Source organism: Talpa occidentalis, unplaced genomic scaffold, assembly GCF_014898055.3.
Source record: "Talpa occidentalis isolate TD23 unplaced genomic scaffold, MPIMG_talOcc4v2.1 talOcc4.3, whole genome shotgun sequence".
NCBI lineage: Eukaryota > Metazoa > Chordata > Mammalia > Eulipotyphla > Talpidae > Talpa > Talpa occidentalis.
Window position 1 is genome coordinate 142,989,702 of NW_023603184.1, and position 144,179 is coordinate 143,133,880.

At 39.5% G+C, this 144,179-nt stretch overlaps 1 long non-coding RNA gene across 10 annotated transcripts; it reads left to right on the plus strand.

The window, feature by feature from the left end:
- Nucleotides 1–32,222: 32,222 nt before the first annotated feature.
- On the plus strand, nucleotides 32,223–96,356 carry LOC119254866 (uncharacterized). Of its 10 annotated transcripts, none has more exons than XR_008553662.1 (7): nucleotides 32,223–32,354; nucleotides 42,233–42,342; nucleotides 43,305–43,486; nucleotides 44,935–45,062; nucleotides 62,238–62,341; nucleotides 89,794–89,957; nucleotides 92,792–93,392. It is a non-coding gene; the product is annotated as an uncharacterized LOC119254866 (long non-coding RNA). The 10 variants fall into 10 exon arrangements; XR_008553663.1 differs by having other exon boundaries at nucleotides 32,223–32,350; XR_005127392.2 differs by lacking the exon at nucleotides 43,305–43,486.
- Nucleotides 96,357–144,179: the final 47,823 nt, after the last annotated feature.

A 144,179-nucleotide genomic window follows, 5' to 3' on the forward strand; every position in this document is an offset into this window, starting at 1 on the left:
ATCCAAGGGGTCTTCCCTTTTGTTAGTCTCTTGATTTTCAGATTTTTTATATTTAGTCACTGATTTCACAAAGGAAGAAGGGATTAACAAAGTATTCAGCTTTTACTTGTTTTTAACAAATTATTCTTTAAAAGTTGGATCCTCAGAGAAGTCAAATTTGAAATGAGAGCTCAATCATTATTAGCACCATGTACTTTTTAAACTTAAAATGCCTTAGACATGACTTTTGGGATCTTAATTTCACTTTTTTTTCCCCCCAGAATTATATCCCTTTATGTTTAGCTGGAAGGATAAAACCAATGGCGATTCTACTGCAGAAATTGGTCATGGTGGGGTTCAGAACATTTACATAATTGAGCAGGCTACTTGAAAAAAACTTCACCATATTCCAAAAGGAATAAACTTACTTCTTCCAACAGTTACTTTGCTTCTGTCTGAGAAAAGGGAGTAATTTCTGGAGGATCTCTCAAAACCATCAGAGTCTACTCTGATGTTAGCATGTTAACATAAATTTGTGATTAGTTAATACTCTGTTTTAGTATCACTATTATATAAATGATATATTTTTTTAAAAAAGAAATGAAATGTGTACATACATAAAGGATGTTTTGAACTACTGTTAGAGCAAGCAAAGAGAGAGAATGTTAAGAATCTGAAATGAGGATTACAAATGTATGGTGATAAAATTAGAGCCTTCAGAAAATTTAGTTTTACTTATAGTTGGAGCTATTCAATGACATATCTTTTAGCTATTTGCTGTTTATCATGAAATTAGTAATGATGAGAAATTTGAATTTAATAAACAAAGTCATCAGAAATAGAAAATGCAAGCAAATGTAGCAAGTGACTAGCTTCTCTCTTGTAATTTAAGGTCCTGGAATTCACTTAAACTAAAATAAATTGTCAGAAGTGTCCCCTTGGGTGTCCATTAGAGCTTCATGGCAGATTTAAGGACTTGGAATAGCCTTGCTCTGGACCCAGGAGGCCTGAGTGTCTCTTTGATCAATTATTGTACTTCCATTAAAATATTTTTACTTCACTGTGGGGGCATCTTGATCACCCTACATCTTCCTAGAGCTGTCAGATCATCTAAGTCTTTTACTTTTAAAGGTTATCACTCCTCTCTGCTAATGTGTTCAATGTTCAATGTTTAACACGCCACTGATACAAATCTTCCCCGTTGGACTAGGAATTGACTTTGCTTTGCAGTGAAAGATGTTCATCATAAAATATCCTGTTGAAATTCATTGGCTATCCCCTTAACAATTTGGCTGATAGAGTAACATAAATAGTAGTGTTGAAGGCTCAGCTATGTTGACACCTTTCCATGATAACAGGAGTGCTTGATATATGTTACATTACTGTTTTGTGACTTTGTAGTTTTAGTTTGCATTTTTCTGTTGATGTGGATGGTCTATTTGAAATGAATTATTGCCATCATCAAAAAAATTAATTATAAGTAATAGATATCTATTCTTTGACTATTCCACTGGGCTAGTTATTTAAAAGTCACATCCTTCAGTGAAGTGAATGTTCATTCTTCTACTTTAAAGGGAAATTCTGAAAATTAATTAGAAATCTGAAAAATACTTTGATGCCTTGAAATCTGCAATACTCCTAAGTAATATTACATTAATACCAGTACTTTTAGTAATTGTTAAATGAAAGTCTTTCTTATTGCTACTTAGTACAGCTACCTTTATTTCTAATTTTTAGTGCTTTATTTGTTTTGCATTTTAAAAGTTTTTCTCTATGGGTTTAGTGATAAAATTACAAGCAACTTTGGATACTTACCAGTTTGTATTCATTGTATTTATTATATTAGAAACCAAGTTAATGAAACACACTACATTATATAAAGGTCAGGCTAATATCTTTGTCTTGCAAGCTTGCAATATATAAGCACCCTACCTTAGAGGAAAATTCTTATATCAACCAGTTGCACTAGGTGGCATAAATTTATGCATTAATTCAAATTTTAGACATATCTATCCCTAATGGAATCAAATTTGCTCAATGAAAAGTTAAAATCATAACAATTTATAGTTCAGGAAAATGACAATGGTAAGAAATGGGATATTAATAAATATTTTGACAGCAGTATTAAGAGAACAGAAAGATATTTCTGTTTCAGCCCAAATTAATTACCATTACAAGTTACTAAGAAGATTGAATAACACTTTAAGAATTATTCAGTTTGATATACAAACATTCCAATGTATGTTAATGGTAACTTATTAGTTTCACTCATATCAACTTCTGTGCACCTTGAGCTTGATGTATATAGTTGAATAATCATATAATTTTTACAATTTTGCTACTTAACCAATATGACATTAAAAACCTACAAGAAGATAAATATTTATGAAGAAATTTAATCCTTCCTAATTCAGTATTATTCACAGTTAAACCAAAATCCAACAAGTATTGTATTTCTTAGATCTCTCTTCTATGGAAAAATGAAGTTAACGTGATATGATAAGACAGATTAAGGCAATCTGTATCTTTTTTCTCTGGACAGGAGAAAAAATGGTATCCATTTATATATTGCTCAAAATATGGAAGAGAGAAAAAGAAAATTTTATAACTTTGTGTAGTCCACTATGAACTACGTTTCCTTTCATAGCTACTGAACTGATGATTTTGGTTGAGAAGCTGTCCCTAGAAGTAGATAATCCTTCCATTTCTTACAGCAGTTATTGTGGACTTGTCTCCAGTTTCCTGGCTTGCTTCTTCCTTCTCATAGCAATAGAAGCCCTAGATTTTCTTAAACCAATCACTATCCAGAGCAGAATGCACTTAACAAGCTTCCTGTAGCCTAGTATGTCCATCTTATTCCACCCTGTTACAGAGTGTGAGCGGAATGAAGTCAAGCCTTTAAAAAGGGTCACAGCTGCCTCTTATTCCTCCTTCTCCACACTGTTTGGAGTGTTTGTAAATTATTTTGGATCCTGAGGACTTAAGCAATTGCCAAGAATTGCAGAATGACTAGATAGAAAAATTTGGATTCTGAGCCCCGTGGAGCCACAATGTGAACCCCAGACTCCTGTGGCAGGATGGTTACCTAGGAGAGAAACAGGCTGTTATTTAAGATATTGTTACTTGGGAACTCAGTTATAACAGTGACAACTATTTCCTAAATATTGATAATATAGCAACCTAAATCAAGTGTGTTCTAGATTGGAAACAGTGTCAACTGTCTGGCAAAGGGTCTTGAAGAGAATAGCATCAATTCTATTCATACTAAATGATTGATCTGACTGCACAAGTGTTTGAAAAAATAAAATATTTACCCCACTATGTTTTCAGGCATTATTTAAGGATGTGTTAATATCTCTTTGTTTCTGCAGGCAGCTAGGCATGCTTTTTTCTGAAGCAATGCTAAAAGAAGGCCAAAGAAGTTCAAATAATAATTTTTAAGGGCATAAATTACAAGCTCAAAATTGAGTTTGGCATTTTCTTTGGTGGGTGTGAGAATTCCTGAAGCAATTCTTGGGTGTTAATCTCCTGTTAATTTTTTTTTTGCTTAATAACAACATGTACTGAACTTAGCAAGAACAGCAACTCTCACTCCAAATCCTCAACATCTTCACATATTTTAAAATTATCATTTGAGCTTAAAAATATGTAGGCTCTTAACTAGTAATACTTAACCAATGATATCTTACTAGTACTGATCTTTACAATGAAATATTTAATTTTAATAAAAGTTTAATTACAAAGGTAAAATTCAGTCTGGTCACTATGTTCTCTTTTTCCCCTTTCTTAGCCACACCCTTAAATGTTGATTTTCTAGGTTACAACTTCAGTCACTTCTCACCTCTCTCTATAGTCCATGTAAATAACTGTTCTTTGCAAATTTCTCAGTCTCCCTAAGATCTAGAACTAAATTTGCTTCTCCTCTGCATGAGAGGAAACCTTTCCCATTCACCTCATGTTCCAGTTATCAGTCTAAAAGGAAAAGAAGTATTCTATGATCACCTCAGCTTTCTCAGAAATTCCGAAGAAATATCTTTACTCTTATCTGCCCAGAGGAGGTAGATGGGCTTGTCTATGGCCAACGCCAAGGCAGGACTGGACAAACGCCCTTTCTCTGGAGTAACTGCTCATCTCGGGACCAGGTTGAAGGGAAGTTGGCTCCCTCCTCCTCTTTGGCTCACAGGAGTCAAGGCTGAGAATCATGGACTTGAGAAGGCCAACTTCTCACTAAACCCTTTCTCTGTGCACCTGACTCGGCAAATGTCTCTTCTTATAGGACAACTACCCTATTGGATTGGAATCTTACCTTCATGACCTTATTTAACTCGCCACATGTTATATACAATACATCTCCTTTGGTTCTATTTTTCTGGAGAACACTGATATAAGTGATTCTACACTATACTTACCTCATCCTGGACCCATATAAAACGCCTTTGAGCGTCACCATTTTAGGAGATACAATAGTGGATATGTTTATTGTAACTTAACATTTATTAAGAGAGGTGATCTCAAGTGTTCTCAACACACACACACAGCATCTCTATGAGATGCTATGGTGTGTTAACCAGCTTGATTATGGTAATCATTTCACATACACCAAAGTATCACAATGCACACCTTAAATAATACAACTTATCTTTGTTCATCATAGCTCAATAAAGTTGGGAAAAGGAGTATCACTTACTGTTTATTATTTGCACTGATGATTATTTAGTGCCTACGTAATATTAATTACTCATGGTCCACACCAAGTGTTGCATTTCTCAGACATACCCAGTAGAGTTTCTTCTCCCCACCCTCCTGGAGAGTAATATTGTGAAATAAAGTGAACATATGTTTACTTATTGAAACATTATTATTATTGTCTATTAAATTTAATGTTGATGCTCAAATTCTATATTTGTGTTACAGATCAGCAATTAAAATTTAAAGGAAGGCATTTCAGGTAACACTGTAGAGGGAGATACACAATGATTACAGGAATTTTAATCCATTGGATAATCCATCAAACAGGTACAATTAAAATAGAATGTAACATCAATATGAATGCTATGAAACTTTTAAACAGTATAAAATAGGTAGGTCTGTACTGTATTCAGAAACCAGTTTTATAAGTATGGGAAAATTTCTACAAGTCATGTCCAGTGGCTTCTTCCAAGGATAAAGAGTAAATAAAGAGCTGGGAAGGCTAAGTGGGGAATTTGCTCACTGTGATTTTTCACTTGCAATCTTTAATAACCTTTAACCTCTTTAAAGTTCTGTGCAAGTTAGTTAATAAACTTTTAAAACCAGAATTAATACAATAGAAGTCTAATACCTTTTACTGAAAATAGATTCTTTAAACTCCCTTTAGAAAATGAATAGTTTTGATGATAATATTTGTCTGAAGGCATTTAATCTCTCTTGTGTTCACATGTGCTAAACCTACTATTCTATACTACACACACACATGCACACACATGGTATATATGATATATGATATTTATTCCAGTTGTTCTGTCACTGATTTTATTTATTTGACTTAAGAGAAGGTGGTTTGCATTAGAAGTTCTAAGCGCTTATGAAGTAAATTTCTTCCTTAATTCCTTTGGGGACAATACATCCATCCAAATAAAAGATCAAAGGACTCAAGGATGGTGAGATGTGAGCACAGCTGTTGCTCTGGTTTCAGTGTGATAGCTTAGTCATGTGTGTGCCACATGAGAATGTCAACTGGTACATGGATGGAGATGACAACATTTCAAAGGAAAATTCCATTGCTCAGTATTCAAGTTTTCTTCCTATGAAGACTTTCAGACATTTGAGCATATTTTTCTTGAATGTTACAGTCTGAGAAACCAGTAACATGAATAACAAGGAAATCATAAAAAGATTTCAGGGTCATACTTTGGGTCCTGTTACCACGAAGATTCATAAGGAGGAACTGGAGCCAGTTATATGTTGATCCCGTTTCTGGACACTTTGAAAGTAGATAAAAATGGATGACAAGTAGTCAAAAAAATAAAGACAGTGATCAAAGATTGCAGCATTACTCTTTCATTGGTAACTACATAAATTGACTAAATGAATGAACTGATTCAAATATTAATCTTGGAACTGAACTTCTATTTGTAAGACATGCTGGAGGGCACTATGTGCAGAGTATAATCCCATAGATAAGTAACACTAGCATTCTGCTTGTGAGTGGTGGCAATTCAAGAAGAGGGTAGATCAGGTGAGCAAGTATTTAAAACACAGGTATAGCAGATGCTCAAAAAATCCTAAGAAAAATGTAGAATAAGAAAGCTATCTTCTGGGCCTCCCTGGTGGTGCAGCGGTTGGCACTGGACTGCGAAGCTGCCCACAGCCTCTGCAGCACCGGTTCGATCCCCAGTCACCGGGGAGGGCCCCACATGGCGCTCAGACCTTTCCTGCCATGCCCACTGTGCCCCTTAGCAGTGTACTTCATCAGTCTGCCTGTTCTGTTCCCCACTCTGGCTCTGGTGAATTCTCTTACCCTCCCATGCTTCTGATTGTACCCAGTGCTTGTATAAATAAATAAATAAATAAATAAATAAATAAATAAAACAAATAAATAAATCTTAACCAAAAAAAAAAAAAAAAAAAAGAGAAAGCTATCTCTGCATATAAGTCTTCAGGGCAAGTTTCACTAACAAATGTGTCCAGATAGCAAAGTCAGCAAGAAATCACGCCCAGCTCCAGCTTCTTCAGAGAATTGGATACATTGTGTTAGGTTTTTTTCTACAAATAAGTTGACAGCTTCTTATTGGGGGCAAGTGACTTTCAAGAAAGATGCTGCTGTGAAATCATCTCAACACTATTGCAGAGTTATTAGATGCTGAGCCATCTAGTGCAGTTACAGGATTCTCCTGGTGAGTCCATTCACATTCTGGAAGCGGAGATCCTCTGCTTCGTGGGCACCTACACAGGAAGCAGAACTGGACTGAAAGCTGAGTGAGAAATCTGTCTGGTTAGATATACTGAGGTGTAAGACTCTACTGTGAAATTTACGTACCTGCCACCATCATCTCCAGACATAGCAACAAGCCTAACAAGTCCTGCTGGGAATGAAACTGATTGGAAAAGGAGTTTCTAGGAATGTCATACAGGCTGCTTATCTGTGATCTCTGCATTGTACTGGATTCTTGTTGCTAGATAATTATAAGGATGATAGATGTGTCTTCAGAGATTGGAAGCTCATATTGATTTGATCAGTCATTTATTTATCTACTAATTAATTTAATCAATTAGCATTTACTGAGTAGTTATTGTGTCCCATGCACTCTAATATCTCTATGATAGTAAACAAAGATTCTTTTTTGTTGTTTGCAGAATAAAATAAAATTATTACTGCAGCAGGCAAACACAGGGAAATTTTGCATAAGTAGAGTTTAAGCCTATATCACAGGGGTGGGAATATTGACATGTGACCGACTTTCTGCTTATTTTGCAAGTGATACGTCAATAGTTGCTCTTATGCTGCAAAATACAAAAATTGGAGGTTTATCAAGAAAAAAGTGAAATCCCATTTAAGTACACCCTCAACTAATGTTCAGCCCACAGTTTATAAACATACTGCATAATTTTTGCTGCATATTGACATACATTCCAACATTCCCATATAAAGATATTTGTTTATGTTTATATGCATATACTGTACAAATGTGACTTTAAAGATTTGTAGGTTTGTCTTAAACATGAATCATTATATTCTATAATATGAAACTAAAATTTATGTTTTTTTCTTATCTGTGCTTGGGAGCTTAGTTTTCCAAGTTGATATATTTAGCGGTACTTTATTTTAATTGAAGCATGGAAAACCAGCGTGGTGAGTGCTTTACAATTAATCACTTGTATTAACCCAAAGATGTCATAATCAACAATTTATGAAAGCAGATGAGGTTAGCAAGATGGAGACCAACTTTTCTATCTCTGAAAGTAGTAAGTACTGGGGGGGCCTCCCTGGTGGCTCAAGGTGTTAAGCACTGCACTGTAAAGCAATAGGCAGGATCTGCTGCACAAATTCAATCCCTGGCTGGCCAGGGAGCAACACACATGGTGAGTCAGACTTCTCCTGTCTCCCCGCCGCTCCCCTCAGCAGTGTATCAGTCAGTCTTCCGGGTCTGTTCCCCACTCTGTCTCTGATGAATGCTCTCAACCCCTGCATCTCTGGCCTGTACCCCAGCTCTTGTATGCATACATAAATAAATCTTTAAAAAAAAAGTAGAAGTACTGGGGCTTAGAAATGCATTTATGTTCTTTTGTGTCTTGTTTTTTTTGTTTGTTTGTTTCTGAAATGGAATATTTTATTTATAGGAGGTGGAAAAATATAAACACTATAACAAGTGCGCGTGTAACATGAGACGGACTTGGTCAAAAGTATCAATAATGCTTAAATAAGAATGTTGACTTTGGGGTGCATAACTCTTAACCAATTTGGGCTTATTTCAGATTTTTTAAAAATTAATTAATTTTTTAAAGATTCATTTGTTTATTTATACAAGCACTGGGGACAGTCAGAAGGGCAGGAGGGTGAGAGAATTCACCAGAGCCAGAGCAGGGAACAGAACAGGCAGACTGACGATGTACACTGCTGAGGGGAGCAGCGGGCAGCAGGAGAGGTCTGCGCGCCATGTGGGACCCTCCTCCAGGGGCCGGGAGCAGCTGGGGATCGAACCAGCGCTGCAGAGGCTGCGGGCAGCTTCGCAACCCAGCTCTCAACCGCTGCGCCACCGGGGAGGCCCTTATTTCAGATTTTTTTAACTTTAAAAATTTGTGATTTTCTTTATTTTCAGGAATTATTTCAGAACCGTGACAAAGGTTCTTGTGAAGAGGATGGGTGGGTACAGATTAAACAAGAGGGGACACAAGTGTAAGGTCCTCTAAGTTTGGGTCCCCAGACGTAGCTACCAAGGCAAGTGCTTGGATCCAGGTAATTTATTTTAGAGGAGATTCCAAAAAGCACCAGTGAGGAGGTGGGGAGGTGAAAAGGGGAAAAAGAAGCCAAGATTGGGTACATCAACATCTCTGGTAACTGTGGCGCTGTCTCTCAGCTGATTCTGTCAGTAATAATGTGGAAACTGCTTCCAGCAAAGTCCCACAGAGAGGGAGTGGGTCTAGGATGGGAGGTCACAAAATCTTATACCCTTTATATTGGATATTGTTCACAGGGGTCTTAATCCCCATATTCTGTCCTCTGTCTGCCTGTATCTGGGCATGTTCAAATCACCTTTCAAGGCATCAGAGGATAAAGCAAAAACCTTCAGCAGAAGCTGCAAAGTGCAGGGACCCACATATCACTGAGGTACTGAAGTCAAGAGGCAGCAAGTTTATAGAGTAGGGTGTCAAAATATCGGCTTTGGTCTTATTATCCATTCAACAGTAATAAGGCGGGTCTTGGTTAAAATTATGAAATAGTTGGAAAAATCTATATAAAGGCCTCCCATTTCTACAACAATAAACTCCCTTCTGCCTCCTCCCCCATCTACAATCTTAGACTAACTTCTACACAGGAGTTACTTGTATTGCTGCCATTAAACACATTAAGGGCATCAGCAAAATGGTTATAGTGTGTTAATTGGTAAGTTATATTCCACAGGAACAATTAAACTTGAATCAAAAGCCATGGAAGAAGTGACAGAGTCGTGGAACTCAGACAATTTTTTAACAATAGATGATAGTGAGACCATTATTTTGAATCTAATTGTTATTCTACTTAATGGTAATTGGGACACTGGTAATAAGAAAGAACAATACATAAGTCCAGGGAAAACGTATTCACTGTCTTATTTCATCTGTGCTTTTATTCATTTGACTTTGATTTATAGATAATATTCTGTGTGCCACATACTGTTTAAGATATTACAGATATTCCAAATTACAGCTTAGAACAAGGCACAGGAAGTCACAAAACTCAATAAACTTTGGCCTAGAGAAGGGATAAAGATTAATATGTAATGAATAAATTAATGGAATAATTAATGATTTAATAAATATTGTAAAAGAAACTAACAAGGTGAGGAGATAAAGAGTAACTGGATAGGGTAGGGTGGATAGATGGTTTTAGATCTGGTGTTAAAGACTGAACATATAACCTGAGTCATAAATTATATGATATGCTGCAAAACTCTAGGGAAACCAGTCACATTATAGTCTAAATCAGTGTCACCCTGAAATTATGCTGTAAACAATTCATAACCATATATGATGGCCTTGTTGGGGGAGAGGAAAATCTAGAAAGAGGATTTCTAGGCCAAATAAATAGAAAATGCAAAGGTTCTGAGTTGGAAAATGGTAAGCTTAAGTCTGGAGACTGTTATGTATATGGAGAAAATGGGGGTGTGGGTGGGGAATTTAAAGAGATACACAAGAATCATCATGTAGAATCTTGTGTACAATAAGAGGTGGATTAGATGAAGATGAGAATAGAGAAAAAAAGAAAATTAAAAAGAGAAAAATGAAAAGAAGGAAAGAATCAAGAGAAAAATAATATATGAATGTGAAGTGCACTAATACTACTTAAAAGATTAAGTTGAAGATCAACAGTAATAAACAAGAAATGATTAAGAGGTAGAAAACTGAAACAGTAGAACTTGTCATTGTGTGAGAGAAAAGAACATCCTGAAAACCTTAGAGGCATCATAGATATACTTGCAGATCTGTAAAGAACCATAAACTGGATGGGGCATCTTATGAAGGTATAGGAAATGTTTATTTTGCTTTGCTGAAATTTTAGCTCCAAGATCATCCAGTAATCCTGATGGAGACAAGTATAGACAGTCTTATAAGATCTGCAAGATCTTAATCTGTTATATTATATTTCTATTTATATTTAGTAACCTCAGGAGAGAAATTTTCCTAGCATGTTCTTGTGTTGACTTAATTTCAAATGCGTCTGAAAGAGAAAGGGAAAAAAAAAAACCTGGAGTAGTTACACAGCTTGACAGGCATAAACAGGTTTTGCTCTGCTACCCACATTATCTGTAAGATTGTCATTCTTTTTGTCTTTACACTTGGCATTCACAATGTACGGTGCCAGTTATTTAGTTGCGGAGAATTTTCTGTGTTATTTGGAAATGAGTTATAATCAGTTATAAAATTTGATGTGCATATAATTTGATGTCCAAAAACATTATAGCTCTTGGATATGTTTTCCATTAGTAGCAGTGATAGGGACAAGATGAGGATTTAATTTAGTTCCTCACCCATATGAAAGGTGTCAACCTTTGTTCTTCTTTCTTAAATTTCTCTATGGAGAAATATCAAAAAAGAAAATAAACAGCTCTATACCTGCAGTTCAGCCTGTTTTCTCGTTGGCTATCTCATGTCTGATTTGGAGGACAGAATATCAGAGGAGACTATCCATCCCCCGCCCCAGGCACACACAGTGTGCATGAGAGCACAATATAGGAAAGCACATCTAGCCATGGCACAATGGTTGTGTTGGTGAAAAAGAGTTTAAAGTCCCATCCAGTTCCATCCATGTTCTCAGGAATGTCAAGATTATCTTTTTTACAGCTGAGTAATATTCCATTGTGTATATAGACCATATCTTCATCCATTCATCTGTCATTGGGCACTTAGATTGTTTCTGTACCCAACTATTTTAACGAGTGCTTCAATCCACATTGTGTGTTATCTCTATAACAAAATAATACAAATTAAGAAAAACTATTAAACAAACAAAAAAGAGTTTAACATACCAAATCAGATGCTTATAGACACAGAATTCTGATGGTTAAAGAGAGGGTCATTTCATTCTATATGCCATCTGTGTGGACACAATCGCTACTACGTTTCCATGCTTTGCAGATACTCAGTGTTTGGTCAAGGTCAGTGCAAGCCACCAGACTCTGCTTTCTGGAGAAATAAACTTTCTGCCAAATAAACTCCTTGCATAAACGTCTATTAGCGTTAAGCCACGACCAGGAGGTAAAGTTTCTGTGCTTAGAGAATCCCATATCCACATATAGAATTGGTTTCTTGTATATTCGTCCTATTCATTCATTTATTGAGCAAATATTAGAAACAAGCTTTATATCAGACACTGTGAGAGTGAATGCAGACAAAGGGGATTTTAAAAACAAAAGTAAAAATAAATAAAATTAAGTTTTACCTCATTCAAAAAATGGAATTCTCTAAGATCATCTCTGAGTGATGGGGTGCACTATTGAATCTGCCTGTGCTGGAGGCAGCCTCATAGTTACATCAGTAATCCTGGGGCCCCCTGAGAGGGCTAGGGGGGACCCTGAGAAGGTTAGGACAGGAAATAAAAGATACGAAAGCACATGAGGATGAACTGTCTGTGCAACCTGAACAGGTTTAGGTGGTGTGACTCTCATGTGTGAACAAGAGAACTTATATAGAAAAGCTTAGACCCGGGCCTCCCTGGTGGCACAAGGCATTAAATCTCATAACTATGAAGCAATCACAGCCACTGAAGCACAAATTGAATCCCTGGGCAGGGAGATGACCCACATGGTGCAGCAGACCTCTCCTGTATCACCTGCTGCTCCCCTTAGCAGTAGATATCAGTGGCTCTGTCTGTTCTGCTCCCCACTCTGTCTCTGGTGAATCCTCTCACCCCCTGTACCTCTGGCCTGTACCCCAGTTCTTGTATGCATAAAATAAATAAATCTTTAAAAAAAGAAAGAAAAGCTTAGACCTGCTCTCGGCAAGGTACTTAGGTTTTTAGGGTAACTTGTTATATAAACTGCTGGGTAAAATTTTCTAGTTTGAAATATTGGTCTTAGAACAAAAAATAATCTGTGATGACACTTTGGGAAAGTAATGGATGTTCTGGTCAATTGCTTTCAAAGAAAAATTATGTAGGAACCCCCAGTTAGAAATGGGACATGTGGAGGCTCAGCTCTACTTGGGGTGCCACTTACCTGTGGTGCCAGATTCAGCATTTAGTAGGATACCATGGTGGAGTTTTCTTGTATAAATACCAATATACCCACAGGTACAGCTATGTCTACATATTTACCAACTTCAATAAATTTACATATATCCATATGAGATTAATTGTGTAACTTGGGATTTCATACAAAAATAAAAGTGTCCTTTGGAAAAATAAATTTATTTATGTGAGAATATACACATACAAACATATTTACACACACACTGCGATTTAGCTTCCCACTCACATCCGTGTTTTAGGGGTTGGGTCAATGACTCTGTTTTGTTCTTTTTTTAACAACATCTTTAGACCCCTTCACATCCCTCGTCCTCCCATATTTGTGTAAAATCTCATCATCATACTAGGAAGCTTTTGCCTATAATATGCATAATGGCTGGGCTGCCTTAATAGCACCCTAATGCTGAATGAGAGGTGAATGCAGAGACAATAACCTTTATTTTTATGTATTTATTTTTTAAAAGATTATTTATTTATTTATACAAGCACTGGGTACAGTCAGAAGTGTGGGAGGGTGAGAGAATTCACCAGAGCCGGAGTGGGGAAGAGAACAGGCAGACTGACGAAATACACTGCTAAGGGGAGCAGCGGGCGTGGCAGGAGAGGTCTACGCACCATGTGGGGCCCTTACTGGCAGCTGGGGATTGAACTGGCTCTGCAGAGGCTGTGGGCAGCTTCGCAGCCCAGTGCTCAACCTCTGTGCCACCAGGGGAGGCCCAAACCTTTATTTTTAAAATGGATTACTCTGCTGTTTGGAGAATATGTAAGAAAAGGATCCTATTGGAATCTAGAGGATCACTTAGGAAGCTATTGCATGAAGAATGAGACAAATGGAGCTTAGTATGTATCTTGGCGGTCAAATCGATAGGACTTGATATAGTATTATAGTATTTTATATAATTCCATTCCATGTAAATTAGATTATGACTCTCTTAAACATGAAATTTCTGATAGTATTGCAGAACGATTGACCTGCGGTTGTTTCCCCTCCACTGGAACAGGTGGCTCCTGGTTTTTCAGTCTCCATGGTTCCCAGTATACTTTCCTCATCTTATTCCTTGACAACCTATGTTCAGTTCCTGTCTGTCGGTCCTTTATGAAGTGGTTAATGCACAGTAGCTTTTTTTTCCTGTGATGTTACTGTTATTAAAATGTTTCACAGAGGAAGGGCAAGAACATGGGGCTTTAAGCCAGAATCGCTGAACACAATTAATGTTCACTAATTACCTAGTCACACTGGATGTTTCCAAATTTCCTAATCTGTAACAATGAGAATAAAAACATCTGTTCTATCTCCCCCCAGAGCTGTCGTCAAGCTCTCACTGAGTCAGTAATTCTCCTTCTCCCGCTGGAATTCCATGCTGAGCCCACCTCCCTCATCCTGCCTCCACTTAAATCTCTTCTAGTTTTACAGATGAGGAAGCTGAGGTTCAGAGTGTCTTAGTAAATTACTCATTAACATAACTGGTAAGAGGCTGTACCAGTGGTCAGAAAACATTTCTTTGCAAGGCAGATCCCAACTGTTTTAGCCTCTGTTACAAAGACCCCGTCATTGTAGCACAAAACAGCCATGTACGATAGAAACAATTGGGTGTATGGTTGTGTTTCAATAAAACCTTATTTTTAGGCCCAACAATTTGAATTTTATATGATTTTCACACATTACTAAATTCCTTCCTCCATACATTCTTTTGAACTGTATAAAAATGCAAAACCCATTCTCAGATTGTGAGGGTGTTAATATAGGAGGTAGTCTGGATTTGGCCTGTGAATTACAGTTTGCAGATTCCTAGGGTATACCATATTGTCACCCAAAAATCTCACTAGATTTTAGGGTGGCACTAGGAAAATTTCTTGGGCCATCTGGTTGTAGAGTCAGCCCTGCTGGCTTCACACCCTAATGGAAATTGCCCCTTAAGCCAGTGACCCACAGTTGGGGTCTGAAGACACGCAGCAGGATCTAGCAGTTTTTTATGGCTTTGCACCTTTGGGTCAACCCACCCACCCGGACTCAAGTGTCAGGGGTCCCCTAGGGCAAGTCCAGAGAACAGCTGGACCTTACATAATGCCCTAAAGCCCATTAGGGAGGTGACCTCTTTCAGATGTTACGGTTAGTCTTAATTTTTTATTCATTAAGAAAAGGTATACTTTATGCCTACTATTGGCCCAAGTCTTTATAAGTTATTCTTTTAAATCATGTCCAAATATTAAAAAGCTGAATTGGAGGAGGAGGGTTTCTTCTCCTGTTTAAGAATTATCCTACGTGCCCGCAGAAAATCGGGACCTAGCACCTGTCACTTAGCGCCAGCTGAACTTGCTCATCAGCCATTCATCCTGGACGAGCCTGGGGCAGAGGCAAGGGAAGCAGCTGCCTAGGGGGGATCAGCTCAAACTTGAACAGGTGCCCAGAGGCCTGAATACTTCAAATATTTAAGATGGAAGCCTTGCCCACAAGTAATTTTCAACACAACATTTATCTTTTGGTTTTGACTCCAACCCCATTTTTTAAAATCATGTCAGTTTCCTAATGGAGGGTCACTGTTCTTTATAGACAGCTTTGTGCATTTTTCTTCTCATTTTTCTCTTTTTAAAACTGTGAGTCAACATATTGTCAAGCCCTCAGCACAGCGGACTGTTTTCTATGTGCATGAATAAAAATTAAGTCTCCAAGCTAAAGAGGTGGGAGGGAGGTGGGGGGAAAGCCTGCTTCTTGTAAAATCTGTCAGCATAAACATATAAGCTAATGATCATTTTGCCTTTAAGATTTAGTTTTAATTTAGTTCTGAATTCAAGTTGTAGGAGTTGAAGTTCCAGGCGAGCCGCAAAGAGAATGGAGGCTTCCAGATGCAGCCATATGGAGCCATTTGTATTTGTGAACAGTGCTTGTACCAGGCAACTCTGTCTCCCAAATGCAACTGAAGATGAAACTCAGATGTTTCAGGTGCTTGGTAATTACATATGGAGATTACCTTCACCTTTGGCTCCCAAGAATGGAGCCAGTCTCCAAAGCATGTGGTTCTGGGAGTTAGTTCCCAGGGCCATCTGACAGGATTGATGTTGCTGAAAAAATGTCATTTAGACATCTTGCTTTGTGATTTTCTTTGTTGTTGTTTGGTTTATTTTTGTTTTATTGATTGATGACTCTCATTTAACCATGTCCTTAGCCTGTTACCTGTAGTGCACAGTTTTTCTCAAAGGAAAAAGACTCCAATTTGGTGCATCTGTAACTTAAGGATTTGTCAAATGGCTTTGAGTCTTTGTTTTGTTTTTTAATTTGCACAATTTTGATTGTATTGGACACATTTCTCCTGAATTACTTCTATTATCATTATTCCTAGGAAATGCTATCATTATCATAGCAGGATTATTTGCAAAGATTCATTTACTATCACATGTGGTTGTTGGGCATTTTACAGATGGTAGGACAAACATCCACTCACTTTTTCATGAAATTATATGGATTTAATTCTTCCCAAGTGTCAGGCTCTCTGTGGGTGCTGGGGATACAGTAGGTCAGACATACATGTCCACTTTGCTGCAGCTACAAGTCTCATGAGAGAAGTACAAAACAAGAAATATTGAGCTATGTTGTACAATACTATGTGATATGGTGTGAAAATGCTGGTCAATATTAACTCTAATAAGGTACAAGGTGCCACCCTTCCTGATTCGCCCGCTGCTCCCCTCAGCAGTGTATTTCAGTAAATCTGCCTGTTCTGTTCCCCACTCTGTCTCTGGTGAATCCTCTCACCCCCACACCTCTGGCCTGCACCCCAGTTCTTGTATGAATAAATAAATCTTATTTTAAAGCATTTATTTATTTATTTGTTTGTTTGTTTTAGATTTATTTATACAAGCACTGGGTACAGTCAGAAGCGCGGGAGGGTAAGAGAATTCACAAGAGCCAGAGCGGGGAGCAGAGCAGGCAGAAGGACCGAAGTACACTGCTGAGGGGAGCAGCGGGCGGCAGGAGAGGTCTGTGCGCCATGTGGGACCCTCCTCCGGTGACCGGGGAGCAGCCGGGAATCGAACCAGCGCTGCAGAGGCTGCAGGCAGCTTCGCAACCCAGTGCTGAACTGCTGAGCCATGGAGGAGGCCCATAAATCTTTACAAAAAAAAAAAAGAAACCAAATCAGGGCCTCCCTGGTGGTGCAGAGGTTGATTGCAGATCTGTGAAGCTGTCCTCAGCCTCTGCAGCATGTTACCATCCCAACCGGCCAGGGAGATACCCACATGGTGCGGTAGACCTCTCCTATCTCGCCTGCTGCTCCTCTCAGCAGTATATATCAGTCAGTCTGTCTGTTCTGTTCCCCGCTCTGTCTCTGGTGAATCCTCTCATCCTCTCGGACATCTGGTTCTTGTATGCATGAATAAATAAATATTAAAAAAAAAAAGAACCAAATCACTATGTTTTCAGGGCAGATCAGACAAACTATTGTTACTCAGCGTCTTCCTGGAAAAAGCAAGCAGCCACACAAAGACTTTCCCCAGGTTTGTTACTATCACATTTTATTTAGAGACATTTCTGTCATCTTCCAATTGATAATTTTAGTTAAAACAGTTTGGCTTTTATAAACAGCCCTGTGCTTCCTCCCCAAAGGATGAATTAATAATCAAGGTATCACTGCTAGGATGTAGTTGAATCACTTAGCATCTTTTATTTAAGAATTAAATAAACTTATGGCTGCTTAGTTTATTTTGAATATATTTAGATTAGTACACAATTTCTAACTATTTTGACATAGTAAATATTACTGTGATGATTTTAGATATAGCAATAATTATTTCACACCATGGGACACAATTATATTTATATGATTGCAAACCCCTCGTGGGCAATATATTCATTTTATCAACAAACATGGGATTGTCAAATAAATATCAGTTTGATCTCTTTAGTTATTTATAACTTCTAATAAAATGGATAAATCAACTTAGCCAGTATCTCCTTGAAGTCGAGAAATTTTCATATTTAAAAAAATAGTGTTTGCTTATCAACATTCCAGAGAATAAATCTTATGATTAATTGTTCATAAATAGTGTGACTTATGCCATTCCAAAAATGCAATTTAAATCAAGTTGTAAAGATGTCAGAGCTACAAAAACAGGTTGATGTTCTATCAAATAATGCTAGCTACTTAAGAATTGGGAAGATAATTTAGGTTGTATTTTTAATTTTATTGTTTGAAGAAAAAAATTAGAAAGCTAGATGAACATATGTTTTTCAGGAAATAGCTGAAGTCTCCACTTTCACCTTTAAAAGTGAATTAAAATGATTTTAAATTTCACTATTTCTGTTATAGGTTATATTCCGAAAAATTTAATTTCTGTAGCCTTTACACTGTCCAATAGCTTGGTTGAGAACACTTCTTCACTTACAAATCTTGGAAACCTAAGTTAGATCTACTTTTCAATGGAGAATAATTACACCTCTCCCATAGACTTGTGAGAATTAAATAAAAGTCTACATGTACTTCCCTTGGAAAAGTGCCTAGCACATGTTAAACATTTAAAAAAAAATACTCGTAACTGTTGGTATTAAAATGAGGATTGTACTTTCAAGCATCTACCCAGGCACAAAGTGAGCCCTTCAGAAATGTTTGTTTCTTTCTTCCTTGTATTATTGCTTTTTGGAGTAAGGTAAAGTAATTTTTTGTTTCTCTAAACTCTACATTTCAAAGAATAATATGCTTTAAAATTTTTTCATACATAAAAGTAAGGCCATTAAAGGAAAGGGCATTATTAACTGATTAATGGATGCATGCATTCAGCAAAAAACAGTGAACTTCTCTGTGTCAAAAACCATGCTCATGTTCAAGATGCACAAAAAAAGGGACAAAGCATGGACTGTTCTCCATGTCCATGAGCCGCTCCTTTTGGAAGGAGACAGGGACAAATGGTTTTACAGCCTTGTCATTCATGGGTAAATAGTTGCAATCAGAATTAGGTCAAGTTTGGTATGACCCATAACCTATGACTATTAGAGCCAATGAACATTTCTTAAACATATCGCCAATATCATTCAGTTAAGATCTGTCTATTTTTTAAAATTTTCTTTTTATGTATATATTTTTATATCACTTTTCATTTTTAAACAATGCTTGCTTTCCCCTCCCCTCAGGTGCAGTCCTCACAGAATTTCCTTCCCCAGTGCACCCGTGCACCATCACCACAGTCCCCTGTGCTCCTCCCTCCCTCCCTCTGATCCCTCTCCCTCTTCCTCCCCTGCAGGAGGTCTCTGGTTTATAATTGTCTGTTTGTTTTTGTTTTGTTTTGTTGTGTTTTGTATTGCTATTATTTTTCTCCTATATTCCTCCTATAAGAGAAACCATCTGATATTTTTATTTTTCCCTCTGACTTATTTCACTGAGCATAATTCCTTCTAGCTCCATCCATGTTGCTGAGAATGGCATGAGTTTATCTTTTTTTGATTGCTGAGTAGTCTTATGTTGTATATATAGACCACATCTTCTTGATCCAGTCATCTATATTTAGGCATTTGGGTTGTTTCCAGGTTTTGCCTATTATAAACAGTGCTGCAATAAACATAGGTATCTGGGGTGTTCTTTTGAAACAATAACATCTGTCTATTGATTGCTCACTTAAATCCATTTTTATAAGGTCTGGATTTTTGTTCATAACTTTTGTATCTGGTTGTTGCATAAATTAATCTTTACAAAAAAAAACAAAAACAAAAACAAATCAGGGCCTTCCTGGTGGTGCAGAAGGTTGATTGCAGCTCCGTGAAGCTGTCCTCAGCTTCTGCAGTGCGTTTCCATCCCAGCCAGCTGGGGAGATACCCACATGGTGTGGCAGACCTTTCCTGTCTTGCCTGCTGTTCCCCTCAGCAGTATATTTCAGTCAGTCAGTCTGTTCTGTTCCCCACTCTGTCTCTAGTGAATCCTCTCACCCTCCTGCACATCTGGCCTGTACCCTGGTTCTTGTATGTGTGAATAAATAAATATATTTTTAAAAAAAGAACCAAATCACTGTTTTCAGGGAAGATCAGACAAACTATTATTACTCAGGGTCATAAACAGTAGAAGTATATATCATTGACAGTGAATAATAATACAAGCCAACTATGTAACATTGGATTGTAGCAACATGGAATTTTCTGGAAAGGTTTTATGGTACAAGACGAGGCTTTAATTGGTACTTGACACATGGAAAGGATTTAAATGCCTACAGTTAACAGAGGAAGATTTTCTAGATGTAGGTAAAGGTATGTTGCTGTGCAAAGGGAGTGTTATAGTTATGAAAATCTGTACCTTAGCTACACAAAGGAAGATTTTATGGGAGATTCAAAAGACATGCGGATGATTTGAAATTCCTTTACTACAGTGTAAGGGAAATTTCCTCCTGTAGGATCAGTAGATAATTATATATGCTGTTCATATCAAATATTCAGTAAATCATTCAAAATGAAAGAATGTGTACATGTTGTATTCATGCATTCACACGTATTCAATTCCCGTAAGGAATTCAGTTAATAATTCAATGGGAAAGAAGGCACACCTAAAAGAACTTAATGTATATTCAATTAAAATAAAACATACTCAATGGTCCTAATGAACCAAAGTAATTCAAGGTGGCCAGATTATAGAGGGCCAGTTCAAAAGCATCAGTGCAATAAATACAGTAGCTACTGCTCCCTGCTCCTTTGTCTCAGATCTGACCAGTAAGGTAGAGTAAGGATGAAACATAAGACCTAGCAGTACAAGTCCTTCTTTTTTTATTTTCAGTTATTGCATGTAGTTAGTAGTATTAAAATAATAATAATACCGGGAACTGGTTTCACCCTATATTATGCCATTATAGTATTGGTGCATAAGATTGGTTAAATAAGAAGATACAGCTATTTTCACTCTCTTCTATTTTCCTTAAGCCTCACCCATGTGTAAATCTCTTTTCAAAAGGTTTAATCATTAAATGTTTGCATTTTTGTAGTCATTATTTTTACTAACTTTAGTGCATGTAATTTTCATATTGCCTTAGTTGAACTAATTACTTATTTCATATAGATATCAAATTTTTGAAAGTACAATGTTCCATAATTCATAATTCACAGTGTTCCTGCCTATGATTGGTTTGTCCTTTTTTTTTTCCCTCCACTGGTAGAGTTAATGCTGTAATTAATAATTTTATGCATATAGTTGTGTTCCTCTTTTGAATTATTTCTTAGGATAAATTCTCAGGAGAGATATTACTGGGTCAAAAGGTATAAAGGTTTTTACAGCTTTTCAGACAGGTTGCCAAATTGCTTTCCGAAAGGATTTTACTACATCAATTTATAACACCCCAGGTGCCTCTCCTGATAATAATGCATGCATTTCCTACTCACTATCCCATGCTATCCATTAAAGAATCTTCTCTCAGTATCCAAGATGTGGATCATATGGATTATTCTTATTTCATCTCTTTTATCCCAAAGATAATCATGTCTTCTTTTGTTGCTTTAATATTATGCAGGAACTCTTATTCCTATTAAGGCAGAATAACTACCTTCTAGCATTTTCCTCACAAGCAGTGGATAAGTGCAACTTTTGCTTTATTGAAAAAAGATTTTTTTTTTTTAAATATTAAATTTTATTTTTATATTCCCCCATACAATTGCAAACGCCCCATTCTGACCCCAATCCTTCCCCCCCCCCCCCCCCCCCCAAAAAGTGTCTCTGGTTCATAGTTTTTTGTTGATTTTGATTTTCACTTTCTTATATTCATTTAGAGAGCTGTGTGGAGATTTCTGGACCTACTAAACATAGAGCTTCCATATGATCCAGCAATTCCACTCCTAGGTATTTACCCAAAGGACACAGAAACATCAATTCCAAAGAGCACCTGCACTCCTATGTTTATAGCAGCACTGTTTACAATAGCTAAGCTTTGGAAACAACCCAAATGCCCAAAAATAGATGACTGGATCAAGAAGATGTGGTACATATATACCATGGAATATTACTCAGCATTCAAAAAAGATAAACACATGCAATTTGCAGCAACATGGATGGCACTGGAAGGGATCATGCTCAGCGAAATAAGCCAAAAAGAAAAAGAAAAATACCGGATGGTCTCACTCATAGCAGGAATCTAGAAAACTTAAATAAGGGACCAGGAAAAAAGATTTTTTTAAAAGGGAAGAATCATGGATTAGTGTCAAGTCAGTGACCCTGAGTATTTGTTGAACTAACAACCCACAAGCATGTTCTCATAAAGCCTGTGCTTGTTAATCTCTTCTTAACAGGGAACCCGGCCGGTGACAGAACACAGTCTTTCACTGTATTTGTCAATTCAACACATAAAATTAAATAATTAAACAACATAAAAAATATGGTAAGAAAATCTGAAAGACTGTTTTTACCTATGTAATGGTAGGAGAAACTTTCTTAATCTAGAGTAGAAACCAGATAGAAAAAAGAGATCGATAAATATTAATAGAATTAATGTTGTTTTGTATGGAAACTGTTCTCATTTATTCAGTTTTCTCCTTTCATTCTTCTTTAAACTATAGGGCAAGTGTCTTACCATGCCACATAGTAAATAATAAATATTGGTTGAATTAATGAATAAGTGAATGGCTAATGTGAAATTAATTCTATAGACAAACATTTGGTTTTAATTAGTGTATTTTTGATACAGGGGAACTCAACTGAAAATATCCAAAATCTCTTATATTTTTACTAGAAGGAGACACAATAGAATCACACATAAACACAGAAGAACAAAAAAATAAACAAAACTAAGCCTATGATAAATGCTAAATCCTAATAAAATTCAAGGAAATATAAACTACAACAAAATGAATATTTTATACCTATGATAGCAATTTAAACAAAAAGTGGGAAAACATCTGTTACTAGTGAAATCTTTGAACTGTTAGGCCTTTCCCCAGGATATTCTTGAAATGCCTATAGAATTAAAAATGCATGTTCTTTGGACAAATAATTCCAATTTGGGAATTTGATGGATTAAAAAAGTACTGAAACATAGGGACATAAGAATTGGGGGTAGCGATGTAATTATAAATTAAAAATAAAATAACAAGTTAATAAATTATGAGAGTTACCTATCTTAGAATATTTTACAGTTATTAAGTAAAATGAGTTAGATCTTGATATAAGCATATACCCACTGGAAGACATTCTGTGTTTTGTGTCACTCTATTCTGGTAGTTCTAACAATATCACTGATAACACACCTTCCCACACCATCCCTCCCACCTCTTCCCTACCCCTGGCTTCCCACCTTGTAGCAGTTATCTTGAAAAAGTCTTTGAAGGACAAAAGAAAAGTGTAAAATATGTATATCAAATGATTGTCTTTAAAATAATCATCAAAATAGTTTATATTCATTTTATGTAAACATATGTTTCACATTTATAATTCATATACATACACATTCACACATATGATTCAAATAATCATGTGAGCATAAGAAAACAGATGGAAATCTATATACTAGGTTGTTACTATGGCTTCTGGGGGATTGGAAGAGGGTGTTGGAGAGGGAAAGATTGAGAAAGTAAGCACAAAATATTTTTTTAAGATTTATTTATTTATGCATACAAGAACTGGGGTACAGGCCAGAGGTGTTGGGTATTCACCAGAAAGTGGGGAACAGAACAGGCAGACAGGGCCTCCCCAGAGCTTGTATAAATAAATAAATAATTAATTAAATAAATAAATAAATAAATAAATAAATAAATAAATCTTAAAAAAAAAAAAAGAACAGGCAGACTGACTGAAATCTACTGCTGAGGGGGGCAGCGGGCAAGTGGTGAGGTCTGCTGTGCCCTGTGGTCACCTCCCTGGCTGGGGATGGAACTCATGCTGCAGTGGGCACAGGCAGCTTTATAGTGCTGTGTCTTAACCCCTTGTGCCACCAGGAAGGCCCCTAGTAAGCACAAAATGTTTTAAATACTTCATTAAATGTGTGTATGATTTGATCACATTTGTACATATATGTGTGTGAAATCATTTTAATAATTTCAAAAGCAAACAAACTTTAGTATTCACGATCTAAAATCTGGGGATACAGATTTCAGAATTCCATACTGTGTGAAGACAGAAGGCTGTCAATTCCCATGTGGAAGGAGTGGGTGCAAAGACCAGTCTTGGAAGATCGTAAGGAAACCCACATCCACCCTAAAATTCAAGATGTGCTTCAGCAGGAGATTCTTATCGTATGTGTAAATTGGAAGTTGGAAGAAATGACTCATCCTAACAATATCATTACAATATGGTTACTTCAGGAAAACAGTCACTCATCATTCCAGTGCAAATTGGTATTCAAAGAAAGTTTAAATTTTAAAATATCATTTTCTTTAGAATGAACATGCTCTAATAATTAACAGACAGTTTTGATTATTTGGACTTCATTTCCTAAGTTTGTTGCTCGTTTGTTTAATTATCCAGAAAATTGTGACATCAATGATTCAAATTTTTACTGCAGGCTTTATAAATAAGAACACTTAGCCTTCACTCGCACTCAGAAAGCAGAACTGGGGCAAGGGTTGGGGTGAGGGTTTGTCCCCAGCACAAAGCAAACATTTTATTTGTGTCTAATCAGAAACAGACTTTGTTTTGAATTCCAGTGTCACATCCAGAAGTCTGCACTAAGGGACCTTCAGGGGCACAGTGGATTTTCCCATTAGTCATTCAGACACTGTTCATGTCACTGTGACCCACAGAGAACACAGTATCCTCAGAGACTTTTAAATCATGTTCTAGGTGAATCTCGTAAAGTACATGAAGCCTTTAACTCTGCCCTTGTGAATTTACTAAAGATATTTGAAAATCTTTGGTTCTTGGTAACCCAGATGATGGTACATGTGAAGATCTGGGGACTCTATTTGCTGTATCAATGTCACTAGATTTACAGTATCAACCACTTAATACAAATAAATAGGAGCAGTTCAGTATCTTTTATGTTTTTTTTTTTTTAAGATTTATTTATTTATGCACACAAGAACTGGGTACAGGCCAGAGGTGCAGGGGATGAGAGGATTCACCAGAGACAGGGTGGGGAGCAGGACAGGTGGATGCACTGAAATAACCTGCTGAGGGGAGCAGCAGGCGAGTCAGGAGAGGTCTGCTGCGCCATGTGGGTTGCTCCCTGGCCGGGGATCAAACTCGTGCTGCAGAGGCTGTGGATAGCTTCATAGGTTGCATCTTAACCCCTTATGCCACCAGGGAGGCCCAAGATTTATTTATTTATGCATACAAGAACTGAGGTACAGGCCACAGGTGTGGGAGTTGGCTGGTGGTGAGAGGATTCACCAGAGACAAAGCGGGGAGCAGACTAGGCGAACAGGTGGAGTAACTGAATTGCACTGCTGAGGGACGCATCGGGCGAGACAGGAGTGGTGTGCTGCGCCATGTGGGTCAGCTCCCTGGCCAGGGATCAAACTCATGCTGCAGTGGCTGCCGATAACTTCAAAACCCCTGTGTCACCAGGAAGGCCCAGTTCAGTATCTTTTAAATCTTTAAATCTGAGACGGAAAGACAGTATGAAGAATCAGAGTATTGTATTAGCATAGGAAATCACGTAAGCATAGAAAAGTTTGAATAACAATCTTAATTAGATTATTTTTAGATTTTGGTGTGAGTAGTCCCAAGATTAAGATTATGCTCAGACATTACTTTAGTTAAATATACGTAAAGGCCATACCTTCAAACCTCTTTCAAAGTTGGAGTCTTTTATCAAGCTGCCAAAATCACGAGTGAGGTATGATTGAGGTCATGTGTTTATTACAAATTCTACACGTTAACTCTTATTTAGAGAAATTAATACTTTTTTCAGACATGAAATTTTTATTTGGAGTTGGATCTGCCCACTCTGGAATGGAGTGGGCCTTTGGAATGACATTTCTTGTACATGTGGGAAAATGGATCACATAGTCCAGGCCAACATTCCAATCAGGCACCCTTTTCTCTAATGTTCTGAAATTATGACAAAGAATAAAGGCAATTAAATATTTCCTCAGATTGTAGGCAAATAGCCTGGAACATGCCATGACAACTTGACAAAGTTTTTGGCCACAGTTTTGCTTAGCAAGCTGTTCAGGAAAACTTTGAAGTTGCTGGTGTGAGATCTAGTCAGTGCTTATTTGTTTCATACAAAATGGAATACTATTCAGCTATAAAATAAAGATGAAATCCTGCAATCTGCAACTACATGGGTGAACCTAAGGGGGATTATATACTTAGTGAAATAAGCCAGACAGGTAAAGACTGTCACTCCTATATGGCTATAAAGAAAACAAACAGATGGACTAAATAAAAAAAAAAACTGTTGATATTTAAAACCCATTAGTAATTACCAAAAGGAAAAGAGGAAAAAAGGTAGATAAGTTGGGGGAAATGAACAATCATTAGGTGAGAGATAGATTTGGACATTTAGTAGGGACTTAAGGTAATAGACATGTTCAAACTCAGCAATATACCTGAAACTTATATAATGCCATAATGTTATGCTGTTTCAATAAAAAATAAGTAAATAAATAATAACAGAAACAAAAGAGTTGTTGCATGGTTTAAAGAACATATATAAATCATTACTCATGATATAAGTTTGAAGAACACAAGGTAAATGTGACATATTTCATTTTCACACTCATTTCTGCTTGTGAATTTTTCACTTAGATACAGATATAGAAAAAATAAGACAATAATTTGAGCTCAAAAGAACTTTAGGAATCACGAATTTTCAGGGGCAATATGCTTGGATATTTTTGGAGAAGAAATGAATACTTCTGTTCACTTTGATATTCCAACTTTTTAACTCATGGAAGATAACCACATGTGAGCAATGATTGCAAATGTAAAATTAAAAAAATAATGGAAAATGCAATCATCTCAGAATTCAAATAAATTCTAATAATCTTTTGGGAATCATTGAATATTATTTGTTTACTTCCTGTTCAGCTAAATACAAATAAACTATTCATACAACTGCCATCTATTGTAGGTTTTAGTAGGTACTGGGAAATCTATGAAATTCTTTGTACTGACTCAGTTAAGTCTGAGCTATGCAGAAGGATGACTACAGTAGCAGGGAAAACTCCACAATTTCAAAAAGCCCATTGAGCTATAGTTTAAAACAGAAGAAGGTGTCTTCTCAACACATCTAGGGACTCAGACTGAAGGAGACATTACAGGACACACAAAAAATGTGACTTCAACAGAACATTAGCAACACAATCCACCAGTCATATGGAGGAAGGAAGTGGAGCAGGCTTGCATGGGATGATTTTATTGGCCAGTCTTTGAAGTGTGATACCTCATAGAACTCAGTCACATGATCACACATTACTGCAAAGGAGGCTGGGAAATGTTGCCTATGTCTGTGGTCAAGAATGGAAAACTAGTTCATGTGATGACTAGCTAAACTCCACCACCACAAAAGCATATATTCCACTTTACTGCTAAATAAAGCAACACTTGAAACTGTTTCAACTGTAGAATAGGATGAATTATAAGGCACATCTAGTTAATATTATTGATTTGTAAATCGTTCAGCTTATTACCTGGATAAGTTATTTGTATGTTGAAATTAACAAGTCTGTGCCTGCTGATATGATGCATTGCTTGTTTAAAATGGGCATGTAATAAATAATTTGATTAAAACATTTATGAAGTAAACTTTTATTTTATTTGTCAGTTCATTAAATTCTTACAGGTTTTAGCAACTGGTTGTGGGAGAAAATAAGTATGCGATAAAACTAAATAGTCAAAATGATCTTGACTGAATAATAGACTCCATTTGGGACATCTAAACTGACTGACAATCAAAAGGCAATGAAATGGCAGTTCAGTGTAGTTAAAAAGAGTCCCGCACGGCACCCAGAGCTGCCCAGGACTCCTTTCTTCTGCTGCATGCAGTGTTGGGGCCTACTAGTAGGAGCAGCCGAGAGTCCAATCAGCCAGGGGGCCGTGAATAGCTCAATTCGCCACTCTCTTCCCTGACAGTTTGAATCTTGACATAAGCAGCTCATGGATGAGTCAGAAATGCATGAAAGCAGTACCCACCCACCCCCCAAATTGAAGACCATAACTGATTGTCCCTGAATTTTTGCTACCTGGGCTTTGGGTGAGATTCAAGCGCTTGTCCTTTCTGTCTGGGTCCAACTACTGTTTCCTTTGATTCTGTGAATTTTCTCCACATCTTTCCAGTAAATTGCTCCTTTGAAAAATTGAGCTAGAGTTTCTGTTGTGTTCAAGTCAAAGATTAGTAATCAATCCCATATGTATCACCAAGGTGTCTTTTATTTTATCTTTAGCCTCAGTGAAAATTATACTTAATATTTTAAGTCAATATTGTCATCCAGAATAAGTATAAGACAGATAAAATTGTCATTTTATCAAAAAAACATGCAAAGGTGAATGTGCGCGCGCGCACATTCCTGACTCCTGGTGCCAAGGAATATTTGTGGTGCGTAGCAACTCAAAACACCTGCTGCTGCTCCAAAAAAACTCCAAACACACCTGCAGTGTGTTTCAGTAGATCTGCCTGTTCTGCTCCCCACTCAACCGCTGGTGAATCCTCTCACCCCGCCTCCCTGCACCTCTGGCCTGTACCCCAGTTCTTGCAGGAATAAATAAATAAATCTTAAAAAAATAAATTAAAAGGGAGGATAGATACTATATACATATATATATGTATTTATATCTATCTATCTATGTGAATGAATGAATGACCGGTGTTTTTCCTCCAGCTTCCAGTCCCCAAAAGTGTCTCCCTTTATCAATTTCCTAAGGAACAGACTTAAGTATGTCCTGACAGGACGTAAAGTATAGAAGACCTACTACATTCAGTGTCTCATGAAGATTGATGGCAAGACCAGATGATACCCACCTGATGGTTTTATGGCTATCAGTATTGACAAGATCAGAGAGAATTTTTATCTGATCTATGACACCCAGAGCTTCTTTGCAATTCATCATATTGCACCTGGAAAAGTAAAGTACGAGTTGGACAGTGTGAGAAAGATCTTTGTGAGTTCAGATATAATCCCTCATCTCATGAACTATGATGCCTGCACCACCAGATGCGCCCATGGCTTCATGGAGATGAACGACACTGTTCACATTCATATTGACTTGGGGATTTGTGAGATGACTGATTCTAGTTTGACGCAGATAACCTGAGCATGGTGAATGAAGTGGTGATGTAGGAAGTGGTTTTCTTGGTCTCAGGCTTGATACCTCTGCAATTTGTTTCCTGCTCTGCTCCTGGAACCAAACATTTGTGGTAAATATGATCATGGTGACTTCTACTGCTATTAAATTACCACATTTCCCCATCTCTAATAGTATGAAGCTCAGACTTTTCTGAGCATCAACTTCTCTTTCCCTCTTTGTAGCCTCCTTTAGAAATTCCTGTTTAGTGTAATGACTCCAAGGCATATTCAACCACTGCTAGTTACAAGAAAGTGGACATACTGAGGTCAAAATTCAATGAGAGGTATGAACAAAAGGACAATTGAAAGTTCTTATTTATACAATAATGCATCAATCAAATCAAGCATCCACTACTGTAATGATCTTTCACACTTTCTTACCTGGGTACTGGCTGTTCTCTATATATAACCCAAGAATGTTCTCTGGTTACTCTGCAAACACCTGCATACCCTTCCACATCCTTCAAGTGTAACTTTGGAACTCACCTTTTATTCCTTTCACTACAAATTATGCCTGTTTCTCTCACAGAGCCTTATCCCCTACCCTTTCTTGGTAACACATCATGTCAGTCAACTCTATTACCTAGTGAAGGAAATGGAGAACTGAAATATTTTCTTATTCATTTTTATTTATATCTTTACTTCTTACTCATTTCTATTTACAGAACAGGCATCAGTTTTTTTTTCCTCCAAAATATAAAAATAATGAATAGAGAAAGAAAAGAATTAAAGTAAAAGGGAGGGGCCTTCCGGATGGTACAAGGGGTTAAGTGGCATCACTATGAAGCTATCCGCAGCCACTGCAGCACAAGTTCGATCCCCAGCCAGGGAGGTGACCCATATGGCGGAGCAGACCTCTCCTGACTTGCCTGCTGTCTCCCCTCAGCAGTGTGTTTCAGTAGATCTGCCTGTTCTGCTTCCCACTCAACCGCTGGTGAATCCTCTCACCCCCCCCCTCCCTGCACCTCTGGCCTGTACCCCAGTTCTTGCAGGCATAAATAAATAAATCTTAAAAAAATAAATTAAAAGGGAGGATAGATACTATATACATATATATGTATTTATATCTCTCTATCTATGTGAATGAATGAATGAAACCTGTTGGAAAATGAATGGGTGAATCTGTAGAGATTAGAACTATTTATGCAGAATAATATTTTGTGAAGGAACTTTCTACCAAAGGTCTTAATGATACAAATGTTGACATTTCAAAATAAACAACTTTTATAATAATGGATTTTTGAAGACTCTGAAAAGTCAAATTGTGTACTTTCATCCACAGAAAATGACTAGGCATGTCTGTGGGTAGCAAGAGATTTCATGGGTTATGACATTCATCCTAGGCCCTCTGCATTCTAGTGTAATAAATCCAAGTGATACTCCTGAATCTTTAATCAGATAATTTAACTTGGCCCAGCCCTCTTTCCCCAAGGGATATCCAGCTTGGTGTAAAACACAAAGTTCTTACAACGTACATGACTTGCTTTTCATTACCATAATTCTAGTTCCCACCATTCTCTGACTATTCATGGCTCAACTATTGCTCTTCTCTTCATTGAACTTGTGTCTAAACTCAGGAACTTTTTACATCTTCCTAAAGCACTTTCTCCCTGGTTATCTTCCTGACAAATGTCCATACATCCGGTGTTGCCCCGATTGCCCCCTATCAGAGGGTGCCCTGATCACACTGGATATGAACTTCTCCCTAAGCCTCACCATTCTCTATTGGCTCTCTCTGCCTCCATAACCTGATAAATCACATGTGGGTCTAAATGTCCATTTTATGTCCCCAACTAGAACATAAGTCCCTGAGAATGAAGACTTTGCTTTTATTCACCAGTGGATTTCTGACCTTTAAAATAGCACTCATAGATGAGGCATTTAATATTGTTTATTGAATTAATTGATAAATACTATATATATATGAACTTTTTTTTATTGAGTTTGAGACTTCCTTACATATTCTAGGCATAAGATCTTTGCCAACGTGTGATTGGCAAATATATTTTCTTCCCAGCTACATGTGTCTTTTAAGTCTGTTAACAGGGGTTTTCACAGAGTAAATGTTTTAATTCTGATGAAGTCTCATTCACTGACAACATTTCTCTGTGGATTGTACCTTTGGATCACATCTCAGCACCTAACATCTTATCCTAGAACCAGAAAATTCTCTTTTCTGTAATCTTCTTAGAGTTGTATAGTTTATATTTTGCATTTATGTCCATAATACATTTTAAACTGAATGTGTATGAAATGTGTTTAGAATTTGTGTGTAAGGTATATGAGGCCCACTTTTTGTCTGCTTAATTGCTCTACCATCATATGTGGGGAAGGTCATTCATCCTCGGTGGATTGCTTTTACTCTAGGGGGAATGTTTATCAGGTATATCTTTCTGAATTTATCTTTGGAATCCCTTTTATGTTCTCTTGATCAATGCATCCTTCTGTCCACAAATACTACATAGTTTTGATGGATGTGGCTACAAGATATCTTCAGTTCAAAAAGAATGTTTTCTTGTATTTTCTTCTTATTTTCAGAATTATTTTAGCTGTCCTAGTTAATTTACTTTTCTGTATGAATTTTACAATAATGTCATTTATACTTTCAAAATGTCTCGCTGAGATTTGGTAGGAATTTCATTAATCATTATATCAATTTGGGCAGAAATGACTGTGTTCAGTCTTCCAATCCATGGGAATGAAATGTCTTTCATACACTCAGACTTATTTGATTTCTTCCAACAACACTCTGTTGTCTCCAGCATAGAAGTCTGTACTTGTTTTATTAGATTTGGATCACAGCATCTTGGTTATTGAGCTATTAAAAATATATTTTAAATTTGCATTTCCATATAGTTGTTGTTAGAATGTAGGAATGCAGCTGAGTTTTCTATTGTTTCTTGTGTACTCACTGAATACACTTGTTAGTCCTAGAAAAAATTTGTGGGTTTCTTGGGGTGTTCTACACAAGCTTTCAAGTTATCTGCACATATAGAGATACTTTTAGTTACTTATCTCTTATCTGCATAAGATATATCTCCCATCTTTATGTTTCCTTGATGGGTTAGGGTGGCACTTATTATGCTGGCTAGAACTTCTGTATACTGCTGCCTAGCAACAGTGAGAGAGGACATTCTTGCCCTGATCCTCACACAAGAACGAAATCATAAGAAGGCGGGATCATAGTGACTAAATTGCATGTTGTCCTGAGAAACAGCGAAAGGACATAAGGTAAACTCCAAGGAAATCTGAGTAAAGGATGGACTTAAGTGAGTAAGTATGAACATTGTTTCATTACTTGTATCAATATTTAATACCAATGTAATATTTAGTATTGTTATGATGTTGCGTTAAAGGGAAAGCTGGATGTGTGGTAGGTGGGGACTATCTTTGTGTTATGCAGACCTTAAACTATTCCTTAAAATATTTGTTAAAAAAATCTAACACACTCTCCCAAACACCTTAAATATATGAAACTAAAAAAAAAAAAATTGCCGATGTGCTGTGTGTGGGCAGCTGGGATATGTTGGCAGCCCCTGTGTTTACATGGTAATTAGAAATTTCATCTTTTATTGTTGCAATGTATATTCATGTTTTGCTATCAACATGATGACTTAGAATGTATTCTTTCAACCAACTCAGTTGCTTATAAAAAACTTTGCTGTCACCTTCAATTTTACTTTTTACTAATGAAATTCCCAAGCCAAGGATATCTAGAAAAGAGAGAAATATATTTTTTGAAAAGCAAATCTGTAAATGTTAACACACCAAGGTGTTGATTTTTTAGATGACAATCAATTTCCGAGGTAGTAATATTCCCCAGGTGATAAAATTTGGAAGTAAGATCTGCAGCACCTAAATTGTATTACTTATTAGGAAATATAATTATTATTAGAAAAATATGTTAACTCTTCATATCATCAGCGACATTAGATTAATACACTGAAAGCTATCTTAGTATCCATGCTGTGATACCACCATATTTCTCAAATGATTCTTAATCAAAACAAATTTGATTTTATACTTTAGGAAGTTACTCTGTTAGCAGTAATCTACAATGGATTTACTGCAACAAAGTTCATTTTGCTTTATGGTAAAATTTCTGAACTTTAATGATAAGTTCATGTTTCAGAAGTGATAGGAAAATCTGTAAAGATGGTAGCTATATTCTAGCCAGATGTTTGTTTTAGTCTTCTTTATACGATGAAGGCCAAGGTCAAGAAGAAAATTTCAATCTCAGTTTAAAACCAGTAAAAATAAATAGCAAATGGTTAAGATTCACCATCTGCAAGAAGAATTCTCCTTATGCACTGTTGTGTATATCTGTTGCTAAGGAAATGAGAACCAGACAAGTTCAACCTTCATCAGAGCACTTCATTGAAAGTAAAGTGAGGGCCTCCCCGGTGGCGCAGCAGTTGAGCGCTGGGTTGCGAAGCTTCCCGCAGCCTCTGCAACACCGGTTCGATCCCCAGCTGCTCCCCGGCCACCAGAGGAGGGTCCCACATGGCGCGCAGACCTCTCCTGCCGCCCACTGTGCCCCTCAGCAGTGTACCTTGGTCCTTCTGCCTGCTCTGCTCCCCGCTCTGGCTCTGGTGAATTCTCTCACCCTCCCGCGCTTCTGACTGTACCCAGTGCTTGTATAAATAAATAAATAAATAAAAATCTTTAAAAAAAAAAATTGTAAAGTGAGACACAAGGAGGATGAAACCTAATCAATGGCCACAGCACAGTTTATTGGTTTGAACTATATGGCATTGATGCTATTTGATAATTTTTGGCCAAGAAAATGGAAATTTTATGTGGATCATCTTAATATACTCAAACCTTGAGAGAGGGGGGACACAAAAGAGAAGGAACATTATTGCTGTCCTAATTTTCACAGGAAACAGTCTGTGTTAACTGACTATAACAGTTGCAGTATCCCTGAGTGGGAAAAGACTGTACATTAGAATACCATGTGACTTATTGAAACTGCTGTTCCAGAAAATTCTATCTCCTTTGTTACTTGGTGCTCAATGTTCAACTTTGATTCTATAATTTCATCTCCTCAGAGATCTTTGTCAATCAAAAATGGTTTGAGAAATACCACCTCTGGTTTTCAAGTTAGATGTAAATAGCTATGTTAGAATACTAATTTGAAGTTCTACATTATTAACTTGAGCTTGAGAATATGGTTACATGGGTCAATGCTTCTGAAGATAATCATATATGTATTGAGCAGACTTGTTTTCAAGAAATGGCACTAGGCATTAAGAATTTTAAAAAGGGGACTCCCCAGTGGCGCAGCGGTTGAGCGCTGGGTTGCGAAGCTGCCCACAGCCTCTGCAGTGCTGGTTCGATCCCCGGCTGCTCCCCAGCCACTGGAGGAGGGTCCCGCATGGCGCGCAGACCTCTCCTGCCGCCCGCTGCTCCCCTCAGCAGTGTACTTCGGTCCTTCTGCCTGCTCTGCTCCCTGCTCTGGCTCTGGTGAATTCTCTCACCCTCCCGCGCTTCTGACTGTACCCAGTGCTTGTGTAAATAAATAAATAAATAAATAAATCTTTAAAAAAAAAAAGAATTTTAAGAAGAAGATTCAGAAAACTCAGAAGGATCCTCATGCAGAGGAAAGACTAATCTACACACAATTAAGTTTAACACAAGTTCAAAGGTTATGGGAATTTGTAAGAGAAGGTGGTTCATGCGGAATATTGGAACTGGAGACAGTTTCCCAGAAGAAATGAAAGTTAAATTGAGCTTTAAACAGAGATTTAAAATATCAAGAATTGGTAATGAGCTAGCAAATTAGAAAATGTGCATAGCAATGTCATCACACAACAACAAAAAAAAGTACTTGATGAGTTTATAGAAGGGTATACTTTTGGTGGGAGAATGTCTTAAGATCTATATCTATGACAGGATAGAAAGATGGATTTTGGATAGAGGAAGAATTTTCTTGAATACCTCACTATTTCTGTAGATCTATGAATCTACCAGCTCTTCTGCCTCCCTGAAAACAAAATTAAACAAACAAACAAACAAACAAAAAACAAAAAAAAAAAGAAACATTTTTTCCATTGGTATTCTCTTTCAATATTAACAATGATTTCCAGTATAGAAAAGGAAAGTAGACAGGGGTGTGAGGGTGGTTATAACTTATAATTGAAAAATTCCTTCTGTGTCCTCCAGAGTCAATAAACAAAGTCCCCCAGGAGTACTCCTATTGCCAAAGTTATGTTCATTGATTGTGCTGAAGAAATGGAGAACATATCCCAGAAGAAACTTGGGGGTGACTACATAGGAGATTAAGGAGAACATTTCTAGGACTCGGATTTTTTGCTTAATGAGTTTAAGGAAGAATTCAGGAAGCCAAATTCAACTCTGAATTGGACACTGTCTGGTAGCAGGGGCTAGTGTGCAAGTCCGGTGTCAAAAATCTGTCTTTGACGTAAGAAGATTAAAAAGGGACTAGAACTGATGAGGGTATCCAAATATTACCTCAATTAATCATTAGTTAATTTATTAAAAAATTAAACTAAAAAACTTTTTTAAAGATTTCTTTATTTATGCATACAAGAACTGGGGTACAGTCCAGAGGTGGGGGTGGTGAGAGTATTCACCAGAGACAGAGTGGGGAGCAGAACAGGCAGACTGACTGAAATACACTGCTGAGGGGAGCAGCGGGCGAGACAGGAGAGGTCTGTTGCACCATGTGGGTCAGCTCCCTGGCCGGAGATCGAACTCATGCTGCAGAGACTGAGGATAGCTTCACAGTGCTGTGCTTAACCTCTTGCACCACCAGGGAGCCCCTAAACTAAAAAAAAAAAAAAAAAAAAAAAAAAAAAAACTTTTAAAACATGGACTAGGAAAGAGAAGCAGCAATCATTTATGAGGTCAGAAGAGGAGAAATGTTAGCCACTCAGAGGTGGGGTATAGAAGTGAGAGATTCTCCCTCTGGAACCACAGACATGCAGTCCCTGTGACCCAACCATGGAGAGTCACACGGCAGCATTGTAGGCATCTCTAGCTGCTGAAAGCCTCAGTCCTATACCCACAAAGAATTAACCAGTAGGCATCGGACTCTGGATGGTATGACACTGTCATTATTTTGCATGTCAAAAATGGTCAAACACAGAAACTTCCTAAGGTTCAGCCTGTCTACACAATTCAGTCTTAGTTATACGGCTGGGGATCTCTACTAGCTATTTTTTTGCTGCATAAGAAATTACAACATAGTGACTTAACGTAGCACCCCCTTGTTACTCCACATTTCTGAATGTCAGTATCCAGCCACAGTCAAGCTAAGTTCATTGCTCAGGGACTCCAAGGCTGAAGTCAAGACAGCAAGGGGACTGGAGTTCTTCATCAGAAGCATGGATTCCCCTCCATTTCCCATGATGTGGACAAAATCATTATGCCAGCATTTTTTAACATTTTGTTTTCTTTATCAGATATTAACTTAAAGGAGTATTTTAGGTAGATATGTGGATTAAAAGGACTTTACCTGATGAATAGATGACTTGGTGTTTAGTTAACACAGACCAGGTAAATAGCATTCATTAAAGAAAAATGTCTTAACATGCATTGTATAGGAGTAAATTATTTGTTATTTAATGTATTGTTTATTTAATATATTGAGAAGGCTAATTAGTAATTCATAAACTATCTGGATACCTTTTGATAAAAGAGCTGCTATAATAATGTCCTCCTATTGTCTGATACCTAAGGCACAATGGTTTAACTTCTCTCTACATAAAAACTGAAGTTTATCATATTTCACATATAACTAGCAAACTGCATTGAAGGTTACCTGCCACATGTCATGTGCCTTACTAATCCTTTATAGAGTCAATATGATTTTGTATAAATTTATGTGCCACAAACACAGCTAACCTGAGGTATTTGAGATTAAGAGAATCTATTAGAAAAGGATATCTTAGTGGTTGTTTAAACATCTGGAAGAAAAATACCAATAATTATGGTGTTTCAAGTTAATTTCCTTTTGCAAAATACTTTTTGCCATTATAGATGAGAGGTGTAAATAGAAACTGATTGCTCAGTAAGAGTAGCTATATCTCTACTATAGAAGTAATTTAGTTTTGATTTCTTTTTAGAGGCATAGTCAGAAAGATATTCAAATGTGAAACAAATCTAATTGTATAAATAAAAAGATAGGAAAATATTATGGAAAAAATAAGGATCATTAGCTTTTATGTGGAAGCATAAAATTTCCTCTTGTTCCAGAAAGTTAGAAAAAAAATTTACTATTCCCTTTAATTTTGTTTTATTTCCCTCCCTCCCTATCTCTCTCCCTTCATCCTTCCTTGTCTTTATCTTTCCCTCCCACAAATATTTATTGAGCCTGTGCTATGTGCCAGGGTGCTGGGGAGTAGCAAGCCAAATGGCTGTGATCTCTGTCCTCCTGAAGTTTACATTCTATTAGGAACATCAAACAATTAAAACCAATAAACATACAACATTGAAAATAAATGCTATGAACTTAAACAAGTGCATAGTCTGGATGGGGGTTTGCTGTTTTAGAGGCTGAGAGTGACCTGTTGGAACATTCTGGAGATGTTTTTGGAACATTCTGGAGATGGTTTGTTTGGTTCTTTGTTTTGCTTTGCTTTTTTGATGTACTGAACACAGAAGGTCACTTTGCGGGGGAGACCCAGGGAGGGTGACCTTTCTCCCCAGCTTGCAGGCTCATCTTTGGCCTTCTGGTTAAGGTAAGGAGCCTTAAATTCATAGATGCAAGAACAGCGCAGAACCAACAGTCATAATAAGCTGGTTCCTAGTTCCTCCTTCACTAGCTGTGATGGGATAGAGGGATTCATCCCAAGTCCTCTTCATGGCGTCAGGGCATCCCAGAGGGAGCAGTGATGGTATTAAAACATGAGCTTTGTCATAGCCCACGCGTACCTGGTCACTGGAGCTTAGGGAGGGGAGCAGTGGGATCTCCTTGAAGTCTTGCAGGGGGCCAGGAGGGGACGGGACTGGGGGAGGAGCAGCAGAAGCATCTCAAAGCTGCTTATTCATGAGAGCACTCAGCGCACTAGAAACAACAATCTTTGCAATCTCTGAAGATTATCAGGGTGCTGGATTCGCAAAACACAAAGCCTCAAAGTGATGCATATGTGAGACCATGTAAATGGCATTTGTATACTGTGAGGTGACCAGCTTCAGTCATTTTTGAAAACTTATCAGCATGGAAAGAACATAGAGGTTTAGCTGTAAGAGAGGTGGCATCAGGGCCTCCCTATGGTGCCAGGGGTTAAATCTCTGCGCTGTCAAGCTATCAGCGGCCACTGCAGCAGGAGTTCGATTCCCGGCCAGGGAGCTGACCCTCACAGTGCAGCAGACCTCTCCTGACTCAACCGCTGCTCCCCTCAGCAGTTATGTTTCAGTAGATCCACCTGTTCTGCTCCCCACTCTGTCTCTGGTGAATCCTCTCACCACCTTCCCCATCTCTGGCCTACACTCCAGATCTTGTATGCATAAATAAAATAAACCTAAAAATAAGAAAGGTGGTGCAGTTAGTACAATGTATACATGCCGAGATCTAGGTCAAGTCACATAAACCTTTCATTTTGATCTTATATTATTCAGAATGTAGATGTTTATGACTATGTGGCTTTTATCAGATGCGGCCTTGGCGATTGAATGATTACTCTTTTGGTTTTTATCATCGCTCACTTGGTTGCTCTTTCTCTACCTGTTGTGTCACATTTATTACATCATTATTTTTATTTTTTTGCCATTTTGGATTAGCTGTATTTCTTATAAAAAGTATCTGGAGGCTTTACTCTATGATTAAATGAGTGTATTATACTTTTAATAGCTTAAGCCAAACAGTGATAATATTTTGAAAAGCATTAATAAGTATAGTCATGTGCTATTCATTGACTTCAATTTTTATTTTATTTTCTAGTCATTTACTTATTGTCCTTCCCCCTTTTTTTATTTCTACATCACTCAAATTCTAAAGTTTGCTTTATTACTATGTTTCTCAAATTTAATTTTTTGTTTTACCCATGTATAGTGAGTACAGTGTGACCTTTTCTATGAAATATATTATTTTCCAGTTACATTCCTGCTTTACTTCATACTAAGAAAAAAACAGGATATATTTAGATGCCATTTAGATCTATAACATTGAAAAAATGATTGAGAGATTTAGAACTTTAATCTTTAAGGATGAATGACGTATTTTATATATCTATATACACACACACATATATGCATTTTTTAAACTCTTTTTTTAAAATTTATTTATTTATACAAGAACTGGGGTATAGGTCAGAGGTGCTGGGGGTGAGAGAATTCACCAGAGACAGAGTGGGGAGCCGAACAGGCAGATGGACCGAAAGCACTGCTGAGGGGACCAGTGGGTGAGACAGGAGAGGTCTGCTGCACCATGTGGGTTGCTCCCTGGCCGGGAATTGAACCTGAACTGCAGAGGCTTGGGACAGCTTCACAGCACAGCGCTAAAACCGCTCCGCCACTGGGGAGGCCCCCATATATATGGTTTTTAACATGTTTTAAGATGTCAGAAGTGGTCATCTTTGATTTAATTATGAAGATGAATATGACAATATAAATTCCCATCAAATTTTTGCTTTGTTCTATAGCTTCTACGTATTGATTCCTTTTTAATGCACAAATATAGCATTTTTCTCAATTTATCATAACTTTTCATTGTTACAGAAATTATTAAATGAAATGTCCATTTTTATCCCCTTAAAATTTGGATTGTTTTTCACACAGCTCCTTAAGTCCATGCTTTATTTTCATATGCTGCTAAAATATGTATTTTTTAATTTATGTGACCTTAAAACAACATGACACATGCATTAAAGAGATGACAAATTAGATATAAGTTATTGTGCATATGTTCCTTTCCTCTTGACAGCTCAAAGGCATGAAGACAATTTTCTGGGGTTAAGGAAATGGGTCCATGAAAACTGGGGTTGCGTTCGTCATTGGTGGCCCAGTTGGCAGGGAGTGTGACAAGCTGCTGTGAACTCTGGCATCCTGTCATGTACCAGCTGCTTTGTCTACTCAGAAGGCCCACGGGCAAATTCTGTGCTGAAACAATTAAATGATAAAGAAATAGAATCACCTAAAAATAACATGAGATGCCAAAGGACCTTGAAGCTTCAGCCATTAATAAATATGGCGAGTCCCCTTGGGGAAGTGTCCATCAAAGGAGACATGGAAATTTATTTACCTTCAGTATTTCCAAAGAACAAAATCTAACACTGTTATTCTTCATGACAGCATTTAGATTTTATTTTGACAAAATGCTTAAGCTACTAAATCTATCATTCTTTAAAAATTCCAACTGGTATATAACAGTACAAGATTATTTCAAGGATATTCCTTAAAATAAAATTCCCCCCCCCAAAAAAAATCTACATGATCACAGTCACAATTTATCACCTCTATACTCTTGAAGGGTATTATGATGAGTGCCAAGAATCTCTGGGCTGAACTTTGGGACATCACACTTTTAATGGAATTCTTGCTCTAAGACAAATTTCAGCACTGTAGACAGTACAGTGAGTTTTTTTTTCTAGTGATTTCTTCTACTTAAGTCTTTGAAACTATTGGGCTCAGTATCATTTAGTGGAACGTTCAACTCTAGCCAATCCCTTCTTTGTCTCACTTGGAGTGAAAGAAATATTTCATAACTGTAGGTTAAGGGATCAAGAAGTCTAGGGGCTGTCACTGGAGCAGACATTTCCCACCAGCCACGGCCTCCAAAGACTCTGGGACATCTTCTCGGCTCTGTGGTTGAATGGGACAGTCCTGTTGGGTCACCTCCAATTTGTCCGCATTGTCAGCATTAGCAGAAGTGCTGCTGGAGTGTTAGTCGCAGGGTGGAGCAAGTCAGGCCAGTTCCTTGCTTGAGAGAGCCTGGACCAGAATGTGGTGAGTGTAGGGACACAGAGGAGGAAGCTGCCCACGAAGACAAGGACATGAGGCAGAGCTGAATGCTCCAGCTCCCAACTGAGGTATTTTTGAATTGAAATCTTGACGCCTCCACTCCCAGCTACGTCTCAGTAGGCTAGTTATATAGATGCTGGGGACTAAGGTTGTGTTTGTGCCTAGAATGAGGAGACTGTATCTTCTCTGAATCTCACTGTGAGGTTAAATCACATGGTCTTCATAGGATTATTTTTTTTTTATAAATGTAATATCTTCCTAAATATTTCTTATTTTTTTGGCTGTTTGCATTTTTCTATTTACTATCATTATTGTCATTTTGAATTCTGTGCCTTCAAACTTTACACAATCTCATTTTGTCTTTATTTCTTCCAGGAAATATTTTCTGATTTCTTTCCTTTACCATGTGGAACCTGTCCCCCACCCTCATTCTCCCCTAAAACCCATCCATGTTCACCTATGCTTGCCCTATCTTTGGAGACAGTGCTAACTCACTCAGAGTAAGTCTTGAATTTCATCTAAGCACCCCTCTCATATTTAGCCGGGTGCTTTTTATGTATTAAAAACTCAGTTTGTCCCACAAGGCGTGGCAGACCTCTCCTGTCGTGCCCGCTGCTCCCATCAGCAGTGTATTTCATCACTCTGCCTGTTCTGTTCCCCGCTCTGTCTCTGGCGAATCCTCTCACCCTCCCATGCATCTGGCCTGTACCCCAGTTCGTGTATAAATAAATAAATAAATAAATAAATAAATAAATCTTAAAAAAAAAACTCAGTTTGTATGGAAACTGTTAGAAAGCTTTTGTGTTTCCTTGCACTGTTGCAAAAACCATGATGTGTGATTTAAACTCTTTGTTACAAATTCATAACATTCTTGTGGAGCCATAGACTCATTATGTCTTAGATTTTGCGAAAAAATAATCTGGTAGATTAAGTCATCTCAGAATCCCTAAATATAATTTTTCCCTAGAAAACCAAAACCTTTCTTCTTCAAATTACACATTGTTTTATTATGAAATTGAAATAAGTTTTTGGTAAAATATACATACAGAGACATCACACAGCAATTTTTTTTAACATCCAATGAGCAAAAAAATAAAAAAAAAAAACATTTTATTGAGCCAATCTCTATAACTCAGACATGTATTTGGTGCTTAGAATGATGATAGAATGGTGCATAGAAACATGGGTCCTTGCATATTTCTTTGTTCATGACCCTGTGTTTTCAGGACTTCTGACAACCTTGATTTTGTGAAGAATAAAACTGCACTAAAGACTCCAGCATGAGCTACAAAAGCTCTCTGGACTGATTCTGATCCCTAATTTGGAGTAAAAATTGGTAAGAAAAGCCTTCTACCACACACATATACCCAGATTTTTTAGAATTAGGACAAATAAAAAATAATTTAATGGAGGAAAAAAAAGGATTTAAATAGATCACTCCTCAGGTACCTAAGGCAAAAAATAGCAATGCTCAGGCCTCTCCCGTGGCGCAGCGGTTGAATGCTGGGTTGCGAAGCTGCCTGCAGCCTCTGCGGCACCGGTTCGATCCCTGGATGCTCCCTGGCCACGGGAGGAGGGTCCCACATGGCGCGCAGACCTCTCCTGCCGCCCGCTGCTCCCCTCAGCAGTGTGCTTTGGTCCTTCTGCCTGCTCTGCTCCCTGCTCTGGCTCTGGTGAATTCTCTCACCCTCCCGCGCTTTTGACTGTACCCAGTGTGCATGTATAAACAAAACAAACAAGCAAACAAATAAATAAATAAATAAAACATGCCTCTATTAAAAAAAAAAATAGCAATGGTGGAGATAGCAGAAAGTGACTGCATGTTTGTTGATTGAGTCCACCCAATGGGACACTAGAGCAGGAACCAAGTTGCAGCTCAAAGGTTGCTGGCTGGTAAGAGTCTGGGACCACATTGGGCCCACTGGGGAAGAGATGGCATTTCCAAGACCTGGGACCTGCAAAAATTTTAAGTTATGTTTCAGAGATCATTGAAGCTACATCAGTGGACTCTACTATTGTGTTTGACAGCTAGATGACTTCCAAAGTCAGCTATGCTAATGACCGTCTCTGGCCCATGAGTTCCTGCTCTGCTTTCTTTTATAGTGGTTACTGCACTTTGTAATTAACAGGTTTTTGTTGCTGCTTTTCATAGTCTTCATCTCTCCACACTAGACTTTAAGTGCCGTGAAGTAGCTCTGTCCTTTCACTACTGCATTCACAGTGTGTAGCAAAGGGTCTCATACATAGTAGGATCAATGATGTTATTTCTAAATGTTAGATGTCCACTTTGTCTTGCAGGAAGTACCTGTGTTTATGTCCAGATATAATGAATATGCTATAAGAACATGTTTTTATTGAATCACATACACATCTTCTTGGGTGTTGAAAGTATCCAAACCACACAAATCAGTCTAGCAAATCATGACAAATCCAGGAACACCTTTCAACTCACAGGTCTAGCATACCGACATTTCAATCAGGTAAGGAATTTCAGTGACGGGGCACAGGTTATTAGAATATATCTTTTTTTAAAAAAAAGATTTATTTATTCATACAAAGCAGAACTGGGGTACAGGCCAGAGCTGGGGGATGAGAGGATTCACCAGAGAGAGAGTGGGGAGCAGAACAGGTGGATTGTATTAACTGAAATCCACTGCTGAGAGGAGCAGCAGGCAAGTCAGGAAAGGTCTGCTGCGCCATGTGGGTATCTCCCTGGCTGGCCAGGATCGAACCTGTGCTGCTGCAGAGGCTGTGGACAGCTTCACAGTGCTGTGCTCAACCGCCTTTGGAGGCCCCTATTAGGATTTTTTTTTAAGATTTATTTATTTGTTTATACAAGCTCTGGGTACAGTCAGAAGCACGGAAGGGTGAGAGAATTCACCAGAGACAGAGCGGGGAGCAGAGCAGGCAGAAGGACCAAAGCACACTGCTGAGGGGAGCAGCGGGCGGCAGGAGAGGCAGGAGAGGTCTGCGCGCCATGTGGGACCCTCCTCCGGTGGCTGGGGATGCAGCCGGGGATCGAACTGGCACTGCAGAGGCTGCGGGCAGCTTCACAACCCAGCGCTCAACCGCTGCGCCACCAGGGAGGCCCATATTAGGATATTTTTTAACATTGATTTGCAACAAAACACAGCTAATGAGGGTTTAATTTTTAAGCAGTTCGTCCTTCTGCCTCTAGATGTCTCACCTGGAATTTCCATTGCAGAAGATATTCTGATGCAATACTTCACTATAGGAAGGCTGAATGTCATCTTGGGAACTAAAAGAGTAGACCATGTGAATTTAACAGCAGTTGGGTCAAAACATTCCATCAGTATTTTATTAACTCTCTGGAAAAATGCAAATAACAGATGGTGGGATAATGGCAGATTTATGAAAAAAAATGACTTTGTATTAGTCATTCTGATGAAACACATCCCAAGGAGGCCCTGCCTTTTTGGCTATGATAAACAGTTTCCAGGTGTAGCCCTTGATGCTAAGAAACTGATATTTAAGACAATGGTCATCAGCTCCTTTTCACCATTTTTTTCCGCTTCAAAAATAATTCATAACATTTTGCCCAGTAGGTGAGGCATGGAATTCAACATATTAATATATATCTTCAGTATATGACTTATGGAAAAATGTTAATTTTCGCTTAGGAAAACTGATTCCACGAGTTAAGTTAGAAGTAGAAGGAACAGCTTTACTTTTTGAGAGGACGAGAAACATTTGGCAATGGCTAAAAACAGAAGTTTATTAAAATTTCTAAACATAAATAATAAGAAATAATTTTCTTGCAAGTATTACTCATAAACATGTTCTCCTAGTACAATGTTATATAGATTAATAAATACTATATATGAAAATACAATGATTCTATTTAGTATATAAGGGAAATGTAAAAAGGACAGATAACCTGACATGGTTTAGATGTATTGTTTTTCAGATGCTATTCAGACTACTTCAAAGCATGATGAAATATAATCACTTGGGTATGAAGAAAAGTTTGAGCTTCCACCACAAGATCTAGATTTCCCTAGAGTGAGAGAAAGGGATATTCTTTCCTGCCCTGAGGTAGGCTGGTTAAAGTAGATAACTGATATTTGTTAGAAAAGAGTGAATGAATGAAAGGTGAACACAATCTAATTATCTCCCTAGTTACTAAGAAAATGTCTTCTTTCTTTGTGTATTTTCGTTGTAGGAGATTTATTTTTTTAAAAGATTTATTTATATGCGTGCATTCATACAGAACTGGGGGGTTTGGTGGGGTGGGGATGGAACTCATGCTGCAGTGGCTGGGATAGTTTGAGAGTGTTGAGACTTAACTCCTGCACCACCAGGCAGGTGCATGTAGGAGGTTTAAATTCTGACCTTAAATTTGCTTTGTTTTATTTTGAGTCCTGCCAGTCTAAACAAAAGTTTAATGACCTTTGCCTATTAGTTTGATTTGGGTTCAAGTCAGACACCAATAAAGCTAGCAAAATGTATGGCTCTCAAAGCGTTGGACATAACTGACTTTGGCAGTACCAAAAACAAAATCCCAGAATGTCCCATGCTCCATCTGCTTCTGTTTCTTTTTGATATATTATTTTTTTCATTTGATTCTGGCCAGTTTGGATTGTTTATGCTACATCTACAAATATGTCACTTCCATATTTAAAATCATTTTAATGATTTATTACAGACTAATGATTTGTTAATTTGGTGGCCTGGAGTTAATTTGGTGGCCTGGTTCTCCTCCATCCTACCTATTCTTCATCTAAGATCTCTTCTCTATTGTGGTTCATTATGGTTTGTCTCAAATATTGCCTACTTGATGATGTACCGATTCCCTCAGGTAGATGTGAGCACATCTAACCCTAGTTACAGAAACTGAAGAAGTCTCTGTCTAGATTTTAGGGTTATTCAAGTCAGTAACTACAAGTTATGCCTAAGAAAATTGTTTGACCTTCAACAGAAGGTAGCTGAAATAAATTGTGTTCATCAGTTTATCAGCTAGAGGTATTGATGCAGCCAACATTATCCTTGGGAGGAGAATGTCTGCTCTGAGAAGGTACTGATGAAGTAACAGCAGTGGGAGGAGAAAAGGAGAGGAACTGAGAGAGGTCGGTTGTGTGGGGGGAGACAGAAATTAGGCAACTATAAAAGAAAAGGAGAAAAAAGAAGAGGAGAAATAGAACGAACAGTAGAAAGTAAGCCTTTCTCTTACCTCTGAATGTATTATTTTTGCAATCTTCTTAATTCCACCTCATCTTGAAACCCCCAGTTTATTTCAAAGAAGTCCACTGGGAATCAGTCAACCTTTAAAGTCTTGGGGGATCCAGCCAGGATCAGTCAGTGATCAGCCAGTGCTGCATGAACCCTGAGAAGTGAGGAGCAAAGCAAGTCCCTGGGTCCTCGTGAGGATAGATTTCACAGACTTCAAAGTCCTTTTAGCTGAGTGATACCTACTTTTCAGGACATATTGAGTGTTCTGTCCCTGCACCCCTGGAATTCCCTAGAGGATCATTTCTCAAAATCCAAAAGCTCATATTTCCCTTTAAAAATGCAAAGTATGTAAATTTTAAATCACTTGTGTATCTATAAATGATTCATTTATGTTGTATGCTCTCAATTTTCAAGTTCTAAAATATGATGATTAGGTTAGACTACTTGTTGAACATTTCTAAGTGCAAAGTTTATTCTATTCTAGAAATCGAACTGTGGGTACTAAACCGAATGCCCTTATCAAGATAGTAAAATTATTTTTGTCTGTTATTAATGGAATAATAATTATACACTTATTTATATATAGGATACAATTTAATTTAAAACACATCATAGCATTTAAAGTAGTTACCAGACTCTAAACTTGCAGGCGGACCTTCCCTTTCAGTTATATCAAAAATGCAATGTTCTGATTTCTTTAATAATTCAATACATACTTATGAAATCTAATATGAGCTAACCTCTTGCATTGTAGCAATAAAGGAAACATGTTTTTCCCACCATGTAAAGCAGAAACTTGACTGAAAGGCTAAAATAGAGCAAATCAATTTAAGTGTTTTGGAGATATTTTAATGCCACTGCTTTTGCAACTCTAATCCATGGGAATTTAATTTTAAAAAAAAGCAATAAAATCTGCTTCTTGAACTATCATAGTGATTCTAACAATTACAAATGTGTTTCCATCGGAACATTCCTGTTTTCATTTTCAAATACAGATTATTTTTGATTATTATATCTAAGTTTTTGAAAATATATGGGGAACAAAGGGCCTCCCTTGTGGCCCAAGGGTTAAAGTCTCAGCACTATCAAGCTATCATCAGCAGTTGCCGCCTGAGTTCGATCCCCAGCCAGGGAGCTGACACACAAGGTAGAGCAGACCTCTCCTGTCCCGCCCCCTGCTCCCCTCAGCAGTGTAGTTCGGTCAATCTACCTGTTCTGTTCCCCACTCTGTCTCTGGTGAATCCTCTCACCCTTGCATCTTTGGCCGATACCCTAGTTCTTGTATGCATAAATAAATATAAATAAATCTTTAAGAAAAAAAAAAAAGAAAATATAGAAAACATAAATTGGATCTCATGCAAAGTTTGTCCTTTTTGTTTGTTTAGAATTCTTTACGAAGTTTGTTTGAACTTCATTCTAATATTGCACACGTGTCAGCTTAGTGTTTTAACAGGAATAGATCAGTTTTTCCAATGACATTCAATCATTTTTAATAAAGGTTCTCTTTTCTTTAACAAGTGGTGTGGGCAGGGCTCAGAGAAGCCCACAAGTGGGTGGGAAATTAACGTATCTGGGGTCAGCAGTTTCGGGGCGCTGTTACAGCACTACAGCTGACGTAGGTGGGTTGCAGGAACGTGAAGAAAGTAGGAGCATGGATAGGACTGTCGGGAAATTGCTGTGGCCTTTGAAAGAGTGACATCCTCGACCTGGGGCCAGTTGAGGACAGTTGAGGTGAAACAGACACAAGTCACACTCTCCTCCTCCAATTTTGTTTACTACCAGTGCTTCCGCTTCGTCAACTTGTCGGGAGCCAGAGGGCAACATAACTCAATGACGCAATCCATAGAGCTGAGCCTTCTGCAGGTTCAAGCCAACAGGGAAAGCTGGGATATGGCCCTGGGCGAATGTGGGCACATTCCCAGGACAAAATGGCAATTAGAACTTATTAAAGTTGTGTCTCAATGATCGTTTTCATGTTGCAATTTCTGTATAATTTATTTTGAGAGCAAATTTCAAATGTCAATTTACTGTGTTAATCACTTATCTGAATCCATTCTTCCAGATAAATTTATAATCACAGGGATGATAGTGTTTTCTCAATTATTAGTGAAGCTTTTCACCTTTAGGATTATTTATGATGATGGAGGTGTTTGTCGGGCTTTGCCCTGCTACATGGCAAAGAGGAAGCATTTCAAAATTGAAGGAAGATATCACACATTGTATATTGAGGTGCAACTGTCATCACAAGCTTTTTGATCTCTTTTAAGTTATAGAAATAAGCAGATACTAAAAATGCACCCCCCCCCAAAAAAAAAACAATATTAGACATCACATGAATATGTGGAGTTCATGATATTAACATTTAGTGAATATTAGCAGAACCTGTGATCTGGATTTCTCTTCAGGAACAGATAATTATGGTTACATTTATTTTATTCATTTTGTTCCTCTTTCTTATCCCCAAATTACAATAAAGAAAAATCCTAAGTGTTCTGCAAGTTTTTAAAAAAGTAGCAGACTTGTGGATAATACAGAGAAACTTCTGATTTTTATTGACTAAATCGTTTTGTTTTGCTTTGCTCCTATTTTATGTCTAAAGCTGAAAATAGCAGCAGTAAACAGAGCTTCTAATTTATGAATGTTTCTTAATATCAGCACACACATACACACACTTTATATATAACCTGGCTTAGATCAAGCTGCCTGCTCTTCGGGGTGACCCATTTGGCAAAAGTAATTTCCTCCCGTTCAGTAGAACATAAATTAAATATATATATAAAATACTTCGCTAGGACTTGGTGAGTTCAGCGCAACTGGCAAATCCTTCATAAGAAAGGCCACGATGTCACACTGGCAAGAGAAAATAGAATCTGGGCTGAGAGCTGGAGAGAAAAATAAAAGTTCTCTTAAGAGCAAGGGCAACAGCTGAGGAGGGTGGGGGTACCTGCTTCAAAGGCCCCAGTGTCTTGTGTTTATAGATGAAATGTTGGTTTCTAAGGGGGGAGCGTGTCCACAGAAGCAAATATCCCTGACACCCAAACAAAATAAGCCCAAATAAAATAGATGATGCAGTCCATAGTAAAAAGGGAGATAACTAAGCATGGGAAAAAATGCATGACCTCACTCTTTCAGAATACAACATGATTCATCAGCATTTTCCAGCTTTCTTGCATGCCTGCCTGCTTTGACTGTGTCACAGCTCCGCCCCTGTCCCTTTCACCCCCAAGGTTAGGTCACTAAATCTAGGGTGCTGGGGAACTGGGAAGGATGGTAGCATTTAAAGAAAGCTCGTGGTTGGTGGACATATTTTTTTAGAGACTTATTTTTGTCTATTTTATTTATTTATGCATAGAACAGGGGTGCAGGCCAGAGGTGCAGGGGGTGAGAGGATTCACTAGAGACAGAGTGGGGAGCAGAACAGGCAGATGCACTGAAACACACTGCTTATTTCTTGTCAATAATTTAAAGGCACCCTTACTGCTGACGCCCCACTTTCACAAAAGCTAAAATTGACAGTTTCTTCTTTACTTTTTTGGCCTCGGAAAAGCTGTGTATGAAGTTACTTGAAAAATAAGTCTCTGTGATCATGAGGAAAATGTTATGAGAATAATCTATGGAAATGAATTAGAAGTGGGAGGAATCAGCTAAAAATATCATGACATGCAGGCTAAGTTATAATTTTAAATTGTGGCGCTAGCCAAAGCCTCGAAGTGTTATCAGCCCATCTCCTGCTATGAAAAGGCACTATAGTTTAATCAAATAACTGTGAAGCCACTGTCTCAAAATTGCAACCAAATTGTTTGTGCAGTGTTATGTAGCTAAGGAAACAAATGCAGACGTCTAGAGTTACATTATTAGTTTCTTTTCAGCCTTGTGCACTTCAAAGATTTTTCAGAATCTAGTAATATTACAGTGCACGCGGCCAAGGCTCCTTGCTGCTCCTCCTTCTCTCAGACCCTCCTCCTTCTTTTATGATTTCTGGCTTCAGCCATGTGGCAAAGGAAGAAAAAGACACAGTCACTCTCCATTTTGTTCGTCCTCCCAGGAACTGACATCTTTATTCTGAGGACGATAAGTCATACTGGGTGAAAAGAAAGTTTTTGAGAAACCTGCAGTTTTCAGCTACTCTCTACCCATGTCCCCAGCACAAGCAGCATCTGGGTGCCTGTAAAAATGCAGCTTCCCAGGCCCATCTCCTGAGGTCCAGAGGGGCGGGAAGGCGATCTGTAGTTTTTACTGGGGGGCCCTGGAAACTGAAGGTGCTGTATTTGCCAGAGGCCTGATCTTTAGAAAATCAGATCAATCTGACACATTTTCTTCTATGCTAACAACAGTTTCTAGAAGTATCTCCCTGCTTCTCAGAAGCTAGTGATTCAGTCCCATTAAAACTGCAGGTTTAGGGCCTCCCTCGTGGCACAGAGGTTTAAGCACAGCACTATGAAGCTATCCTCACCCTCTGCAGCACAAGTTTGATCCCCAGACTGCTGGGGAGCTACCCATATGGCGCAGGAGACCTCTCCTGTCTCCCCTGCTGCTCCCCTCAGCAGTGTATTTAGTCAGTCTGCCTGTTCTGTTCCCCACTCTGTCTCTGGTGAATCCTCTCACCCCCGCCCCACACCTCTGGCCTGTACCTAGCTCTTGTATGCATAAATGAATAATCTTTAAAAAAAACAGCAGGTAAAGCTCTGACCCTCAAAAGATCAGGTAATCTCTCAAAATCTCCCCCTAACATGTAGTGTTCCAAAGAGGATGGTTAGGGGTAGGTTAAAAATGACACAGGAAGGTGATCTCCCTGTTTATCTAGCGAAGGCTCCAATGTCAATGAAAGCCCTGTTCTGAGCTCCCCCACACCGGGGTCTGGGACTCCTATCCATACCTCACCCCTCAGGCATTTGAACAGCCATAGATGGTGGTGGTGGTGGTCAGGCAGGATTTCCAACCACCCTGTCTTATTTCAGAGGTGGCTGTACATGTCTCCATGGTTTGTGGGTATTGGGGACCTCACTCACCCTTGCTCTGCTGGGCTCTTGGCCTTGGTGCAGCTAGCTGTGCAGATCAAGCATTTTGTTTTCACTCCAAGAGCTTCCCTTTCTGCCTATTTGCACGTCTATTATTTTGTACCCTGGTCAGAAACCCCATCTGATTCAGACCGACCAGTTACACACTACTCTGTCAGCACCGCATTCATTTATGCAAGACGCCTGAGTGTAAATATTCTTTGGTCTTTTGCCCAAGATAGTTTGGCCAGACAAATTGTATGCTACTTATTTTCAGGAGTCTGTTATTTTCTTAGTGAACTCAACCCCCAGATCATATCAATAGTTCATCAGTGAAACCAATCAATTATTTAGAAGTTAATGACATTGATGTTTATTTTTTAAAATCAAGGTTATTTGAGGAATGCCTTATATACAATAAAATTCTCAAGAAAAATGTACAATCAATCATTATTTTAAAATAATTATAAAATACTCAGGAAGTTGCAAAGCTAGTACATAATGTCCCAGGTACACTTTGGCCAAGTTCTCCCTATTGTATAGAATTCCACTTTACTGAATTATAGTAGACTACCGGAGAGGAGATTGACATTAGAATGAAATAATGGCGGGTACTCCCTGGTGATGCAAGGGGTTAAGACGTAGCACTGTGAGACTATCTGCAGCCACTGCAGCATGAGTTTGATCTCCGACCAGGGAGCTACCCACATGGCACAGCAGACCTCTCCTGTCTCCCCACTGCTCCCCTCAGCAGTGTATTTCGTCAGTCTGCCTGTTCTGTTCCCCGCTCTGTCTCTGGTAAATCCTCTCACACACCCCCCCCCCCCCGCACCTCTGGCCTGTACCCCAGCTCTTTTATGCATAAATAAATAAATCTTTAAAAAAGAACTAAGTAATGGTGCAGTTGTATGTCATTTTCTCTTGTGTGATTCCTGTTTCCATAGCACCATCGAGTTGCCGAATTGCCTTTCACCACATTCATCCTCATCCTACCTCAGCCTTTCCCTTCCTTCATCCACCTTAATCCCTGAACTTTATCCCTGACAATGAATACTCTATTTGTCTCTGGAGTTTTGCCTTCTAGAATGTTCTGTACATGGAATCATATAGTGTGTGAGACTGACTTGATCACTCAGTACAATGTCCTTTATCATCAGTGTAATGCTCATCCAAGATGTCCAGTGTTTGTTCTTTTTTATGCTGATGCTATTACAAACTAGATTTATCTGTATACTAAACTTAACTATGTGCCTTTCCTTCCCAAAAGGTTTTGAAGTGGTTTATAATAAATGATGTAATAACAAGACTAAGAAAATACAAATTCAAAGTGGTGTGTATTGCAAATGGAAAGGCATAGTAAGCAGACCCCAGCTGCCTCAGCGATGGGGGCCGGCAGGAGCATGGTGTTCTCGCACCCTGCCGCTACCCCACAAGGCAGTTGTGGCAGTTGCTCCTCAGAGCCCAGCAACTGCCTTTTTGTCAGTTGCTTCTCAGAGCCCTTTTAGGCAACCGTGTGCTTCCTGGATAGTGGAATGTACTAATCAGGTGTGAGCTATGAGCTGATTGGTACCATAAGCACCAGCCACAGGATTAGAAATGGTCCAAACTGGGCCTCCCCAGTGGTGTAGTGGGTTGAGCGTTGCACTGTGAAGCTGTCCGCAGCCTCTGCAGTGCCGGTTCGATTCCCAGCCAGCCAGGGAGAGTCCCACATGGTGCAGCAGACCTCTCCTGTCCCACCTGCTGCTCCCCTCAGCAGTGTCTTTGGTCCATCTGCCTGTATCTACTCCCTGCTGTGCCTCTGGTGAATCCTCTCACCCTCCCGTGCCTCTGACTATACCCCTTATATAAATAAATAAATCTTAAAAAAAAAAGGGAAATGATCCAAACAGAATTGTGGGTGGGGCACCCTGAAAGAGAATATTAGGCATGGTCAGAGGGAGCTGAAAGACAGATGATTCCAGCCTCTGAAGAAAGAAGGGGAAGATTCCATTCACCGGCCTCTGAAGAAAAAAGGAGGGCGGGAAGCTACAAGAAGAAATAAGAAAAGAAGCATCCAGCAGCCGACTTCTCAGTAGGGAAGAGAAGCCAAAGACCTTTGCAGAGACGGCCGCTGGTCCTGTCTCTCCATGACCTACAAGGAGCACCAAAGGCCCTGGGCCTGGTGTCTCAAAGAGCTGTTTGTTGTTGGTACAACCCAGCAACTCACAAAGACATGTTAACACCGGGGTCTCTGACACCACCTCTGGGGAACCAGTAGTGACCATCACTACTGGCCAGTGCTGTCCAGCACTCCTGGTGACTGGTGGAGACCATCACGGATGCTACCTGGGTGAGACAGTCACCACTAGTGGCTCTTTGTTTCCTCTGTTTGTAAAATAAACCCCATGGTGGTTGTTCCTGGAGCCTGAGGTCTCTTGCAATTGTGCGCAGGTGAGAACCCACAGAAAGTGACCTGTGCTCTTATCGGGCATGTCCCTTGTCAGGCCATAGCCCATAGTCCCCACTGTATGGGTGTTGTGTTGCTATAGTCCTTGGTTTTGGTTTTGGAACTTTTGGCGGCTCTCGTGTCTCAGAGCCTGGGCATGTGGGGGCCTGTTGCATCCTTCCATGCGGCCCCCTCCTCCTTACTGACTGCCCCTGGTTCAGAAAGGCATAGTAAGCGCAACTTGGTGGTCACCTAGCCACTCTGGGTAAGTCTCATAGCAGGCTCTGGAGTTCCTGGCATCCAGGATTGAAAAGAAGAAGAAGAAGAATATGACAGGCATCATGTTTCTCAATATTTGAAGGAAACTTTCCAGTTCTTCAATGAGGGAGAATTTTTTTGGGGGGCTGCTTTTTTTTTTACATGTATCATATTGATGTAATGGATAAAATTCTCAGGATTATTTCTTTTTTTAAAAAAGATTTATTTATTTATGCATACAAGACCTGGGGTCCAGGCCAGAGGTATGGGGAGGTGAGAGGATCCCCCAGAGACAGAGTGGGGAGCAGAACAGGCAGATGGACTGAAATACACTGCTGAGGGGAGCAGCGGGTGAGACAGGAGAGGTCTGCTGTGCCATGTGGGTAGCTACCGGGGATTGAACTCCTGCTGCAGTGGCTGCGCTCAGCGTCATAGTGTTGAGACATAACACCTCCCGCCACGAGGGAGGCCCAACTCAGCATATTTCTGTAGCCAATGTAAACATGGGTTGTACTTAGCTGGCTAAGTACAAAATCAAAAGGAAACTATTTAAATAGAACTCCACAAATGTAGCCAACAAGACATAGGATGTGCCTTGCACCTCATGCAGTCCCAGGGCCCAGAGGCAGGGCTCCTGGGTCTGTATTCACACAAGTCAACAGCCATTTCTGGCCCATCGCCCGTTCAGTGTTCTTGTGGGTGTGTGAGACCACGTGACCAGTTGTGGCCCATGAGTTGTGAGCTTGGCAGATCACATTTTCAGAGGAAGCGTCTTCCAAAAACAGGACACTGGTAATCCTCTATGAAGAGGTTGGGTCTACCTGTTCCTCTCCTTGAGGACGAGTGGGCGGATGGAAGTGGCGTTGTGTGACTTCTCCCCGGTTCTCTCTCTCCCTCCCTCTCTGTCACTCTCTTACCTTTTTCTGAGCCTTGAGTCAACTGTGCTGAAGGTATCATACTGCAGAGAATGTAACTGTGACACTTGTAAAAAGGGGAGGTGCCAGGTTCTCTGGCCCAGCCAAGGAAGGTGGCGCTGAGCAGGGAGGGAAGACGAGAAAAGACTGTAGAAGGAAGAACGGGGATCAAGGAGACCTGGAGGAGGCACATGGAGCAGAGAGACATGTGAGGAAGCTGGACTTGCTTCTTTGCTTTGGCCTTGTGCCTGGAACTTGGGGGACACAGAAGGAAACACTGGAAGAGACAGAGACGTGGGTGAGAGACCTGTGGGGGGCTGACAATGGCGACCTTTCTCTTGATTTTGACCTTTTCCTTCCAGACCTGCTCTGCCCCTTCTGCCCCTTTCCTGTGGGTCACCCCCAAAAGGTGCCTTACACGCATGGCAAACTTTTGGGCCTCAGCTGCCCTGCTTCGGGCTAACCCTGTTTGGCTGGGCATTTACCCATAAGGGATGGATTACTTTGAATGTTTAATTGGAAACAATTTTAACATATTTTTCTCTTCCCTTATTGCACAGTAATTGTATTAAGTTCTTTCCATTAAAGGTCTATGTTCTAGGGCATATTTTATCTTGATGCAGCAGATGGCAGAACCTATTTAAAGCAGGCAGGTTTGGGGGCCCAGGGATGCCCCTTATCCTGCCTTATACCAAGAACACAAGTAGAAACTATGTAAACAGTTTTGTCCCAGGAGCCCCAACCATTCCAGCCCAACACTCTTCAAGCCACCCAAGCTTAAAATCCAGACACAAAAGTGAGGAAACCTTAGGGATGACTAAGTCCCAGTTACCTTCTCACTAAAATCTCAAAAGAGGAGGCACATTTAATATTTATCGTCAAGGAAATCTACAGCAAATTACTTGGCTTGCCTAGATCTAGAGAGAGACCGACTTGCAAACAGCTATGCTCTTAAAAAATTTGGTGAAGAAATATCAAAAAGCATCCTATGTTTTAGAGCCAACTTTGAATCTTCCAAGAGGTCATCTTTCACCTGAAATACTAGGAAAAAAATAAATCATCAAGTCCTCTTCTGAATAATGGCCACAAGGAAAAGCTATTAGCAAATACCTATGATCATGTCAATTATAACGAATTTTGTTACAAATGTTCTTCCAAAGTTTGCTTTCTTCATTCTTTGTGTCTCATTTTTAATGCTTTCTCCCTTCTTTTTATCTTCTAGAGCAGAGTTCATTGGGAGTACCTTGTTGATCATACTTTTCAGGCTAAATAAAACTTTAATGTCGTCTTGTTTTAGATCCAAATATGATGACAAAGGAAACCTGACAATTTTGCTGAGGGCATGGCTTGGAAGCAGCCCTCACCTGAGGTCAGGACTAGGCTGTCTTTAGAGAGCCTATTGCCTTGATGAATATGCAATGAACAGCCTTTGCAGAGATGACCACCCAGCCTCTGTGTGTTCCCCGAAGAGTAGATAGAAGAGACTGCAGAAGCTCCCCTCTATTAGCCCTTTTTAAAATTTATTCATTTAATTTATTATTTTTTTTGTGTGTAGAAGAACTGGGGTGTAGGCCAGAGGTGCAAGGGTGAGAGGATTCATGAGAGACAGAGTGGGGAGCAGAACAGGTGGGTCTACTGAAATACACTGCTGAGGGGAGTAGCGGGCAAGATGGGAGAAGTCTGCTACGCCATGTGGGTCAGCTCCCTGGCCGGGAATCAAACTCAGGCCACAGGGGTGATAGCGCTGAGACTTAACCCCTAGGCCACCAGGGAGCCCCCCCCACCTCTGCTAGCTATTGATTGACATCACCCTCCACACTTCTGTAAATCCTCCTACCTCCCTGTCACATAACAGAGAGATATAACCAACATTTACAAACTTAGTGCCTGAGACTTCCAATAATACTGTGGCATTTTAGAGAAATAGGAAATGTCTCTTCTGGTAAAATGTAAGCAGCATTAAGAGATAATGATGTATCATAACTGATTACCAACCTCTGAGAAGAAAAATATTCCTTCCCGAATTTTGACTGGATTAACTGAGCATACTTTTACCTATAGCTATTCATAACTTATTAATCACTTCCTGTTCAAGTGACTCAGAGCTCTAAAACTGACTGTATCTCATCTATCTCCAAAAAGAGATTCCTTAAAAAATTTAGATCCAAAGAGATTTACAGTCTTGAAACCTCCTTAAATGTCATATTCTTGAGAAATCTTTCCTTAACATCTCTTTTTGCAGGCAATTTAAAAGCGCTCCCCTCTTTAATACTCTCCACACACACAAAGCTTCTCTTTCAGAGCTTTTGTCTTGAGTTGTGATGTTTTTGCTTATTTGTATCCTATATTTATCTGCCACAGTCTGTGAAATCCAGGAAAGCAGACAAAACGTCTGTCACATTCATCATTATAGGTTTATGAGAGCAGCTGTCTTAAGTACTTTGTTCTAATAATCTGTGTTCTTTAAAACTTACATGCAAAGTTGGCATGTTTTCTTTAATTGAAGAAGCATTTCCTTCCAGCTCTATCATTCTCTGCTTTCCCAGTTCTAAGTTCCTCTTTTTGAATGGAGAATCAATAAGAAAACGCATAAACAAGATTGCAGTTAATGCAATTTAAGACATCGCACAACTGTCAGAAGCCGTCCTAGGCTTAGGAGTTCAATGTAAGTGGTAGAAGCATTGGAGAGGTAGCAGTAGCCCTTGGAGAAGTTGGTTAGATAATGTTTCAGTACAAACTTGGGTCTTGGAGGATGGTTGGGAGAGGAGTGGAAAATACATTGACAGCGGTAAAACTTAACACAAATGAACTTGAAGGGCAACGTGTAGTCTGTGTAAAGAAGGAGAAGTTCCATGATTAAGCTGCTCTTATAGGAACATCATGGAATATTAACTTTGAGAGGGCTTTTGTGGAATTACTGGGTATGTTTAAATACCGGAATCTAACCTCGGTCCTGGAAGCACTGGAAGTTTCCACATGTGGCATAATGAAAACGTTCTAGCAAGGTATACTTGGGAACTTAGCGCAAGAAGACAAAGTCCAGAAGGGAAAATGAGTAACTGTCAGAATTCCATGAGCAGGGTGGGGAGAGTTGAGACAAGTAAAGGCAGTGACAGGTGACATGTATTATGAAATAAAATATGAAGAATCAAAGTGGATTATAGATGGAGATTAATAGTGAGAGAAGCAGACCTCCCTGGTGACCTAGGGGTTAAGTCTCAGCGCTAGCATTGCTAGGGCCTGAGTTTGATCCCTGGCCAAGAAGCTGACCCACATGGCGAAGCAGAACTCTCCTGTCTCCTGCTGTTCCCCTCAGCAGTGGATTTCAGTAGAATCGTCTATTCTGTTCCCCACTCTGTCTCTGGTGAATCCTCTCACCCTCCAGCACCTCTAGTCTACACCCTAGTTCTTCTACCCCAAAATAAGTAAAATTAAAAAATAAAAATGTAGAGAAGCTAAGCAAAAAAGAAACTAGGAGGACTATAATAAAACAAATAAAAAGTCAAAGGCCAGGTAGAAGAGATAATTTAAGTAGGTCAAATAATGAATTAGTGATACTGGGTTATCATTGCCAATGGGATCTCCAAAGGGCCACAGGTTAGCTGTAAACAAAGGTTATGTAAGATGAGGCTGTAATTAAGGAAATACACAATGATGCTTCAAAGGCAATCTTCTCTACAGAAGATTGAGTTTATAGGGTCTAATTTGGTGATATAGGTTTGGTCAGATTTTACAAATGTTCTGTATGTGTTTGAAAATAATCACTGCTGCCTAACAGTAAAGGTGAATTATCCTTTATATTTCTTTTAAAAGCAAGCTTATTAGGGGCCTCTCTGATGGCACAAGGGGTTAAGTCTCAGCACTATGAAGCTATCCGCAGCCACTGCAGCAGGAGTTCGATCCCCAGCCAGGGAGCTACCCACATGGTGCAGCAGACCTCTCCTGTCTCACCTGCTGCTCCTCTCAGCAGTGTATTTCAGTAGAACACCTGCTCTGTTCCCCACTCTGTCTCTGGTGAATACTATCACCCCCTGCACCTCTTGCCTGTAACCCAGTTCTTGTATGCATAAATAAATCTTTTAAAAAATAAAGAAAACCAAGCTTATTATTTTATTCAAAACATCTTTATCCTTATTGGTTTTGTTGCTGCTTGACTTACCAAATTTCTGAGAGAGGAATATTAATACCCCACTTTTTATTTTATTTTATTTTTTTTGGTAAAGGGCCTACACTAGTTTCAAAAAAAAAGTGTTTTTAACACTTACATGCAAATTATATATTTTTTCTTTAAATGGAGCCTATTGTTTCCATATTTTTATTACTATGTTGCTGTTAAAATGTAGTTTCTAGAATTATGTTAATATCTCTACTGATTGTGGTGTTTCAACTTTTAATCATAATTCTGTCAATTTTTGCTTTTTATACTTTATTAATTTTTTTAAAGATGTATTTATTTAGACAAGAACTGGCTAGAGGTGCGGGCCAGGGAGAGGATTCACCAGAGACAGAGTGGGGAGCAGAACAGGCAGATCTACTGAAACACACTGCTGAGGGGAGCTGCAGGTGAGGCAGGAGAGGTTTAGCCACACCATGTGAATTGCTACCTGGCCAGCCGGGAATCGAAGCTGCGCTGCAGAGGCTTGGGACAGCTTCACAGTGCGGTGCTCAACTCACTGCACAACCGGGGAGGCCCTGTTTTTTATATTTCATAATTATGTTGTATTCAAGTTTAACATTTTCCTGTGAATTATTCATTCTATATTACATTAGGAAATTCTTTATAATAAAGCTTATTTTCATCTAACATTAATATATGATTTTATATCATACCACTTTTAATATTCAAAATCAAAACTGAGAATTTCTTATAAAATAATTTATTCTTTCAAGTTTAATTTTACTTATTGATTCATTTGGATGTCTGTTGAATATTTTAGGTGCAAATATATTTTTAAACCCTCCCTCACCTTAGCAGTTATTTTCTTTTTTAGGTGTCAGATAGACTTGTGGAGGGGCGGAGGGAGGGGCAGGGGCGGAGGGAGATCTGAAGCACAGAGCATAGTGGAGCAGCAGGCACAGAGAGAAGAGACCTTCTGCTGCACCACATGCGCTCTGGCTCCATGCCCCCTTCTGGGGGCTGGCTCCCACGCTCCTTGCGGGTAGCTCCCTGGCCGGGGCTCGAACTCAGGTCGCAGCGGTGAGAGCGCTGAGACTAACCCCTAGGCCATCCTGGAGGCCCCACCAAGGGCTTAGTTAAATGGAGCCTTTAACCCTTATTAGGAGGCTTCAGGAGAACTACTGACAGCTGCTTCTCCAGCAAGTCAGAAGAGACTACGGCTGCCCTTCCCTTCCCTTCCCTCAGTGATCATCACTGTCTCCTCCTAGGGCCCCTGGGCGCTGAGGGAAGATGGCTTTCAGCAGCACCTCCATGTCTTCATCAGTGACAAGAGGGGGCAAAGTATGGGGATTTTTCAAGTCTAAAGTATTTTTCATTGATGAATCAGAAGAAAAACCTACACAGTTCAGAAAGTAATCAGGATTGTATTGATCCTGAAAGATTTCTTTGGTGATGATCGTGTGTAAAATCAATATTTAGAAGTTTCTAGAGATTTAAGTATGCAGACTTCTGATGTCCTCATAGAATAATGAATGCTCTTAGCGAGCTGAAGAGACTCAAAAAAAAGTAAATAATCCAGTCACAAAATGGGCAGAAGAGATAAAAAGGAACTTCTCCAAAGAGGAACTGCAAATGGCCACCAGGCATATGAAAAAATGTTCAGCATCACTTGCAATCAGGGAAATGCAAATCAAAACTACCATGAGATACCATCTCACACCAGTGAGAATGGCACATATTAAAAAAACTAGCAACAACAAATGTTGGCGAGGGTGTGGAGAAAAAGGAACTCTCCTGCACTGTTGGTGGGAGTGCAAACTGGTCCAGCCACTATAGAGAGCTGTGTGGAGATTTCTGGACCTACTAAACATAGAGCTTCCATATGATCCAGCAATTCCACTCCTAGGTATTTACCCAAAGGACACAGAAACATCCATTCCAAAGAGCACCTGCACCCCTATGTTTATAGCAGCACTGTTTACAATAGCTAAGCTTTGGAAACAGCCCAAATGCCCAAAAATAGATGCCTGGATCAAGAAAATGTGGTCCACATACACCATGGAATATCACTCAGCATTCAAAAAAGACAAACTCATGCCATTTGCAGCAACATGGATGGAGCTGGAAGGGATCATGCTCAGCGAAATAAGCCAGAAAGAAGACGAAAAACACTGGATGGTCTCACTCATAGCAGGAACCTAGAAACCAGCAAAGCACCTGTAGTCCATGACCTTAGTCTATCCTTTGCACTTGTTTTCTTCACGTTGTATAGAAGAAATGGATTAAGTAGAAGGAGCCATACATTTCTGGGCATTAAAGAATAGTTTGTGTGGTTGTTCAGAATCATCTTGGAAGGTGCAGTGATTTCTCTCTCCACATCCTCCAGATATTTCTTAGCTCGTAAGTGTCTTCTAGTACCACCGTCTCTTCTCCCATCAGTATACACTCTGTTTGCCTTCCTTGCTCCTAGAAGCTGCCCAAGGACATATGACAATATTCTAAGATCTTTCCAGGCCCTCCATGGATGGCAGTGGTTTCATATCACACTTAAACAATCTCCAGAGGTTGTGACCTGAGAGTTCCCGGCTTGGGGATCGTCCACAGACCACGGCTGGACTCCCTGCTCCGACCTGATGCTCTCCTCAGGATCGGGAACACAATGCCCTAGGGACACCAGGTGACTGCAGGTCTCCAGCATCACATCCCAGTACAGGGTCCTCTGAGCTTCACTCAGGCACTGCCACTCCTCCCAGGTGAAGTTCATAGCCACGTCTTCAAATGACACCGTCCCTTCTGAGGGAACATTTCTCATCTCAGGGCCGGCAGTCAGAGATTCGTCCATTGTCGCTGCTCTCACAGACGCGCCAGGGCTCGGGAGTGGCGCTGGGGGCTGATGGGGTCCAGCACAGAGGACGGAGGCAGCTGCCGGGGTCCGGGAGTCTCCTGGCCAGAGCCCGCCACACACTGCCTCGGGGCACCCCGGCGCTCGCGGAGGCGCCGGAACTTCCCAGCAGTTATTTTCTTGACAGTGTTTCTGAATTAAATTTACCAATGAATTTCTAATATTTTTCCTTATTATAACTGGTTGCTTCACATCCCTTTATGGACTCATTTTCTTTACTAAAGTACATTCTTTAGTATTTCCTTGTCTGTAAATCAAACTTTCTCTACCTTTGTTTAAAATGTCTTCATTTTGTTATCTTAAATGATAATCTTGTGAAATGGATTTAAATTTCAAGTGTTCAAATACTCCTTATTTGTACAGATGTTTCTGTTTTTATAGGATATCATATTTTAAAGAGAGTAATAAAATCTGATTTATTTTTATAGTTACCCAAAGAGTCTAAGTGGAAGACACGACAGATCTTCACAAATGGCTCTGGACAGACAGAATGGTCTTGGTGCCACTTTCCTCATGAATGGCAATGTCTGAGGTAAACCTCATCTATGGAAGAGTAATGGCCTATCCCTCCCTCTCTCCCTCACTAAAGGAAAACTCTCAAATTCCTTTAGATATTTGGGGAGTGATGTGGGTTGGACATAATTCTTGTTCCCTTTTTAACTCCCTGCGGAATTTTGTTGAGTCATGACCTTATAAAATATTTTGTGTGAAGCTAGTTTCTTTATACATATAACAGTAAATGACACAGAACATTAACTATTGTTCTTGAGATTTCTTTTAAGTTGTATATAACAAATAATCTGTGAAGACAGGCCAGGAATGGTCAACATATTGCTACTTTTTTTTTTTTTCAAGATTTATTTATTTATGCATACAAGCTTTTTAACTTTTAAAGTTTGAGCTATTTTAAGATTTACAGAAGAGATCTCTCTTAGTAATGATATTTCTTTTATTCATCTTAAAAATGCATTCCTGGGCCTCCCTCAATGTGCAAGGGGTTAAGCACAGCACTGTGAAGCTATCTGCAACCACTGCAGCACGAGTTCAATCCCTGGCCAGCCAGGGAGCTACCCAAAGGGCACGGCAGACCTCTCCTGTCACCCCACTGCTCCCCTCAGCAGTGTATTTCAGTGAATCCTCCTGTTCTGTTCCCCACACGGTCTCTGGTGAATCCTCTCACCTCCCCATACCTCTGGCCTGTACCCAAGTTCTTGTATGCATAATCTTTTTAAAAAACGCATTCCTATGTATTGAACTGCGATGCTATAAACATGCTTTAAGTGCAGTGTGTGTATAATCACGAGTTAGATTGAAATGAACCTATTTTGAAAATTGAGAAGATGGGGTGGGGGAGTGGGTAGATGGGATAAATTTAATAGTGACGAACGGAACTAGAAATTTGGTGGTGGGTTCAGTGGGGCATATACATTTATTGAGGTGGGAAGCTGTACTCCCCAAGTTTAACTAATATTGCAAGCCAATTTAAAAATTAATTTCAAAATGTGAAAGAAAAGAAAAGAGGAGAGGTTGCTGACACTGTACTCTTGAGAGTAATTTAAAGGTTATATTTGTGTAGGGGCAGGAATACCACAGTGCAGGTTTTCTGATCCAGCAGACCGGGTAAAGGAGGAGTCAGAGGCCTCAGTGTCTTTTGCAGGTCTTTTATTTAGATTTACCAGGCACATGGCAGGCAAGGGTGCTGGGGGGCCGGGAGGCTGGCCATTCCCCCAGCACCCAGCAAATCTTCACTCTATCTGGGCTCTCTCTGGCGTTCTCTCTGCTTCTCTTCTTCTCTCAGCTTCTGTTCATTCTTGGCTTCTGCTGGCGTCCCCGTGACGCTGCCCTTATAAACTCAGTCTCTCAGCCCAGGTGTTCCCACTCCAGGTGCCCGCCATCAGGCATGCACTCAGGACCACTGGGTTCCCTCATCTGTCCTAATGGCGGGAGGGCAGAAAAGCCTGATACTTTTTCCTTCCCCTACAGTGCTCCCCCTCAGGGTTTTCTGCCAGACAATCTACACAAGTCACATACGTTTCTCTTGGCAATAGAACACTGCAGCCATGGCCCACAAAAACAAATAATATACCTCACAATACAACAACAAATACATAAAATACAACAGAACACAAATAAGTCCAGGCAGGGCCCCAACCTAGTGGCAAAAGACAATTATTGGCACCAACAGATGAGCCACCAAATCTGCTGCCGAAGGCACTGCTCGTGCAACAGGGGAACCACTCACGGCATCTACTGTAACATGCCAGGAGCTGTCAGGCTTCCTGGCCTTCTCTGGCTGTAGTCTAGGCTACAAGCCACACACCGCATCCACCCCCAGATGCACTCGCTCTGGGATTGGCAATTCTATTCTGTTGGGGGTAATCGCCAACCCTCAGGGTTTCTGTCTGCAGTCGCTCCAACACTCGGCCTTCACAGCCACCCTTGCGACTCGCAGACCCCTGCACTCAGGCCAACCCACTGCACAAGCACATGGGTCGGGGATCCAAACTCTACATGCGGCCTCTCTCGGGTCCCCTCTTCGGCTTGGGCTCCACCCTAAGCCACGTTTCCCACCCATGCCCCGAGGATGGGTAACTCAGCTCCTCACCCTCACCCGACAACGAGCAGGGCATCACCAGCCGGTGATTTTACGAGACTCACAGGTCTTCAGCGTACCCAGGCTGCTTAACAGCCGCTCAGGGCTTCCCAAACTTAGCATCAGCACCAGCTTTTGCCTTCTCAGTTGGCTTTTCTCCTCTGCCTGGCTGCTGGGCATGCACAGGCTGATTTTGGCCATCAAGGCCCACTGGCCACCCCCAGGTTCCCAAACAACATAACCTGCCAAGGTCCTCCGCCTCCTGGCGGGATTGTCAGTCCAAGTCCATCAGTCCCAAGTCCATAGGCTTCTTGCTTGTGTCAGCACTGGCGAGCTCGGACTCGTGCTCCTCTTTCTTTCCCCGACGATTCTGCTGCCCCGGCGGTCTTGGGCTGGTCCTCTCGAGCGTCTCCTGCAGCCGAGGTCTGGTCCCGCAGCTCCCGGACCTTGTCCATCTCCTGTGCCGCCATGGCGCCTCCAGCGTCGTCACAGGCAAAGTCTGTTACTCCTCAGTCCCTCAGGTCTTCAGAGGCTCCATACCCGCCTGCATGGATCATCTTGCCGACTTACGCCAATTGTAAGGGCAGGAATGGACACTGAGCAGATTTTCTGACCCAGCAGACAGGGTAAAGGGGGAGTCAGAGGCCTCAGTGGCTTTTGCAGGTCTTTTATTTAGATTTACCAGGCACACGGCAGGCAAGGGTGCTGGGGGGCCGGGAGGCTGGCAGTCCCCCAGCCCATCTTCACTCTATCTGGGCTCTCTCTGGCGTTCTCTCTGCTTCTCTTCTTCTTCTCTCAGCTTCTGTTTGTTCTTGGCTTCTGCTGGCGTCCCCGTGACGCCGCCCTTATACATTCAGTCTCAGCCCAGGTGTACCCACTCCAGGTGCCCGCCGTCAGGCATGCACTCAGGACCGCAGGCTTCCCTCATCTGTCCTAATGGGAGGAGGGCAGAAAAGCCTGATACTTTTTCCTTCCCCTACAATTTGCAGTATATATCAAATGAAAAGTTGAACACATTGTCAGAATCTTCATAAAACTGACCTTATTTTTCTCAGTGTTTGATAGGGTTATGGATGAAGAACACCTAACCCTACTGGGGTAAGGAAGACGAGGAAAAGGAAAACGGATTATGATGTATTTGAGATATCACTCATACATTTCACCCATTCATTCAGGATCATCTAGCTCATACGTCATCGTGTATTAAGGCTTTACAACTGTGTGAGGGACTTGTTAGGTGCTGGGATAATGACTACTGTTAAGGATTGGCCCCTGTCTCAAAGAGTGTATGCTCTAAGTAAGCACTTATCTAATAATATAATGTGATGAATATTATACTGTTGCATGATTACAGCAAAGGACATCATATTGGAAGGATAGTTTTGATGCCCCTGTAGATCTATTTAGGCAGAATGTAGTGCATGAAGTTTAAAACTAAAGCGTGCAAGTCCAGGTGAAGATGTGAAGACAGCCATCAGTGATGGTCCGAATCTGAGGCTATTAAATTTGGGAAACATCACTTGACTTTCTTTTCTGTAATTCTAAGCTAATCAAGTCACCTTCCCTTTATAATTCAACTTCCTGTATAGAGCTGCATACAGGAAAAGACTGGTGTTGATACTTCAGATAAATCAACTGAAATATCCCCATGCTCTTGACATTATATTTCTCATTATAAATTTGCATTCTTATGTAAATACATTTCCAAGCAGCTTGATTACTGTGTATGGTCCTCCCCACTCCCTCTCAGACATGCATCCCCTCTTTATCTGTGGAATAAATCAAGCCTCCGAGATGAAAGCAGAATTTCTGATCCTGAACCTTAGAGAATTCATCAGAGCAAATGCCACCTTGTTTCCCTGATAACAATCGTGACCTCACAGCATGTGCTTCTTTTTCAGACATCTCCCGCTACATGTGATTATCATGAATATTTCACAGTTCTTTTGCACTCTCAATTTGTGGTTGTGATTGAAGTTAGCTGAATCCTAGAGCATCCTTACGTGGGGACAGTACTTTCTCAGCTGTATGTGACCCCTCAGTACTGGCCCATTTCCACCTTGAACTAGATCCAATCCTCTGCCCTCACCATGAACCATTCACTTACAGCATAATCATCTTCAAGCAATATAGATTTTAGAAAAAAAATTAAGAGGGGAAACTGGAGAGTTTGTGTGCCAACCACATAATAAATCTACTTACTTTTGACTTTTTATATTTTTTGTGCCCCTCAAATTTCCACTTTTTGCCCAAGGAGGACCTGTATGTTCTCATGAGTTATCATCTTCACCATCCCGTCTTCTGAAAGCCTGCACTCTTGATTTGTGACCTTTTGTCTGCTTTTAATCCTGGGGCAGGGAATTCTACCTTCTATTTACCTTGATTCTCCCTGAAGATCTGGCAGCATTCTCTAGACAAATATCTTTGTAGTGAATACCTCGCTCTCTCATTTTGCTGTGCACTCTCTCTTACACTCTGGTTTCACTTGTATAACTCAATAGCCACCATTTATGATCTATTTTCTATACCAAAGTTCTGGGAAGAGAGGCATTTAATAGTTTTTTTTTTTTTAAAGATTTATTTATTTATACAAGCACTGGGTACAGTCACAAGCGCCGGAGGGTGAGAAATTCAGCAGAGCCAAAGCGGGGAGCAGAACAGGCAGAAGGACCCAAGTACACTGCTGAGAGGAGCAGCGGGCGGCAGGAGAGGTCTGCGCGCCATGTGGGACCCTCCTCCGGTGGCCGGGGAGCAGCCGGGGATCGAACCAGCGCTGCAGAGGCTGCGGGCAGCTTTGCAAACCAGCACTCAACCGTTGCTCCACCGGGGAGGCCCCACTTAATAGTTTTCTATTGCTACATGGCAAATTATCACAAACTTGGGAGCTTAAGATAACCCAAATTATCTCACATTTTCTGTTAGTCTAAAATTTGGGTCCAGCATGGTTGAGCTCTTTGTTCAAGATATTATAGATGAAATTAAGATGCCAGATAGGGCCACAGTCCAATCCACTATCCCAATTCTAGTCCATGGCCATTGATGTTAGCAGAATTCAATTCAATGAAACTACATATTGTAGATTCCATCTTCCTTCTAACTGATGGCCAAAGACAACTCCTTGCAAACAGAGGCTGCCAGCAGTTCCTTGACACCTGCCCCCCACCGAGGAAGTATCCCTAGATTCATTTTATTTCAGACAGCGAATGTGTGTCTTTCTGACTTTATCTTCTATGAATTGCCAGAGTAATCTCTCTGCTTTTTTTGTTTGTTTGTTTTGTGGGACACTCGCCGGCGGCCGGGGAACGAACTGGTGCTGCAGAGGCTGCGGGCAGCCTCTCAGCCCAGCGCTCAACCGCTGCGCCACCAGGGGAGGCCTGTAAACTCTGCTTTTAAAAGGTCCACACGATGAGGTCAGATGTTTCTGGACAATCTTCTACTTCAAAGTTGAGTGATAGGAGATATTGATTACACCTGTAAAATTCCTTCACTGCACCACATGGATCCATGTACTCATTAACTGGGAGAAAGTGTGTACATCAGTTGCTGGGACTCTAGAAGAGACCATCTGGGAATTCTCTGAACCACAGTTAGGTTTAGAGAGAGTTGAATGAACAATACGCCTGATGATTTGCAGGGTTTTTCTCAAGGTCTAAGAAAGGCGTTAGCTGCGTGTTCCTATGGTCATGTTTACATAATTGTTACAAAAGTAATGTATTTCACCTGTGTTCATTAAGCTAGGTGCTGCACTTCCCAGTCCAAATTCTTTTTGTTTGTTTTATTTTTGGTTTGGACGTGTTATTTTTGAGATCCAACTAGAAGGAAATTGAGTTGGAGATATTCCCAATTTCTTTACTGGGATAGTTTTATGTAGTGCTGTAGAGACAGGAACGGACACTGAGCAGGTTTTCTAGGATCCAGCAGACCGGGTAAAGGAGGAGTCAGAGTCCTCAGTGGCTTTTTGCAGGCTTTTATTGGGGTTTACCTGGTACACAGCTGGCAGGGGTGCTGGGGGGCCGGGAGGCTAGCAGGCCTCCCAGACCCCAGCAAGTCTTCACTCTATCTGGGCTCTCGGGCCTTCTCTGCTTCTCTCTTGGCTTCTGCTACTTCTTTCTCGGCTTCTCTTTCAGCTTCTGCTGGCGTCCCCGTGACACCACCCTTAAAAGCCCAGTCTTAGCCCAGGTGAATTCCATCTACCTATGCCCCACACCCTACTCCAGGTGCCTGCCATCAGGCATGCATTAAGGACTGCAAGGATCCATCATCTAATCATCTATCCTGATGGTGGGAGGGCAGAAAAGCCTGACATTTTTCCTTACCCTACAAGTGCACAGTCACTTCTGTGTACTCACTGGGGACAACTTCAGGAAACCCCCTGCTATTCCCAGGCCCACACACCAGGAGATGGCTGGCACTGCCTTGTGTTAGGAATGGAATTCATGGCATCAGTGCTGCAAATATATGGAAAGAGAGGTGGGAAAGTAGTTTCAAAATGTATGGATCTGGAAGAGAGTCTGGGGAAATTACTTCACAGAATCAGAAGAGCAAAATTACTAGCAAGGGCTTCCCTGGTGGTGCAATGGGTTAAATCTCAGCAGTATGAAGCTACCCGCAGCCTCTGCAGCAAGAGTTTGATCTCTGGCCAGGGAGCTGACCCACCTGGCACAGCAGACCTCTCCTGTCTTGCCCGCTGCTCCCCTCAGCAGTGTACTTCGGTCAATCTGCCTGTTCTGTTCCCCACTCTGTCTCTGGTGAGTCCTCTCACACATACCCCCACCTCTGGCCTCCACCCCAGCTCTTGTATGCATAAATAAAATAAATCTTTTTAAAAAATTGCAAGCATGGGGCCTCCTGGTGGCGCAAGGGGTTAAGACGCAACATATGAAGCTGTTCACACCCTCTGCAGCACGAGTTCCGTGTCCCGGCCTGCCAGGGAGCTACCCACATGGCATAGCAGACCTCTCCAGTCTCTCCTGCTGCTCCCTCAGCAGTGTGTTTCAGTCAGTCTGTCTATTCTGCTCCCCATTCTGTCTCTGGTGAATCCTCTCACCCCCACACACCGCTGGCCTGTACCCCAGCTCTTGTATGCATAAATAAATAAATCTTTAAAAAAATTAAAAATTACAAGCACATCATTTGTTTCTCATCAAAGTATAGTTAAGAGCAAAGTTCCCTAATCTTGGGAATGTTCTTAGTAAGGCAGTGTATTCATTTAAAAATCCATGATAGATTTTAATGGAAATGGAACATTTAATAAAGTTTGAAATCACCACTTTATTTCCAATTTGGGAAGACGTTTAATGGAATTTTATGGAGAAATTATGGACAATGATTGGATTTATATGATGTTTATCTTCATTATCAAATTTAAATCTTGATTAGAGTTGAAATGCTGATAAAAATTAATGAAATTTATTAAAATTTAGCAAAAGTGATAAAAATTAGTGATTAAAGTAGTAGGGTTCATTTGCATATTGAGAACCTAGTGATAGCTAAAACATGTAAAGATTATATTAGAAATAGTAATTCATTAAAAGGAAGAGATTCATATTTGATATAATTAGTACTGTTGAAATTTTTGGTAACCTGCTTAATGAAAAGCAGTAAATCATATATAAATAATGGGAGAAGAGTTAAGCTTTTTGCTGGTTTTGCACAGATTGCTATCATGGATGCATGGTGATCTCACAATCAAGTTGGTTAATAGAGATCACCAACTAAAAGAGAAGTTAATGCCAACTCTTGAAAACTTGAAAATATTTGAAATCTTACAAACACAACAGAAACTTGACATTAGTCTATCCAGATGATAACAGCTTAAAAATTCACATTGATAATGACTTGACATTAATGCTAAAAAATAAAAATTTGACCATCCATGAGAATGACTGGTTTTCATTCTATCTCCTTTTTATAAAATGATATTTCTAATGCATCTTATGAAGAGTTGACTGAAGTATATGTCAAACTCCTTTAGACCTTTTGGGTCACCCCAACATCCCTTTAATAACTGGAGAGCCTCTCCTTTGAACCCTTAGCTAGCTTTCTAGGTTTGCATATGTGTCTACCATCTTCCCCAAGCTGCACTGGCTAATCTTCATTGTTTTTGTATCATCCCCTGAAAGGCGTGCTAATTTAGATATTTTTAAGTGTGTTTTTCTCCCCTTTGAGGGTCAGTGTTAACTGGCTGACTCTCCCCAACCTTCTTAGACTTTCAGTAAATTGCATATTTTCCATATTGTCAAATCTGGAGAGAATGCCAGTCAAGCCCACTGCTGCAAAAATAGGCACAGTTCCAAATGCACCAAAGCCCCAGTGCAATTAATTTATCTTATCTCTCCCACAAGAAAGGATTTAAAGAAAAAGAATAAAGAAATAAAAACTAAAAGGCTTCAAAACTATTATACCTTTACTAACTCTTTCTAGGAGTCACAAATTGCTCTTTTCTGTGTTGTCCTAGATAGAATTAAACTTCTATATATCTTAGAAAGCTTTGCTTTGTCATCGGATTTTCAAAGGGCTCTTTTTGACCTCTTATCTAATAACCATGGACTCAGATATTGTATTCAGCTTTGTATGGAGACTTCCTTGGTCGAAAAATCAATACCTTTCATCAGCAGATGAATGCGTCTGAAGGTATTTACCAATACTTTTCATTTTTCAAGGGAGCTGGATTATTTTAAAAATTATCTTTCATATCAACCCACAAATAATCAAAGTGTATCTTGCCTATGCTCTGGATAAGCAATAAGAGAATACAAGAGATCAAAATGGTGAGAAAAAAAATCAGTTATAAAAGCATTTAAGAATATACATTTATTTAACTAAAATTTACACAACACACACACAAACACATACACCTTGATCTGGTGCTTAAAGAGCATTGCTACTTGTGGTAGTGTGCCAGGAACAAGAAGCAGAGTCTTGCTTGACTGAGCTGTAGCTACTTGTCTTCCCACTTGCCTCTTCCAGAATCAGAACACTGTTAAGTGTACAGATTTCCCACTGTTAACTGAAACAACTTTCTTCTTAACCATGGAAAATGTTCAGCTTTGAAAATACTCTTCTGAGAACCCCCATGAACTTGCCACGACTCCAGTATGATACACATTTTAGAAGAATTTCTGTGAGTCTTTTAAAATGTGTGGTTTATCACAGATTGCCAAAAACTTGCCTGTAGTGCTGTTTATCAGCACTAAATTATTTCAAGCGCTCTTCCTGTTAAAGGTTTTAATGTTCCATGAGACTCCTGATGCTAATGTTATATTTATCACTGGTATTTCTGCCCCCATGAAACAAAGCACATTCAAAAATCTGGATTTTGCACAAAGGTCGCCTTTTCTTCAACTTTGCATTTAAATAGATTCATTCTAATCATTTCCTTTATATTCCTATAAATCTGATACGAAGACTGGATGGATCAGTCACTGAAATGAATCAGATAATGCGTTACACATTAAGGCAAAGTAAATTTAACCTACCGCTAGTAAAAATGGATTTAAATGTGTGTGGTTTTTGTACAACATGCAATCTGTTGATTTTGATCTCCTTGTGGGGGTGGGGGCGGACTCTAGTCTATGCATAAACACACTAAATGAATATGTTTATGAAGGCAAATAAATGATCCTTTTCTCTTCTAGCAGGCTCCTCACCTCACCTCTGATCCCCAGCAAAGCCACAAGCTCTGGGTGGAGCCCACCTCCACTCCCGGCACAGCCCTTGCCCTGTAATTCCAATAGCTCTTTATTGTAGAAGTTTATCTGAGAGGAAAAAAAAAAAAATTCCACAACTGATGGCTAGTCTTACTAAAGTACATCATTTTCTATTCAAATAAATGTCTTTGGAGACTTCTGAAGACCAAATACATCTTCAGAATTTCTCTCTTCTTTTAAGATTTATATATTTATGCATACAAGAACTGGAGTACAGGACAGAGGTGCAGGGGGTGAGAGGATTCACCAGAGACAGAGTGGGGAGCAGAACAGGCAGATCTACTGAAATACACTGCTGAGGGGAGCAGCGGGGAGACAAAAGAGGTCTGGTGCACTCTGTGGGTCAGCTCCCTGGCCGGGGATGGAACTGTGCTGCAGTGGCTGCAGATTGCTTCAATAGTGCTGAGACTTAACCCCTGTGCAACCAGGGAGGCCCCAGAATTCTTTTATTTTAATAAATTTATTATTTAATAGAAGTAGCCTTAGGATTCCCCCCAGCAGATATCACCACTGGAGTGCACCCACCACCTAATGACCCAGAGAACACATCTTAGTCCATTGTGCTTCCTTCCCTGTTTGTTCACACCTCATTCTCCCTCTGGATGCCTCAGTTCTATAGTCATCTTTCAAGGATTAGTTTTTAAGTTTGTCTTTATCTGGCCATTAGTTTGGTTTCTCTCTATTTCACATATTAGTGACACCATCTGTTATTTATCTTTCTCCTTCTGACTCATTTTTCTTAGCACTATCCCTTCTCGCTCCATCCATGTTGCACAAATGGCATGCATATCTTTTTGATTGCTGAGTAGTATTCCATTCGGCATATACCACATCTTCTTGATCCATTGACCTGTTTCGGGGCACTTAGAGCGTATCCTCCAGAAGAGTTATATGATCTAGTACAGAAGTCTGGTTAAATAAAGTGTCATAGAATTTTATCTAGGTCAAAATGGTTCAAACAGTCAGTAAATGTAGAGGTTTAGCAATGAAATAGTTTAAGGATTCAAAGCAAAGTACCAGCAAGAGTTGTTGATAGTTAAGTTAGTCAAAGTTGTTGAAACGTTTACACATGTGAACATGCATGGTTCATGAAACAAGAGGCAAAACAACTTTGGAAATTAAAACATAGCATATTTACTCAGAAGACATTTCTCCAAAGAGGAAATGCAAATGGCCAACAGGCATATGAAAAAATGTTCAACATTCCTTATCATCAGGGAAATGCAAATCAAAACCACACTGAGATACCACCTTACACCAGTGAGAACGGCACATATCAAAAAAAAAAAACAAGCAACAGGGCCTCCCCTGATGGTGCAGGTGGTTGAGCACAGCGCTGTGAAGCTGTCCGCAGCCTCTACAGCGCCAGTTCAATCCCAGCCATCCGACAAGGGTCCCACATGGCAGGGCAGACCTCTCCTGTTTCTCCTGCTGCTCCCCTCAGCAGTGGATATCATAAGTCTGCCTGTTCTGTTCCCTGCTCTGTCTCTGGTGAATCCTCTCACTCTCCCACACATCTGGTCTGTACCCCGGTTCTTGTATAAATAAATAAATAAATAAAGACAGCCACTTAAAAAAAAAAAAAAAAAAACAAGCAACAACAAATGTTGACAAGGATGCGGTGAAAAAGGAACTGTCCTACATTGCTGGTGGGAGTGCAAACTCGTCCAACCACTGTGGAAAGCTGTCTGGAGATTCCTCAATCTACTAAAAATGGAGCTACCATACGATCTGGCAATTCCACTCCTAGGGATCTACCAAAAGGACACAAAAACAGTGATTCAAAGGAGCACCTGTACACCTATGTTTATTGCAGCACTATTTACAATAGGTAAAATCTGGAAACAACCCAAATGCCCAAAAATAGATGACTGGATCAAGAAGATGTGATATATATGCACAATGGAATATTATTCTGCAATCAAAAAAGATAAACTCATGCCATTTGCAGCAACGTGGATGGAGCTAGAAGGAATTATGCTCAGTGAAATAAGCCAGGAGGAAAAAGAAAAATATCAGATGGTTTCATTTATGGCAGGAATATAGGGGAACCAAATAGGACATCAGTGTAAAAAAATAGTAATTACAGTACAAACCACAACAAAGCAAAAACAGACCATTGTAAACCAGAGACATCCTGCAGGGGAGGAGAAGGGAGAGGGATCACAGGGAGGGAGGGAGTAGCACTGGGGACTATGGTGATGGTGCATGGGGGCCTTGAGGAAGGAAATTCTATGGGGACTCAATCCGAGGGGGTGGGGGGAAGCAAATATTGTCTAAAAAATGTTAAAAAATTGATAAATGTTAAAATAAAAAATAAAAATAAATAAAAATAAAACAGCATATTTATTGTACTGTTTTTGGTATATTTATTTACATAATTTGTGAAATTCATTTATAACGCTCCTGAATTATAATTTATAAATCTCACAGGAAGGTATTTCTAGTGCAGCTGCCAGTTGGTACGACCCTACTGAGTACAAGGGGAGGAGACACAGCTCTAAGACTCTAAATTAGAAGTGCCAGTCTGTAGAGTCACGATAGGCCACTGAGCAGGTTTCTATGATCCGGCAGACAGGTAAAGGAGAGTCCTGGAGCCCTCAGTGGCTTTCTCAGGCTTTTATTGAGCTTTACATGCATTGTAGCAACCAAGTACACAGCACACAGGGGTGCCCCTGGTCAGGAGGCCACGAGGCCACCAGGCCCCAGCAAGTCTTCACTGTGGGCTTCTCTGGCCTTCTTTTCTCCCCTTCTCTCTCCTGCTTCTGCTCTCCTGGTGATTATCTCTCACTACTCCTCCCATGGCCCACAGAAGTAAATAAGATTGCTTGCAACAATGTAACAACTGCAGGTGCCCCATCAGGCAGGGCAATCCTGATGGTGGGAGGACAGAAAAGCCTGAAAAACCATTTACCCTACACAGTCCCAGAAGGGTTTACTGTAGACTGGCTGCCTTAGTTCAGAAGTAAACACTAGTACTATACAAGCTGATAAATACTGGGGAGGGTCTTCCATATAATGTGGAGTTAGTACTAACATCCCTGTGTTAGTCATAAGTGTAATAACCTAAACATGTTGTGATAGTTACTAGGTATTATATGAATGTGTATTTAAAATATAATTCATTCCACAAACAAAAAGAAATTTTTTCAATCAAAAACATTTTGAAAGATTTAATAACAACAAAACTAAGATCCTGTTTGTCTTTTTAAGGAGACCACACCCTAATCATGAAGCACTATGCAGGCAGAGCTAATAAATGGGGAAAAAAAGAGAACTATTTTATTATTTTTTTTAAAGATTTATTTATTTATTTATTTTTACAAGCACTGGGTACAGTCAGAAGCACAGGAGGGTGAGAGGATCTACCAGAGCCAGAGCGGGGAACAGAACAGGCAGACTGACTAAGAAATACACTGCTGAGGGGAGCAGCAGGTGGCAGGAGAGGTCTGTGCGCCATGTGGGACCCTCGCTGGCAGCCAGGGATTGAACTGGCGCTGCAGAGGCTGTGGGCAGCTTTGGGCCACCAGGGGAGGCCCAAAAGAGAACTATTTTAAAGGGGAAAAAAAATTCCTTTTTTTCAGTAGCTCTAAAAACACCCTTTGTTCGTTCCTCATCTCTCCTACCCTCCCTCAGCCCCTCTCTTTCCTTCCCTTTGATTGTGTGGCTTATCTAGCTACATATCATCACATTCTAAGAAAAAAAGCCTAACACATTCAAGGCAACTTGTTTCTACTTTCTTCAGATGTTACATTTCTTTTGAGTAGAAGATGTTTTCCCCCCTTGTTCATGTTTTATGGCTGTTTTCATCAAGCCATCAATCATTTAATCTGTAGTTAGAGAAATCTTTGGCAATACAAACCTATGAAGCAGATTATAGTATTATTTGACCAGAATTCAGATAACTGGCAAATTGATCATCATCCAAAACACTTTACTTGAAGTTGAGCCCATTCCTTCAATCATTTGTTTGATATCATTGTGTTTGTTTTTCCCCAAAATATGAAATAATTCCATTAAATTGTCTATGGTCTGAGCACATATTAAAAAAAAAAATAGGTTGGGTAACACAGGGTCAGTATTTTAAGGTTTGATTTTTTTCCAATCACCATCCCCATTGCCGAGGGACTATATTTCATATAGAAGACTTCTTGATTGCAGTTCTAGAGGGCATACCTTCATTTTATCAACTATTCAGAGCCTCTGAATTTTCAGTGTCTCTGAAGCAGTAAGAAAGCATGATGCCTGGCCTCCCCGATGGTGCATTGGGTTGAGCGCAGTGCTGTGAAGCTGTCCGCAGCCTCTGCAGCACCGGTTCAATTCCTGGCTGGCCAGGGAGATACCCACATGGCGCGGCAGAACTCTCCTGTCTCGCCCGCTGCTTTTCTCAGCAGTGTCTTCAGTGTGTCTGCCTGTTCTGCTACCAACTCTGTCTCTGGTGAATCCTCTCAACCTCTCAAACTCTGGCCTGTACCCCAGCTCTTGTATAAATAAATAAATCTTAAAAAAAAAAAAAAGGCAACCGCTAAGTATATGATTCACATTGCCAAAAAATTAAAAAAAAAAAAAAAAAAGGAAAGCATGATGCTTTCTATCCTGCAGCTTTGAGATTCAGTGAAAATAGCATAAAACCAAATTACAGAATAGGCAAGAAGAGAGTATTGTTGCTTACATTTTTATGGCTCAGTATAAAACAGGCATGATGTTTAGACATTAGATATTAACTGTCAGCTCATCTCTAAACACCAAATTTAAACTGTCCTATAACCTATGTGTACGTAAGGGTGTGTAAGTATAGGATCACCTGTTAATACAACTCAGTGAAAATGTGGGGCTTAAGGAAATTCAACTTTGACTATGTGGATATTGACAAGAACTCTAAAGACAGATTTTGCTACATTTTGGGATGTTGCCATTCATCCTAAGAATGTCATAAAAGGGACAGTTGTAAGAATATTTAGAAATCCATGTTGGACAAATTTTGATGAAAGAAGATATGACAAAATCTTTAAAGCAATTTCCTATTTATTCTACCACTTCTCCTGGGACTATTTTTGAATCTTAATAACCTCCTTCCACATATTTTCTCCTTCCAAATATGGTAGCAATGCTACCTACTTGTAGCTTTTTTTAAAAATATATTTATTTTATTTATTTATGCATACAAGAGCTGGGGTGGAGGCTAGAGGTGCAGGGAGTGAGAGGATTCACCAGAGATAGAGTGGGAAACAGAAAGGCAGATCGACTGAAATACACTACTCACATTAACAATGCAGCCAAATTTTACTGACCCTAATCCTACCGGGGACTGAACTCATGCTGCAGTGGCTTTCGATAGCTTCATAGTGTTGAGACTTAACCCCTTGGGACAACAGGGAGGCCCTACCTACTTACATCTTAAAAGAATTGGTATCTTTAAGTCCTTGGAAGAATCTTAGCACATCTGCTGTATTTCTATCTTCCTGCTTGTTCTTTATTCTTTAAAAGGGTCACCCAGGGCTTCCCCAGTGGCGCAGCAGTTGAGCCCTGGGCTGCGAAGCTGCCGGTTCGATCCCGGCCTTGGGGGAGGGTCCCACATGGCGCGCAGACCTCTCTTGCCGCCCGCTGCTCCCCTCAGCAGTGTACTTCGGTCCTTCTGCCTGCTCTGCTCCCCGCTCTGGCTCTGGTGAATCCTCTCACCCTCCTGCGCTTCTGACTGTACCCAGTGCATGTATAAATAAAGCTAGAAGGGATCATGCTCAGCGAAATAAGTCAGAAAGAAAAAGAAAAATACCGGATGGTCTCACTCATAGCAGGAATTTAGAAAACTTAAATAAGAAATAAGAGACCAGGAAAAAGACTAATCAATACAAAGTAAAAATCAAAATCAACAAGCAACTATAAACCAGAGACACACTTGGGGGGGGTGGGGAGGTGAGGGGCGGGGAAAGGAAGGACTAGAGTCAAAATAAGGGGGGGGGGTGTAATTATATGGGGAATATAACCAAAATGAAAATGCATACATTGTGCAAAGATGAAAAACGATGTAAGTATTATATAAAATATTTAAATTTTAAAAATCAGAAAAAAATATTCTGACTTGAAAAAAAAAAAGTTGGTTCTTTAAAAAAATAAATAAATAAAAATTTCACCCATTTCAGATGCCTTACTCTGATAAAGGAATATCAGAAAGCGACTACCCAGGTGAGCTTTAAAAGGCCATGACAGTCAATATTATATGTTGACAAAAATAATACATTTGTCTCTTACATATACACATTGTTTCCCAGCCTTTTTTATATCTGTTCCTGAAATGTGAAAAGTAATATTTATTTCTTTCAAGCCAGGTCTTGCTATAAAGCATCCCCCTCTGTCTTCCTGGCCACCTCTCATCAGACTGTGTTGCTGGAAGTAAAGAATTTCAAGATGGTGGAACCAACTTTGGAAAGGAATCCACATTTCTGACATGCTGGCTCATGACATGCTGCCTTGGAAAGCCACTCATCTTAGCTTCTGATTTTTTTTTTTTTTAAAGCATCTAGCAGGCATTCCCCTGAATAATTCTGCTTTCACATGTTGTTTTAGGCAACTCATCTTTAGGGCAACATTTGCAGATGGTAAATGGATCTTCCAAATGTGACCCAATAGAACTTTCAGAGTTTGTTTAAATCATCATGCAGTTGGAATCCAGGGGAGAAGTTCTTCAATCCTAGAGCTGTTATTTCCAAGACAGCCTCTCATTCAATTCATACTGAGTGAGTGCTCATTCTGAAGACCCAGAATCCTGCCTAGATGCCATTTCACTAGAATAATTTTAGTGTTTCAATTCATGCAATCTGCCTTTACGTCTTTTAAACTAATAAACTCAGACTTTTTATATAAGGGAACATTTTAACCAAAGTTGCTTGAGAATATAGCACAAAACCATCCTGCATTAACATAGAACAGCTTTTCTCTAATGACTGCCCTAAACACTCTTCAATTTTGGTCTCAAGGTAGGACTGCCTCCTCACTCTGCATGGGACATAGGATGCTTTTTGTTCTCACGATGGCCCGACAGTCAAAGATTCTTGGGGCAGAACAGAGTCCTGAACTCAATTGAATGGCATCTTGCCTCCCGAAATAGCTAGTCAGTTACTCTGTCATTTCAGATGCTACATGTAGATTGTGAACTCTGTATCACTGGGCTTTCAGGGGCTTTGCCTGTAATGCCCAAGCAGATATAGTCACAGAGACCTGATCGACTTACCCTTATGCCACTTTGGATTATTCCAGTCCTTCCACACGGGATCGGAGAGCATGAGAATAGCTAGAGGACCATAGCACTTTTATTATTTCAATCATTTTTTTTTTTTTACTTTGTGAAGTGGAAAAATATTACACATTGGGTCTCCCTGGTGGTGCAAGGGGTTAAGCACAGCACTGTGAAGCTATCCACAGCCACTGCAGCATGAGTTCGATCCCCGGTGGCCAGGGAGCTACCCACATAGCTCAGCAGACCTCTCCTGTCTTGCCCCCTGCTCCCCTCGGCAGTGTATTTCACTCAGTCTGCCTGTTCTGCTCCCCACTCTGTCTCTGGTGAATCCTCTCACCTCCCACACCTCCAGCCTGTACCCCAGTTCTTCTATGCATAAATAAATCTTTAAAAGAAAAAAGGAAAAATATTACACATCCTCTCAGGACTTTTGTGCACTCTGAAAGTATAGTTTTTCCTGTTGCTTTTTTCATTAAGAAGAGTTGACCTTCTAAGATACACAGTAGACATCCTTTGTTAAATTTTGTATGCAGACAGGGGGCGGAGCAACATGGCGGCGAGGAGACGCTGCGAGTAAGATCTCCCATTAAAAAAAGTGAATAGGGAGGAAAAGCGGCAGGTCCCAGTGAGAACTGGGACACGGAAGATAAACGGGTGACGCCAGCAAACTACCCGAAGAAGAAAGTGGCCATAAAAGAGGACTAGAAGGGAGGGAAGCGCAGAACCCTGCTCCCCTCCCCCGCCCACAGAGGCGGCACTCTCCGACCGGCAGAGAGGAGGAAACAACAAACCAAAACGACCCACAAGAACAAACGACGCAGCAAGCGGGACTGTGAGCGGAAAGGAACTATTGCAGCCACCACACCCCGTGAACGGGAGCTGAGGCGAACCCTGCAGGATCCGCCGCGGCGGTGAGCGAACGGCTCCGGGCGCCATTAGAGAAGAACAAAGACCCCGGGAGACGCGCACCCAGCCCGGGCTGCCGGTAAGCTGGCGCGGAAACGCGGAGTGCTCGGCGCGCTTGAAAAGCAAGTGCAGACCTGGATCGCGGCTGCCCAGGTCCCCGCGCCTGCGACCTAGGCTGCGGGGAGACGACCTAGGCTTGCGGGGAGACACGCGGAGGTCCTCACTGAGGTGAAGGTCCCTCCCTGAGTGAGCAGGAACCAGGCGTCCAGGCACGGGAGCTGTGCAAAAGGCGCCATTCCCGCGCCACTGAACTGGGCTACAGCCCGGTCCTGGAACTGAGGGCTTTGAACTGAGACCCGGGGCACGAAAATTCGGGGCGTGGTTTCTCCACGACGGTGGGGCACAAGGCAGACACAGCACCCCAAAGCTGTTGAGGTGTACCCTACCATTCCCGCTCTGTTCTCTGTCCCACGGGGTGGGGGGAGGCGAAAAACAGCCCCCCAAGGACAATAGGAGAGATCTCTGGCGCCACCTAGCGACCAGGAAAAAAAAAACTAACACCCTATAAAACAGGACATTTCTTAAGACTGCTTGAAAAGGGCAGAAGGTTTCTGGAGGACCCAGTGGCCAGCCGGGAAGTTATTCCACGCCAGGCCCCTTCCGACCAGCAGTCTGAGCCCACAGAGGGAGCAGGCACCCACGTCCGGGGCAGACCGGGGGCGCAGAAGAGTGTGCCTGAAACCGGAGGCGCAGGGACTGCATCCCGCTTCGCCATTTGAGAACAGGGACATTTCTTCAGTAAAAACTGCCTAAAACCAGCAGAAAGCTCCCCCAGAAGACAGAGATGGCTCCTGGAAGAGCCAGAGGGGAGCGGAGAAGTTCACCCAAGATGTCAGTCAGTCCGAGCAACACAGTGTCCCAACGCATACGACAAATTAGAAAACAGACAGTAGGGAGTAGAAGAACCACACGCAACCTAAAAACTCCTCAGGAAAGAAGCACACCACAAAAAGAAAACCACTCCCCAGATTGCAACGACAGCAACTTGGAAGAACTTCTGAGCCTTCCAGAAAGAGAATTTAAAATTGCCATGATTAAAAAAGTGATAGATCAGAAGAAGGAAATTGAGTCCCTAAAGAGGGAAGTAAGAGAAATGCAGGAGATCAAAGAATTAATGGAGGAACTAAAGAACTCTGGGAAAAGCAATGAAAGCAGAATAGATGAAATGGAAGAACGAATAAGTACTCTTGAAGACACAGAAATAAAAAGAACCAAACAGAAAAGGAAAGAGAGTACGAAGGAAAAGAATGAAGAAAGACTTCGGGAACTATCTGACTCCATGAGGAAAGAAATATAAGAGTTATAGGAATTCCAGAAGGAGAGGAGAGAGATGTAGGAACAGAGAAAATATTCATGGATATAATTGAAGAGAACTTCCCAAATGAGAAGAAGGAGCTGAAAATTGATATACAAGAAGCAAGAAGAACACCAAACTTCCACGACGAAAGGAAAAACACAGCAAGACACATAATAGTAAAGCTCCCAAGAATCCAGGACAAGGAAAAAATAATGAAGCTGACAAAGGGAGAAGAAAGAGACAAGATAACATTCAAAGGAAAAAACCAATCAGGCTGACATCAGACTTCTCTGAAGAAACACTACGGGCAAGGAGAGAGTAAAGGGACATAGTCAACAGACTCCAAGAAAACAGATGCCAACCAAGAATACTCTATCCCGCAAAGCTCTCTTTCCTCCATGAAGAAAGAATATGGACCTTCCCAGACAAAGAGAAACTCCGGAATTTCATTGCGACTAAACCCCCACTCCAAAAAATACTACAAGGAATCCTAAAGCCAGAACCTCAGAGGGACGAATAAACAACGAAAGAAGACCAAAAAAAAAAAAAAAAGTTATTAAAAGAATAAATAAATAAAATCAAAGGAAAGACAAACATAATGGCAAATACAGATGCTAACATATCAATATTAACTCTAAATGTAAATGGACTAAACTCTTCAATAAAAAGACACAGAGTTGCAGCCTGGATTAAGAAACAAAACCCAACCTTTTGCTGTCTCCAGGAAACACATTTAGCTACAAAAGATAAAAATAGGCTCAAAGTCAAAGGATGGAAAACAATCCTACAAGCAAATGGGCCAAAAAAGAAAGCAGGAACAGCTATACTTATATCAGATAAAACAGACTTCAAACTCAAAAAAATAAAAAGAGACCCCAATGGTCACTACATTATGATTAAGGGGACAATACTTCAAGAAGAAATAACACTCATTAACATATACTCACCAAACGAAAGAGCACCAAAATATATCAGACAACTGTTGTCCTCTCTGAAAACAGACATCAGAGAAAACACATATGTAGTGGGAGACTTCAACACACCACTATCAACAATGGATAGATCAACAAGACAAAAAATAAGTAAAGAAACTAAAGCTCTAAATAAGGACCTAGAGCATTTGGGCTTAACAGACATCTATAGAACACTAACCCAAAAAAACGGAGTACACATTTTTCTCAAGCGCACACGGATCATTCTCCAGGATCGATCACATACTGGGGCACAAGACAAACATCAACAGATACACCAAGATTGAAATCATACCAACCATCTTTTCTGACCACGAAGGCATCAAACTAGAAATAAATCATAAAAAGAAGGCAAAGGAACTATTACCTCATGGAGATTAAAAGCCACACTACTGGACACCACTGGACTAACGAGGAGATCAAAGAAGAATTAAAAAATTCTTTGAATTGAATGATGACAAGGAGGACACCAATATCCTAAAGTTATGGGATGCAGCAAGCAGGTCATATAAGAGAATATTATCTAGCAATGAAGCTCACATCAAAAAACAAGAAGAAGAACTCAAAGAAACAACCTAATCTCGAAGCTCAAGAAGATCTAGAAAAAGAACAACAAAAAAACCCCAGAACCAGTAGAAGAAGAAAGAAATAAAAAACCAAAGCAGAAATAAATGAAATTGAAACTAAAAAAACAATCCAAAAGATCAATGAAACAAGAGCTGGTTCTTTGAAAAAATAAATAAAATAGACAAACCCCTAGCCAGGCTCACAAAGGAAAAAAGGAGAAGGAAAGCACAAATACACAGAATCATAAATGAAAGAGGAGAAATCACAACGGACACAGCAGAAATCAAAAGAATAATCAGTAACTACTATGAACAGTTATATGGAAACAAGTTCAACAATCTAGAGGAGATGGACAAATTCCTACAACTCTACAATCACCAAAGCTAGATAAAGAAGAAAATAGAACACCTAAACAGACAATTACAAGCAGCGAAATTGAAATGGTAATTAAAAACCTCCCCAAAAAACAAAAGCCCAGGACCGATGGATTACAAATGAATTCTACCACAACATTCAGAGACGAATTAGTGCCTATCCTTCACAAACTCTTCCAAAAAATTGAGAAGGAAGGGACAATACCAAACACGTTCTATGAAGCCAATATTACACTAATACCAAAACGAACAAGGACAACACAAAAAAGGAAAAACTAAGGCCAATCTCCCTAATGAACACTGATGCAAAAATCCTCATAAAATTTTAGCTATAGAATCCAACAATTGTATCCATAAGATAATTCACCACGACCAAGTTGGATTCATTCCAGGGGGCACAAGGGATGGTTTAACATCCGAAATCAATCAACGTTATCCAAAATCAACAAAAAGAAAAAATATAAAAACCATATGATAATATCAATAGATGCTGGAGAGAAGCTTTCGACAAAGTGCAACACCCATTCATGATAAAAGCCCTTGAATTCTTGGGATACAAGGAACATACCTCAACATCATAAAGGCCATCTATGACAAGCCAACAGCCAGTATCATTCTCAATGGTGAAAAGCTGAAAGCAATTCCATTAAGATCTGGAACAAGACAAGGATGTCCACTCTCACCACTGCTTTTCAATATAATACTGGAAGTCCTAGCCAGAGCAATAAGACAAGAGAAAGACATCCAAGGAATCCAAAATAGGAAAGAAGAAGTCAAACTATCACTATTTGCAGATGATATGATAATATACATAGAGAACCCCAAAATCTCCACAGAAAAACTAATTCAACTCATCAATCAATTCAGGAAAGTGGCAGGATACAAAATCAACACCAAAAAGTCAGTAGCCTTCCTATACACAAAACATAATCTGAAGAAGAAGAAATCAAAAAACCACCCCTTTTATTATGAAACAAAAAAAATCAAATATTTGGGAATAAATCTAACAAAAGAGGTAAAGGACCTATACAAAGAAAACTATAAAACACTGTTAAAAGAAATAGAAGAAGACACAAAGAAATGGAAAGACATCCCCTGCTCATGATTGAAGAATAAACATTATTAAAATGGCATCCTACAAAAGCAATATACAGATTCAATGCTATTCCAATCAAAATCTCAATGGCATTCTTCAAAGAAATAGAACAATTATTGATGAAATTCATATGGAATCACCAAAAACCCCGAATAGCCAAAGCTCTACTGAAAAAAAAAAGGAAATGGAGGCATCACACTCCAGACTTCAAAACTATACTACAAAGCCATAATCATCAAAACTGCATGGTATTGGAACAAGAACAAGAATACAGACCAATGGAATCGAATAGAAAATCCAGAAATAAACCCACAGATTATGTCAACTAATCTTTGACAAAGGAGCAAAAGACTATGCATTGGAGCAAGAAAGTTTGTTCATAAATGGTGCTGGAAAACTGGGTCGCTACATGCAAAAGAATGAAGCTTGACCACTACCTCACACCATACACAAAAATCAACTCAAAATGGATTAAAGAACTAGACATAAGACCTGAAACCATAAAATACATAGAAGGAAATATAGGCGAAACACTACGGATTTGCACATCAAGACATCTTTACAGACACATCACCCAAAGCAGTGATAGTGAAGAGAAAGATAAACAGCGGACTACATCAAATTAAAGAGCTTCTGCACAGCAAAAGAGACAAACAAAAACAAAGAGAAACCCCACCAACTGGGAGAACATTTTTGAACCCAACACTAATGATAAAGGACTGATCACAAAAATCTGCAAAGAGCTGATGAGACTCAGCAACAACAAAGAAAATAATCCAGTCAAAAAATGGGCAGAAGAGCTAAAAAGAAACTTCTCTGAAGAGGAAATGCAAATGGCCAACAGACATATGAAAAAATGTTCAACATCACTTGTCATCAGGGAAATGCAAATCAAAACTACCATGAGATACCATCTCACACCAGTGAGAATGGCACATATTAAAAAAACTAGCAACAACAAATGTTGGCGAGGATGTGGAGAAAAGGAACTCTTGTGCACTGTTGGTGGGAGTGCAAACTGGTCCAACCACTATGGAGAGCTGTGTGGAGATTTCTGGACCTACTAAACATAGAGCTTCCATATGATCCAGCAATTCCACTCCTAGGTATTTACCCAAAAGGACACAGAAACATCAATTCCAAAGAGCACCTGCACTCCTATTTTATAGCAGCAGTTTACAATAGCTAAGCTTTGGAAACAACCCAAATGCCCAAAAATAGATGACTGGATCAAGAAGATGTGGTACATATATACCATGGAATATTACTCAGCATTCAAAAAGAATAAACACATGCAATTTGCAGCAACATGGATGGCGCTGGAAGGGATCATGCTCAGCGAAATAAGCCAAAAAGAAAAGAAAAATACCGGATGGTCTCACTCATAGCAGGAATCTAGAAAACTTAAATAAGGGACCAGGAAAATGAATATAAGAAAGTGAAAATCAAAATCAACAAAAAAACTATGAACCAGAGACACTTTTGGGGGGTGGGGGGGCGGGAGGGAAGGATTGGGGTCAGAATGGGGCGTTTGCAATTGTATGGGGGAATATAAAAATAAAATTTAATATTTAAAAAAAAAAAAAAAAAGAAGATGTGGTACATATACACCATGGAATATTACTCAGCATTCAAAAAAGATAAACACATGCCATTTGCAGCAACATGGATGGCGCTGGAAGGGATCATGCTCAGCGAAATAAGCCAGAAAGAAAAAGAAAAATACCGGATGGTCTCACTCATAGCAGGAATCTAGAAAACTTAAATAAGGGACCAGGAAAATGAATAACTATAAGAAAGTGAAAATCAAAATCAACAAACAACTATGAACCAGAGACACTCTATGGGGGTGGGGGCGGGAGGGAGTGATTGGGGTTAAAATAAGGGGGTTGCAATTGTATGGGGAATATAAAAATAAAATTTATTTTAAAAAAAGAAAAAAAAAAAAGAATAAGTGGCACAGAAAAGAGAAAAAAAAAAAATTTTGTATGCAAATTGAAATTCAAATAGACTATAGACTTCTGCAAGATGCATTGTAAGTTTACACAAATCACTTCCATCGCTTTGGGATTCATTCGTTAATCATTTGATGACCAAATGTCTCCAGCAATAAACAGAGCTCACATTAACAATGCAGCCAAATTTTACTGACCCTAATCCTACTGACTATATCACTTCCCCACAAACCAACCCCTCTATGAGTTAGGGATTGATACCATCTTTTTATAGTTTGCCCTGCTCATCCTCCATGACTTCCTCTGTCCAGGCCGCCCGTTTGTGCTGGCCGTTGCTGGGTCTGCTGGGGCAGTGATAGTGTAGCAAGCATAACATTTGCCAGGACTTACAAAACTCTTAAGTTTATCTTTTTAAAGATTTATTTACTTATGCAAACAAGAACTGGGGTGCAGGCCAGAGGTGTGGGGGGTGAGAGGATTCAGCAAAGACAGAGTGGGGAGCAGAACAGGCATATCTAATGAAATACACTGCTGAGGGGAGCAGCGGGAGAGACAGGAGAGGTCTGCTGTGCCATGAGGGTCAGCTCTCTGGCCGGAAATGGACTTATCATGCTGCAGTGGCTGTGGATAGCTTCACAGTGCTGAGACTGATCCCCTTGTGCCATCAGGTAGGGCCAAAACTGCTACTTTTAAATGTGAAAGTCACTCAGGTCCTTGGAATCAACACCCACCTGTTTCTGGCCATGCGTGGTCATAGAGAGGCACAGGGAGCAGCAGGATAACTTCTCAGTGACTCCTGTCCCTTAACCTATGCAGGACCTCTTTGGAGGAACTTCCCTCCATGCCACTGTGGCCTGGACATTTCTGGCGCAATGCTTCTTCTCTCCTGTCTTATTCTACACACCCACTTCTCAATACCCCACTTTCTGTTCCATAAATGTGTTCTGATGACCAACAAATTGCATTGGAAGCCACACTAAAGCTCCCCTACTACTAACCTCTATTACATATACACTGACTTTTTTTAAATACCAACTATTCTTTCATGAATTACAGATATGTTGCTATAATGAACCAAATGAATGATTTTTCACTCTTGAAATTCAAACTTTAGTCGGCAGAGGGATTTTCTGGGAGTCTGTTCAAAATGTGGTATCACCTGCTTCACACTCAGTTATTCCATTCAAAGATCTGTTGCCCTTGAGTGAAATATTTGCCCTGTTGACAAGTGCCTGGATAATTTTAATTTAGGTGACTCAAGACTCCTTCTTCTAAATACAATGATAGATGCAATACTAACATTGTTGACTGTTCAGTGCATTATATAAAATTGTATTAATCATTTCTGTAATGGATGTTATTTTCTTTTTTTAGTAATGATGCCTTTGCTACCTTGTTATTTGGTGTGAACACAACAAGGATGCCTACATATTCCTGGAAGATTTTTATCATTATGTAATGTTTCTCCTTATCTACCATTTTCCTTGCTCTGCAGTCTATTTTTTAGCTGGCATACTTAAATTATATATGTTTAAGGCAATTTTTTATATGTAAAGACTAAAATCTATGCTTTATCATTTGTTCTCTGCTTGCGTTCTTTGTTTCTAATTTCTCTGTTTCTCTTTTCTTGTCTGCCTATGGGTTTCTTGAATGTACTTTAGGAATCTATCTTATCAGTGTATAGTATTTCATTATGCCACCTTTGCCGATTGCTTTTTTTTATAAATCTTTTTTTTTTAATTATTTATTTATTCAAGCACTGGGTACAGTAGTAACATGTCATCTAACTGAAGGTGGGAACTTTTCTATTCACAGAGGTCATTTCAGGTTCCCAAATGCTTTGGAAGGATAATGAAGACAAACTTTCAACACTCTGTGGAGAAGAAAAATTAAATAAGACAAAATATCAACTTTTGTCTCAAAATTCTATTGGAATAAAAAGACTGAATAAGTTGTTTTGGGAAAATACTATTACTATCACAAATGTTAAGTAATGATAAATAGGATCCTCCATAAAATTTTAATTAAATTGTCCTCTGAGATTATGTTCATTGCTATATTAGCTAATTGGAATGGATCCTAAAAGGTTATTAAAAATTTAATCCTGATTGTCTTCAATATATAGTTGATTCAATTACATTGAGTTATATAGTTACCTAAGCTATATCTTAGGTGTGTTTTTAAAAAATGTGATAATTTTATAAACATCATAAGCCACATCAGCCACTAAAACCATCACTTTGTTTTTTGTTAAAATACTGAAATAATTGTACTAGACCATCATACCAGAAGCCATGAGGTGTAGTCTACTGTTTCTCCCATTAACTGATTCTTCATTTCCTTGTGTCAGTTAATTTGCTTTGTTTTGATCAATTCAGCTTTTCACCTACTCTTTTATGTTAACCGAAGATAATATAATACTTGGGAAAACTTAGATTGCTAGGGCAAAATAACCCAGCAAGCTTTATTATCTACTGATTTTTTTTGTGTTGTTAAAAAACGTAAAATTAGAAATCGAAATTTAGTTTGCTCTTTCTTTAGCATGTTCGAGATTTATATTTAAAGAATCAGAATGCTTTTCTACATGAAACCTCCATGAAAGTTCTATTACACTGATAAATAGGGTTTTCCACTTCAAGAAAGTTCCTTTTTCCAGTCTGTGTTTTATGTGGCTGTTTGTTACTGAGACAAACAGAATGGCTAAATCAATACAAATGGCCCTTGAGGTCTAGAGAGACCACGAGAAAGTGTAGCATCATTAAACTAAATTATAGACAAGCACTTAAGGAGACAAAAACGTATTTTGTTACCATAAGTCCTCATTTTTTTATGGTGAGGATGATTGAAAATGTTTACGAAACATGCATGGTAACAAGAACAAGACTCCGGTGGCAATGGCCTAGCGCTCAGGTGGCGTTTAGTTACTGTGCTGTTTTAATCAGAAAGGAAAGTAACCTACAGAGGCAGAAGCTGATAGTGTTTGCTAAGACCCAATCTCTGTTTGGTATGGGGACAATGTAACAGAAGACAGCTGGGGAGATATAATAATGAGTGAGGTAGAGGGAAAAGAATGATGGAGGCTAGCAGGAGAACACAGGGGTGACCCCAGAACTCCACAGACATGAGCTGTGGGGTGAGCGAGATGAAGAGAGACACCTGAGGGGATGAACATGAAATAACTCTAAACACAATTCCATAGGTGTTTCCCTTCCTGTTCTCTAGGAAGATGGTCCCTGATGCCCAGGATTATTTCATCAACTCCCTTGCAGCAGATGAAAACAAAGGAAAGAATTAAGTCCAATAATCCACAAACTGAATATGAGCCCAGGAGCTAGACTTCAGGAAATAAAGCAAAGTGGAAATCTCAAGTGGAAGATGTTTCCCAGGTATTTTATACACAGAAGAACTTGGGGGCGGGGGCAAATGAATGTGGTTGAGTGTCACATAAAACACGCATCTATTATGGTGGACTTGTGCAGTGGCCACTACAGTGGATTGCAACTGTCCCTGGAAGCAAAACAAAATAAATTAGTGTAATTATTCTTCTTGTATGAGGTATTTAACTTTAATATTATATTTAATTTAATATTTAATTTAATAATTTAATTTAAATATTTAACTTTAATATTATAAAATAATGGTTATAAAGTAACTGTCCAGGTCCTTACTCAGGATATTTTTGTTGTTGTTGGCGTTGTATATAAAATTTGAAGCTTAAATGTTTCATCCAAAATGTTTTAATAAAAATTATTTTCAAGACAGATACTCAGATTGGGATTTTAACAAGAACCGTCTCTGGGAAATTCAAATTCTTTATAGCCTTTCTGAATGATAGCTTGTAGCAAAAGGTTATGCTTATTTGCTCATACTGGCTACTAGAGCCATAAATTTGAAGGAATCATTTTATATATATCCTTGTCACTGACAGTTGTTATTTTGACAGATTAAATGGGAATGGAATAGACAATTTTTGCCTCACTAAATCAAAAGCATTTTTTATTGGTTATAAACGACATTAAAGCTACACTTCTGCAAAGCACATAAGAGTGGTTTATGACTTTTTGAGAAAAAAATATTATATTCAGTGAACTTACTGAAAAATTGTCTTCCACACAGCAATTCTATTATATGTGAAAAAAGATAAAAGTTAAGGAAGTAAAATATAGATAAATTATATTTATTTGTCCATTGACAGCTATGGTAGAGATGGCTATTGTTCACACATTGGCACGTCTCCTTGCTCTTTTCTGGAGGGACTATTCTTTGTTATCTTCACAAGATTCATCACTGTGCAACTGGTTTGGGTCAAGCAGTTGGTACTACAGGTGGCACGGCCACTGCCAGGCTAAGGCATTGACTAACTAGTATGGGCTGTCCAGCACCCTTTCCCTCTTCTGCAACGGTCATGGAAGAAGACACATATTGGGCCTCCCTGGTGGCACAGGTGTTAAAGACCCAGCCCCATCAAGCTGCCTATCACCAGCCACTGCAGCCTGAGTTCAATCCCCGGCCAGGGAGCTAACCCACATGGCACAGCAGACCTCTCCTGACTCACCTACTACTCCCCTCAGCAGTGTATTTCAGTAGATCTGCCTGTTCTGCTCACCACTGTCTCTGGTGAATCCTCTCACCCCCCCCCCACACCTCTGGCCTACACCCCAGTTCTTGAATGCATAATAAAATAAATCTTAAAAAAAAGAAGAATGGTAGAACTAGGAAAAGAATGGCGGATGGGCAAATCACTGTGGGGTGGACCTATAGTCTGAGATAGTTAACCTGGAAATCTGGGTGACTGAGCCTGAGCAAGGAGCAAACCTTTGTAATTTTAAGACACTACAGGTGCTTTTTTGTTGTTGTTACTTCAGTACAATCTAGAAGGTTTGAACACATGCAACTTTACACAACACTTTTTGCTCCATGATATTCCCATGGAGAGTCTGTTGTAAAAGTATTTGTGGTTTGATATTGTATTAAATCGAATCTACCAAATCTTATCAGAAGCTGAGGCAAAGCTGAATAGTATAAGGGAACAACAGGGCAAAATTGGACAAATACCAAATTTTCATCTTGATGCAACAATTTGGAATATAAAAGGAGGGTACCAAAAAGTCACATTTCAAATAGTCTGTCGGTCACCATCTTTCTCTTAGACAACAATCTCCTACCATAAATAGAACATGGCAAGCAGTGTACCTTACTATGTCCATATTCTACGCAGTTATCGTCTCTGATTTACAGGATATTATACTTGGCACAGGGTTACGCTGAGAAATGTTGAGGGTAACATTTGGGTGTCTTATTTCTGGAGGGCTAGAAGTGACAAATAACAAAGAGAAATCTCTTCTCCCATGTGAACAACTGTTGGGGACTTTAGTGGAATTCAATTTCTTATGTTAATGTTACTATTACTTTTTAGTGCATTTAAAATAATTTTTGAAAAATAAGTGTTTGTTTCCTGAGAATGAACTATTTTTCAGAAGAGTGATTTTGTAATTTTTCCTCATAATGAGCATTTCCCTTTATGAGGACTATCTGGAACTTTGGGACATTACAGAAAACCTTAAGAGATGAATGTAAAACACCAAACTTCCTTACTATTTTGTTTTATTCAGTTTGAAGAAGAAAACAAATGTGGTTGGCTCTCTTAATATCCTGCTAAAACGTATTAATTGGAAAGTTCTGAGCTGATGATATGGAACCATTCTTCCTTAAGTCTTTGAGAAAGAACTACATAGGACAGTGTTTATTTCAATTATTCTTAATTTCAACAACAACCAAGAAAAGATTAAAAACCTAAATGAATGTGGATAAAAGCACAAGGGGATATTATTGGAAATTAGTCTCATTCTCCACACTGTAAGGGTGTTAGGAAATAAACCCTGATTCCTAAAAGAAGTAGCAGAGGTTAGCCATCCCATGTTCTGGCTTGCTTGGCTGTAATTTTTCCAGGAAACTGAAAAATGAAGTAGGTTCTCTTGTGAAGTCCTTTTATGATCACAAGACTGTGCTTGGAAAATAAATCACAACAAGTCAGGATCTTGAATGGTCAAGGTAAAGTTCACCACTTAGTTGGGCTGGGTCACAAGTTGAGAATGTTATTTAATACGGAGGCAGATTGTCAACTTGCCAGACCTATCCCTCTGCTTTGATGTCATGCTTCTTGCTTTGTAGTTGCTGGCACTTATGCTTATTTACACATATATTTTGCCTTTTTTCCTAGAAAAATTATAAAATTCTTAGAATTGCAACTTCTGCATCCTGTTTGAGCAAGACATTAATTCAAGCCAATCTGAAAGCTTCCACCATTGCTTGGTTTCAATTTCAGCTCCATTATTGTATAAAATTTCATATTTACAACATTCTCACTCTATGTTAAGAATAACAACTCAGTCACTAAGGTTTGTGGGACCTTCAAAATTCCAAGTATGACAAACAGTCATGAAAATGACATGCAATGAAGCCAAACATGTTAAAATTTATTTTCTGCAGTAGTAACATGTCATCTAACTGAAGGTGGGAACTTTTCTACTTACAGAGGTCATTTCAGGTTCCCAAATGCTTTGGAAGGATAATGAAGACAAACTTTCAACACTCTGTGGAGAAGAAAAATTAAATAAGACAAAATATCAACTTTTGTCTCAAAATTCTATTGGAATAAAAAGACTGAATAAGTTGTTTTGGGAAAATACTATTACTATCACAAATGTTAAGTAATGATAAATAGGATCCTCCATAAAATTTTAATTAAATTGTCCTCTGAGATTATGTTCATTGCTATATTAGCTAATTGGAATGGATCCTAAAAGGTTATTAAAAATTTAATCCTGATTGTCTTCAATATATAGTTGATTCAATTACATTGGGATACTTGCTATATCATCCAAGAATGATCAAAATGGTCTCTTTTTCATAATTAAAGTAAATATTTTGGTGTTAAAAATGCACATCATTAGATACTTTTAGATTCTTTTTCTTCTCGACCTCGGTGAGGGGAGGCAGTTGTGAAAGGAGAATTGGATGGAGAATAAAAACCTTGTAATCTCATTACCATTTTGTCATGAAGAAGTGTTACATTGGGCTAATTATCCTGCTTGCATGGGTCTCAAATTTCCATAAATAGAAAATTAAATATTGGGCTGTATTCATCCAGTCATTAAAAACAAAAACAAAAACAAAACAAAAAAATATTGAGAATCATCTACAATCTTCTGTAAAATAATTGGGAAATGTATAAATAGATTCAGATTTTATAATCCAATTTCATAAAAAAGCATTTACCTATCTGTTGTAAATAATTACAATATAACATTAGGGTAGTTTAATAATGACTTTTTTTTAAGATTTATTTTTTATTCATTTATGCATATAAGAACTGGGATGTAGGCAAGAAGTGCGGGGGTGAGAGGATTCACCAGAGACAGAGCCGGGAACAGAACAGGCAGATCTACTGAAATACGCTGCTAAGGGGAGCAGCGGGGGAGACAGGAAAGGTCTGCTGTGCCATATGGGTTGCTCCCTGGCCAGGGATTGAACTCATGCTTCAGTGGCTGGCAATAGCTTCATAGTGCTGAGACATTAATCCCTGCACCACCAGGGAGGTCCTAATAATGATAATTAATGTTGTGTGTCAACAAAGATAGATTTTCTAAGAGTTCAAAATCAAAGTCCTTTGGTCAATAAAATAGCAGAACTTCTAAAAGATTACTTTTTATCTTTATTTATTTTATATTATGGTTATTGGTTTACAACACAGGTTATGTTTTAGAAGTATAGATTTGTATCTCTCAAATGTATGTTACCATATTACACACACCAGCCAGGTACCAAGAAACCTCCACCACAACCCATTAGACCCCTTCCAGTAACCTGAGTTCTGCATGCAGTCAGAAGCCAAGGATTTGCTTTGGGTTTGGTTTTGATTGTTCCTAAAAGAATATAAAACTTCAGTCCATCCATGAAGATTTTTTAAAATGCAACTTTTTTTAGAAAAATTAATGTCTTTAGTAGATAAAAATGCAAAATTGAAAAAAAGCTATATAAAATTGATTTGGTAAATTAATGCCCTATAAATAGAAGGAACACTCTATTTTTATAGTGGATTCCAGATATTTACTGAGAAGATTTGAAGCCAAGAAGAAACTTATTTTCTTAAAAAAAGATTCATCTGAAATATTAGATGTTATTTTCTTTGTTGTAAATTTTTGGTATAGAGAAAGTAATATTTTTCCCTAGACGGTAAAAGGAGAAAGAATAGTTTTCTGTGTTCCTAAAATATTTAGAGTTAAAGCATTGTTTAAAATGTGTACATTTGACCTTATCAGGACAATTTTTGTTTTCCTTTTGTTTTCATCATCTCTGCCCTCCCGCCTCTCTATTTTGTTTCCTTTGCCCCCTTGTTTCTTTTTCACATCTTCTCCCCCAAATTCTACCTTTTCATGTTCTCTTAGTTACAATATACTCATATTTCTGGCCTGAGACCCCTCAAAAGCCATCTTGCTGAGAGAGTATGACTCCTTTTGCTCCTCCTTAGAAAAGTCCTGAAGAATCTTGTTAAGATGCTCATGGTTTGCACTAACCACTCTTGACAGTGCAGTTGTTTGTCCACTTCCTCTTACTTTAACATTGTGACTGCTGCTGATCCTGTTTCTAAGCCACCATCAGGCTTTGATAACTTATACTGGAAGAGACTAATCCATCAATCTTACTTCTCATGCCAAAAGAGTCTTGTCCTAAATCCTCAGAAGCTACTGGGGCCTGTTAATGTCTCCAAATTTGACTTTTGTATCATTTGGTTATTTTCCAACAACTAACAAATGTGGATACTGGCTGAGAAATATACTTATCTTTTATAGGCCCTTATCTTAGTAACAACTTATATATTTCTCTCCAGCTTTGAAAACTACTTCCAATAAATTCTTTAGACAATTTCTGTTGTCAATACTTTTTCTGTTGACCATAAGGGACCAACCTTTTCAAGTTAAACCATAGGAAAGAAAAATGTTGCCTCAAGTAACATGTAGTACATCGGATAATTATTTTCAGGTTCAGTTTGATCTAGAACATCAATGATATGATCATGTCACTCATTTTCACCCTACTAATTTCTCACTCGTACATACTATATGTGTTGTACCAATTATTTGCTTATTAACTAGATTTCACATTATAATAATTCTAAGACTATACTCTATAAACTTAAAATTAATAAGTTATTCTTTTCCAAATCCAACAGAAATTTGGAGACAGAAAACTTATGTTTATTTCTTAAAATATCCAGGAAGATATAGTACTCTATGGATTCCAGTATAAATAATACCAATAACCCTTTCATGGAAGGAGTAGAAGGAATGTGAGACTGTGTTATCGTGCCTCATTTGAAATCCCTACCAAAAATATTTGAAATGGAAGAAGTATCCTCAATGGGAAATGGGAAAGAATTCTGAAAATGCAAAGTTATTCAGAAAATCTATATCGATGTTTCCAAATTGATACAATTCTGGAGAGCAGTGTTATAAACCACTGGACAACTGAGCTATGGTAGACATCAAAAGATTCCAGAAGATCAGCTAAATTCCAATAAATAGAAAAGGGAGGGACAGAATGTATAACTAGTTTAAATAACCCATTTTGGGTGTGTCTACTTTTTAGTGGCTCTATTAAATTAGACTATTGTAAATTTAAAAATAAATTTACTATTAGGTATTTTTAATCACCATGTTTTTATGTCATAATTGGTTAAGAATCTATTTCACATGTATTAGTGGCTCAAAAATTGTGGGGAAGCAAATATTGTCTAAAAAATGTAAAAAAAAATTGATAAATGTTAAAATAAAAAAAATTAAAAAATTAAAATGAAAAAAAATTGTGATTTTTTTTTTTCTTGCCAACATTCACTCCTATTAAGTTGTTAACAATACAGGCCCAAAGTTGTCCCAGTTCTTTAGGAATGAAACTTCAAGGTCTTATAATAGCCTACAACCCTTACAAAATCTTGCCCTAGTGCTTCTGTGACCTCATGGCCTCTCACCCTAGTCCAACTTGCTCCATTGCAGCCACACTGAACCTCCCTTCTATTTCCGTAAGATGCCAATCACACTCCTGCTTCAGGGCATTTAAATTTTATTGTTCTATATTTCTGAAACACTCTCCACCCACATGATTTAATGTCCTCATATATTAAACATCTTTGTTCAAATATATTCTTTCAAGGATTTTTGTATTAATCATTCTATCTAAAAAGAGGCAAAACTATCTCTATCCCATTAAACTCTCTGTTTATTTATCATAGCATTTTTTACCACATGACACATTATATTTCTGTTTGTTTTTCTTCACCTACTGACATGTGAGTTATTTGACAGGAAAGAGTGATTTGTTCATCGCTATATTTCAGCACCCAGGACAGTACCTGACACACCGGTGGCACATAATAAATATTTGTTCAATAAATTCCTAACGAGAGAAAGAATGAATAAATGGCTCCACCAACCAGATACTATTGCACATTTATAACTCAGGCCTATCTAATTCGAACATACCCTGGCCAGAATGATGCTTCAAGATTGTCCATGAGACTTGTAGCAAATGAATATTATGTATTCACAGTAAATCTACGACATTGCAGAACAAACAACACAAATCATAACCATGCCACCCAGGAAGAGATCGGCCTAAACAATAATTGAACAAAAATATGATAAGGAGTAGGATAACCTTAGTAATATTCCTCTTTTTTAACTTATGCCTGCTGGGCCTGGTTTTCTTTTTCCAAAAATTGAAACAGATCTGAATTCCTTGATATTTCTTTCCAAAAGATATGTAGTACTTGTACTACAGTTAGTAACTGATGTCAAGTTTTGATAATATATTTTTATAATGTTTGCTAATTTGGAAAATTAAACCGTATTATTGTTTTTAAAATAAACAAATTCCAGTCACTTGAAATGATTTATTTATTCATATTACTTAGTGATATCTAATTGAGTCATTAGTGATGACTTGAAAATCTGAGGTGACACATCACAACATAACTGAGTAAGACATGAGTAATCAGATCCTCACTTAACAACAATTCAGCATCCGTCCATTGACAAGATTGCTTTTGTGGGAGTAGTGGGACCCTTCATCATATACCAAGAAACCTAGAAGAGTTTCAGGTTATAGGCATACAGACCTTGATCCTAATGCTGGACACTACAGTGGCCTGTACTATTTTTCACAGTCTGAGGGGACTTAGATAATCCTGTGTTACCAAATCACCCATAGATGAGAGAGCCTTTGTAAAAGTTCAGATTTTCAGCAAAGTTTCCAGGACAAAGTTGGGGGTGGGAGAAGAGTCTAGACTCGCTGGAGACAATAAAAGGAACAGTGTTTAATTTTTCCCATATTATCCTCCCTTCAAAACTTCACAGCTCAGTGCTAAGAGACCATCTCAGCCCATATTTTTCCCTGAGAGGAAAAGTGAGAGTGTGTGAATGAGTGCATGGGACACTACCAAAAAGGTCCATTCCTCTCACCCCATCCAGAATATGGAATCAAAAGCTGCATGACCAGGAAGTAAGAAAAGGACAAGAGAATGGTATATGGGACTTTTGGAGGACACAGAAGAGATAAGTATAATACTAATTTTTTCATGAATTCTATGAAGAACCTCACCCTTAAGCCACTGGGGATGTTGCACACATAGAACCCCCAAATGACTCATGGAAACTCCCAGTGTTCCATGCACCTCATTCACATACCCCACCCTGTGGATGACTCCTTGTGTGCATTCCAAATGGGGCTTAGAGTGAATTTTAGCAGATAGCTAGTGAGTATGTGCAGAAAGTCAGCTGGATCTGTAGATCAGGAAAACACCACAATTAAGTTTTAGTCCAGTCTTGGGAAAACAAAAGAGAGGTTTCAGCCCCTGTCCCAGCATGTTGTGGGATCAAATGTCATACAAGTTTAAGAATTCTGCCACAAGAGGGAGCAAAATCATGGAGCAGGTGTATCTTTGAAGGTCTGAGAAAGTCTCAGATCCTACCAGTGTGATGGAAGCTATTTGTCTTCCAAAGTCAGTCAGTAAAGACTGCAGGAGGTGACTTACAATTCAAATGTGAAAACAAAAACACCAGACTTTGAGGGGACGTGAACAATCTAGAGAACAGGACACTACTATGGTATCACAGATATCATCCAGTAAATGATCCCAAAGACTTCACTCAATATCTGTGACTTATATAATAAATAATTCAAATTGCTTATTTAAAGAAAGTTCAAAAAACAACAAGAAAAGACAGAGAGGCACTTCAGGAAAACAATACACACAAAGGATGAAAAGTTTAACAAAGAAAAATAAATCATAAAAAAAAAAACAAGCAGAAGAAATCCTAGAACTGAAGAATACAGTACATGAAATAAAAGTGAAATAGACAGCATTAAGAAGAGAATGGATGGAGCAAAATAAACATTCTGTGAATTAAAAGACAAGAACTCCGTAATTATTCAGTCAGAAGAGGACAAAAAAGAAGTAATAAAAAAGTGGGAAAATCCTATGTAAAATAGAGTATTATCAAAAGAAATAATTTGCAAATTATTGGAGTTCTAGAAAAAGAAGCATGGAAGAATGGAGTAGAAAGCTTAAAGAGATAATGCTTGAGAACTTGCCAAATCTAAGAAGATCAGCATCCAAATTAAAGAATTCATAGATCACCAAATAGATTCAACTTAGAGATCTTTTCCAAATTAAATTATAATAAAACTGTCAAAAATAAAAGACAAAGAGAAAATTTCAAGAACAAAAAAGTGAAAAGCAGCTTGTAACTTATAATGGAACCTCCATAAAGCTCTATGCAGATTTCTCAGCAGAAACATTACAGCCCAAGAGTGAGTGGGATCATATATTCAAGCCACACAGTGTTGAAAGATACTGAAAGAAAATGAAAATTCCAACCAGAATACCTATCTGGAAGAAACATCCTTCAGAAATCAAGGAGAAATAATGACTTTCCCAGATAAAGGCTGAAGAATTCCCCACTAGATGTGACTTATAAGAAATGCTGCAGATATACAATACGCTGGTCCATGTAAGTAGGTTGTCAAATTCAGAATTCTCTAATACTGAATTAGAAGTAACTAGAGGCCAGATTCTAAAATACTGCATAGGCCAAGGTAAGGATTTTTAACCACAATAGGCAAAATTGGGGAATTTCAAACACTTGCATGATAGTCACATGATTTTAATTATATTGTAAAAGATGATTTGCTTGCTTTGTAGAGACAGGACATTAGGAGAAACGGGCAAAAATGAAAGCAAGGAGACAAGCAGAGATGGAATTAAATTAGTTTAGATACAAGAAAATAGGCTTAAGATATGTCATTGATGGAACATTCAAGCTATTGTTAGTTCATACTTCTTACCCACAAGATTGGTTCTAGCCTCCTGTTTCTATTAGGAAGTATTGACTCAATACTCAATACTCCACTCTCAGTAAGAAGTCTATCAGAAACTAACTTGCTTTAGATAAAGAACTGAAATTACTGTTATTTTTTTTTTAGGATTTATTTATTTATACAAGAGCTGGGGTACAGGCCAGAGGCGCAGGAGGGTAAGAGAATTTACCAGAGACAGAGTGGGGAACAGAACAGGCAGATGGACCAAAAACACTGCAGAGGGGAGCAGCGGGCGATACAGGAGAGGTCTACTGTGCCATGTGGATATCTCCCTGGCCGGCCAGGAATTGAGCCTGTGCTGTAGAGGCTGGAGACAGCTTCCGAGCACTGTGCTCAACCTGCTACACCACTGGGGAGGCCCAAATTGTAGTTATTCAACGATTTATTTCCACCACCAACATCAATTGGAAATTTTCCATGTAGATTCGTGTCTATTTAACACTATAGTCTGAATTTACGACTGCATTCTTATTCTGACAAACCTATAGAGTCAGTTCACCACTCTTGAGATAAATATCCCACAATCCTCTGCATTTTTATAGCCCCAGTGGCAGAGCTCCTCTGTCTGTAAGAAGAGAAGCTGAGCATCTAAAGTCAGGGAGGTGATAATTCCATTATCCTTTACTTGTCTCACTGTTCATTGAATTCTCTATTACTGAGTCTATAGAAGTAGTTTTCATTGGTCTACATCTACACAAGACACCTTTCAGAAAAGATCAGTTATAATGGTGGAAGCTGGAAACTGCCCTTGAAGAACCAATAAAGAAAACGTGCCTCTTTAGTGAAAAGATTGATAAGAATTAAGGGGTGGGGGAAGCAAATATTGTCTAAAAAATTTTTTAAAATGATAAATGTTAAAATAAATAAATAAAAGTTCTGATACTAAAAAAATAAATAAAAACATGTTTTTTGATGATCAAAAAAAAAGAAAAGATTGATAAGAATTAAATAGTCCTTAAACACTGGTAGGATTTTAGGAACTCTATATGGTTTAAGGGCAGGCAAGTGTACCTGGGAGACAGATTTTATGTAAATGTGAAGAATTACTTTTTTGTCCAAATAGTGAATTAATTCCCTAATGGAAATTATATTTTGTATATCCAGAAAAACCTTCCCTCCAACTTTTAGTAATGGCATTTTGGTTTTATTTTGGCAAACCCCCACCCTAAGAATATTTAGTTTGAGGAAATAGAAAACACAACTCATCTCCATTTTATGATTTCAGAGATGGATGTGATACCAATAGATATTCTATTAATAATTGGGACTTATGACCACATGAGAGGTCATTTAGGTAAGAGAACAATTAGGCCATTTTAGTTTGCACCTTATTTTTTTTTCAAGTAAACTTCTCATTCAAATATTGCAGGCTTACAGAAAAATATATGAATCATAAGTATAGAACTCAATGAAATTTTGTAAAATAAACCCAACTTTGCCATCAAAACCCAGATCAAAAAATCAGAATATTGTCAGCACCTCATGAGATCCCTAACAGACTCCCAGGGACCTCTGCCCTTCTCAAGAATAAACACTGTATTCAATTGACAAATCATAAACAACTTATGCCTATTTCATAAACTGTAATTCAATGTTTATTTAAACACTTTTAATTTTCATTCTTGTTTTGTGAAGTTGCAATTATTCATTCCCATTTACATAATGGCATCTATTCTAGATGGACAGGTAGGTTGGTTTCTAATTTCAGGCTATTATAAATAGCACACTATGAACCAATTGTCACTAAATTTAAAAATCACATATTTATGTATATATAGTGCACTGTACAGAATTTTTTAGATAATTTCATGTAATTTTTAAGAAAATAAGGAAGTGATGTGTGATCAAAAACCAGGAGTACCTATTTCATTGCAGAGTGCCTGCTGCTTAGTGCCTTATTAAACCAACAATCATGCGTGTACGATCTCTTAAAGGTTACTTCCTGAAAACACATTGTTTTAATAAACAATCTACTGGCCACATGTATAGATGATAAACAGAACAAACAGAGCAAAGAAACAAAACCTAATAGCACTGGGTTTAACTGCAGGAGCTTCAAAAACTGAATAGGAATAACTGGGAAAGCCATTTGTATGTCTTTCCTTTAAAGAATGGTTGATAAGTCATAGCTAAGCACGATCTGAATGACAAGCCAAAATGTCAATGGTGATTACACAAATACTGTTAATTAATGACAAAATTAGAGATAACACATTAAAAAATAATTACACATACTAGCATTTGTCACTTTGATTTTTCCCTTCATGCTATGGGAAATTTTACTTACAGAGTCATATATATAAAAGGAATAAATTGATTTAAAATGTATATACTGGGCCTCCCCTGGTGGCGCAGTGGTTGAGCGCTGGGCTACGAAGATGCCCACAGCCTCTGCAGCGCCGGTTCGATCCTGAACAGCCGGCGAGGGTCCCACATGGTGCACAGACCTCTCCTGCCGCCCGCTGCTCCCCTCAGCAGTGTACTTCGTCATTCTGCCTGCTCTGCTCTCCCCTCTGACTCTGGTGAATTCTCTCACCCTCCTGCGCTTCTGACTGTACCCAGTGCTTGTTTAAATAAATAAATAAATCTTTAAAAAAAATAAAAATAAAATGTATATACTGTATTTAAGCCATTGCTATGTTGTTTGATTTTTTGCTACCCTTTTCCTTTAATCCAATGAATAAAGTATTCTTACAAGAGACAAAAGATTTTTACCTCGATGTGACCAAGCAGGATCTTACCTTGACACACAGACACATGTAAGAGCTGTCATTTTTAAAAATAAAAATAATGGCCCGACAATTTGGACTGTGGACACAGCATATGATTTCAGGAAGGAAATACAGACATTTGGAAGAAGGAAGTAGCAAAAGAGTCAGCAGTTTTCATGATCTTTAATGCAGGGGCACTAAATGTCTACTCATGGGTCACCTAAAATCCTGATCAAAAACCCACAGGCTTTCTGGCTCTACAAACCATGGGACAAAGATTTGCTAAACAATAGCCTGTCTGGTGTTGCTTGTTAGGGAGGTTGTGCATGATGAATCAGGGATTGTACAACCTCCCTGCATTTTCTGCTCAATTTTACTGTGAATTCAAATCTGCTCTAAAAATATTAGTTATTAATTAAAAGGTAAAATGGGCAAGAGATATCTAGATAAGATAGAAAGCTTTGATATTAAAATGTATATTTCATATATATCAAGAAGAAATTCTAAAGAAATCAGTTTCCTTTTCTGATAGTGCTTCATTTTGTTAGGTATATTAGTGACATTGACCTCATAAAAGTCAGTTGCAAACTGACAAAAAAACCTGGAGGTATTCATTTCTTCGGAAATTGAAGCATAGATAATAAAGAAATATGCTTCATACAGTGAATTTCAGTGAAAAGTAGAAAACACATTGAACTTGATATGAATAAAACTATTTCCTAAATCATCATGTGAGATATAGCATAGCTCTGCTTAGAGAAATCTTAGCTGATATTAGTTTATTAGCTAAAAAAGGAAGGTAGAAAGCAATGATCTCTGAGAATCCTTTTCAAGAAACTGTAATACTAATATAAAATTAGGTCCTAATAAAGTAGAAGGAAAACACAATAAAGAGCCTCAATTAATGAAATTGAGAATAAGCAATATAATGAATCAACAAAGACAAAGGTTAGTACTTCAAGAAATGTAATGTAACTAATAAATTACTCACTGAGAGAGAGAACTCAAATAGAAATAGTCAGAACTGAAAAGAGTAAATCACTGCTAACACCATAGACATTAAAAAGATATACAAGGTTATTCTCGTGATCAACTATAAAGCAATAAAAATGAAATTCTAGATAAAATGGCAAGTTCCTAGAATAGTACAAATTACTAAAACTGAAAAATATTCACCTGTTAATTCTGCCAAACACATCAGAAGAAATAGCAATAAACACTGGCATACATATAAATTCTTCCAGAGAATGAATACATGGAATAATTTCTGACTCATTTTATAAGGGCAGCATAACCTCGATAACAATATCTGACATCTAACATATTTTCAGAAGAGGAAATTCAGGACAACCTCATTCAATGAAATATTATAACAAAATAAATACAAAAAAATTCAAAAAAACTCAGTATACCATGACCATATTGGTTGATTTCAAAAGTGAAATATAACTCATTAGACTACCAGAACAATCATTTAAATGAGATAATTTCAAGAAATAGGTGGTGGGTTTATCCCAATTTGTTCAATATTCACAAAGCAATCAATAAAACCACCATATTAACAATATAAAAAAGAAAAATCACATCAGTTGATTAAAAAAAAAAAAAACACTTGACAAATTTCAAAACCTCATAAATGATTAAAAAACCTGAGAAGGAAACTTCCTCTCTTGGACAAAGAGCACCCATAAAGGCATACAACTATCGACTTAATTAATGGTGAAGCCGAAATCTGTCCCCTTGATGCTGGGAAAAAGATAAGCTCTCCATTTTCATTATCCTGATTTGATATAGTACTGGAAGTTCTAGCCAGAGCATTAAAGCAAGAAAGGGAAATAAAATGCACACAGAATATAAAAGAAATACAAACTTAATATTTTTAAATGATGTAATTGTTTATGTAGAAAAATCCCAACAATTTTTCAAAACAAACCAACACAAACACTTCTAGAATTGTTGAGTGAGTCCAGCAAAACTGCAGAATACTAGGGAAACCCTAAAATCAATTGTCTTTATATAGCATTCAATACATTAACAGTGAAATTGATAAACAAAACCATTTCTGTTTGCTTAAAAATGTAACAGATGTACCAAAACATACATAGGACTTTTATACCAAATGCTATAAAACACGATGAAAATATCACAAAATACATCAATTAGTAGAAAGTCATATTGTGTTCAATATTGGAATACTCATGATTGGAAAGAAGTCAATTCTCCCCAAATTGTTATCGATAGATGGAATTTATGAAATTACTACGGAAAAACACAGCAAGATTTTGTTGATAGATAAGATTGTGCTAAAATTTATATGGAGGGTAAATGAATTAAACAAGGAAAAATAATTTTGCAAACGAAAAATACAGTAAGAATCAGTCTATTTGATTTCAAGATTTACCTAATCCATACACTAACAAATGCAGTTGACATTGGGGATGTGACAAAGACATAGGATTAATAGATTAGAGGAGAAACTGGAAATAGAAGCCAAACACACTTTTTAACAAAGGTTGAGCAGTAAAATGGGGGAAGGAGAGTCTGCAGCAAATGGTGGTGGAGCAGCTGGATGTTCACAGGCAAAAAATGAACCTTAACCTAACACTCATATTTATTAAAAAGATAAAATGGATTAATAGGGGCCTCCCTGGTGGCGCAAGGGGTGTTAAGATGCAACCTATGAAGCTAACCGCAACCACTGATATCTGATGGGGGGAATCCTAAGGCTTCTATTAAAAAATACATTTATTAAAAAAAGAAATTCTGAGGCCTCCCTGGTGGTGCAAGGGGGTAAGTCTCAGCACTATGAAGCAATCTGCAGTCACTGTGGCATGAGTTCCATCCCCAGCCAGGGAGTTGACCCACATGGTGCAGCAGACCACTCCTGTCTTGCCTGCTGCTCCCCTCAGCAGTGTATTTCAGTGAGTCTGCCTGTTCTGCTCCCCACTCTGTCTCTGGTGAATCCTCTCAGCCTCCTGTATCTCTGGCCTGTACCCCAGCTAGCTATTGTAAAAATAAAAAATAAATCTTTTAAAAAATAAATTTTTAAAAATATAAAGAATACTGAGAGGCAAATTTCAAATGAAGAAAAAAACTGCAACATGCAATGAAGAAAAACTGTAGAGAAACAGAAAACAGAAACATTAAAATGAGCAAAGTTGCAGTAAGTTCAATTATGTCACGAGGTAAAAATATTAAGTGGTTGATTTGGGGATTAGGAGTATGGTTCAATATTATTGCACACATCTTGAAAGGTAAAGAATATCCCAGATTTCTTCCCATAAATTCCTTTTTAACCATCTTGTCCCCTCTTAGAGTTCCTGATTTGAGGACTCAGAGCTCCTGAATATCAAATTCCATTTATAGATGTGGCAGATGTGGTGATAATGGACTCTGAATTAGCTGCAATTGTTTTATTTGAAAAGCCAATTGTGATTCTAAAAACTGACTTGAGAGGAGAAAATAGAAGGCTGATGATTAAAAAAATAAGAAGCAGTAAGTCAAAAACAAAAAACAAAAATGCGATCAGCAAATCAAAGAGGAAAACCTTGAGTATTTATCCAAATTCAAAGGAAAAAAACAAAAAAATAAAAATGGTGAGTCAAAAGACAAACTTGCGAGGAGGTGCAATTTGATGCCTCTGAATCATGTACAGTCTTAAGCCAGTTACCTCAATGATAAAAGAAAATAAATTTATATAAAAACTAAAAAATATTAAAAATACATGCAAAAATGAAAATATGCAATAGAGAATAGAGAACAAAATTTAAGTGGCAGTTTATTGTTCAAAAAGTAGAAACCAGAGATAAGTATGCACAACTAATGCAATATGTGCAATGCATGGAAAGTTCTGGAGTATTTTAATGTCTAAGACAAAAGGAAAATGTTATACATATTCATCTAGGAAAAAAAATACTTGAAGTACTTATTTCAAGGAGTAAATGTTAGACCTTTGGGTCATGAAACACCAGGTAGTGGTTGATTGGGTGGGGGGACACTGTCAGAGGTGCTTCCCTATTAATATATTGGAATCTGAGGTGCTAATTGTAAAATCAATGGGGAGATAGCAGAATAGTTAAGATTATTCAAAATTTACATCTGCATAGGTCTATTTTCTGAAAAAAAGATATGAATTGACTAGCCAATCTGCAAAGGAAAGCATCAAATTAATATTGGCAATAGATAAACCTCCAGAATGGTCAATCATGGTTTTGAATGACAGCTGTGAATCTTTACAATGTTGTATATAAATGACAGGTACTATTACAGATAATAATAGCAATGTCTATTTCAAGTGGGAAATGTGGAGGAGACAAAATGTCAAGATTCTGAGCATGCATAGGCTCACTCACTTGTGACATTTCAATCACTATAAGATCAGCTACTGAGGCTACTCTCTTGGAGGTAGCTATTAGTGAACAGGATTGCAAGCTCTCAAATGGCAAGTGTAGGTGGATTGTGAAGGAAGTCTACACCGTGGAATGTAGAATTGCTGTGGAACCAATTGCCTATGATGTCCAGATGAGGAAGGAGAAGCAGCAGGGTTCAGACGGATGAGCAGACACTGAAGGATTAGAAATTCTAAGGAGTTTGGCAGACGACAGCGGAAGTAGACGAATGACAGGTAGTGTGGTAATTTATCAAAACTTGGGAAGTTGGATTTGGGATTTGGCATCGGGACCAGGATCAGAGTTTATAGGAAGGAGTGTGTTTCTCAAGTGCTACTGAAGTAAAAGACACTGGGTAAATCAATCCTTCAAACAACTCTGGGTATGGAAAGCTACGAGAATGAAAGGATGTTCACCTGATTTTAATTTTATATTAATCATGTTTTCTGTGCTTTTGTTTCTCCAAATCTAAGTGGGTAAACTTGATATGTTCTGTTGCATTCTTATAAGAACTAAATGATTTATTACATTTAGGATTACATCTGGCATGAAACAAATAATTAATAAATGCTAGCTTTTTTACTATTACTGTTTCCTGAATAGAATGGCTGGCCAATACTTTCTGTCTTACACCCTTGTGTAAAGGAATTGATCTCATTTGCAGCTCTGGAATATGAGTGTTTAATTTGCCAGAACGAGAAATAGAGTAAGGTTGTGTGCTATTATTTTTATACAAATTATATCAGAATAAGTAAAAGAAAAGATTTATAAGGGGAGAAATTTGAATATGCACCATATCCATTAATTTTGTTTTTTTTTTCTCCTCTCTTCCACTTATTGGATCAACTTTCTCTTCTGTTTTTAATAAATTAGGAGACTCCCAGTCTCCTACCTTACCTTTTCTTTTCTGTGATCCCTTAAAACCTCTCTTGAGCAACTTCACTCATTTGTGTGGCTTCAGTTACCATCTACGACTGGGATATATACTTCAGACTCCAAAGTATGTACCCCGACCCAGATTTCGCTCCAGTGTTGAAACCTGATCATCGAAAGGCTAATGTCAAATCTCCTCATCAATACCCCACAAAATCAGCTCCTTTTCCATCTCCAAACATGTTTACTCCTAGTTTCCAAGTCAGAAATGTGGTAGTAATCAAAAATATCCTTACCTATCCATACTAAAAAGCACTTTCATTTTTAAAAAAGAATTATCATGCTAAGTTCAAATTCAGAATTAAAATTCAAGTTATAATAGGACACATCATGAAAATCTATATTACACCTATCTTAATTCTGGTAGGGTGGGGTAGGACCTGACAAACATTTTTAATAGTTATTGTTTTATCATTTACTCTTTGCTATGAGTAACAAAATTACAGCACATTTCTTTAATGCTGTGAGTGCACATTTTATTACTTTCTAGTAAATACATTTGGATTTAATGATTTACAGTGCTAGCATCCTTCTTCCTTTCTAATACAGCGATAAACTTTCAGTTTCTTCACTTGTCAATTCTGTTACTGAAGAATAAGACTAATTTCACTTTTTTTGTTCAATGGGACTCATTCATTTTCTTTTTTTAAAAGGTTTTAATCTCCCCAGGTTTTCTTTGACCTCTCAATCACTGCAATTGTATCTTTATTTCTACATTATAAAGCTCATGCTAGTTATATTATGTTTAATAAATATAATGGGGCTTTACACAATTTGTCTACACTTGATGCTAAAATATTGAGAACACTTCAATAATTATTGTGATGTTTCTGCAGGAGAGCCACACAGATCCAATGCCACAGTGCTGTGACATGAAACAGAGTGTTATTATAGCCAAGGGAAAATGGATCCATTGTTTTTATTCTCCATCTGTAACTTTGACAATAATCTGAAATCTCCCTTAAGGTCTCCATAATCCACCCCTACATGAAAGCCCCCTTGTTTCTGGAAAATTTTCCCTCCTAGAATTTTTTTGTGTCATTCTCTCATGTTGCCTCTGCTCTCCTAGCTTCCATTCTCTTTTTTAAGTTGCACTAAGGGCAGTCCAACTAAAAGCACTGGTTATGGATCCCTGTCTTCCATTCTCCTAATTTTCTCCGAGTGCTTTCTAATTATACCCTTCATTAGTTTCCCAAAGAAGGCAGCAAGGAAGAAAGGATTTTGGAGATTCTGACCATGTTTGGAGGCTTACATTTTTATCCTTTAGCTTTTTGTTTTGTAGTCTAAGATAAGCTTGACATTATTTTTTACTCTAATGATTTTTTAATGAAAATTTTAGTTCAGTTTGAAAGAACTTGTTCAGATTCTTTGTTCACTTTTCATACTGTACCCTTCTTGTTTTATCAATGCAGCTGATCTCCCCAAGTCTGGCAGTACATATTTGTCATTTATTGTCTGTTACTTATTTTGTGTGCTTATTACATCATTTATTTTGTGCTTTTTCATATTACTAGAATTCTTTAAAAGTGTGGTCATCAAAGCAAAAATGGACATTATAAATCAGAGGCATCCTGCAGGGGAGGAGGAGGGAGAGGGGTCAGAAGGAGGGAGGGGGGAGGGGCACAGGGGACTGAGGTGATGGTGCATGGGTGCGTTGGGGAAGGAAGTTTTATGGGGACTACACCTGAGAGGGTGGGGGGAAGCAAATATTGTTTAAAAATGAGCAATGATGTAAAAAATTTTGATCATCATTGCATCTCTGCTACTATGTAAAAATATGGATAAAAATATGACTTGACACTAGGTTGTGTCTTACACAGTGGTGTGGTCCAATGTGTCTTCCTTGACAAACATTCAACAATCAACCAGTTGCTGCAAAGAATCCACATTTAGCCATATGTCACTTGTAAGTCAAACACATGGATAAGAGCTAGGGTTCGGAAATCTAGGTTTATTCAGAAAACTGGTATCTCGGGGAGATGATGGACTTACATCCTAGAAAAGACCTCTCTCCTCTTGGAGCTGAGGGTCGGATTTATGTAAGACTATCTTGAGAAAAAATCTGAGTTTCCGAGGGTTCCTGTTGCAATCAAGGTATCAGTAATCTTATAATCCTTCTGAAACTCTTAAGGATATCACTTCTTCACCTTTCCTAGCTTTGGGCGGTTTTTCAGGCAATCATTGGCATTGCCTATCTCACAGCTTACTAGCTCCAATATCTGCCTTCATCATTTCACATCATTTCCCCATGTATCTCTGTCTTCACATGGTCATCTTCTTCAAGGACACCAGTCATATAGACGGGATTCCATCATACTGCAATGTGGCTGCACTTTAATTAATTACATCAGCAGCAACCTATTTCCAAGTGAGGTCACATCCTGAAATACTGGGAATTGGGGTCAACATATCCTTTTGGGGAGGACACAATGCAACCCATAGCACGTGACAAGGTAACATTATGGAGAAAGTGTAATCTTTTCAGCAAATAATGCTAAAGCAATTAGCTGGCAGGCTCATAAAGCCCTTGGAGAGCAGGAATATGGGGAATGCCTTGAATTGGCCAGCTTCTGGAAGATAACACAAATTCCCTAAATAGGTCAAGTAATTCTCCCCAAAACCACCAAATGCTCTCCTGCCTCCCAAGGGAAGGGTGGTGCTGGTTAACACCATAGCACTTCTAAATACTCCCCCCACCACCCCAACCAGATGTCAGGCTGATAAAACCACTCCCTGGGAGAAAGGGGAATAATTTAGAAATTACTGTCTGGACCAGTAAACTAAGCCCCAGGAATACCTGCATTTGTTCTTCCTTGGACTCTGTGCACCCACCTGAGGCCTCATCCTGGGACACTTTTTATTCTGTCTCCAAATAAATTGCTTTTGCTTCCTCTAAAGACATGGCTACAAATCCTTCTCACACCAAAGTAAGGACCAAGAAACCCCTAAACCAGAAATATCTCCAAAACCATACAGCAATGTTGGAACTGAATCAACAAGAGTGAGAGTATCCCAGGAAGAAGGAAGAACCTATGAAAATGGTGGGTGTGCTCCATGGGATGTCAAAGAAACATGGTAAGTGCACCTGGGGTCAGGCTAGAGAGAGATAATATCTAAAGATAGTCTGGACACCATCCTCCTGGTAAAGATCAGATGAAGCCAAAACAGCAAATAAGGACCCCAGAGGAACGAGTGAAGACAGGGAGCAATACTTGGAGAAAGCTGATATTTACAGGAGGTTAATAAAACATGGCTCCCAAACAAGGGGGATCATCGCCAGCTGCGAACTTGGTAGAAATACAAAGTCACAGGCCTTTCTCCAGAGCTACTGAGCAAAACTCTGGAGGCAAGGCCCAGCAGTTGGGCTTAAAAAAACAGCCAGGTTTATTTGTTTTACTCTTACTATTTTTTAATGAATCATAAAAAAGCTAAAGACTGGCCTCTACTGATATTGTGATGCCTACAAAGGAACTTTAAAATGAGCACCCCCCTGGTGGTGTAAGAGGCTATGTCTCAGCACTATGAAGCTATCCGCAGACACTACAGCATGAGTTAGATCCCTGGCCAGGGAGCTGACCCACATGGCACAGCAGACCTCTCCTGTCTTGCCCGCTGCTCCCCTCAGCAGTGTATTTCAGTCAGTCTGCCTGTTCTGTTCCCCACTCTGTCTCTGGTGAATCCTCTCATTCCCCTGCACCTCTGGTCTGCACCCCAGCACTTGTATGCATAAATAAATCTTTAAAAAAATAAATAAAATAAAATAAAATGAGCAGTCAGGATGGTATACTAAAAAGCAAGTGATGGATGTGGTTTAGAAACTATGGGAGCAAAGAGTTTCAAGACATAAAGAGGGATTTCCAGGGCCAAGAACTAAAGAAGATATTGTAAGGACTTGAAAAGCAGTTCAGTGGAATTAAAGCATGGGAACGACAGAATAAATAATTCGTGGGAAAGAAGATGATCCACAGTTGGAGTCAGGGAGGGAGGGTCAAGCTTCTGAGAGCGGAGGTGGTAGAAGAGCAGATGTGGGAAAACATCTGGAGGGAATGAGAGTCTGTTCACTTCCAAGATGGAGGCGCAGGCTTTTGGCCACCGTGATACTCTCTGACAAGATTTGATGTCCCATAGGAGAGAGAAAACATGGCCGGGGCAGAGATGCTAAGAGCAGCAGGAAGAGGAGAGAGAAAGAACCCTGACTCTTGAAAAGGGATTAACCTTGGACTGACATTGACTAACACGCAGGAGGAACAAAGGAATAGAGGAACCAGACCTGGCACTTGAACTTCATTAAATCTCTTTAACTTAAATGATGGGTCCTGCCTTTGCTGAATTCTTTGTGTACATCAAAAAAGTTTTTGATTTTTTAATTTGCCTGAGGAACTAATAATGCACGCTTGAGTTTACCTCCTAGCAGTAAAACAGTTTACAACGTTGTTTCAGGTATAAAGATCTCATGAGAGCCTTTAATTCTTAAAATAAAAAACCTCATTTTTATTATGCAAACAGCATGCAGAGAGAACTGACTTTCTGAATACTTGGGGCTATTGTCTAAATCAAGATCTTTTTTCTATAAAGACTATACGAGTTTCTTTCACTTGGTAGAATTTATTAAAGACTACTCTGTGTCAAGTACGGTCCTTGATTTCTGGGTTCTTAAGTAGCTGGGAACAAACAAATCCTTGTTGTCAGAGTTCACATTCTAGTTGGGGGAGGAGGCAAAAAATAAACAGATATTTCATATAAACAGGAAACATCCGAGTGATGAGGGTTCTGCAGAGACATGGAATAGAGTGGTGTGACAGAGAGGGGTGACTGGGTGGCCCCACTCCCTGGAGAATTGTATGAGAGAGTGCTTAGGCAGTGACAAATTCAGGCACAAATTTTAGAGTCTTCACATCTACACGAAGCTTCCAGTACCGAGAAGGGGCTCCATAAAGTCGTTCAGAGACACGGGCTAATGCAATCTTGTCATAGTCAACACTTGCCGTCCACGCTTGCTCCGAATGATCACGTGGCAGGAAAAGGCCCCGGGGGGATGAAGAGTGGAGGGTTTTGCATTTTACCTGGAAGCCCTGGCTGAGTTCTGCTATTTTATGAGGTCACATTCAGTCACATGGTTCCTCCCAACCAGCTCCCCATCCGGAAACTACAAGAGAGACTAGAAAACAGAGACTCCCCTGTCAAGGACAATGGAAAACTAACTTTCTGATAAAGAGCCAGTATTCCTCCTACAAATTCTCAGATCCCACTGGCTCAGATGAGAAACCAGCACAGAGGTAGGAATGGGATGGTTTCCGTGTTTCTGGAGCTCTTGTGCTACAACCATTCCTACAAAAAGGCGGCAACGACAGTGTTATAAGAGAATGCTCTTCCAGTGAGAAATGATGGTGCCTTCAAAGTGACCTGAACTAGACCATGACCCTGGTGGAGGTGAGGCGAGATGGCAACAAGCCAGATCTACAGAAGCGCAAACCCACTTGGAAAAGGAACCAGGCACAGTTCATGAATACAGGTCATCGCCACACTTCCTCTTAGCTGTTGCTTCTCCTTAGCTCTTACTTCTATAAGATGTGAGCCTTCACTTTAAAAATGCTTTAATTCTGCACCAAACTAACCCCAGTGGCCAGCTTCAGTTTTATTCAACAGCTTTAAATGAGTGTTGCTCTTTCCCCAGCTGTCATTGTTGGACGCTTGGATGGTGTCCCCTACTGCAAACAAAAAGCAAAAGGCTTTAAAAGAAAAGCTCATGCAAGTTAAATGTCCTCTCCACTTCTGCAATAAGGTTGGAGCTAAATCTAGGGGTGAGGATCTCCAGCAGCTGGGGGAGGGCAGAGGGAAACAAAACCTATTTCAAGCACATGTGACAATCATGATTCATAATGGGAATCTGGGTCAGAATTTGCAGCTGGGGAAGCACCAGGAAAAGATTACTTTTTATTATAAACGCATGTCCTTAATTACAGCTCAGAGCTGGAGTGTGTGTGCGTGTGGGGGGGGGGGGTCGCACAGCTGGAAGGGGAAAGCAAATTAATTTGTTGACTTTTAAAGCCCTCTTACAAGGAAATATGCCCCCTCCTGTTTTAACATCGGGTGATAACTGGAGAATTTTTAGAGTAGCCTCAAAGCAAGCGTGGGCATGATGCAATGTAACAGCAAATTACTTGCATTAGGTATTTCCTCAGGCTTGTGAACTGTGAAAGCTTTGGGCTGTGGTTTCTTTTTATAAAATAAACAAAGCCTGGCCAGCAGTCAGGATTGTTTTCCTTAACATGCAATATCACCTCAAGAGAGGATGATGTCCTTGTAAACAATGTCCTTGATTTGATGTTACTGAGTCAACATTGATCACCATACTCCCTAGAGAGACTTTATTGACAAAAGCTGGCCCCAGAGTATACAGGAAATACAGACATTCAAATATATATTAAGTCAATATATTAAAATGGTGGGATTTGCATTAACCTTTTCAAGTCATAGCATATTAGTTGTAACATAACCCTCATGACATGAAACATCTTGCAAATTTCACAATAACTAGACTGTAACATTTTTGGCCATGCCTTGAGCAAAGCAATGAAGTGCAAGAGAAGGCCCTTCTCATCAATAGACCAGCAATCTGGGCAGAGCTAAAACACATGAGTAATTAACAAATAATTTAATAATCAAGGTCATCTTCATAAAAATTTAAAGTTTATTTAAAGATTTATTTATTTATGCATACAAGAACTGGGATGAAGACCAGAGGTGCAAGGGGTGAGAGGATTCACCAGAGACAGAGTGGGGAGTAGAACAGGCAGACTGAGTGAAATACACTGCTGAGGGGAGCAGCAGGGAGACAGGAGAGGTCTGCTGTGCCATGTGGGTCAGCTCCCTGGCTGGGGATCGAACTCATACCCTAGTGGCTGGTGATAGCCTGATAGCACTGAGACTTTAACCCCTGTGCCACTGGGAGGTCCAAAACTTAATGTAAGATTTGACAAGTATCTTAAAGAGAGTAGTGCCTGATAGGCAGAAACCAAGAGTTTTGAAATCATAGACTGGACATTAGTTGAAAGCCAGAATACGAAAGAGCTAGACATGAGGCGTGTCAATAATCGAATACTTTTTAAATAGCATGATGCAGAAGATCCAAGTTGCCTTATTAAAAATCATGAGTCAGAATACTGTCACTGAATAAATATGAAGATTCAGAAAATATTTCAAAGAAAAGTACTTAATGCATTTGGAATTGCAGTGACATGCCATTTTATGTTCTCTGAAATACTTTGAATAACTGTTTAAAGTTTGGATCAATTATTATAAAGAGAGAATTTAAAGAGTCTTTAAAGAGAGGTTATTTAATTTTATTGAATTGTAGCAATTTTATCTCATGTTATTTGATTTAGGACACTAAGATAATGTTTAATTTTTTTGATAATATTCAAATTTTATTTATTTCTTTATAAGTATTTATAAAATACTTATCTACAAAATACCAAGTCACTGAATTCATATATACCAATATTTTTATATAAATGCTATAATATAGTCAGTTTGACAGCATGACACCCTCACATGTTAAGTCCTAAGTAATTCACAACTATTTGTATTATCTGATAATTGCAAATGAATTTTAATTAATGTAAATTACTTACAAATATTTACAACACTGACACTCTCTTTGGTGTGAAGTATGGAATAAAAGAATCAACATTGATTAGGCAGTCAGCCAACTCCTGTCTGGACCAGGTTCTCCCACTAAACTGGTTGCATAAACTTTCACAAATTACTTAGCTTTTTGGTCTTTCTAGGTTAGAAAATGGACTAGATCCCATTTGTTTGTTCCTTTTATCTTCAAAAAACAATGTATCCTGTATTTCTGATCCCATCCCATAGGCAAGCCATTGCTGCCTGTGCAATAATTCTCCCTGCGAATATATCATTGGACTTCAAGGCATAAGCAATGACAGACCTGAAGCTGTCACACTGTCACGGATGTAGGTGCAGCTTTCATCTTTAACAGGACCCTCACTGAGACTCCTAGCAAGGAATGAAGAAACAACAAACCCCTCAGTATTTCCAACTGTACTAAAGACAACTATTGTCATCCCTACATCTAGAAATAGAGCTGTTTACAAGGAATGCCTGCCATATAGTAGAGAAAATTAATTTCTAATTTTGCTGACTTCAGCTTTACTAGAAGAGGGGAAAACCAGTTAGTCAAATATACATCTAACTTATCCAAGCTTTCAGTCTAATTTTGAAATCTGATATTTAAGTTTCATCAAGAAGATGTTTTTACAACATTGGGAAAAGGGATTAGGCTAAAAATACCATAGGCTTCAAAGAGGAAAATAAATGACAATAATAACTGGTCATGTCAGGCCCTGTTCGAAGTGTTTTACATAGATTAAATGAATCATTTGATTCATTTCATCCTTACAACAAATCTTTGAGGAAGGTACTATTTTAATCCATATTTTACTTTTATCATCGTTTACAGAGAGTAAAACTAAGTAACTGACAGATTCAATGACTTGCTTGTGATCATACAGCTAATAAGAGACAACAACGATTTTCAAACTAAAGCAGATGTTTCTGGAGTCCAGCCTTCATCAGATAGTAGATTACCCCAGCAGAACAGCTGAGAAGAAAGAAAATAAGAAGAGAGAAGACAAGGCAGGAGGCAGCTTTCAAGGTAAATTGCTGGCAAGACCCACTGTCAGAGGAATGTCTCCTCTCTAAGCTACTCCCATCCCTTCCTCCCTTCATGGACTCAAGGAATCAAGGAATCCTAACGAATTCCAAAGAAGCATCCAGAAGACCCCTACCATCAAAGTGGTAGGATCAAGTGCTGGTGATAACAGACATGGGAAGGGAGCTCTTGCCCCAGAATCATGGATATGAGCCTCAGGTGACTAGGAAAGAATGAAACAAGGGGAGGAAGGAGAGGGAGGAGGGCAAATCTCCTCACCATCGCCCATGGATGGTGCTTGAAGACCTCAAAGGTGTCATTCCTTCAAGTCAAGCACCATACGAAACACCTATCACACAGAGGTGCTATTACCCTGGATGACCACTAGGGCCAAACTAGCTCATTGTGGTTGACCGTTTTCACTTGACATGTTACCACATCCGGGTGTTTCCTTGGAGGTCCTACCAATACAGCTGAGCCTTCACTGACAGAGCCTCAGGTGGGAGCGTGTACCTGACAATGAAGCACAGCACCGAGAGCGAAAAACAGGCCTAAAATGACTCGGGGTTATTTAATTCCACACGTTACTTTTCTTGATTAACAATCAGAAGAATAGTTGGGAGAGAAATGAGTTGGTTGTGCTGCATTTACACTCGCTGAATGGAAAAAAAAATACAGTTACTTTACTTTGTATACTCTAAAGGGAAGGTAAAGCTTCCATTTCTTTGTTTCTTTTTTCTCCTCTTTGGTGAAGGATGTTTTGGATATTCCAGAAGCATCACACTCGTGTCCGCTGCACCATCTCCACCATGCTGGGGACTTTGTGTCTTGAAGAGACTGGCCGCATGCCCACTGAAGTATTCTAGAAATCTGTTCTATTTCATTTTCCATTTGCTGTTTTTTTTTTTAATTCCATGTCCAAAGTTACGTTGAGCAGTTTGACTTCCAGGAAGCAGATGGGTGGACTCGCTGAGCAAAGGCTCCCTGGCTAAGTAGGTAACTTGAGAGAATATTGTGCTTTGCATCAACACTTTGCCAACAAACTGATTCTTCAGGGTCATTTCTCCATTATGTGTTACTAAATATGTGAATTTTAGGATGGTTGGAAGTGGAAATGCTGCCTATGGAAATGATTTTTTGGAAAAAAATATGTTACTGTGCTTCAAATGTGAATCTTCTAGTTGGAAAGAGAACCAGCTTTAACAGAGCAAAAAATATATATACACTTGATTGTACAAATATCTAGTTTTTTTTACATTATTTGTTACAATGCATTTTATTTGTCCCTTAATCTTATTTAAGATAAATGTTATTATAAATGCAATTATCATTTTATTGTTTTTATTTTAATCAAATAGTTACTATTGTCTAAAGTAGGAATCTAGTCTGAGTAGCCTTCCACTTACCTATAGACAAGAGAATGTTAAAATAGTTGCACAATTTGGATAGCATACAATTTTAAGATAGGTACTTCAGAAAATGTGATATAATCTGTGACTCACCAGAGGGGATCCTGAGGAGACTATTTGCAGAAAATTAATACTGATAAGCTTTTTCTATGTATAAAAAAAAACTTAGATACAAAATAAAATGATGTGATTCTATTATTGAAATTCTACATTTTTTAACCTTTTTAGCTCATAGCTGTATTAAATACCAACCCCCTCTGAAACCACAAATTAATGTACCTATCTTTTGTCATTTGACACAGTAGCTCATTAGCCATTTCTGGAAACATTCAAGGAGTTCTCTACAAACATGTAACTGAAAAATCAGTTATAGGGTGAGGTTATATGATAAATTGTTCTACTGAGAATGGTGAAGCCAACTATATATGTCTGTTCTCTATACTGGAGTGCTCAGCTGGGGAAAAGAGTACCAGGGACCTGGGGGTCAGCTTACCAAGTGGATCAGACAATTGTCCATATCTCATGAAGCATATGTCTTACTTATAAAAATGAATGTAACATGTCTTGAGTAGACCTCTATTGCTAACACTTGGACTAAAACTATAGGAGGAATTGGATCTAAAAATTAGATTCCATTCACCCTGCAGCCAGTTCTTTGTAGAATCACAGCCTTGTTTCATAGTGCTATAAAAAATAGACCAACATGATGAAAAATCAACTCAAAAATCATTTTGTCAAGTGACTAACTCACCAAAAAATAAAAGGGCAGTTTTGCTTTGTTCTGTCTTGTTGTGATCTTATTATAACCAATCAATAGCACACCTTCTAAGAACAAGCTCTTGCCTTTAACCCACTCCACAGTCATAGCTATATTACCCTTGAAGAAAAATCCAGAAATGTACTGTCAAAGAAGGATATAGTGCATGATTTTTCCCAAAATTATTTTCTGAAAACAATTTTCTGCAGAGCATCTCGGGAAACTAACAAGATGTAGAACACACTTAGGCAAAGAGTAACCTAACACAGAGGGAAAAGAAAGCCCCAAAGGCAGAAATTCAAATGCGGTCTAAGCAAAGTATGTCCCAGCATTCAAACTCAGAACACTGATCTTTGGGTAAGATTGGCCTTATTGAGTCATTCAATTATCTTTCATAAGTCTCATTCTCTGCTTACAGAACAATCATCCAATTACACTTTGGCTTTCAATACACATTTGCTTGCAAGGAAGAATGTGTTGGTCGGGCCAACAATTCCTCTGCAGCCTTATGCTGTGACTTCACTGGAACTTCCAGTTCTTCCAATCCCTCAACCTTTTCCTTTCTTTGCTTTGCTCCTCATCCAACTTAGACTCCAAGAATCACTCCACAAGTTCAGTTTGCCACTTGCCAATGTTCTATTCGCCTTTGTTTCTCTGTCTTCTTATTCATAGAGGAAATCACAGCTCTGGATGAACTGGAACTACATTTCAACATTTGCACTCAAGCAGCTGAACTCTGGGAGAGAATTACTCAAAATAATTGCTAAAGTTGTGTGGTTACTAACCTCAAGTAAGCTCTCAAGACTGCCCAGAAAACATCTTTGTGTTGCACTCTGTCTGGAGAATTCCACAGTGACTGTTTCCACTCTTGCCTCTTGCTGTCAGATGTCCTATTCCTCCATTGCTTCTTGCTTTCTCTCTAGAGAACAAACAGTCAGCTGACAGTGGGATTTCCTCCTCTTCCACCAAAATCAACAGAAACACTTCCCACTTAAGGTAAAATCAGTAGCCTGTTGGGGATCATCTTTTCAACAAATATAAAATGGAAAACCCAGTGCCTGCACAGACCTGACCTGTCCTGAGGTCAGGGCAGGCTCCTGGGCTAGAACTGGCCTTAGTGGGGCCAGAGTGCCCATCAGCGGGGAGGTGTAATAATGCAACAGGTGGTGGGGGGCAGGGAAGGCCTGCAGCAGCAGCACTAGTATGCAGGTCTCGCTGCAGCGGGGTGAGCTCACCAGGAGCCAACCATGATGGCCCTGGACCCCACAGCCTGTACTGCCGAGCACTCCAAGGAGCCACAATGCAGAAGCCAGCCCAGTGGGGCTCAATGTTCCTCTCCTCAGCCCTGAACCAGGGCCACTGGCTTGGGGTTTTCCACTGTACCCCAGAGTAGCCTGACACTGGGTAGGGGGTGCTATAAGGCCCCTCTGCTGTGGCCTGCTGCACCCTTGGGTTGTCAGGTGCCCCAGGCACTGCCTGCAGGCACACTTGAGTGGTAGGGAGATCTTGCTACTGCTGGCCAAGCAAAAGCCCAGGAGCCCTGGGGGCTCTGATGATCAAACCCCCTGGCAACCCCTGGCATCTGAGGAGGGGGCAGAGTGGGGGTAGTGTGAGGAAACCACCACCGCCTTCGGCTTCCAGGCATGGCTGTTTAGGCAATGGGCTGCTGCAAAGCTGGTCATGCCCCGCAGCTTGTGGGGGGCAGGGAGGGGTGCTCCAGTCACAGCATTATATTTTCATTGCCATTTATTTATAAATTCCAAATTTTGGTTTTGACTTATTTTTTTTTATTTATATGTATTTTATACCATTGCTCATTTTTAAACAATGTTTGCTTCTCCCATAGAATTTCCTTCACCAATTCACCTGTGCACCATCATTTTAAATGACAGTTATGTAGAAGTATTATTTTTTTTAAAGATTTATTTATTTATTTATACAAGCACTGGGTACAGTCAGAATCGTGGGAGGGTGAGAGAAAATTCACCAGAGCCAGAGCAGGCAGAAGAACCGAAGTACACTGCTGAGGGGAGCAGCGGGCAGCAGGAGAGGTCTGTGTGCCATGTGGGCCATGTGGGTCTTGTGGGACCCTCCTCCAGTGGCTGGGGAGCAGCCCGGGAATCGAACCACGCTGCAGAGGCTGCGGGCAGCTTCACAACCCAGCGCTCAACTGCTACGCCACCGCGGAGGCCCTAGAAGTATTATTTTTAACTCTCCGTGTAAAATGTCCTGCTTCAGATCTTTTTTGTAACCTAGTACCTTGGCCAGTTTTTGTAATATTCATACATGTTTGTACAAATCTGTATTAAGGATATCTGTATTTCTATAAAATTATAATTTTTGTCTTGATGCTATATCTCATTCTGAGAGAAGTACGGGAATATCTGTATTTTTTATCAGTACCTCATTTTTTAAATGTTCACACTTGAAACTGTTCATGAAAGTCACTTAAGCAAAAGTTTTGATGAATCTACATTAATTATGATGACTCACATGATGCTTTTTCATATGATTTCATAGCTGTGCTTACAATATCTTAAATTGAACTATTTCATTTATTTCAAACTTTCTATATTTGAAAGTTTTTAATTTACTAAGCCAGAATATGTTTTTTTAACAAATGAAACAGTGGCACAGATATAACAAAAATCTAATTAAGTTATTTTTTTCCATTAATTCCACCTCCTAAGTTAATCAATGTTAATGTTCTGCTGTGCACATAACCACTGTTTTGCCATGCTAATCATGAGCAATTAATTTTCCTCCTTAAAGTAAGAAGAAAGGATTTAGATATTCTTGGAAATACTTTGGAAACGAAGAGCTGGTATGGATTAATAGGTATCTACAGGGGTAGTTCCTCAACAATTCATAGAATCTATGTAGTAACTACAAAATTGGCCTCCTGAGTCTTTCTTCTGCTTTTAGTAAACATAAAGAAAGAAAAAAATGTGAAAGATTTCAAGACATTTTCCTTAGGTGCTGGACTTAAAATGTGCCCATGCCATGCCTTTGGGAAATTATGTTAGAGATATCTTTTAAGTGTATGTTATAGACCAGATGTTTTTGTCCCCACAAAATTTATATGGTGAAATCTTAATCCCCAGCATGATGATATTTGGAGGTAAGACCTTTGGGAAGTAATTAGGTCATGATAATGGAACCTTCATGAATGGGATTAGTTCACACAGAAGAAGAGTTTATCAAAGAAGTGATATCTCTCTCTCTCTCTCTCTCTCTCTCTCTCTCTCTCTCTCTCTCTCTCTCTCTCTCTCTCTCTCTCTCTCTTCCTCCCTTTCTCTCCTCCACGCAACCCCATGTGAATATTCAGCAAGGAATTACCCATCTGCAAGTCTGGGAGAGAACCCTTACCAGACACTGAATCTGAATGTGTAGACTTCCTGCTCTTGAACTTCTTGAACTTTAGAACTGTGGAAAATTTAATAACTGCTTGATGTTTACAGCAGTCAGTCTAAGATATTTTTGTTTTAACAGCCTGAACCCATTGTGCTATTTGTGCATGCACACACACACACACACGCATGTGCGCATGTGCACACACACACGTTAAAATGCTAAATATTATATCATACAGCTACAATAATAAAGACAAAATTGTATCAGCAAAACAATAACAGAATAATCATAGTGACCACTGGAAGAGAGTAAAGTGGCCAGAAATAGATCCACATACAAAGAGTCAGCTCCCCTTTGACAAAGGAACAAAGCCAACACAAAGGGACAGAGATAATCTCTTCAGCAAATAGTGCTGGGCAACTGGGCATCCTCATGCAAAACCAAAGAGAAAAAAAGACTATGTATACATGTCAGACGCTTCACAGAATTAAACCAAAATGGACCATAGATCTAAGTTTAAAAAGCAAAACTAGAAAACTTGTAAAGGACAAGATGGGAGGAAAATCTAGATGTGCTTCGATATTGAGATGAGTTTTTATTTTATTTTTTTTAAGTTTTTTTTTTTTTAATTTATTTATACAAGCACTGGGTACAGTCGGAAGTGGGAGTGTGAGAGAATTCACCAGAGCCAGAGGGGAGAGCAGAGCAGGCAGAATGGCAAAGTACACTGCTTAGGGGAGCAGCGGGCGGCAGGAGAGGTCTGTGCGCCATGTGGGACCCTCCTCCGGTGGCTGGGGAGCAGCTGGGGATCGAACTGGCGCTGCAGAGTCTGTGGGCAGCTTCGCAACCCAGCGCTTAACCGCTGCGCCACTGAGGAGGCCCTGGAGATGGCTTTTTAAATTCAACACCAAAGCCACAGTCCATGAAGTTATTAATTGGTAAGCTGAACTGCATTAACACACAAAATTCTGCTCTGAGAAAGACCATGTCAAAAGAAAGAGAAGAAAAGTCAGAGAGAAAATATTTACAAGATACATCAGATAAAGGACAAGTACCCAATAAATACACAAAAGTCTTAAAATCCTTTAAGAAAACAACCAACCCATTGAGAAAATGCGCCAAAGACCTGAACAGACACTTCTCTGAAAAAGATACACAGAAGGCATTTGAAATGATACTCTGCATTATATATTGTCAGAGAAATTAAAATTAAAACAACAGTGAGGAAACACAACACAGCTATTAGAATGGCCAAAATCCTGAGCGCTGCCACCCTTAGATGCTGATGAGGATGTGGTGCAAGAGGAAGCTCATTCACAGTGGGATGCAAAATGACACAGAAACTTTGGAAGACATTTTGCCAGTTTCTTACAGAATTGAACATACTCTTAGCACACAGCCGCAGTCACACTCCTTGGCGTTACTCAAAGACCTGAAAAACTTATGTCCATACAAAAACTCTCCTACCAATAATTAAAGTTGTTTTATTCTTTATTGTCAAAAATGGAAACAGCCAATTTGGGGAGTGAACAGTGTGGCAAAACTATGGGCACAGGTGATTCTGCTGTGTCCATACAGGTTCCTCAGCTGCAGCAAACTTCCTTTTCTGGGTAGTGATGTTGGCAATGGGAGAGGCTGCCTATGTGTGGGCCGGAGGGCAGATAGGAAGCCTCTGTGCTGTTCCACCAATGTTGTTGCGAGCCTAAAATTATCCTTTAAAAAAGCATTAACAAAGAATTCTGGAGATTAAAAAAAATATCTGGACAAGTCACATTCTAGGGTGGAGAGTGCTATTCCTTGTGAGACAGACGTGACTGAATCTGATGGTCCTAAAAAGCCTTATATTTGATACCTTTTTTTTTTTCGCATAGAACAACTGGGGTACAGGCCAGAGGTGTGGGGATGAGAGGATTCACCAGTGACAGAGTGGGGAGCAGAACACTTGGATCCACTGAAATACACTGCTGAGGGGAGCAGCAGGTGAGATAGTAAAGATCTGCTGCACCATGTGGGTCAGCTCCCTGGCCAGGGATCAAACTCAGTCCTTAGTGGTGATAGCACTAAGACTTAACCCCTAGGCCACCAGGGATGCTCATAATTCGATACCTTTGAAGTCAACAGTAAGAATTTAACAATTTGTCGTTTTTGAACTGTCCTTTGGAAATTTTTCACCTGTTGGTGGAAAATAATTAAAAAATAGAAGAATGGGCCTCCCCGGTGGCGCAGCGGTTGAGCGCTGGGTTGCGAAGCTGCCCGCTGCCTCTGCAGCGCCGGTTCGATCCCCGGCTGCTCCCCGGCCACCGGAGGAGGGTCCCACATGGCGCGCAGACCTCTCCTGCCGCCCGCTGCTCCCCTCAGCAGTGTACTTCGGTCCTTCTGCCTGCTCTGCTCCCCGCTCTGGCTCTGGTGAATTCTCTCACCCTCCCGTGCTTCTGACTGTACCCAGTGCTTGTATAAATAAATAAAATAAATCTTTAAAAAAAAAAAAAAAAAAAATAGAAGAATGAAAATACAAAGAGAAGAGAAAGAAACCATCTCAAGTTTCGTGCACTGACATTTATCATACTTTGCTGAGATTCACTCGCATTTGAATCACAAATCGCTCTGCTTAGCTTCTGATTTTCTATCTGAGCAAATGATTCTGTGGACCTAAACATGCTCATCATGGATGCTTTCTCCACTTGTCAGAAAGGTAAAGCGCATGGAGGAAGGTCAGGATTATTTTAACTCTAGATGAAGGGATATCTGCTTCAAGGAAACCTTCAAGTGACCTTGGCCATGCTCTGATTACTCACCAGTCCTGACTTAACATGGTGACATGGATCATTTTCAACAAAAAAACTTCAAAGAAATCAGGGTTCCGGTGCTGTGATGGATGCCAAGTGATGAAAGCCCAGTGACGATGCTAATTATTTGTTTTGATGTTATTGACACACATTACACAATCTGTTTTTAAGAAGTCTGATGAGAAAAACAATTCAGCAATAAGAAAGATTCAATACAAAAAGCCACATTTGCAGGCATATTACACACGTACGCCGACATCCAAGCTCTGGTAATTTTTAAAGTAATTTGCATGTTGTTTTTCTCAATAGAAAAAAAAATAATGAAAGTGACTTCAAGCAATGTGAAAGAACAGTATTGGACTATATGAAAATAAATAGACTTCCAAGCTCAAAAGTAGACTACTGTTTAGCCACGGAGCTGGAAGAGGGGGTTCCCCAGGGAAAGGGGAGATCCCAGGTCCCCTGCCCCACTTAAAGAAGGGTGGAGCTGAGCAGGGAGGAGGAAAAGTTGGAGAGGAGCCTGGAGGAAGGAAGCAGGATGGAGAGCAGGAGACCTGGAGGAGACACATGGAGCAGAGACATGTGCGAAGCTGCGCTTGCTTCTTAGCTTGGACTTGTACAGCTACTGGGGATGCAAACGAGACATGTGAAAGAGACAGAGACATGAGTGAGAGACCCTTGGGGAGGCTGATGAGGGCAGCCTTTACATTGAACTGTATTTGATTTTTCTCCTTTCATCCTGTGGAATCAAGCTTAGCCAAGGCTCCGCCATTTTGTATATCCTCCATCTTGATATTTTAGTTCTTGCAAAACTACATTCTGGATATAGTTCCAACAGTCACAGCCCTCACCCCACTTGTTGACGTTAAGTCAAACCATCCCCAGCTGCCAATGAGGGCAGTCTTATCCATAAATGGGGCTGCATCTCTACCCATCCAATCAGCTTAAGACTATAACCACGCACACCAAAATGCACTCTAGTAGCCAATGGGTGACAACCAGCATGATTTGATTTTTGAACCGGTCTGTAACCTTATAAAAAACCCCTGCTTCCTTTGTTCGGGGCTCTCGATCTCTGTTGCTGCAACAGTGAGTGTCGTGAGCCTGGACTTGAGACTGGAATAAACTCCTTTGTGTACTTGCATCGGCTGTCCGTGTGTCCTTGGGGGCTGCACTTGTCGATGCTGGGCACAACAGTCCCAGACTTGCCTGGCCCCTGCCCCTTTCCTATGGGTCCCCACCAGAAGGTGCCTTAGCCTTCTGGCAAGCTTTTGGGTCTCATTGGCCCTCTTGGGCCAACCCTGTTTGACTTGGCATTTTACCCATGAAGGGACAGGGAACTTTGGGTGTTTTGAAGAAACTATTATATCTCTTCTTTCCCGTCTCTTCTCTCTATCACACACTAATTGTATTAAAGTTCTTTTCCATTGTAAGTCTTACATACCAGAGTATGTTTTGTCTTGATGCAATGGATGGCAGAACCCATTTAGAGCAGGCAGATTTGGGGGTCCTGGGGTGACCCTCACCCTGCCCTGAAACAGAACTAGACATATGAATTTATCCTTACCAGTACCATGGAAGAATATTCATGTTATACTAAGTATTATATCATATTAAAAATAAGTGTGGGCCTCCCTAGTGGCACAGGCGGTTGAGCACCATGCTGTGAAGCTGTCCGCAGCCTCTGCAGCATGGGTTTGATTCCAGCTGACGGCGAAGGTCCCACATGGCATGGCAGACCTCTCCTGCCTCGCCCGCTGCTCCCCTCAGCAGTGTATTTCATCAGTCTGCTGTTCTGTTCCCCGTTCTGTCTCTGGTGAATCCTCTCACCCTCCCCAGCATCTGGCCTATACACTGGTTCTTGTATAAATAAATAAATCTTTAAAAAAAAAATCTGTGCCTGATGATACTGATGGAGGATAAGGATAGATAAGTTGGAAAGGGAGTGCCACAGGCCCAGAAACCTGGCTCACATAATGCCTGGAGGTGAGGGTGGACATGATTAGCATAGTTGTTAAACCAGCTATAGGAACTAAAAACCCTTAGGCCCAAGGCACAGATTCAAGCAAACTGTCTGATGTTGTTAGTGTCTTAAGGTGCAGACCAGAGGTAAAGATATGGAGATTGAGGGTCATAGTACAATCTCCAGTCCCTTTCAAATTCTACCTGGTTATCCAAAATTAACAGCAAACAGGTCACTCCACAAAGGAATGAACCCCTCCCACAGAGAAGACTATATTAAGGCAGTCTCTTCACTGGCACGGGGCAGGAGCTCTTCTGCCCACCTGTGACTACAGAGGTACTCATTTCCCCGAAGAAGGGGAAATGAAGAAATGAATAACTCAGGGAGAAACAGAGGGAGATAAATTCGTGAATGCGTCCTACCAGTTCTGCTGACCTGGAATCCCAATGCCACCCTGACAGCTGGCAAAAAGCCAAGAGGCCAAGCGAACAAGAGGATCCCCAAGGCCCACGTGTCTGGTTTTATACCAAAACTGGCTGCTTAACACCACCCTCAGTTCCCAGCAATCCTCTCTTTGCTGATGATGGAATTTGTAGTTCCTGGTGTCTTGATGGCTTTGGTCTGGAGTGGGGGTGGCGTCCACAGAGCCCGTATGGAGTTTGCTCAGGACATCCTTTCCCCCTAACAGTTGGGTCCTGTTGGGCACCTACCCTCATGTACAGAGATACATGCAGAGGGCAGTGGGACCTATACAATCTTACTCCAAAACCCACTTTCGTGAGCATCACACCAGATTTCTCCTTTGAATTTGCCCTGGCCTGGAATGTTAAAGTACTTAAGTTGCTTTGTCCTCTCTGGGAGGATCAGTGTAGTGTTCCCTGAGGTTTCTGCTTATTTCCAGAAGTCAGTAATCTGTAACTCTTGTTTTAAATTCTTGCTCTCACTAGACCTCCTCTCATTCATTTTCCTGCTCTAGTCTCTGCTGAGCTGTGCAGTTCATCTCCATTCTTGACAACTTGCCTTGGGGCCTCCCTTTTCTTATTCAAAGTGGACTATCAGGGCATTTTCCTAAGTAAAGAAGGTTCCTAAAGGGCCAGCTGCTAAAATAGCCATTACTCACCCATACAAAAGGATTATTTCTGGTTGAGGAGATTATGGGTGACCTTCTTTATGTTAATTTTAAACTTAAATTATTTTTTCAAGAAGTATATATAACTTGTGTGATTAAAATAATCTTACAGAAATCAACTTGCTATCATTTCAAAGATAGGTAAACTAAATTTACCACTGCCCCAAACTCAAGATAATTTTTTTGTAAGTCTTTTTTTTTTCAAAGATTTATTTATTTATGCATGCAAGAACTGGGGTACAGGCCAGATGTGTGAGGGGGTGAGAGGATTCACCAGAAACAGAGCGGGGAACAAAACAGGCAGAAGGACTGAAATACACAGCTGAAGGGAGCAGTGGGCGAGTCAGGAAAGATCTGCTGTGCCATGTAGGTTTCTCCCTGGACAGCCGGGATTGAACCCACGCTACAGAGGCTGCGGACAGCTTCACAACACGGCTCTCAACCCGCTGCGCACTGGGGAGGCCCAAGATGATTTTTTTTTTAAGCAAAGGAGTAAATACTTTGACACACAGACTTGGAGAGCAAATGCTTAATAAAATGGGGGGAAAGGGTGTTATTTCATTTTCAACCCCAGGAAGAGATGATTGTAACAGAATAATTACTTAGATTGTACAGAACAGTGTCCTGTCATAGACTTTACCTCCAGATTAGTTCTACTTTTTAATAGTGTTATAAAGTGATATGAAAAATAAAGGCTAGAGTATAGTAGTCAGGATATAACTCATTACCCACTTCCACAAATCTCCAGAAAACTGGAAATCATTATTACAAAAAGTATTACTTACAGTAAACGGATCATGGAAAGTGGCTGACAGATTTGTAGGGATTCAGTGATTGATTTTCAGAGTATTTGTTGTAATGAGATTTGACCTGTATAGATTCCTTCACACAAGTGCAGACAGAATAGAAAGAGAACATTGAGGTGAATCACATTGCATCTCATCTACTTGGGTGAGACCCAAGTCAAAAGGACTTCTCCTAAGTATCAAAAATACTTTGCCAAAAATCTAGGGGTCACTGGAGAAAAAGGGAGAAAAAGACAAGGTGTGTGGACTGATAACAACTTTAACTTTTTCCTTCAATTAGTTAACAAACGTTATTTAAAAAGTAGGTGACAGGGAATGTGCAAGATGCCAGAGACAAGAGTTAAAATTCTTCCTTTCAGAGAATTCTCTTATTAGGAAGGGTAAACAACTACTCATAATGTAACTATCAGAGCCAGGGAATGGTAGATAAGGGTGTGGGGAAATGACAAGCGCTCTCTGAGCAAATCTTACTTTTGCTCTGCTGGGCCATCTTCTCCACTTAGCCTCAACCTTGGCCACCATCCTGTTCTATCCTTGGCCTGAGCAGTCCAATTTTAGCCAAGCACCCTGCTAAGTCATGCCCTCACCCCCTGATATCTGAACAAGATTTTCATCAGTCACCTTTGATGTCAGTGGGCATGCCTTCAGCAAGAATCCTTGGAGGTCTGTTTAGCAAGAGTTCCTCTGCCTTTGATGTTTCTTTAAATAATTGTCATCTGCTGACCCCATTCCTCTGACTTTTAGCTATGACTCCCCACTTGTCCTGCTGAACCTTCAGAGTTGAACCTTATCTGTTTCCCCTGTTGCAATACCCCCATTGAAATAGTCTTGAAAAAAGTTTTCCTCACCATTTTAACAAGTGTGAGAATTTTTTTTTTATTTAACAGGAGGTATTCTTGAAGGGGTAGAAATGGACCTAAATCATGAAGGACAGGATGGAGACGGGGAAGAGTAGCGCAAGGCACTTTTCACTGTCCTCTTAGGGTGATGGCAGAAGCTTTGAGAGTCTGGTGTGTCTGCATAAGTTTGACTTACTATGGCTGGAGAATAAGATTCATCTATTTTGATGGTATGAGATGAGACTGGAGACATTAGAGAGAACAGTGACAGTTCATGCATGAAAGACCTTGTGTACCTTGTCGAGGAGTGTGCAGTCACACTAAATAACATTGGTATTTTATCCATGGAAAGCTTGTAAGAAGAAAAGTGACATTGTTGTGTTTGTCTTTTGCAAAGTCCTCTGTGACAGTGGTGAACACAGTAGTGGGGGGTGTTAGGTGGGCTGAATCCTATCCAGGAGACTCAGAGATGAGTGAACATTGACTGGCTCAAGATCAGATGGCAGAGGAGGTGGGTGGGGCTGGCCCAATCCACCTGGACATCTTAAGAGATGGGACTTCGTGGCCAGGGCTGGTAAAATAATGAGTAAGGAAATTGACTGGGGTGACTCTGGGCTTCCCTGATTGGGGTGACTGGAAGGGTGACGGCTCATTCCTTGGAACAGAGTATATGATAGAGGTGAGGGGGTTTGGGGGAAAGATGATGAGTTCACTATTTTCCCCTTAAATCTCATTATGAGAAATACAGAGAATGGGAATCGCTAAATGCCTGTTCAGTCTTCTAGAATTAGCAGTGTAAGACGAAATTACAGTAATTCATAAGTATAATCACTCTAAATCCATTTGATTTTAATATGTTTCAAATATTTTTTACTGTATAATTTACAAGAAAATTGTTCTATATTAAAATGGTCATTTTCTCTAATTGCATATTACCAAATCAGGATAGTCTATGAAACTGAAATGTGTTTGGGTAAATTTGTTATACAGGATGAGTTGGAACTGTTGAAAAAGCTTATTGCTTAGCTCTCCTGGTAGAAAAGCACAGATGATACCAAGGATGTCTTATATCTGATTGTTAATTTATTTATACTGATAAACACAGTGAATTTAAATTATCAACGATAGTAACACTTTCTTGCTCTCTCATTGAGATATTAAACTTTAAGTCCTTCATATACTTGTGATGAATAGAATGTTCTGAACTTTTGACAAAGACAATTTTAACTGCACAGAATTAAAGAGATTCCCAAAGGAAAGTCATAGAAAATGCACATACAAATAAGATTTACTAATCCATTGGAAAACGTTCCAATATGTATGTAAATGTCAACATAGGCTGCAAATACTACCGGCCAGAACAGATGAACGTCTGAAGATGTTTATGTTTCTAGTAGCTTTCAAATGCTCCTCACAAAAAGCCAATTAAAACAATGACACCAAATGGAGCTTGTCTACATCCATATTTCCATCTTAAAAAGCTAAATATACAATATCCTCTTATCACTTAAACACACAGAGCAACACGAGGCAGATACTTATCACATGGTGAAATGCTAGACTGAATATGTTCAGGTGGCAAAGTGATTCACTAAATAAATATGTTACTGGTGAAAGCAGTCTTCAGAGAAAAAGCCTATAGAGATATGCAAATTTAAAAATCAGTAAATATTAGTTGTAGGAATTGTGCCAAGTATAAACAGGAAGGGGCTAAATGTATGGAAATAAATTACTGCACACACAGCATAAACTCCTAATGATAATCTACCTTTGCAAGAAAATGTTATATTGGTCTTAATTATACCCAAGGAAATGGATAGGTGGGGAACAGATCACTGGGTCTAAACGCAGTGTCACTTTGGGTAAAAGGAAATATTTATTACCAAGTCAATGGAACAGGAGCATTATAATATCATCTTGAATTTCATATTCTAATCCTAGAATGTTCCTTTGTTAGCAGTAGTGACAGCATAGCTGATAAAAATTGAAATTTCTTCTAAAAAGTAATTTCTACAATTTTAGTTTGGAGAGGGGTTATAGGTTGAAGTACTTCAGTCCCTTCCACCTGATAAACCTGGGAATATTTATGTTCATTTGAAAAAAAAATAAAAAATCCCTGGTATCACCAAAAAATAACAGATTTCCAATGACTTCAGAAGAAACAGTGACTTTCTTACCCCACACTGAATTTGTTAATACATCATTTTTCCCCCTCATCCTTAGCAAGGTGGTAAATGATCTCTTTTGGGATCAAGTTTAGCCTAATTTTCTGATTTTTTTTTTTCTGATCAACCCATAGAATAGATTAAGTTTAATATTTCCTTTGAAATATGAAATAATGACAGAGATTACTTCTAGCTTTTTCAACTAATGCAAACATGAAAAAAGACATGCCATAGGATACAGGATTAAGAAAAGTCAGGTGGTACAGGAAGTAACCTCAGCCTTTACTAACATGCTCAGCCAAGAATATAATTGCTAAAATAACCTTGAAAGGGGAGAAAGTACTGAATAGTGCAGTGTGTTGACCCTGATTCAATGACTGTTTTAAGTGGAATGAAATAGGGCTCTAACTCGGTTAATTAACAAGCCTATCCACAGGTGATCTCTAAATGCTCAGTATACAGCTATGAATACAAAAATGTGCCTGCCTAGAACTGGCAAGTCTGCATATTAAACCCAATTATGCAGTTTACAAGAGGGTTGGTGTTCTTTTATTTTTCCACAAGAAAAGTATAGTGAAGGGGAAGAGGAAGAGGAAGGAGTGGGCAGAGGAAATGTTGCTTACATTAATGAGTGATGATCTAAAGGCAGTGCCCTTCTTGAATTAGTTCATTTTTAAGCAGAACAAAGAAGCTGTCCTGCTGGGTACATTTTCAGCAGGGATGCCTGACTGGCTTATTTTTGATCTGGTTATGATGTGGTTTCAATTAGCAGGAGCACTTACAAAACTAGTAGCAGTCATTGTACCAGAAAATATGAGTCTAAAGGGGTAGAAAGAGACTTCAGATGCGTGCAGACAGCCCGGGAGCACTCGGTGCTTGAACCTCTCCAGGCTAACCAGCCATGTCCTCAGCAGTCTCTACAGGTTTCGAGAATTTGAGGTTTGTGTCTTCATGTACCTACACCACGTCCTTTATCACGTCTTTCTTTTTTGCCTCTTATTCTACTTGCCTTATTCTTCTTTAGGCAAAGTCAAGAGGTGACTCTCCTTTAGAGCAATAATACAACCTGGATGCTTGCAGCCTTCGAGAAATCACAACACATCAATTAACTAAACCCATTGCTGATATATTTTTAAGTAAAATATTTCCAAATATGAAGGAAGTTTGAAAGAAGAGATGTATGGGGCAGCTGGTCTCCTAGGAAACGGGATGAAATACAATGAAAAACAAAAACTCAGAACAGAAGGGACTGTTCTCAGTTTTCAGAGTTAGCATGCCCTTCCTGAGATGTTCCAAATCACTGAGTAGGAAAACCCACACCAGACCACCACTAGCTCAAACAGCAGCTCAGCTTGTGGGATCTCTTAGGTGCCTGGTAGATTTTACTATTTGGGCATGCAAAGGTCAGAATGCTAGGGATGGATGATTACCTCTTAAGGGTTCCCTCTCTGTTAGGCTATTACCTGTCAACAGGTGTGCAGTTATTACCTCCAGATCCTAAATATTTTCCACAGGTTGTGGAGATGAATCAAAGAGAAAAATCATGATTTTCCCATCCTGTTATTTACAGAAAGATCTTTTTTAAAATAGTTAAGTGTTGTGGCTTATAAAACTATATTTCCCAGCATAGAGCATAATTGAAATAAATTCAAACACCTGTGTTAAAATTATTTACCTGTTGCCATAACAGCAACTCATGGGTCAGCAAAGTTTGGTGCATTGACCACTTCTGACCCTTCTGGAATGTGGTCATACTCACTGGTTTATGCATTGTCTGCCTGTTTTCCTACCAGAGTAGCAGAGTTGAGTAGTTGCAAAATCCCAAATATTTACCTGACCCCTTACGGAAAAAATTTGCTAACACTAATGTGACTTAATCTTCATTTAGAGAAAAGTAGAATGCTTGCATCAAATTTTCCTGAGTCATTTCCTGCTTATACAAAGGTTGGAGGACATACTTCATATACCACTTATAAGCAGGTGTCAAACAAAATGCCAATTGAAAGTCCAGCAGAACCATAGCAGAGAGCTAATAGCAGTGGAAAGTCGATAAGGAAGCAGGGATATTAGAAACCAAGACAAAAATCAGAGGTTTCTGAGAAATAAGAAACAAGATTTCAAGATAATTCTTACCTAAAATGTGACATTGCTGTAAAACCCCTCTTATCTCTGAAGCAAAAGGTAAACCAAAATATATTCCTAGATACTCAGAGACAGATATTCATAAGCCAAGTGTCTTCTATTGAATAAATTCCTATCTGAACAGATGGTAAAAATAGTAAATACTGTTTAAAATGTCAAGCAATGGTTAAAACAAAAAGTACAATTAATGAGGCCTTGCATTTGGAACAGAAAAATATTTCTATTCAAAAACTGGCATTTAAGTAACTATAGATATACAGAGAGTCTTTGCAGCAATACAACGCCAACATTTTAGAACCTATATCCAGATATGCCAAAAATGGCAGAAGACTCTTAAGCAGGGCTAACTCTCAATCCAGAATGAGTAGGAGCAGATAAACTCTCCTGATAACTATACACAAGAGCCATTATCATGAATACTTTATTTCTTTTTTTATTAAATACTATTGGTTTACAACACTATATATGATTGAGAAATACAGGGTCACACCCCTTCACTTCAGATGTATGTCTTACACCCACCAAGGCAACCACCACAGCCTCCACCCTACTCCATTGTTTACCTTCCATGCTTTGCTCATCAGCCACCGTCCTGCTTCCCCTCTCATAGCCTGAATTCTACAGTCAGATTTCAGATGTCTACAGTTTGTTAGTTGGGTTTTGTCTGACTCTATATTATACATGCCATCTGGTATTTTTCTTTTTCCCTTTGACTGATTGTGCTTAGATTTACGCCCTCCAGTTCCATCCATGTTTCACAAATAGCAAGAGTTCACCTTATTTTTTTTTTATAGCTGAGTAGTATTCCATTTTGTATCCACACTACATCCTTTTAATCCATTGCTCTGTTGTTGGGCACTTAGGTTATTTCCATAATTTGGCTATTGTAAATAGCGCTGCAATTTATAATTTATGAGTGAAGATATCCCTTTGAATTATTGATTTTTCATTCTTTATTTATTAATAGACAGTTGTGCTTCATCAAATTTATTAAAAGCAAATTATGGATATCCTTTCATTTTTTAATAAGCTCAGATATAATCCATACCACATATAAATATACACACATACTAAGAAATGAAGAAGCCTTACTTTTGAAGGAAGAAGAACTACAAAATTCCTCTAAATTTATCAAATATAATAATCATGGTCACCATTTAATATTGTCCACCAGTTTGTTCATTGGTATTACAGGGTTAACATGCAAGAAACTTCATTCCTTGACATAGATTACTTGAGTCGGACTTTCAGATATGCACCTCAAGTAGAATAAAACTAGTTCAAACTCTTCCTCCTGCTTTCTATTTCTTTCAGATAATTTCTGTCCTTTGATTCATTGTTAGTTTTATATTTAGAAAAGCAGTATCTTTACTGAAGAAAAATCAAGGGAAGTTTATTTTATTTACTCTAAAGTCTGGTTAAAAATCAGTACAGCCAAGTTCACAGTTCTAATACAGCTAGTAATGTTAAGTTATAAATAAAAAGCAGCTAGATTCAAAATTATAGACATTTCATCTCTGTTTCAGCAGCCTCTTCTTTTGCTAATATAATGCTGAAAACACACACACACACACACACACACACACACACACACACACACGCCAGCAAACAAATATCACCCAAAGCCTCTACCAAAGGTGAAAATCAGAATCTCTGTGTGTGTGTGGGAGGGGGGGGGTGTTTGGGGGGAGCAGGGATGAGGGGAAATCTGAGGCTGAATTCTCTTTCTGACATTGACTTGAGGCAAAGGTTTACCTTCAGAGGCTGTATATCCCAGGTCAAGAATGCAAACTTGGGAAGCAGGCCAATGGAGCTTTAATCCTGGCTATACTACCTACTCACGATTAGTTGACTTAATCTCTGCAAAGTGCATAGCCTTATCTGCTACTGAGTAATGTAAAAATACAACCTAGTGCACAGGGTTATCACGAGGAAGGATTAATTAATGTGAAGCACTTGCCATAGTGCTGACATTTGATCTATGTTCAATGAACATTAGCTATTGTCCTTAGGTGTCATTCTACACCACTGATTTTCCTTCTGATTCGATTCTTTAAAAAGTGCACAGTTCTGCCTTTTGTTTCCCTTGTGTTGTGAAGAAGACCCGTGTGTCCAGGCATCTCTTTATTCTCGCCATCATCACTGTAATGAGGGGGTTGAGGGGTTCTTTCTCTTCCTGTTATCAGAGACCAGCTAGTATCAGGACCCGGCCGATCTCTTATATTTTTGCCCATATTCCTGAAATACCGCAGCCAACTCTAGTCCTCTGCTCGGAGACACCACTGATCTGCAAACGCTAGACCTCGGATGGGCTGGGCGATGCATCTGCTGTGTGCTCGCTCTTCTGCTTTGCAGTGCTTATGCCTGCAGACCAGTCTCTGGAATTTCGGCTTCTACCACCTCTCTCGAGAAATTCCAAGCTGTGGCCTCCTTCCTTGGTTATCATTTACTTTACTTTATGTTTCCAATCTATGATAAGTCCTTAGAGGCCAGAGACCTAGTCGTTTCCACTGTGCCTGATGCGGCCCTGCATAGACGGCAGTGCAGGTCATCGCGCCTACGCAGCAAGCTTCCCCTGGGGAAGGCAGCAAAAGGAAACTGTCCATACTCGCTGCCAGAGCTTTTCTTCATTGCTCCTTCGACACTCCATTAACTGGATGTTTTATTTTGTGCTGGACCTCCTTTCTACCAAACAATCAATGGCGTCGTTCTCACTGTCACATTATTCCTGGTCCTGGAGTCCCCTTCTGGGTATTTTACCCACCTGGCAACATCCAGGGTGACTTCATAAACACAAGTACGACTTGTGAAATGCCCTGGTCTCTTCATACCCGAAGGCTGGTCTACAGACCCACAGCACAGCATCACTGGAGAGCTTTGAGAAAGTCAGAAACACCAGCTCTACAGGCCAGCTCGGAAGCCAAATAATAGTTAGATTCTGAGATGTCTGGTAACCACATTGAGATGAGAGATTTTTACCCCAGACTCTCCATTCTTTGACTTTGTCGATTATAGCATGAAAGTATTCCATTTTGTGGGTTCAGTTATTCAGATTGAGAAAGTTCTCTAAGCTATTCAGATCTCATAGTTCCTATTTCAGCACATACTATACAGTACCTGGCATATTGCTATTTACTCTAGAATATTATTTTTATTAGAAAATTATGTGTTGACACTAATAAAACTGAATCTACATTTTTGTAACTTGAATTTGCTCTCCCCAAATAAAGGAATGCATTTTTATTTCCCAAATCCTTGTATATTATTTGTACAATTTTATTCAATGAAATATTATAGAGTGAATTATTTAAATGTCATACTGTTAAAAAGTAAAAAATCAGTTTTAATAGAACTGATTTATTCCATTATTTTGCCTAAGGTATTCTTAAGCATGATGTATGCATGTATGTATGTATGTGTGCATATATGTATGTGTGTATGTACATGTGTATGTATGTATTTAGGATTCTAACGGCATGCTTGCTGTTAGTTTGGTAAGTCTGACTTAACATTATTTGAAACAGATGAAATTAAATAATGGCATTAACTATTTTATAGTTTTATAAAGCCAATTTCTAAATTTACCCCATGATGGGGACCAAGAATCATGGGACATTATCTTGGTTACCTTTCTAATACAGTCTGAATATACCCAGGTTATGTCATTTATTTCATTAAACATGTTTAGAGTGTTTAAGTATAAAGTGCAAAATTAGGCACTGTGACCCAAAGAATCAATAATAAATGGTCTTCGTTTTAATTGACTGTGGGGATGGCAATGAACACAGCAACAGAGGCTGTTATCACGCTACCACAGTAGAGGGTAAGTCAGTCCTCAAGACTGCCAGAGTTGGCAGGATGGATGAGGACAGGGACAAAGGAGAAGGGATTCACACAAGAAAAAGAATTTGAGTTGAGCTTTAAGAGCAAGAAGACATAATGAAAATGAAGGGTATTTTAATCACTAGGGGAAAAAAATATGGCATTGGTTCCACTACAGGGAAGTAGCGTGGAGAGTTTCAGCCATGAAACGGAGCTGACGAATGAGAGGAAGGAAAAGGTCGGAGTGAATCATATGGAAAAGGGTAGCTGAAGTCTAATCAGGGTCACAATTCACGAGAGAGTATAGATATTCAGATGCTGGATGCAGTTGGACTAAATTTGATCAGAATGTCTGAAAAAAATTAAAAAAAATGTAAAGAGCAACAAAGATTGAGAAAACTAGTTAGGAGATCATTATGGCAGGGCGAACCCAACCCAGTCCATGATCTGGGTCAAGGGCACAAGGGGTCCTCAGTGCTGTGCTGTGAGCCTCAGACTCCCTGGCAAGGGTCTGGACACTTTATTTATTTATTTATTTATTTGTTTGTTTGTTTATTTAAAGATTTATTTATTTACACATACAAGAGCCTGGGTACTGGCCAGAGGTCTAGGGGGTGAGCGGATTCACCAGAGACAGAGTGGGGAGCAGACCAGGCAGACTGACTGAAATACACTGCTGAGGGGAGCAGCCGGCGAGACAGGAGAGGTCTGCTGCGCCATGTGGGTTGGTCCCTGGCCATCCGGGGATCTAACTCATGCTGCAGAGGCTGCGGATTGCTTCATAGAGCAGTGCTTAACCCCTTGTGCCATCAGGGAGGCCCTGGTCACTTTTATTTAATGAACCATTATTCAGATGTTTTCCCTTGGTTTCCATTCAAATCTTAGACCTTTGTGGATGGATCTCTGGGCAAGCCCCCTGGAGAGACACAGCCCTTTGATAAAAGAAACAAATGAAGGCAGGGGCCTACTGATCTGTTGATACAGGGTACACTTATTCTAAAGTAGAGTGGTATTAAAGAAATAGAAACAACTGTAGAGAATAAATTGGCCATCTGGAATGCAAGATACAGGTTTATGTTCTGTATTCAGTTTTAATCAGAACACAACCTGGAGTCCATAAAAGAAATTGCTGACAGATTTGGCTACATAAAAACTCAAACATCTCTATGATGAAGACTCTATAATCAGAGTTAAAGGATAAACAATAATCTCAGAGAAACATTTGTACTACATAAAAGAAACAGAGGCTTGCTTTATAAAGAATTTCTAGGAACCATAAAGAAGAAGATTGAAAAAAGATTGAGACAAAGCTCTGGAAAAAAGGTATCACAGAAAAAAAAAAAGAAAAAAGCTACAAATGATCTATATAGATAAGACTGGTTCTATCATGTAGTGGCTGAAAAAGGCAAATGAGGAGGTTTGTTTAGGATCTTGACAGACTTCTTTTAAAATAGTGACAGACAACGGGAGTGTGAAATGGTATTCTCTCTGTGTATCACTTGTGAATAAAGTGTCTTTTCCTTATTTTGAAAGTAATTTGGTAATATATAAATTAAAAGTTCACATACCCAATGGCCTAGCAAATCCAATATGGTCTAGCCTACAAAAGTACTAGCATGACTGGTCAAAGTTTCTAGAATGTCTGTTGCACCATTATTTATACTGATAAAAAATTGGAAACAGCCTAAATATGTATCATTAGGGTAATGATAACATAAACCTTCTATATTATCCAGTACTTCAAAAAATGAAGATTTATCGGTATGATGAGTGTACTATTTTTTTTTTTTTAATTTTCACGTACACATACCTGCACACAGACATGTTTTACAAGGTCAGGATGGACATAGCATAATTGTGGCTACTTCTCATTGTTTCATCTGTTAATGTTGCATTAACTGCACATTTTTTACACAATGAAAACGTTCTTATACATTGAAAAAAAATTGTCAATATGCATTAAAATTTTCATAATATTGGAGAAAAAAAGTAAAGACCTCGTGATTATCACTGTTCTAATCGTGAGAAAACACCTATCTTGGACTGAATTCTAGCTCTGTTAAAAGAACACATTAAGATGTAACCACGATATGGTTACATAAAGGATTTACGGTGTGCACATTCCCAAATGTGAATGTGGGTAAAAAAATACTTCGTCTGCTGCCCCCCTAAAACTTCAACATCTAAAAGTCGGTGGTGTGTGTGCGAGTGTGTAACTGATCCTCAGGCAAAAATAAAGTCATTATCACATGAAAAGGTCTTCTCCCTTCCACTGGGAACCCCTAATAGCTCCATTGCATTTCCAGGTCCAAAGTTCCTATTTCTCCAACTGGGGAGGGCGCCCCGGGTCCTCAAGGCTCCTGCTTCACACCGGGGGCTGCTGCCTCCCTTTGTCCCGCACTAGCCAGATAAAGCTGCGTCTCTGCTAACAATGCACCCCAGATGCTCCCCCGAGGCTCCGGTCCGCAGTTCCACAGTCCTTCGCGCAATGGCTGGGGATCCTTGTTTTCACAAAACCCAGAGGTGGGGTTTGTGCGTTAACACACTGGGGAAGTGCGTTAACACCTAGGCTTGCTAGCCACACGCCAGCATCCCAACAGAACCCCCCAGAGAGCTTTAAACCTTGTTCCCTGAGGTTAATTAGACTCCCCCAGTTCGCTCCCTTCCCCAAGGGGGATGTGCCTGCGTAAAATTCTCCCCCGACCTATGATAGCACAAGGCAGAGGGGGCCACATGTGGACAGAAAGGGTGGGGTGTCCTTTCTTTACCTGTGTAAGCCGTGTGTGTGTGTGTGTGTGTGTGTGTGTGTGTGTGTGCGCGTGTGTGTGGTGCCCATGTTGTGTATGGGAAGGAGCAGGTCTCCTCGTGGATTGCATTCTCGAAAAAACATTACATACACACACACACACACTCTGTCTCACACACACACTTTTTCCTCCTGAATAAAGGAGCGAGGCCGATCCCTTTTCATTTGATCCTAATCCCCTCTCCCCCTCTCTGTAATAAATGGCCGGCCGAGGGAGCCATTCAGGCGCTCCCCTTTGATCACCTCGGAGCTGTCAGCCCGGGCTGCTGTTTTCCTCCCAGCTCTTGTTCCTGCCTAAAAGTGGAAGTAATACCCCCTGAAAGGAATACCCTAGGTGTCCTGCAAAGCATCAATCTACTTTTTCTTTTTCTTCTTTTTTTTCTGCGGCCCACCCTCCCCGCGAGCACCCCGCCCCCTCTGGCTCCCCCTCCCCTCTGGGCAGGATCCCGGTTCCTTTGGAGACACCCTCCCCTGCGCGGCCCTGACCCCCGGGCCGCCGTCTGAGACGCTACCACCGGGCCAGACAGGGGAGGCTGCGCCCCGCGCGCCCCCGCCGGCCCCCGCGGGCGTCTGCGTCCGCCGGTGCTGCCTTTGCTTCCCCGCAGGCGCGCATCGTTTTCCTCTGGACGCGGCCTTTTCTCTGACCCCTAAATCCCGCCTTCCTTTCCCTCCCCACGCCCGGCACTTGGGCTGGCCCTGCGGACTCCCCGGCTGGCTGGGGGTCCCGGCTGCGGGGTGCGGGGGGCCGGAGCGCGCGGGCTCCGCTGCTGCGCGCGTTTGCGGCCACGGCCGCGTCCAGACCCGGCTCTGAACACGGTTTCCAGTGCCTGTTCCGCTGTCTTGTTTACAGCCGAGATGATGAGCAATCTGTGTCCCCTCTTATCGTGCCAGCAGGGATGTGTCCTTTGTAAATATTATTCAAAGGAAATCATTTGCAAAGGCGAACCATTCCCAGCGGAGTGTAGGGTCCCTGAGGTTTGCCCGGACCCTGGTTACCCGGAGCCGGGAGGGCCGGGAGGGGGCAGGACTCCAAGGGCTCGAGCCGGTGCCGAGGACAAAACTCATGAAATGGAGCGTCGCTGAGAAACCTCCGTGTCTTCCAGAAATTGCTCGAAAGTACGCATTATTTTTCAGAACTGCTGTGGAGAGGGGCGGGCCAGGGATGGGCGAAGCGCGCGCCGTGCAGGCGCGGTGATGTCCGCTGCAGCCGAGGAGCACCGCCCTGCAGGCCCGCGCGGGGCCGCGGCGAGGGGAGCTGGGGCTCCAAGTGGAAAATCCCTGCCGAGGACGTGTTTCCATTTCCAATGGGAAGAAAGAGGGTGTTGTTGGGAGCTGGCAAGGCTTTGGAAAATACAGAAAACATGGGAAGATGATAAAATGACCTCACTGAACTGTGAGAAATGAAGCACTTGGAGCCAACACAGCAGAGTCGAGCAGCGCTGCGCCTCCAGGCGAGGCTGAGCGCCCTGCTGGGGCGAGGCTGGGGTCCGAGCTCTCCCTCTGCGGGCCGGTCTCCGGGGAGGAGAGAAAGGACATTTTAGGCGCCAATGGCAGCTGGGAAGCAGGGATGTGGAAGCATGCGCCTGAGGGGGGCCGCCATGCCCTCCCGCAGCCTCGCGGGCTTAGGGACCTATTTACCCAGCGTCCTGGCACTACAAGGAGGTGGCAACTTGGTGCAGTAGAGAGCAGAGGATGTTCGTGGCCTTTTTCTGGCGGAAAGAATCTCAGCTCCTAAGTGCAGCAGATTTTGCTAATGGAGCGTTGTCCTTAGGAAGTTAGTGGGCTTTCCGCATAGGACAGCTGGCATGGCCTCCTAAGACGAGAAAGCAGAGGAGAAGGGGCATATTTCATGCACAGCGTGAAGGTGTCATCCTATAGTGGAAACTAGAATCGCCATGTAGATCCTTTTAAACATGGGGGTGGGGGGTGGGAGGGAAGGCAGGGAATGGGGACTAATCAGAAGCCATGACTTATTCTGCAAAGAAGGACAGGGGATATCTGAGTGGAATGTTCTTTGCCTGCACAATGCAGTTCAGGTGATCTTCATTCGTTATAGTGAGATCTAAACCACTCTGACAAGTTCAAAAACTTGTTTTGCTTTTATGACTACGATGTGATGTGATGTGGTGTGTGTGTGTGTGTGTGTGTGTGTGTGCGTGTGTTGGGTGGCACTTTAAAATACTATCCCTATCCAGAACAGTTTGAGAAATGAATGCCTATTGAACTATACTGAAAATTCTTTATGAAAAGTTTTTGCCATTTTAAGTTATTTTAATTAAAAATTACAGATGATAGAATTAATGTGGTCAAATCCCCACCAGGAGGATTAGGATTCAAACCCAGTGTTGCATTCAAGTATCTCTCCTTGTATTTCAAAGTTATGTAAATATGTAAATTCAATGCTATGATGGATCTTGGCTCTTGAAATTTTTAAATTGCAGCATATTTAGTCAGACCATGATTATTAAGCTAGTTCTGATTTGTCAAAGTATTGCTGAGGGTTGATTGAGGAAATGATATAATGTGAATTAGTCATTTTAAATTTAAAATATGAATGTCCGCTGTTCTTACAAGTCCACGTAGTTGTTAAAAAGGATAAAGTTTAAAAAACTTCATTGAGATGCAATGCATATACCATAAATTTACTCATTTTAAGTGTCTGATTCAATGATTCTCAGTATATTCATGGAATTGCACAACTATGTCTGCAATTTTATTTTATGACATTTTCATCTCTCAAAAAAGAAATGTAAGGGCCTCTCTGGTGGCCCAAGGGGGTAAGTCTCAGCACTATGAAGCCATGGGCAGCCACTGCTGCGTGAGTTCCAGGGAACTACCCAGATGGCGCGCAGACCTCACCTGTCTCACCCGCTGCTCCCCTTAGCAGTGTATTTCAGTCAGTCCACCTATTCTGCTCCCCACTCTGTCTCTGGTGAATCCTCTTACCCCCTTCTCCACCACCCCCTGTACCTCTGGCCTACACCCCAGCTCTTATATGCATAAATAAATATTTTTTAAAAAATAAATGTAATAATTTATACTCACTATCCATCCCCATCTCTTAAGTCTTAAGTATACAATAATCCAATTTCTCTCTCTTGCTACATTTTCATCTAGGGACATTCTATATAAATGGAATCATATACTGTGTGTATGTGTGTGTGTGTGTATGTGTGTTTGTCTTCTTTCCAGAGTGTAACGTTTGTGAGGGTCTGTCCATCGTGATTCCTTTTATTAGTGAATTACCATTATATAGATAGAACAAACTGATGAACATTTGTCTTGTTTCCACTTGGGGTTACTATGTGACTAACATTCCTATGAACATTTATGTACAAGTCTGTATGAACATATTTTCTTTTTTGTAGAAACCAAGAGCGGAATTGCTGGATCATGTAAGTCTATGCTTTGCATTTTAAGAAACTGCCTCACTGTTTCCAGTTGTTGTACCACTTTACATTCCCACCAACAATGTTGAAGCTCTCAGTTC